Here is a 124,645-nt window from a genome sequence, read left to right on the forward strand (position 1 = left end):
TTTTCTGACGAAAAGTGCAGATACCGATTCTGCTTCACGGTATAAATATGTACCGGTGAAGTATCCTGAAAAATAATAAAAAGTATGTATATATTACTAGAATAATATCTAGGACTGGTATGTCAAGTTTGGAGTCGAAATAATGAGAGCTGACGTCAGGACTGATATCGGCTACGTAAAAGCACGTACCGGCAAAGTGCTGCGAAAATTATAATAAAAATATGATAAATCCTAGAAAAATGACTAGGTTAGGAATCCAAAGTTTGAGATTGAAATGATAAGAGGAGCTATTATGGCTAATACCGACGCTTAAAACTTAATGAGGCTATAAATACACATTTACACAGAACCCTAGGCTGATCCTTCAGCCTTCTACGTGGGTTTTAGCTGCTGCATTGCTATCTAAGCTGGTCACCTTCTTCCCTTCCTCTTGTGAGTCAAAGTGAGCACCTTATTGTCCAAGTTTCTTCATCTTATCACCATATATAACTTGGTGTGAGCAACCTTGTGAGGGTGAGAGTCATCCCATTTTCTGAGTATGGTCTCTGTTTAGTGGTGGTTTAGGAGCTGAGTTCTTGAGTTTCATGGAGGAAGCGATTGTCTTGGCTTTTGGAGCTTCAAGAAACCATTTTTATTGAGAAAGGACCTTGCTTGTTAGCCTTTTTCGTGGACCCTTAAAGTCAAAACTTTGGGACTGACTTGTGAGCTCCAAGAGCACTTGTGGTTTCTGTTTTGAGCCTTTGGGGTATGTTTCTCACCTTTGATCATGATTTTCCTTGTTAAAGATCAAGTCTTGACATGTAAAATGGTAGGATTAAGTAGCTAACATGATCACAGACCTAAATGGGTTTTAAGATGCATGCTTTAACGTGTATATGAGATAAACATGGAGCCTTGGTTGGATATCTTCGCGAAAATGCAGAACTGCATTCTGTCGCGAAATATCCGGATATGATATCCAGATATAGGGTTTGTGATATCCGGATATGCCCCATACAAATATCTGAATATTTTGGGAAAGTGCGAGTGGTGCACTGTTCTATTCATACAGAATTGTATATTGGGTTTATGGACCCATGATTGGTTAAGTTGAACCTCTGTAATTCAACTAAGTCAGAATCACTTGGATTAAAGGCTTATGGCTATGGGAAAAGCCTAATGGCATGAAACAAAAAAGGAAATGTTGTCATAATGAAATGAACCTTAAAGAGTATGGATATTGATGATGTTTCTGGTCTAAACAGATTGTAATTGTGTTGTGTTTGGACCTTGGGTTGTTGTGGACTCTTGACTTGGGATTGATTGCTTGCGAGGTAAGCTTTTGTGTCCTCGGTTTGGCCCATTGTTGGTTCCACCATACCTCATGGAGGGATGGTTTATATGCATGATGTGTTTTCATGAAATGATGTTTATTGAAATGCTATTGAGCTGTTAAGTGCATGTGCCTTATGATATGTATGTGGTGTTCCACCTAGACGGTAAGCCTGAGTGTATAGCGTCATACAAGATGGTTATTCTGTGGGTGAGGTACAAACGGTGTTCCTTGTACTGTAGGTTGTAGACGTATATAAATCCTGCATGTTTATTCTCTAGCCAGTAGGATTTTGACACACATGACATGATTATATGCTGCATTGCACGGATTTTGGAACTTATACTGTGATACTGCTTTTGAACTTATATTTCACATGTAAGTGAGCTTGGGGTGGAGAGATCATTGAGGACCCTTTGCTTTACTAAGATTTCTTTTTAGAGATCCCACCCCGTGTTGGGGCACATTTTCAGGTTCAGGTACCTCGGGGGTTGCGACCTCGGGCGATAGGAGGCTGGAGTAGAGTTGATTATGCATGTTGACTGCTGATATGCCTGCTTAGTGATTATAATTTATTTTCATTATCATGTTATTTGAGTTGAGACTTAGTTTGACTTTGTTGTCTTATTTGGTGAGCATGGGGGTTGTCCATGCCATATTGTTTTAACTATGTTTATTTAGACTTGAGTTGTATAATGCATCAGGATATTGTCCGGAGTACGTGTTGTAGTTACGTGATTAGATACACATCTATATATGAGGTTATTCATTTAGTTATTTATTGTAATTTACATACAGACATTATTTTTTGAAAAAAGATTAAGTAATCAATTTAGTTGATAATAATGACATCATAATTGAAAAGAAAAAGTTAATTTTCGCATTTAATTAGCTGCGCTACTGCCATATGCATGTTTAATATACCGAGTGCAGAGGGTGTTACAACATGCCTTATGGTAAATAGTATTTTTTATGAAGACTGGATATTCAAGTTTAAATAAAACTTGTTACACAGAGTTTAACGTTTGTATATGCTTCCTGAAGTTCTGATATTTTGTTTTGTGAAATATGCCATATCTACTACAAGCAATTCTATTTCGTGAAAACTGTTAGCAATTAACAGTTTCGATTTTCGTGCTTTGTTGTACACACTATTACGTTGCACTTTTGATTTTAGTGAAAGTGTGCTTTTGTCGAATTGTTTCGAAATGCGTCTTGCCTTTAGCTGCATATTCAGATTTCATGTTGGTGGATTTATTGTGACGCTCCTTGAATTAGTATGGATACTATTCTGATATGTAGTTGAAGTTACTATGGTGAAATCACGAGATATTCACGTAGCTATTTTGTTATTGCTAGTGACTTTACTTGATTTCTGTGTTTTACGTTTCAATCACTATTACTTTTTTAATTTAAATGATTCATTATCGGTTGAATTGAGAAACTCAGTATTTGTTTTACCTTAATTAAAAGGGCACTTTTTGGTATTCGATTTCCATGCACAATCTTATATGTCTTCTTAATCATCGTTTCTCGTGCACTTCTTTCCTCCATTTTTATTAGGATATCTTTTGATCTACATCCCTTATTGTGATTAGTATTTTCCAAGACTAGAATGTTAAGTTACTGTTGTGCATTCTTTCATTGTACTATTCTAGTTAATGTTTCACAGTAATTCAAAGTGTTGTTTCGTGAAACGTGAATGGTGAATACTATTTGTAATTTGTTTCTACTGCTGATTCTCATTTGACTTTGTGTTTAAGAAGAAAAAAATAAATTATACAAGTTACGTGAACTTTTTTTTCACTTGAATATTGTTTTCGGAAAACGTGACGTAGCCATAACTGTTAGTTACTGTTTCGTGATATTAGTTGTGTGATATTAGCAATTTGAATTTCTGGATATTGTTATTCTGTTAACATGACTACCAACGTTTTGTTTTTTCTGTTCCGATTTTTTAGATGATGTGAAACCCACGTTTCATGTTGTTTTAAGTGATATATTTTAGTTTCAAAACAGAAAGATTTTTATCGTTTGTGAATTTTATTTTATAATAAAAATAAAATAAAATCTAATTTTTTGCTTCCACTAAATTCAAATGGGTTGCAGTTAGTTTGTCCGTTTTAGTTGGACGGAATTTAAGGGTGACAATAATTTATTATTATTTTGTTATTTTTTATTTAAATATATAAGCGGACCCATTATGTGCGAAGATTAATAAGCTTTCTGTAACGGATTTATATTGTTCTGATTATTATATTATTGAGTAGTATATATGTGCTGTATCTTAAATACATGCCGTAATTATTCGAATTTTATATAATAATTTTAAAATTGCTTAGCACATCCGATAATGACATAAGCAAAATATTATTTTGATACATGTAACATCTCGTGTATACCCGATTTGTTAACATGTCATCGTATTAAGTTGCGCTTAATTAAAAATACGGAATATCTTTTTCTTTTCAATTATGACGTCAGTATACTTAGCCAAGTTGATTATTTAACCATTTTCATAAAATATTGACTGTATGTAAATTGCAAATAGACATCTAACTGAAATACCTCATAATATAGATAAAGTGAGTATCTATGTCACAGATCCACTACACGTAGTCTGGACAATAATCCTGATACATTAATACAACTCTAACATAAAACAAGACATAATCAAGTCTATGTGGCATGGACAATCCCCATGCTCACCAAATCAACAGCATAACCAACAGTGTCTCAACAGAGGAATCCATGAACTGAAGCTAAAAGCATAAGACAGTAAATAGGATCCAACATCCAATCATAACAGCATATCAACATAAGCAGCATAAACAAGTATCATCTATCAGCTAAGCTCTGGCCTCCTGCCACTAGAGGTCTCAACCCCCGCATTACCTGAACCTGAAATAAGCATTCTTCAAACGTGGGGTGAGATCTCTAAACCAAAAATCTCAGTAAGACAAGGGGTCCTCAAGGATCTTCCACCCTAAGCTCACTTACATGTGCAATATAAGTCCTAAAAGCAGTATATCAGTATAAGTTCCAAAACTATGCAGTGCAACAGATATTCATACCATGTGTGTTGTAACTATTCTATTGGCCAGAGAAATGCAAGAATACGTCTATTACCTACAGATAGTGCAAGGAACACCGCTTGCACCTCACCCACAGCCTCACCATATTGTATGTACTACATACTCAGGCTTACCGTATAGGTGGAACACCACATGCATATCATAAAGGCACTAGCATATAACAGCTCAAAAGCATTTCCAAAACATCAAAAGCATGTAACACAGCATGCATATAACCATACCCCCATGGGACATGGTGGAACCACAACATGGCTAAACCGAGGACACGAAACTTACCTTGCAAGCTAGCTATCCCAGTCAAAAGTCCTCACAGCTCAACGTCCACAAACAGTACAATTAGGGGTGTTAACAGGCCAAGCCGAGCCGAGCTTTGGTCTTAAAAGGCTAAGCCTGCGTTTAAATGTGTCAGCCTGACCTAGCATGTTACCTGTTACGAATATAATTATCGGCCTTGGCTTGTCTTATTTACAAAAAATAAAATTCTGGTTTGACCTGTTACCCTGTTTAAAAAAAAAAATAAGACAACAAAAATTTATCCAAACAGAATATACAATCAACAGCACTAATAATTTCATAAATATTCATAAATTCAATGTATATCCAAACAACATGATATAGAACAAAATTATTCAAAAAAATTGTTTAACCAAAAAAATGGGGTGAAATGGATTGAGGAGAGAGAGGGACTACTACAAGTAGTATAAAAGATATAAAATAAAAATTAATATACTCGGTCGGCCTGAGAGTCTCCAAGGCCGAGCTTTTGAATTGGAGCCTCAGGCCTTTTTATTAAACGAACTTTTATACAAGTCCAAGCCTGGTTCCAATAACCAATTTCAAACATGTAGGTTCAGGCCTTCACGAGCCGAGCCAAAGGCCCCTGTAAGGCCCCTGGTTTGTTTACCACCCCTAAGTACAATCACAATCTGTTTGGACCAATAATTATATCAAAATCATACTCTACAAGCATTCAAGAAAAGAGAACGCCTTTTCTTTTACGTTTTACGTCTTAAGGCTTCACACAAAGCCACAAGCCCTTAATCACTTGATTATGACTTAGTTCAATTAAAACAGAAGTTCAACTTCATTAATCTAGGGTCCACAAACCCCCAATAGCCTACTGTATGAACAATGCAGCTACTGTTCTTCGAAATCCCAGAATATCCGGATATTCGTCGGGGGGATATCCGGATATCAATATTCGGATATCTCTCTTCCAATATCCGAATATTCAGATCCACATATCCGGATATCAATATCCGGATACCCATATCCGGATATCAATATCTGGATACCCATATCCGGATATCAATATCCGGATACCCATATCCGGATACCCATATCCGGATATCAATATCCGTATATTCACAACAAAATATCCGGATATTTCGCGACAGAACCTAGATTCTGCATTTCGCGAAAATCCAAACCAAAGGTCCAACTTTTACCGATTACAGAAGCTTAAACATGCATTTCTAAGTGTGTTAAGCATTACCCAACATTAGGTTAACATCTTAGATTGTTACATGCATCAAGGTTCCATTTTTAACCACTTAGACTCATGATCAAAGGTGAAGAAGCTTACCCAAGCTTAAACTCAACAAATAAACACTCTTGGAGCTTCCCACCAAGTACTCACATTTCTGACTATAAAGAGAAACGAAAATGACACACCACCAAGGTTCTCTCTTTATAAAGGTTGCTCCTTGAAGCCTCACAAGCAAGGAACAAAGCCCTTCAACACTCAACCAAGAAGTCAGCCCTCAAGGTACTCCAAGACAGTCCTTAAACTCAGAAAATGGCTGGCCTTTGCACTCACAAAGCTCACCTTCACCCCAACCAAGTGTTTAGATGAAGAATAAAGAGAGAAAAGGTGAAAGCTTGGGAGATTTTCAAACAAGAAGGACCAAGAATGAAAGGAGCAGCAGCTGGCCTCCAAGTTTCACGTAGAGTGGCTGAAGAATCAGCCTAGGGTTTAGTGTCAAGCACTATATATAGGCGGTTAAGTCATTAAACACACAGTATTAACATTAATTTCTACGCTTAGCATTTTAATCTCAAACTCAGGATTCTTAACCTACTCGATTTTACAAGAATTATCATATTTTTATTATATTTTTCAGAGCACCTTTTCGGTACACGCTTTTCATAGCCAGTATCAGTTTCTGGCATCAGTTCTCATTATTTTAACTTGAAACTCGTTTTACAAGTCCTATATATTATTCTAGGAATTATCATACACTTATTATAATTTTCCGGGATACTTTTTTAGTACGCATTTATACCGACTAGCAGAACCGGTATCTGCACTTTTCTTCCGAAAATGACTTTCAACATTCTTAATCACTTATCATACTTATTTAAGCCTCATAATAATTATTAGGATCAATTATGGAATTATTTCCTAATTCTCATATATAATTAATTAATTTCCTTAAATAACGGTGCGGGTTCTTACAATTCACAATTTTAATAATTGTGGTTGACAATGAGGAGAATTCTTCTTGATTGACAAATGCAATAATTTTTAGAAACACATGTTGGAAAAGTGTTCCATGTTGTTTGAGCATGTTTGGTTTATGAGCTATTATTGTTGTTTAATAATTATTATACGCTAATTACCTGCCCATAGGGGTTTTTTTAATATATAATAATAAATTACATGAAGATAAAATTTTGTTGATGGGAACATGTGATTGAAAATTATTTATCTGCCCAAAGGGGATAAATTTTTTGAAAATTACATGTGATGTCTTTATGTTGGAATTAAGGAGATATATAATTTATAAAATTTATCTGCCCAAAAGGGATAAATTTTAGACAATTATATATAATTCTCTCCGTTGTTAAATCTTCATGTAAGGAAAAATAATCATATATTATATACTCCGCCCAAAGGGGAGTCTATGATATTTAATTATTTTTGTTATTGCTCATGACAAATTACATTATATGTGTAACTTTGATGTCAACAAGAGATGAATTATTGATAATTATATATAATTCTCGTTATTGTCCTTAACTTAATGTTACGATAATTGTGTATTATATACTTTTTCCAAAATGGAGTTTATAATATGCTAATTATTTTATTGTTGCTTATAATTAATTTTATTATATTATATGTGACAAATATGTCTGGTTTTATGTTGAAGTTATTATGGAACATGTGTACTTAATTTTAATATTAGAATATAAATTGATTTTCAAAGAAATATGATTTTGGCACATATTTCTTATTTGAAAGAACTTGGATTTTATGTTCTTTTTTGTGATAAAAATTAACTTGTGTTAAACTCTATCAGTTATGAATTTGATTTTATTTTGGTAAATAGAGAACAAATTATTATTATTATTATTATTATTATTATTATTATGACGATGATAAAATAAAGTCGTAATTTACAATTTGATTCATTTGAAACGTATTAGCCATTAATTCATGGTTAGCTTCATCAGACCGATACCTTAAAAGAAGATAATGATGCGATTTTGGCTTTTAGTGTATTGTAAGCTGCTGAGAATCTTTAGAAACTTATGACCCGATCCTTAAAAAAAAAAAAGGTTTTGTGTTATTAAGCCATTCCTTGCTCTACCTTGAGGGAAACCACATTGCTTTAATTCTTTTAGGGAATGCAGTTATTTATGGTTAGTTGAGATGTTTTTCACCTTCTTAGTTTTCCACGCTTGTTGAGAAGATAGGATGAACGAAATAGCATCGACTGCAACAATGCATTTAGCACCTTAGAACACCCCGAGTCGAGAGACAAGAAATAGCGCATTTCTTATGTATTCGGAGCGAGAACCTAGAGTACCTGAATCATGATTTTGGGCAAGATTTGTTAGAGTTTCTACAAATTACCATAAGTGATTACCACCAAAGCCAGATTGATTTATAAGTCATGAAAATTCTTTGGAGAATATTTCTGGTTATTTAATGCAATTTCCTGCCCAAAGGGGGTTATTATGTGTTTTAATTGGAAGCTTATATGTAATAAGTTTATTGGGGGCGCATTGGTCTAAGTGATATGTCTGCCCAAAGGAGACAGATCTCTGAAGCTAGTGTATGCTCATTGATTGATTCATCTGAGGCTTTAATCTCGGTATGTGCATTCTGCTCAAAGGAGAATGTACTATTTTGTTGGTCTCGTTGTAATAACTTGTCTTAATTGAAGTTGTATTTTGCCCTATAGTTTATTCTATTGCATTCCTTTTGCCTTAACATGCAGTGAACTTTTTGTCGATTCCTTTAAATTAATTTAAATATATTTGACCAGCACATCTACATGAAAGTAAGTGGGAGTAGATGTATATTCTTAGTACTTTATGTAGATGATATTTTATTTTTCAATAAGATGATGCTTTACTGAATGAAACAAGAGTTTTTTTGTCTAAAAGTTTTGATAGTAAATACTTTTTAGTAGCCTCCTTTGTATATATAACACGAGTTTTTTAGATTCTTTTGATTCATTTAATTAGTGGGAGTCGTACTCGAGGTTTTCTTTTGAGTATCTTTGATTCTTTTCATTCCCTTGATTAGTGGGAGTCATGTTTATTTATTTATTTTGCTTTCAATTATTTTGCATGCAGACTGATATTTTTAAGAATTGTTGATGTTTTATTTTTTATGATCATCATTATTTTGTTATTATTCTCTTGTCGACTGAGAAGTATAATTATCTTTAAACATGTTGTAAAGTTTAAAGATATATAATTGTCACTGTTGCGATCTCATGTTGTACTGTGACATACTAGCTTATTTAAGCAAAGCAATTTCATGTTTTTAGAAATTGCAGTGATGCGATTTCATATTGTTGAGAAATTGTATCAAGAAGTGTAATTTCATGTTGCTTGGAAATTGCACTAATGTGATTTCATGTTGTTGAGAAATTACATTGAGGACCGATAAGAATTAGTGTGTTACATTGTTAATCATATTTTGGCACTAATTCTTACTACACTACAAGGCCTTGATTCATGAAGATGTAATACTCATTGTATATGAGTATGGAAGGTCATATACTATAATATTTTCGATATATTGATCACCACGTTCCTATGATGGGGTTATGTTGGATTGAATTGTTTTGAGATGCTAGAATTGGAATATTGTTTATCAAAATCGTGGCCACGTAAAATTATTTTTTAGTTATTAACCCGATAGAGTCATTTTCAAAACAAAATGATTTTCAAAATAATATTAAATTAATTAATATAGCTCAAGTGGGAGAATGTTAGAAATTTTATTTTACGGGCAATATTAATTAATTAGTTTTGTATTTAAAATTAATCGGGTTAATGGATATTCCAATATTATTATTGTAACTAGCCCATTGTGATCACATTGAGTTGGGCTTCTGGCATCTGTTGTTATTGGACCTAGTTGGGCAGCAGTGTAGGCATTAGTGTGACCCTGGTTTTCCATGATGGGTGGACCCAGTGGACACAGACTCTTCTCTGGGTTAGTAGCTAGGTCCCCTCTCTAGCCTATTTATATTGGAGTTAAACTCCATAAGTCATCATGCTCTCATCGCTGAGGCTGCCTTTATCGAAATAGGTGATAGAGAGGAAGATCTGGCATGTAGTCCCTTCTTTCTTTCGACTTTGTGATGATCCAACAAGGTACACACAATCTCAATTCTGATTTCATATTGTTTGGTATTTTATAATTATATACATGATTCAGGGATAAAATAAATCTAACATTTTATTGAAAAACACTAAATGATAGCGATAAAATAATGAGTTGTAAAAATAATTATAGGGAATAACGTTTCTCTGGCAAAAGGAGATAAAATTGCCTCTTTCAACTCTAAAATGACATCATTTTGGGGTTTGAAAAAAAAATTTAGGGTATTTTATCGTAATTCATTGAGCAACTTAAAATTTTCAAAATACCTTCTTTATTTTTTCTTAAACCCCAAAATGACATTGCTTTAGGGTTGGAGGAGATGACATTATCTCCTGTAGCAAGAGATATATTTTGTCCATAATTATAAAGGAATAAGAGTCCATATAATAAAGCAATTTCGCGACTGAATTTTAAGTAATGACTGACACCGTAACTATCATAACGATATATTTAATAATAACAACAACTTAAATCACAATATATAAGATTTATCAAGTTTACAATGCAACCTGCTTGTAAAAATAATAGAGTCACTCTAGAACATAATAAATGTTCATAATATATAATAATTTATTATTTAAACTTTTTCCCACATGAATTAAGTGTCACACTCGCCGCCATTAGAAAGCAATAAGATGTGCGTGATCAAATCTGATGAGTGGACTCAAAAGCCATCTCCTTGCATTTATCGAAAAAATATAACAACGATTTGGGTGAGTTCCTATGCAAACTAGTGAGCAAATAACAAGAGCTATAACAAGAGGGACTTGACAACATACAAAATTATATTTAATCCAAATTGTAAAGATAAAAATTAAACTTCCAAATCCAAATCAGTTTATATGAACAAATCAAAAAAACTAATACTTAACTAAAATAATATACGCATTCAAGTAGGGGTATACTCAGACAGAACTGCAACATATCAATCATGGACTCCTCCCCCGTAAATATAATTTGATCACAATACCAAGCTCCTCGCCTATAACTATAACAACATCAGGCTCCCCGCTTGCAATAAGTCAATAATAGACTTCCAACCTTTACAAAGGTCATGGTGCAGCCAACACTTATTGTTGTTAGCTTAAAATGTTTTGCAAAAGTCATTTTCCCGAAATAGATTTCATAAAACATAATATATACATTTCATAAGGCAAAATCAATCATAGACATAACTTTGCAAATTAATTCATCAATTTTGCAATGTTTATCAAGTATTAAAATAAAAAATTATAAACAATTCACAAAATCCAAAATATCCTTCCATTAGAGGTGTTCGCGATCTGGATTGGATCGATTTTGAAGCAAAAATATCTGATCCAATCCTTTCGGTTTGAATTTTTTTCTTAAAATTCGATCAAATTCAATCCAATTTTATTCGGTTTGGATTGGATCGATTTTTGATTTTTCAAAAAGCCTAAAATTTCAACCATACAAATCACTAGCTACATCAAAATAAAGCCATTTAAAGTTACTTACCACTGAAAATTTCAAGTCTTCGAACTAAAACAAGTCAAAAAACTCATGAAGAGTTAAAATAAATTAATTAAAAATAAAAAACTAAAGGAAATAGATATATCATGTTGTAGGAAATTGGTTGTGTCTTGCTATAGACACAACCAATGTGAACCCACCATTTTTAAAATAAAAAGAAAAGAAAAGAAAGTGGTGGAGTCCATATTGGTTGTGTCTATAGCATGACACAACCAATTTCCTACAACATGATACATATATTTCCCAAAAACTAAAACAAGATAGTTAGCTATTAATAGTATCTAAGATTCTAAGTTTACAAAAAAACAAGATTCCAAGTCACAATCTTATAAAAATAATAAATACATAATACATTGGATCAGTTTTCACCATCCAAATCGAAAAATCAATCCAATCCAATTAAAATATGCCTTTTTTCGATTTTCTGGTTAATTCAATTATCAATTTTTTGGTTCGGTCATCATGGTTTGAATCAGTTCAGATCGGTTGATGAACAACCTTACCTTCTATAGCATTTCTGAATATCGTATAAACCAAGATGCTTTAGAAATATCATCGAAATCAATATAAACGTTGCAAAAACTATCAAACAAAATAAATCACCTAACTCCATTTTATGTTTCCTTGTTCCTTAAAAATGTTTAAGTAAATAACATTGCAACTTTTAATTCATAAAATTACTTTATAATAAAACAAGAAATAATATAGAAATATTCATGATATAATTTAAAGTAAAGTTTGGACTTGACATAGTCCCCACTATTCACTCACTTAAGTATTGATGAGACAAGGTAGGAGGAGTCAAGACTACCAAATTGTGTGAAAATCTTGAATAAATACTTACTTGCTAAGAACTTCCTTCCAATCCTATAGTGTTATTCATTCTCTATCTCTCCACTCCCATCATTTACTTCTCACACTCTCTAATTTCTTTTCTCCTCTAACTTATACTAAAACCTTGCCTATTTATATGCATTCTTAGTTTAGACAAGGAGATATTGATATTACCACCACATTTGGACATTTCCCCCTTATTATTGCTTTTACAACTAATCATTTTGATATTTTCAATGATGTTGCTTCATTATTATTTTCTTAACTAATCACTTTGTCATCATCTTTCAGTGTTTTTACAATGATATTTATTCAATTTGGATTTTTCTTCCTTTATGATAATTTGTACAACTCGTAATTTAGCACCACAATTTGATTTTTTTTCAATAATATCATGTCACATGTTTGCATAATTAAAAGAATGCAATCAATTATTTGATGATATTATTAACTTGATTCACATTCACCACAATTTTTCTTTCTTTCTTTTATTTTGTTTAGTTTGTATTGGATGTTATGTGTAACACCTTGTCGGCCGTCGGTGTGTTATAATGCATATGGTAAATTAAACCTTGCTTAATTAATTAAAACATAACGCGGAAGTCCACTAATTCAATTATGAATATATCCTGTGCAATTATCTCATGGGTATCATCTCGGTACTGTTCACGGATTAATTTGTATATGTCAAAATTATACCCACGGTAATGTTCTCGGATTATATATATATATACATATATATTTATCTATTATATTTATATTTATAATTATAGATAATATATATTATTGTGGCTATATATATACTTATAAGATAATAATCATCTAAAATTAAATAAGTTAAATGATACATCTTAGAAAGGATCTCCAGGTTCGAAATGAAAAAGAAAACAATATCCGATTTCCTTAGAATTTTAGAATATGTATATTGATACTATGATGGTCATTTAACCAGATTTGTGTGTGCATTGGATTCTATTTGTGGTGTGGACCTTTGTGATACCGAGTTCGAGTCAGAGGAGCATACGGGTACAGGTAAGCTTCTGGTCCTCGGATTGTTCCTCTGATTGTTCCACCAACTTCCATGGGAAGGTGGTTTATGTGCATGGTATGCTCTGGTGAAAATGATATATATACTAATATTTTCCTGAGATTGTGGATATGTCTGTTGATGTAATGTATGGATGTGATGTTAGTACTTGTACGATCAGGCAGCAACCCTGGTGTGCAAGGCATGAGGCAGCATCCCCCATGTTTGGTAGGTAGCAGACGTGTATAAACCCTATCTTGTTCCCTGGCCATTCGAACCACATATGCATACATCACATACATGAGATATTATTATTGTTGTTGAGTTATTGTTGTTGAGATATTACTGTGGAATATGGAGTATTGCTGATTGAATGAATTGTTATAATATGCCCATGCATTTTATCTGTTTTGAATTTATTATATACCTGTAAGTGAGCTTGGGGCGGAAAAGTCCTTGAGGACCCCTTGTCTTACTGAGGTTTCTTTTTAGAAATCTCACCCCGTCTGGGGCACATTTTTAGGTTCAGATAGTTATATGGAGGACCCTAGAGGCAAGAGGCCGGAGATATTTAGTTGATAGTATGCTTGCATGGAGATTTACTTTGTTTTATGTAGATGACTTATGCTGAGACTTGATGTTGTTATGTTTTTAATCAGACTTGGTTATTTATATTTGTATGAGCAGGGGGATTGTCCTTGCCACTTGAGATAGTATTTTATGTTGAGACTTGAGTTATGTATGTATCAGCACATTGTCATGGCTACTTGATGTAGTACTATGACCTGGTATTGTTATATTATTTGAGGTTATACAGTACATGAGCTGGCATTACATACAGGTTTAGTACTAAAGTTTTTTTTTTATACATTGAGGTTTAATATTGAGATAATTGCACAGGATATATTCATAACTGAATTAGTGAGCTTCCGCGTTATGTTTTAATTAATTAAGCAGGGTTTAATTTACCATATGTATGTTAATACATCGGGCGCACACGAGGTGTTACATTATGTGTAACACTTTGTCGGCCACCGGTGTATTATAATGCATATGGTATTAAGCGCAACAATTTTTAACTAAATAAGTGTAGAAGCTAAACTAATTGAATTCTAATTAATCTAAAGTCAAAATGTGAATAAACTTTTTCTTGTTTAGATTTATTGCAATTCACAATTATTTCATGTCAAATAAAAACCATGTGACACCATCTATACCTTATGTATTTTTAGAATAAAACAAACAACAACTCCTTTGTATTTGGAGACACTAGGCATTATTCCCACATTAGTAAAAAATACCTAATCAACATGGTAATACATTCATACATAAAACTAGCTATTCCAAAGCTTTAAAATATATAATCTATAAGAACCCGCACCGTTAAGAAATAATTCCATAATTGACCTTGAATAAGGTTAGAATAATTATCACAAGGATTTAATAACGCGGAAAGTCTCTTTTCTGATGAAAAGTACAGATACCGGTACCGCTTCTCGGTATAAATGCGTACCGGTGAAGTATCTCGAAAAATTATAATAAGTGTATGAATATTTCTAGAATAATATTTAGGACTAGTATATCAAGTTTGGAGTCGTAATAATGAGAACTGACGTCAGGACTGATACCAACTACGTAAAAACGCGTACCGGCAAATTGCTGTGAAAATTATAATAAAAATATTAAAAATCCTTAAAAAATGGCTAGGTACAAAATCTGAAGTTTGAGATTAAAATGATTAGCGGAGCTATTAGTGCTAATACCGACGATTAAAACTTAGTACGCATATAAATAGGCTTGGCTCAAATTTTTAGGTCAGATTTTTCATATTCCTACGTGAGTTTTCTGAAGCCTTGTGCCTCCACCTTGCCATCTTCATCCTCCTTCATAAAGGAGCCCAAGTGATGACCTTTTCTCACATTTCCTTCACCAAAATACCATTGACGAGTGAGAGCTAGCCTTGTGAGAGAGTGTTGATGCACATTTCTGAGTTGTGGTCTCTGTGTTGAGAGATTGGTGGGCTGACTTCACTGTTTTGGTAGAGTGGAAGCCATTTTCTTTGTGTTGATTCAAGAAGCTACCTTTGGAGAGAAATGACCAACCTTGAGCGTGCATTTCGTGGCCTTGTAGTGACAGATCATTGGAGCTGAGTAGAGAGCTCCAAGATCACCTTTTCCCTCTGTTTTGAGTTATTGGTATGAACCATAACCTTTAATGAGATGATTAAGCAACTAGCATGAACACTGGTCTAAAGGAGTTTAAAATTGCATGCTTTAACGTTTAAATGTGTTAAAAATGGGACCTTGAAGGGATATCTTCGCAAAATGCAGAAACTGCATTTTGTCGTGAAATATTCGGATATGATATCCGGATATGATATCTGGATATGGGGTTGTGATATCCGAATATGATATCCGGATATGGATATCCCTATATGGGCCCGTGAAATATCCGTATATTCTGAAAAATTTCGTGGATGGACCTGTTATGTCCAAACAGAAGCGTGGGGTTTGTTAGGGGACCCTATGTTGGATAATATGAACCTCTGTAATAAGTTAACTAAGTCAGAATCACTTGATTAAAGGCTTATGGCTTTGGGAGAAACCTAACGGCTTGAAACGAAAGAGGAAACGTTGTCGTAATGTCATGAACTTCTAGATTATGTATGTTGATAAGGATTCTGGTCTATACAGATTGTGATTGTGCTGTTGAGTGACCGTGGGCTGTTGTGGAATCATTTCTGGATTGATAGCTTGAGAGGTAAGCATTCGTGTCCTCGGATTGATCTGTTTCTTGTTCCATCGACTTCCATGGGAGGGTGGTTTATATGCATGTATGCTTTATACAAAAATGATATATGCATTGATATATGCCTGAGATATGTTGATATACCTGTTGATGTAATGTATGAATGTGATGTTAGTACTTATACGATCAGGCAGCAACCCTAGTGTGCAAGGCATGAGGCAGCATCCTCATGTTTGGTAGGTAGTAGACGTGCATAAACCCTACCACCAGAGGTCTCAACCTCAGACGTACCTGTACCTGAAAATGTGCCCCAAACGTAGGGTTAGATCTCTAAAAAGAAATCTCAGTAAGACAAGGGGTCCTCCAGGACTCTTTCGCCCAAAGCTCACTTACAAGTATAAATATAAGTTCGAAAATAGTAGTCACCATGCATGTTCATGTTAAGGCATTTAAATCATGACAATATATTTCTTGCTCAACGAGCCAAGTACTACAACTCATTAATCATGTGATGTATGCAAATGCAGTTCGACTGGCCAGGGAACAAGATAGGGATTATGCACGTTTGCGACCTATCTAAACATAAGTTTCGCAGCCTTATGCCTTACACACCAGGGTCGCAGCCTGATCGTGTAATTAATCAACATCACATTCATACATTACATCAACAATTATATCAACATCTCTTAGGCACATTTTCAGGTTCAGGTACCTCGGGGGTTGAGACCTCTGGCGACAGGAGGCCGGAGTTGAGCAGACTGATGCATGCTTACTGCTTTATCTGCTTTACATGATTATGCCTGATTCTCATTTAATGGCTATTGTATCTAAGACTTGATGATTATGCTGTTTATTTGGTGAGCATGAGGGTTGTTTATGCCAGATTATTATTAGACAAGTTGTTTATGTTGAGTTGTATAATGTATCAGGATATTGTCTGGTCTACATGTTGTAGTTCCATGACTAGATACACAGTTATTTATACTATGAGGTTATTCAGTTAGTTATTTATTGCAATTTACATACATGCGGTATTTTGAAAAGGAATAAGTAATCCACTTGGTTAATAATGATTAGTTCATAATTGGAAAGAAAAGTTAGCTTCCGCAATTTATTTAGCTGCGCTATTACCTTATGTATGTTTAATACGCCGGGTGCACACGGGGTGTTACATTTAATGGTATCAGAGCACTTTCTAGGGAAAAAACATGTATGTATTGCAATAACTTAGGATGCTTTGTTGTGTGTTTTGTCCTGTGAGTTTCTTTTAGGTTTTACTATGATGATGCATGCGTGACCACATTGTGTGGGCCTGATCAACTCATTCTTTGTGTAACATGTGCAGAGTCATGGTACTTCCCCGGAGGACTCGAGAGACGAGAGAGTGTCAGCCTGACCTGGTCCTGGCTGCATTGGCTGAGATGCAGGCGGCTAGATAAGCCGACCAGGAGGCCATTAGAGTGGCCAATCAGGCGATGTTGAACACGTTAGAGAGGCGAACTAGAAAGCTACAGAGGATGTGCTCGAGGCGAATCGGCTGGCGAACATGACCATGATGAGGGTCATGTTGGAGGAGATGAGGACTGGTTATGTTGGTGGCTAGCATCCTCCGCCGCTGCCACCACCACCGTCGCCTCCACCCAGTCACCAGGATGGGCATGGAGGAGGTGGGGCACACATTCCTGAGGACAATAGTCAAAGTCGCATGAAGGGTGTTAGTCACCTCACAGGGATGATTCAACCCATTTATGAGCCGGTGGAAGACCAGGAAACATGAGACCGTCGGATCAATGCTTTCCGTAAGCATATGCCACCTTCTTTTGATGGATCCTATGATCCTATTGTTGCTGCGAGATGACTTCAATCTTTGGACAAGATCTTAAGAGTTATACAGTGCACCGACCCGCAAAAGCTGTTGTTTGCTACTTACATGTTAGAGGAGGATGCACATGAGTGGTGGACGAACACCTCTCAGACTTATGAGATGTAGGATCATGTTATCATATGGCCATTCTTTGAGGAGCTGTTCCTTGGGAGATAATTTCCATATGATGCCCAAGAGAGGAAACAAGAGGAGTTTGAGTGCTTGGTGCAGGGCTCAAATACTGTTGATGAATACTTGGCTAACTTCAATGAACTGGCCAAATTTGTCCACTTCAGGATCGCGATGCCTACACCAACATTCTTGGCTTCTAAGTTCCGTAGGGGACTTAATGAGGAGATCGCAGATAGGATTGCTGGAGCTTCATCCAGAGATTTTGTCACTTTCATTCAGCAGTGCTGTGACAAAGAGGAGGTCTGTGTGATCAGCAAGGCCAAGAAGGCCAAGATATCTGATGAGAGAGTAGTCAGTTGTTAATATCAGGGGAAGAATAAGAGGTATGATGGCAAGGGCAAGGGAAAACAATTACAAGCCAGACAGCCGTTCAACATGTTTAAGAGGACCTCTACCCTGCAGGGAGGTTTTGCTAGACCTCTTTCCACTGCTAGATGTGCGGGATGCGAAAAGGAGCATTTGGGACGTTATGCTACTATAGAGTTGCTATGCTACAAGTGTGGAAAGAGTGGCCATGTGGCCAAGGATTGTTATACATAATTTGCTAGGGTTGCAACAGTTTAAGTGGCCCTTCTTCAGATGATCCCTACTCCACCTACAACGGCACCTGCCGTGCCACCAGCCACAGGCCAAGTGTACACCTTGGATCGGAAACAGTCGGACAAAGCTTAGAACCTTGTGAGAGGTACTATTTCCATTGGTGGTTCTGCTGTTGATGTATTATTTGATTCTGGGGCTACGCATTGTTGTGGGACTTGAGTTGCCTATTTCTGTGCTTTCTTCACCGTTGCGAGTTACTACTGCCACCGGAGAAAAGTGTGATACTTCCTCTGTACATCGCAATGTCGTGTTTCAGTGGGATGGCCGTGAGTACTGGGTAGATCTGATTCGATTGCCGATGGCTAATTTGGAGATTATCCTTGGCATGGACTGGTTGTCCAAGAATTGTGTGATGATTGATTGTTGTGCTAAGCGAGTGGTGATGTCTCCTTGCGATTCCCCTACCAGTCCTTCTCCTTATATTTAAGTGTTGTAGGCTAGGAGAGCCTTGAGAGAAGAGGCATTTGGTTATGTCATGTTGGGAGATTTGGTAAGCGGGACACAGGAGGATATTACCGCCATTCCTGTGGTGAGGGAATTCCTCGAGGTGTTTCCTGAGGATATTCCTAAGCTTCTGCCACAGCGGGAAATAGAGTCTCTCATTGATCTATTTCCTGGTGTGGGGCCTATTTCATTAGCTCCATACTGGATGTCTCCACCAGAGTTAATGGAATTGAAGAAGTGCATTGAGGATCTTTCCGCGAAGAATTTTATTCGACCGAGTGTGTCACCATGGGGAGCACCGGTAATCTTTGTTAAGAAGAAAGATGGGACCATGCGATTGTGCACCGATTACAAACAGCTGAACAAGGTGACAATAAAAAACAAGTATCCCCTCCCTCGTATTGATGATTTGTTGGATCAGCTTAGGGGTGCATGTGTGTATTCCAAGATTAAACCTCGGTCCGGATACCATCAGATCCGAGTGAAGCAAGAGGATGTCCCCAAAACCGCGTTTCTTTCGAGATACGGTCATTATGAGTATCTGGTGATCCCGTTCGGACTCACCAATGCACCAGCGATATTCATGGATTACATGAACCATATTTTTTAGCCGTACTTGGTTCGTTTTGTGATCGTATTCTTTGATGGTATCTTGATTTATTCCAAGAGTGAGGAGGAGCATGCGAAGCACTTGAGGATTGTGTTGCAGGTGCTGAAGGAGAAAAAGCTTTATGCTAAGCCTTCAAAGTGTGAGTTTTGGCTCAAGTCGGTGAAATTTATTGGGCATGTGATTTTTGCAGAAGGAGTTGTAGTAGATCCCAACAAGATTGAGGCAGTGTTGGATTGGGAGAGACCCAAGACCGTTACAGAAGTGAGGAGCTTCTTGGGTTTGGTAGGTTACTCGGAAGAAAACTCCATTTGTGTGGACTCACGAGTATGAGGAATGCTTCCAGGAGTTGAAGGAGAGACTGACAACTGCACCAGTGTTGGTCCTTCTTGATCCTGCTGAGCAAATTGAGTTGTACTGTGATGCCTTTAGGAAGGGGTTGGGCTGTGTGTTGATGCAGACTGGTAGAGTGATTTCTTATGCTTCGAGGCAGTTGAAGCCTCATGCGGAGAACTACCTGACTCATGATTTGGAGTTGGCGGCAATTGTTTTTGCCTTTAAATTTTGGAGGCATTATCTTTATGGCATGAAGTTTGCAATGTTCAGTGACCACAAGAGTTTAAAGTACCTATTCGACTAGAAAAAGCTGAACATGAGACAAAAAAGATGGATGGAGTTTCTAAAGGACTACGACTTTGAGTTGAAGTACCATCCTGGCAAGGCCAATGTGGTAGCCGATGCTTTCATTCGAAAATCTGTGAGTCTATCCAGTTTGATGATGGGTGACTTTGATGTGATCGAGAAGTTTTGAGATTTGACAATGACCTCTTTGTTTGGGGGTTCACGTCTTGAGATGGAAACTGTTAGAGTTGAAAATGAGCTGATGGAGAAGATTAAAGAGGCGCAAGTGAAAAGAGAGTGCCTTGATTATGTAAAGAACCAAGATGGTATATCTTGGAATGGGACAAATTATTGATGTTCCAGAAGAGAATTATAATTTCTAGGGGTCTATTGATTGAGGAGGTGATGGCAGAGGCTCATAAGGGCCAATTCACTGTCCACCTTGGGGCTACAAAGATGTACCAAGAGTTGAAGAGAAATTTCTGGTGGCCGGGCATGAAAAATGACATAGCGGTTTATGTGTCCAAGTGTTTGATTTGTCAGAAAGTGAAGATTGAACACCATAAACTGTCTGGTAAGCTTCAACCTATTGAGATACCACAGTGGAAGTGGGAGAGCATTTCCGTGGACTTCGTAGTGGGACTGCCTAAGACTCAGGCTGGTTGTGACTCTATCTGGGTCATTATGGACAGATTGACTAAGTCTGTCCATTTTCTTCCAGTAAAGGTGAGCTTCACTACAGAGCAGTTGGCCAATCTATATGTTCGCGAGATCGTGAGTGACACCTCAGGAACGCTCTCATAAGTGAGTGTTTGGTCTTTTTCTTCGTTCCTTACCAGCTTTAGTTCACACAGAACAACTTCCTTCAAAAATCTGAGGATTAAATTTCCTGCACTTTTTCTATTTCAAGTACTCAGAGAAAGAATAAGCATGATTAATCAGTGACTTTGTGTTTCGTGTTGTTGACTATTTCAAAATTGTACAGTCTTAATACTATAACTGAAATGTCTGTACCAAGCAGTTTGATCAAAAAGTTTTTTTCATTGCAAAAAGTTTATTTACAAGGGAACGAAAAAAAGAAATAAAGTAAACAATACTGAAAATTAACTAGAATTTAACAATTTTTTTTTTTGGGATTGTGTGGTCAGGGACCACCCCAAAACTATGTTCCTGGAACGGAACGTATCTTATTTGGACTTTTTGGAGTGGAACATCAGACGTTCCCTCCTTTTGGGAGCTATGTGGTTAAGAGTAACCACCCCAAAACTTTGCTCTTTGTCAGAGAGCAAATGAATCTACTGGGTTGCCTCCCAGTCAGCGCTTAGTTTAATGTCTTTAGCTAGACATGATACTTACCTCTCAAGTGGATTCAGAAAGAGGGATACTTTCCTCTTTTTCATCGAAGGTTTCATCATTGTATAGTTTCAACCTGTGCCCATTTACTTTGAAGGAACGGCCATGTTCTGAGCCTTGGATCTCAAAAGCTCCATTTCCTGCATCATTTACAATTTGATATGGCCCAATCCATCTTGATTTGAGTTTTCCTGGGAACAATCTGAGTCTAGAATTGAAGAGCAGCACTTTCTGGCCAATTTTTAGATCTCTGTATTTGATCCTTTTATCGTGCCACTTCTTCATTTTCTCTTTGTATAGTTTATTATTCTCATATGTGTTCCCTCTGAATTCCTCTAATTCTTCAAGTTGTAGTAGTCTCTTTTCTCCTGCTGCTTTTTCATCCATGCTGAGGGCATATACTGCCCAATAAGCTTTGTGTTCCAGTTCAAGGGAAAGGTGGCATGCTTTGCCAAATATTAATCTTTATGAAGAACATCCTAAGGGTGTTCTATATGCAGTTCTGTAAGCCCATAATGCTTCATCTAACTTGAGAGACCAGTCTTTTCGAGAAGGATTGACTACCTTCTCTAAAATCCTCTTAACCTCTCGGTTCTGAGGAAGGTCTTTTGAGTTGTTTTTCCTTTTCAGTTCTTATCAAAGGTTCAGGTCTTCTTTCTTGCAGATAGCAACTTTGCTTCCTTTTTTGTGGACCTCCTTCTTCTTCCTCACATTCTTCCCCTTCTGTTTCTCTGCTAAACTGGTTGTCTAACAACGTGAGGGCGGAACATTCCTCCAGATCTTCATCTTCATCTTGGAACTTCATTGCCTTGACGATATTGAATTTGATTTCATCATCATGAACTCTCATGGTTAGTTCCCCCTTTTTGTACATTGATTACTGCTCCTCCAGTTGCTAGGAACGGTCTACCCAGAATGATGGTGTTCCGCTCGGCCGCTTCAAGAATGAATGACTATCCCCACATACTAACACGAGATTTTTCAGTGTGCTTCTTCCTCACTCGCACACTTCCTGGGAAAACTTCCCAGGAGGTCACCCATCCCAAAATTGCTCCAAGTCAAGCACGCTTAATTATGGAGTTCTTCCGTTCTAAGCTCCCGAAAAGAAGATGCATCTTGTTAGTATAGGTAGTACCAATTAATTCTTATAAGCTATTCCCAACTGTACCGTCTCATTCCAGCAGAGTCTCTGGAATCCCTCTCTTTCAGGTGTCGATTCGATTCATTCATGCATGTAACCCCCCGCTGGAAGCCTGTCAGGAGTCGCTCCTTGTCCATGCCCTTTCGTACCGGCGATCACTCCCCGCCCTCGTCAGCGCCCAGGATGTTACATGCCCACTAGCTTCTGCCTGGTTCGTCCTCGAACCACACCGTACTGGAAGAGGGGCCCTGCTCTGATATCACTTGTAACGCTCGGCCGCTTCAAGAATGAATGACTATCCCCACATACTAACACGAGACTTTTCAGTGTGCTTCTTCCTCACTTGCACACTTCCTGGGAAAACTTCCCAGGAGGTCACCCATCCCAGAATTGCTCCAAGTCAAGCACGCTTAACTATGGAGTTCTTCCGTTCTGTGCTCCCGAAAAGAAGATGCATCTTGTTAGTATAGGCAGTACCAATTAATTCTTATAAGTTATTCCCAACTGTACCGTCCCATACCAGCACAGTCTCTGGAATCCCTCTCTTTCGGGTGTCGATTCGATTCATTCATGCATGTAACCCCCCGCTGGAAGCCTGTCAGGAGTCGCTCCTTGTCCATGCCCTTTCGCACCGGCGATCACTCCCCGCCCTCGTCAGCGCCCGGGATGTTACAGATGGGAACGTCAATATCAGCTTCGTAATCCAAGATGATGAAATCAGCGGGCAAGATAAATTTGTCTACTTTGACTAGCAGGTCTTCAATCTTCCCTTCTAGCTTGACAATGGATCTGTCTGCCATTTGTAAAGTTACCGTGGTTGGTTCAGCTGGCCTAGTGGATAATTGTTTGAAGACAGATAGAGGCATGAGATTGATGCTTGCCCCAAAATCACACAAGGCCTTCCCTTAGTATGTATTTCCTATAATGCAAGGAATGGTGAAGCTTCCTGGATCTTGAAGCTTAGGAGGAAGTTTTCCCAAATACTGGCAACTTTCTTGTGTCATTTTTACAATCTCATATTCTGTTATCCCTCTTTTTTTTGAGAGAACGTCTTTCACGAATTTTACATACCTGGGCATTTGCTCTAGTGCATCCACCAGAGAAATGTTGATGTGGAGTATTTTTAAAATGTCCAGGAACTTTCCAAACTACTTATCATCTTGTTGCTTTTTTGTTCTCTGAGGGAATGGAATTTTTGTTGGTATTTGCCTGCTTTGAGTTGGGCTAATTAGTGGACTCTTGTCCACCTGGTCTTCTTTGGTGTTGGCTTCATTCTCCGGTTCTGGATTCTGCTCATCAGTGGCTGGTTGTTGCTGTTGTGCTTTCGGGATTGTGTCAGATGCTTTGGTCTGTACCTTTTCTTTTGAAGGAGGGGTGGGTTGTGTAGTGGCTTTCCCACTTCTCAAGGTAACAACTTTGATTTGCTCTGAAAGGGAGTTGGGTAGGGTAAATACTTCCTTTGGTGAGGTCGTTGAGGGAACGTCAGTGTCCCCTGGTGATGGTCTTGATGTTCTTGTCTGGAGATTGGCAGCAATCTGTCCCTGATGGGACTCAATGTTCATGACCACCGCATCATTCCTGGTGACATACTCCTTGGCAGTCTGTTGAGTCATGAAGGTCACCACAGGCTCAGCATGGTTCTGTTTCAGCTGCTGTGAGTTGCAAGACTTCCATCCTTGGTGCTGCTTGGTCAGCTTTTAGGTTCTTCACTTCATTTATGAATGATGCCAGCTGGGCTTCCATGGCAGTTTGTTTATCCAGTTTTAGCATGTCTGGCTTCCTCACTGGATTCACCCTATCTATTGGCCATTGGAGACATCTTTCAGCAGTTCCTTCTATGATTTCCTACCTGGATTCAAGTGTTCCTATAAAAAAATATCCTCATGTAGCAAAATCTAAATGAGATTGAGAAGTATGGTCAAGTCCCTTATAAAATGATTGTAACACTCCCCAACTCTCTACCCCATGGTTTGGACATTTCCTGATGATGTCCTTGTATCTCTCTCATGCCTCATATAGATTCTCTCCATAAAACATTCTGAAGTTAGAGATTTCTGCTCTAACATCAGCTTGTCGAGACATGGGGAGAAACCTCTCTATGAATTTGTTAGAGAGCTCTTCCCATGTGTGGATTGATCCAGGGGTGAGAGTTTTCATCCATGTTTTTGCTTTTAAGCCCAAGGAGTGAGGAAACAACCTCATTCTCATGCTTTCTTGTGTCACACCCTCAGCTTTGAAATTATCACAAATATCTTGTAATGTGGTGAGGTGTGTGTAACGATCTTCCGCAGGGAGTCCATTGAAGATCCCTGCTTCCCTAATCATGTGAAACATGATAAGTTTCAGTTCAAAATTGGGTGCTACAGGAGGGAGGATGACTCTCCTGTCTGGTCTGTTCCTGAAAGGAGCAGCCAAAGTTATGAAATTTTGTTCAGGAGGAATATCTTCATTATTGTTATGATCAGCCATGTTTTCAAGAATTTCTTCCCTGAGATTCCTTATTCTTCTATGAAGAGTACGTTCTGGTTCAGGATCAAAGGGAAACTCAGGTACTTCACTGGAGTGGTTAGAGTCTGTTTCTGACTCTTCACTCATAAACCATAAACACAAATTATATATATATCAGATTTAGTGAAAATAAAATAAAAGTAAAGTCAAATATACAGGGTATGTATTAAAAACAGTAAATAAGAACAAAATTTAGTGTTGCTATCCCCGGCAACGGCGCCAAAAACTTGTTGGGTGGTTTGCTAATGGTGGAAAAAGATAAGTTCTAATGGTGGACGTTCCTCTGTTCTAAACAGAACACAGATTCGCTCCCTTACTTCCAACCCAAGTCGCAAGTGCACGCATCAAGTAATAAAGGGTGTATTAAGGCGCAGATTATCGTTCCCACGAGGATAGAACTCTAGATATTGTCTTATACTGTTTTATAAAGAATGAAAATGAAAAGAAAAGTTAGTGAATGAACTATCTGGTCAAACGTTCCTTACTTTCTTGACAACTTTCCTCAGGAACAGTAAGTTCAATCTGATGACAAACAATTGCTCTTTGCGTTATGTATGTGGTCCTTCCTGATTAGAAGAAGGTGAGATAATATTCATTGGAGTTTGATAGATAACAGTTTAAAATAAAGTATAAATATTTAAACAGAAATAACTATAATTAAGAGACAACAAGTGGATGGTTTTAAAACAGTTTAACAGAAGGAACAGATTCACTGCTCCATTCTTAAATAGCTATTTTCTCTACTCAAGACCTAGCATTTTTTGGCTTTGTCCCAGTTTTTTATCTGCCAACTCTGATTCCTCAGCTCATGGACTAGATGGCTCAAAAGTTTCCATATTCCTATGGCTCCCTTGACTCCAACATGTACTTAGTACAGAACCTTAAAATGGACGAGTTGGCCCCTTATTCCTAAGGTGACCAGCAGTGTTTTTGACATGACACTACATTCCCCTAATGGCTAAGCTGTCTGAAATCCCTTCCTTATGGAAGTTCCTTTCTCAGTATGTGTTCAATTTTCATTGATACACAATGAATATAGCTTACTTAGCCAAAGAAATACAAAAAGCTTCAGTCAAGAGTTTTGAAAATAGTTCTTTAAGAGTTTTGCAGTTTATCCGTTCCACAGATAGTTCAGCCCATGACTGATATTTGAAACATAATTATTCCAATCTGAAATCCCATAGACCCGAGATTCAGCTTAGAGATAACGAATGGAACGAAAAGAAGAAACATTTATATTAAATTAAAAGACAATTTACACAAAAGAAACAGAAAATGGAGAAGGATGGTTTGATGCTCGTGAGGAGTCTTAAGGGTTGATGCAGAGAAGAGAAGAGGGGTTGTCACTTAGTTACAGTTACAACTTAAATAAAACTAAGCTACTACTACTACTAGGTGATCTTCTTCCTTTAGGACTTCAATTCTTCCAGAATTCGATAGTGTTTTTGTGTGTGGGACGTCCTATTTATAGGGAGAAGAGGAGTGACAGTCTTGTAATTCCTTTGGAGCTGGTTCTTGCGTGAAAGGACGTGGCGGTGGCAATAGAGTGTAGAAGATGTGCAAATTGCTGGATGGGACAATGTTTGTTGATGATTAGCCGTTCTTTGCAGTTCTTCCCATGCCTTGCTCTCTTCTTTGGCCAATGAGAACTCTTGATTCTTTGCTCTTCACGTTTCCTGTGCTTAGTTGGTGCACCACCTCTGCTTTTCGAAGACTTTGTATCCATGTTTCCTGCAAAGTGTACAGAGGCATTAAATGAGTGGAGCAAGTGCATTAAATGCGTCTCAGTCTGTTCCTCTTTTAATATATTTTATGGAATCTGTCACCATACGTTCCCCCCACTGTATTTTTGTCACAAATGTGTAAAACAAGTGATTTTCATGCTGAAGTTGTGCATCAGATGAGGGAACATGCGGTATTTTGCCATCAAAATGGGCCTAGATGGGAACGAATTTACGTCTCATCAAGAAGCATCAGTTGAAGAAGAGAAGGAAGAAAAGGAAAAGGATACAATTGAAGTTGGCAAAAGCAATCCTGAAAAAGCCGAAAAGAAACTATTCAAGTGGGAGAAGAAAGCTCTAGAAAGACAGAACACGCCATTGGATCTCTCCCCATATGCTCAAATCCCATATCCTCAGAGATTAAAGAAAGATATTCAGAAGCAGTAGTATTCAAAGTTTCTAGACATATTCAGGAGGTTGCAGACCAACATTCCTTTTGCTGAAGCTTTAGAGAACATGCCCAACTATGCAAGGTTCATGAGGGATCTATTATCAAGGTAGTGTAAGTTGCAGGAATGTGAGACGGTGAATCTGACGGAGGAATGTAATGCTATCATCCAAAAGAAGTTACCTACCAAAGTCAAGGATCCAGGGAGATTCAGCATTCCATGCACTATAGGCAAAGTGGAAGTGGACAATGTTTTATGTGATCTTGGAGCTAGCATCAATGTCATGCCACTCTCCATGATGAAGAAGCTGGGGATTACCTGAAGTGAAGCCCACAAAGACGATAGTGCAACTGGCTGACCGCTCTTCAAAGCAAGCTTATGGCATCATTGAGGACATATTGGTAAAGGTAGACAAATTCATCATTCCTGTTGATTTTGTCATCCTTGACATTGAAGAAGATGCCACAATTCCTATGATTTTTGGAAGACCCTTCTTGGCAACTTCAGGAGCACTGATTGATGTACTTAAAGGTGAGTTGATCTTACGGGTAGACGGAGAGCAAACAATTTTCAAATTCTTTGACAAAGAAGTCCCCTCATCCGTAGCTCAACCGAAAGATCAACCGGAAGATCAAGTCTACTTTATTAGTGAAAAGAAAGGTGAAGAAGAACACAATGAGGAGTCTTCTCAAGAAAGTAAACCAAAAGTTAAGATGGAGAAGCCTAGTAGCAAAGGAAAACATGTAAAAGTCAAGTTCAAAGTTCCCGAGACTACTTTACCTCATCCATATGCAGAAGAGCACTACGGTAGAACACAATTTCTGAATGATGGAGCTTGGTTATCACCAAGCTCATCTTTGAGCCACCATGAAAGTAGATCAGATACGTCAGGCTTGTGACGTTAAACAAGCGCTAATGTGTAGGCAAACCCACACTTTACTGTTTTATTTTAATTTCACTATTTTAGTTATTTTTACTTTGAATTAAATAAAAAAAATACAAAAATATTGGAGAAGGTGTTGAGACTAATGGCTATCATTGAGTGAATTTTACAGGTGAAGAAAAGGGAACAAACAACAAGGGAGCGACTAGTTGTTTTTATTTCTCACACGATTTCTTTTTAGATTTAAATCTGTTGCCGAGGACAACAACATTTAAATCTGGGAATGGGGAACACGCGATTCATCTAAGCACAATTGAGTAAGCCAGAGGAACTTCATGAGCACACACAGAATATCTGGCTAAAACAGGGAACTATCTCAAATCTCTTCTCCTTTGCTTTAGCTTAATTCTTTTTGAATTGAATTTTTAATATTTAGTTGTTTTGAAAACCCCAAGCCATGGTTTTTGTGAAAATTTGGAACTTTTCTCAGTGCAAATAAATGGAAGATAGGCAGGAAATTTTAATCAGTAATTGATTCAGAGCATGATGATGCACTTACTTGAATTTTCATAATGAGCATCAATGTAATGATTTTCATGATTCATTGAATATTCTCTTAAGTCATGAATTTTTTTTTTTGAGATAAAGAATAGGGAAATTACTATGCATTCATAGCCGTGAGAATTTGATCTTATACAGAAAATTTTTATTGAGTGTGCATCCCACTGTATGAAAGACTCTAGAACTTGCTTTGTTTCTTGCTTGAATTGGTATGTGATATATTTTATGGATATGATTGAGGCATGTTCTTTCTTTAAACTAGATGGCCAAATAGCCAACCATTGGCTGATATTCCTTAGTTAAACCCCTTTGAGCCTACGCCTGCTTATTCTTTGAAAACCTATAAAGATGAATAAGCCACTTTTCATATAAATCCTCACCTTATTTGAGATTAATTTTCAGATTTGAATAGAGGAAAAGGTGTTAATTTTTTATGATATAAATTGTGATGTATGGAAGTAGAGAGAAAAAGGCAAAAGCCAAGGAAGTAAGGTTGGTTAGAAAGAAACAAAGAAAAGGAAAAATACTCCGAAAGCGAAAAAGAAAAGAAGTGAAAAGAAAGAAAGAAAAATTGTTCTAAGAAAAGAAAATAACAAACAAGAGAAGAGTTCAAAAGAAAAAGAAGAAGAATTGACTGAAAAGAAGAAAGAAAGTTGTTTACAAATTGTAAACGATTACATTTATTCCTCTTTGAATCCGAATTTTAATCTTGCAACTTATTCTCCAAATTTTTCCTTCCTTTAGCCAGGCCAAGTTATAACCCTAAGAAAGACCTCTTGATCTGTGAGATATGTCACAATACTATGGAGAGCGAGAATATAATCAAGCCTATGGTAGTGTTGATTCAGTAGGGATTCGAGTGAAACACCAACCCTCTAAACAATTGAGTGTGAGTGAATTGAAATCCTAGTGAGGGAGTGTTTCAGGAAAATTTTCTTATTCTTGATCTTAAGGAAGTTTGTTGCATATTTTTACTGATGAATTATGAATTTTGTTGATTGATGCATTAATTTTTAGAGTTTGAATGCTCTGTTATCATGTCTCTGTAAATTCCTTCCTGTCAAATTCCATGCTTCCTATTCCCTTAGTTTTATTCTGATTGATTGCTGAGGACAACAATATTCAAATCTGGGAATGTTTGATAAACCTTTGGTTTACCATGTTTTAAGGCTAAATTATACAAGAATTATGTAATAGAATGCATGGAATTCAAGGTTTTATAACATATAAGTCATAAGATAGGAAATTGAGCTGACGTTTTGATGTTATTAGCATTTTGAAGGTAAAACCACAAAGATTGGTGCTAAGAAGTGCTAAAGAAATCATGAAGAAGAAGTAGCGGCTCAATAAGGATCAAGGGAAGTCATAATCTTACAAGTTAAGAGCCAGAAGAGCATGCTCAAGCTCACAAGAGGACGCTCGAGCGCTTGAAAGCAGGAAAAACAGTCAAACTGAGCAAGTCAGGACGCTCAAGCGCCCAAGAAGACAAGAATTTAGCCTCGATGAGCACGCTCGAGCGCCCAGGATCACGCTCGAGCGCGCTCAGACAGGCAGAAACAACAATTTGAGGCATATTAGCACGCTCAAGCGGCCAAACAGCACGCTTGAGCGCCCAAGCACGTTCTAGACAGCAAAGATTCACCAAGATTTACTAAGATTTGCTGAGATTTTCTAATGGATACCGAATTTTGATATCCAGAATTCAAACGGAAACATATCAACCTTGATTCATGGAAGATTGAAGCAGGTTTATAACAAGATTCAAAGTCAAAAATTTGTCACCAATCTACAAGATCTTAGACGCAAAAGGAAGCAATTATAAAATCAATTACAAATCTGATACGGATATGGTGGGAGATGCAATGAAGGATGTGGCTTTGAAGATTATAAATAGGGAGCTGAGGGTCAGACCAATTCACCAATTCACAAGTCCAGAGAATTACATAGAGACCTGAAGGAGGAATCCTGTTGCGGAGCGCTGGAACACCGAGGAACTAAGTCAACATCACACCAATGGAGGCTTGAGGCTCTCTTATCTTTACTATTGTTTTTGAATTCAGTATGTTAGGCTAGATTTTTATGTAGTTAGGGGTAACCCAATTGAATCTTTATGTTTATGAATTAAATTGTCTCTGAATTCTTTTCTTTTTATAATTGAATAAATTTATCTGTCTTTAATCCTTTCTATGAGTTTTCTCCTTATAGAATGATTTTGGGGAATTGTACGACAATAGAGATGTTGGTGCATGAACTCTGTCTTGGTAAATTTATCATAATCCTTGTGATCTAGGGATAGACATAGGGTAATTGTGCAATCTTTAAATTCTTGATCTTAATGCATGTTTTTTTTGGGGAATAATCGGGGAACTAGAGTTCTTTCAAGATCACATAGATTTAGGGTAACAGGGAATTGAGCCCTAATTAATTTAGATAGAATTGATTGGCAATATATTAAGAAAAGATTCTTGACTCTTTAATTCACAACATATTGAGGAGATTGGGGGAAGTCGAAACCCTAACTACGCTTGTTTTTACATTATTTATCAATCAATCATCTTTTCAATTGTCTTTTTTAAAATTTCTTTAATAGTTTTTCATTACTTGTCTTTAATTTTTAAGTTCTTCAATTACAATTCTCTTCATCTAAATTATTGATTGTCCAACTAAAACGCGATTAGCGAACTAATGCTTGAAATTCTGATCCTCGTGGGAACGATCTCGTACTCCGGTACACTTTATTACTTTACGACTGGTGCACTTGCCGAGTCGCAACAAGCACATAGAGTTGTATTTTCTGACCTAGGATCATGTGCCAATCCTAAATATAGCCTCATTAAATTTTAAACACATTGTATTAGCACTAATAGCTACGCTTAGCATTTTAATCCGAAACTTAGGATTCTGAATCTAGCAATTTTTCTAAGAATGTCATATTTTTATTTTATTTTTCACAGCACTTTTCTGGTACGCGCTTTTACTTAGCCAGTATCAGTTCTGACACCAGTTCTCATTATTTTGACATGAAACTTGTTATACTAGTCCTATATATTATTCTAGTAATATATACCCACTTTTCATAATTTTCTGGGATACTTCTTCGGTATGCATTTATACTCTGAGGCAGAACCGCTATCTGCACTTTTCGTCAGAAAAGCGACTTTCAACATTATTAATCAATTACCATAATTATTTAAGTCTTCTCATAATTATTAGGGTCATTTATGAAATTATCTCATTAATCTCATAATGAATTGATTAAATTCCTAATTTAACGGTGCGGGTTCTTACAGTAATCGATTACCATGCATAGGGTAATCAATTACCACGTGGACAGAACACGAAATCTGCAAATTTTTCTGCATAATCTGTGGGTTCCATGGCTTCCAAGGGTCCAAGGTCCGATTTTTCATCAAATAGAAGTTCAAACCACATGATTAAACATAGATATACTCTATTTTACATGAATCATTTAGGTTCCCCTTTTTACTTCACAAAATAAATCATTTTCAAGAAAATACAAGAGGAATGGTTTATAGTTAATTGTGGACCTTTGAAAACAGAAAAATGGGGAAGCTTTGAGGACTTTAAAGATGCTCCAAGCTACTGACTTGGTGGTGCACGAAAATCACACTCAAAGGTAAGTCCTTTCTTTACAGAGTTTGGTTCTTGAAGCTCCCTAGAGTGTAATAATGGTTCACACACTCAAAACTCAAGTGGAGAGCCTCTCCTCTTATGCAAACAGAAGCCCAAACTCTCAAGATGTGGTTTTTCTCCCACAAAACTCAAGCTTTACAAGGAATGATGATGGTTCAAAGGCATAGGACTAGAGAAACATGGAGAAAGATGGCTTCTTGGCTAGGTTTCATGCAAAATGCTCAAGTCTTCATGAAGAATGGGAGGCGGCAGCCATGAAGATCAACCTTGGGGTTTGAAAACTGACACATGGGTTTGTGTCAATAGATATATATAAGTGCACTCACTTAAACTAACAGTATTAGTTTAATTAGTTTCGCTCTTTGTTTTACTCTAAAATTTTATATTCTTAACCTAGACATTTTTTAGGAATTTTTATATTTTTACATTGATTTTTCGATATACTTCTCCGATACACATTTTATACATAGCCGGTATTAGTTCTAACATCACTACTTATTATTTTTACTCCAAACTTGATATTCTTAACTTAGATATTTTTTTAAGAATATTTATATTTTTATTATAATTTTTCGGAATACTTCACCGGTACACTTTTATACCGCGAAGCAGAACCGGTATATGCACTTTTCATCATAAAAGTGACTTAAGCATTATTCGACCTTCTAGATAATTAATTTATCATAATTATGCATAATCTTTATTAAATCCATACTCCGACATCGACAAGATTATTTAATTAATTATTTAACGATGCAGGTTCTTAAATACGTGTTTGTCCCTAACACTTGAAATTTCATCGCAAACATAATTAACGATGGAATTAACCACAAACGAAATTATGTAAAAAAATCTCTCTTAGGTAATCACTTTTTGAAAAATAAAATAAAAATCGATCACAATTAGTAGGATTGGCAAAAACGAGCCAACTCGTCGGGTTGACTCGTAATTCGCCAAAAATAAGCCTGGTTGGGTTAGCATAAATAAGCTGCTAACCCAACCTGAGTCAACCCGGAAAAAAACGAGCTACGAAACAAACGGGCCAGCTCGCGGACTGTGGTTATTTTTTTAATTAAAAATAATAATATCAAAAATTGCCAAACCCGTATCCATCGTTCTCGCTTCGCACTTTCTTTCATCGTCAGTCTCAGTCGTCACTTTTTTTTTTTCTTCGCTGGTCTTCGCTGCCAGAGACTCAGACTCAGACTCAGAGTGCCAGGTAAACGACCTTTCCTCCCTACCCATTCTTTCTTTTCTTTATATTTTGGTTTTGTTTTTTTTTGTATGATTTGAATCGTGAGTGAGGATTTATGTGTTTTTACCCTTTTGGTTGACCTCATGCTATCTGAGTTTGTAGAACCATTATTCTGGAGTGTATGATCTTAAGTTTGAGAAAAAGAATAAGAGGATAAAATTCATTTAGTTAAAGCGACAAGAAAAATTTCTTCTTTCCTGCAATGGTTTGATCTGTTTTGTTTGTAAAGATCACAGACGTTATTGAGTTCGTTTATGGAACCCTGCTACAGGGTTAACATCTCAAGAGTGGCCATGTCTTGAACCTTATTATCAACGCGTTTGTCACCTACGCAGTGTGTTTGGTTTTGGATACGATGTTTCATCCGACACTTACAAGGTTGTAGCAGTTTTATATAGACATACTGAAACGACTTTGTACCGCATTTTTACTCTTATTTGTAATTGGTGAGTTCACCCCTTTACTCAATGTCTCAACTACATAAAATCCAAGCAGTTTATTTGAGTAGTTACCAGCTTGGCAAAGTTAATAACTCTCAATGGGTAATGGCTAGCTTTGAATGCTAATGGACTCACATAAAAATGCCCTCTTATCCTGCTCTGTTGCTTCACAAATTCATGAAGGTTTAGAATAATTGAAGTTGATACAGAATTATATCACCCCTTTTTTGAGCCGATTGTGTGAGTTTTCTTTGTTTTTGACAATTTACGTTTAATTTTAGGTTTGAATTGTTTATAATTTATTGCCGATGCTATTTAGCAATAGTTTGTGGTGGTTGTTTTGTCTTGATCCTATGATTGAGCATTTTACTTATCATTATATTACATTTTCATTTGATAGTTACTGATGCTACAAACTTGCATTGATGTGCAGACTTAGAAGACTCCTGTGTTTTATCATGTATATTTGGAATGTCAGTTATAACTTTTTTATTGCCGATGCTATTTAGCCACAATTGTTAGTCCTTGTTTGTGTTTTCTCTTTATGCAGCTATTGAATATTTTTCAATTTTCTGATCTTTGTTACATTTTCATATGTTCGTTAATGATGGTACCTACTTACATTCATCTCTGTTGCCACTTTGGTTTATCCAGTGTGGATAGGATTGTAACAATCTCTATCTAGCAAAGCATTTATCAACACTGAATTTGAATTAGTTGTACTTTGTCAATTTCTGTTAGATAGATATGTGAATTTTTTGAGGAAGAGGATCCATGAAAGTAGTACCAGACAATGGATATATCTTGCTTGTTCAACATGTTATTTTTCACTTCCATGCTTAAATTTAATTTGATAACTTTGTGTCTTCTGCTTCAAAACCTCATTTTTCCCATTGCTAATCTGTATTGTGGTTAATATCTCACAAATGGTTCTGTTTCTGTTAGTTGAGCAACCTTTTTTGAGCCAACCCGCTAACATTATTTAGAGCTAACCCGCGAGCTTTTTTTAAGCCAACCCACGAGCTTATTTTCGAGCCAACCCGCGAGCCAACCCTAACTCTGCTCAGGTCGGGCTGGATTGGGTTTTCTGGCTCGTTTTTTTTTCCGAGCCAACCCTAACCCAGCTTGTTTTTTTCGGGTTGAACACGAGTTGAGCCGGATTGACCCGTTTTGCCAACCCTAACAATTAGAGACAAAATAATATTCTTTTTAAACATTAAAACTCCCTCGCTGTGACATGTGAAGTACAGAATTTCTTCAACATTGATGGCTTAATACATGTTTACCATTTTTTAAGATAAATAATTTATTGCTTTTAAAAGTAGAGAGTTAGATAAACATATTAAAGTTCTATTGATATATATAGATAGCATCCATTTGTTTTTCTAGGTGCAGTACTTAACATACTTATTTTAGAAACGATAGCCATAACCTACTAAGAGGTACAACGAGGCAGCCAAACACATTGCTTAATTTCTCCACTAGCCATTAATGACCTAATTATTTGACTGGCACGGGTTGGAACCCATGTTGAAGAGTTGAATGCCAAACTTTGTCTATGTTCTGCATTGTGTATCCACACTCATGTTCACTCCATCCTTCCAAAGAGTGTACTATCCCAGCTATGCGCCATGCACTCATAACCCTCCTTGGCAACCAATCCTGCAATGTATGAATGATGTTTAAAGTTTTATCATTTGGGGTACTAACTATACTTATTAAATCTTCCTGGTAGAAATTCAAAAGGGTGATTGAATCAATACAACTTCACAAGTGAAAAGATGATTCGCACAAACCTCACAAGAATGAACATTTTCAATAGAACTGGGAGTTAGCATTGCTGGGGTGCAATGGTAGGAGCAATCCTTGCGGTATTTCTTTGGTGGGAATTGTGAGTATGGAATGAATAATGTTCCTTTGGGTGCCTTAAGCTGTTCCTCTTCAGTCAATCCATCTCCCACTAACCATGTCTATCCAGAAAAAAAAGATGAAATAAGAAACAACTTTATTTGACATTATTGACAAAATTGATTACATAAAAATGGGAATGAAGAAAAAGTACTTTTGTTTTCATACAATTTGTTACATTAAACTTACATGTGAACATTTTATCCTTATTTTTAAGGGTACTAGCGAGACCAATAATGAATATTCATACCTAAATATATGAGCAAAAGAAGACGGACTAGAATTAATTTCAACTTGAAAATGAAAGTAGGAAAATTTTGTTATAATACCCTCTGAGTGTAACTTTTTGAAATGATCAAATTAGTTTCAGAGCTCTTGAATGACTTTTTGAGCTTCACAAAATCATCCTCATGCATTGTAGCGACCTGAAACGTAGTTAATCATGTGATCAAAATTAAGATAGACCAGAGTTTATAATAAGCCTTCTTCCATGGATATTAAATCTATACAAATTTATACTAATAGGCTAACCTGAACCCCTTTTTTGCACAATGAGAAGGCAATAGCATAAGCAACCTTGGTGAGTTTTCCCCTAAGTAATACTTGAGTTGTTCCTTTTGGAATGCTGCTAAGAACAACAGCAACTGCAAGGCTACTACCATCTACTACCTTAACTTTTAGCTTTGGATGCTTACTAACATATAACCCTCCATACATGTTAAGCTCTTCCCCTTGATTCATGAGACCTAGGCTTAGCACTTTTACGCCTTTCCTGTCAGCATCCAATATTGCATCCTCAATCATTCTGTTGATAGGCCCCTTTTGCCATTCCAGATAATACTACAAAAAATTTCATTGACTAAGAAGTAAATATCAAAATTATACTTACACTTTTCTGAAATGATTAATCAATTAAATACATCAACATCATATTTTTCTCAAATTAATTGGGGTCGGTCGTGAATGAACTCAATTAGATATTAAGCATAAAAGATTAATATATATACAAGGGGTTAAAAAAATTAATGTAGAAAGTCAACCAACGAGTTTAGTTGTGATTAGTTGTGTAGATAAATTAACTTCATGCAATATTTATTAGGATTTTATAAAGGTATTATCAAATAAAAAGTCCAATAAATATAATTTTATTATAAATTTTACATAGTTATTAAAACACACAAAAATTTTATTAAAAGGAAAAATGGAATTTCAAAAGACAAATTACCTGTTCTCAACTATAATTATTAAAAAAAAAAAAAAAACTAACCTCAATAACGGTCTCCAACACTTATTTTTATATGATGTTAGTTAACCCTTAAAATACAATTAAAGCAAAAAACCCTAGACTACCAAAATGCATTAAATAAATAAATAAATAATCTTAAAACCGATTGAAACAATTCTAAAATGCCAAAAAACGACGCATGCACGAACGAATATATATTGATGCACATACATGATTCTAAGTCAACTTTATATGCATCAAAATATGTATGAAGAGGCATACCAAAAAAAAAATGTGTATGAAGAGAATTATGAAAAATATTAATATTTACTTGGACACTATACTTGGCTATTGCCCAAGTTTGCAGTTTGAGTTTGTCAAAACGGTTCCTCTCCACAATGAATGTACGACCATAGACCCATGTGAGCATCATGGACCACGCTGTCACAGGCCACATCAATCTAAGGTACCACTTTGACATGTAAGGTTTAGAAGCTAGGTGAGCAAATCCAAGCCTTAGATGATAGATGGATTCAGGCGTGGTGAGATGTGTTAGGTGCAAAACATCTGGGGTTTCTTCCTCTCGTTTTAGTGCTGAGTCATGTAATTGATCTGAAGCCTTGTCCATGGTGCCATAGATGTAGTCATAAAATGGCATAAATAGTGAGTAGTTTGTCCTAAACTGTGTATGATGCAAAGAGTGAAACCTGTCACATATTAGAGAATATTTTGTTAGGTTGTGTATATTAAATTAATAACGAGTGAAGTTAATTAATAAAACAATATATGATACAGTAAATCTAAATTAAAACAATATTTAAGTATTTTATAAAAGGTTCAGCAATAAAACTAGTAAATACGTATACATAAATAGACACAATATGTTTATCAACTTTTCAATTTTTTGGTACATTGGATGACAGTGTATCACTTTTTCTACTTTATCGTTATTTTATTTTTGTATTTGAAAAATATGTGTTTATTTTCCATTTATATCAAGGTAAACGAACACTGAAATTTAAAGACATGGTTTAAGATAATAACATGCTCATAAAATATATCCGTATCTATATACTATATATAACATAAAGTAAATTGTGTCGTAGACATTTATGATATTATATAAATCATTATCAAATATATATCATGTTATATAGCTATACGTACGATGGAGTGTACATGAGATACTTGAGAGGGGGAAAGATGATAAAGAGCCATTTTGGGACGAGCTCAAAGTTGCAGTGACCCATATTGTTCATAAAATCAATGTAAGTGAGATATCCAAGCATAGCCGTCAGAGAAGCTTTTTTTGTGAAGACTAAGGTTAATTTGGGTATTGCGAAGAGAGCGAAATATGATATGTGTTCAGCAAATGGATGGATGACAGCTGCACCAAGAAAACATGGTTACTAATTAAGGAAACAAGTGTATAAACTTAAAGAAAACTATATATAATTTTAAATAATATAAAGTTGTGTTATTTTAAGTGAGATAAAGAAATAAATCATTATAGAGAGAGTAAAAAATAAAAAATAAAAGTGTGGATCTCATTTCTTTATAAGAGTGAAATGACATAAATTATATCATTTACAAGGATAAACACTTTTTCCATAAACTTAATGGTGTCTTAGACAATTAATATTGCCCATGTGAAGAGTCTACTTTCATCGACTGATTTATGTTTTTCTATAATTAACATTATTTTTTTTGTCATAATAAAATATTTTTATGATTTTGAATCCGTTGCAGTTCTTTTAGGACTGCCGAGGGTCCATATAATTTATAAGATAATTCCTAACGTTTCCAAAAACAAAAAAAGTAACTTAATATCATAAAAATATTTAATTAATATATGCACACATATATATAGGGGAGGGTTATATTTATAAATATTTTATTTACAAACTCTCACAAACTATACTAGGTACTCTCGAAAGTATACTAGGTTACTCTAGTGTACTTCCAAGAGTATATAATATATTTTGTAAAAATTATAAATGAATCTTTTCCTATATATATATATGTATATATAAAAGTTGAAGGAAGAAATTCTAAGCATGCTCATCTAATAGGGTTTTTTGTAACTGGATATGAAAATGAAAATCTGGAATCAAATTTCGACTCTACCCCTCCTCTTTTCTAGAGGTGGTTTGTGTTTCTGAGTAGTATAAATATAATATTATTTTAATTTAAATATGAAAAAAAAGTTGAAAGCAAGAAATCCTAGCAATATCATAGGAAAAATTAAAATATATGTGAGATTTTTCAGATACAATTGAATATGTCCAATTATAAACTATACCTAAAATATGTGAAATCATTTTTCAGTAAAGTCCAATTTATCTGTCAATTTGAACCAGTTTCCACATGCACTCTTGCAGGGTCCTCCCTTAAGTAGTGTTTGATTGAAGTTTTTGGTTGAGATGCCCATCCATTTGATAAGAATTGATATTGTCTTTGTTTAGTAGACAGTTTATAAAAACTTAACCATCAATCTCTTTTGCCCAGCAGTTGAGAATCAAATGCAAAAATGCACAAATAACTGGGTAAGTGGGAAAAAGTTGACAAAAATTATGACAATACTACCCTCTTCTAACCCAATTTTTCTGATAATTTTTTTTTCATCCTAACAATGTTTTTTTAACTTTTCTACCAAACTTATTTTCCTACCGTATTCTTAGTAATTGCATTTACCTGGTAAAAAAAATATATCGGGACATTGACCAAACTCACACCCTTTTAATAAAAATTTACCGGATTGCCACCTCACGAATTTTTTTGTGCCAAAATATCACGTCACAATTCCATTGGTCTGACAAGAGGGAATGAATTAGACATGTGGCAGCGTCTGAATAGTCAACCATTATAGCTAAGCAGCCCAGCGCGAGTGACAGAATGATGACACGTGACAAAAGTACATGCATTCTCTGCAAAAGTACAAGATACCTGTACTTTTGTCACGTGTCAGCATTCTGTCATTCGCGCTGGGATGTTCAACTAGAATGATTGACCATTCAGACGCTGTCACGTGTTCAGTTCATTCCCGCTTATCAGACCAGCGGAATTGTGAGGTAGCATTTTGGCAAAAAAAATTTCTGTCGTGACAATCCAATAAATCTTTACTTATAAGATAGCAATATGGTCATTGTGTCAAATATATCCTATGTCAAACGTACCTTAAGTATTATAACAATGACAAGCATGCAGTACATTCATCAAATGCAAATAAATGAGGTTGTTAGGCTGCTATGAATTCTGTAAGCAAAAGCAATTAATTGGACTCACAAGTTATGGGTTCGGTAACAACGGAAGAATGGTGATGAGAATGGTAACGAGAGTACAGAAAGTGATGATGAAGTGCTCTATGTAACCAATAGTAAAGAAACTCCACTGGTCCCACATGAAGCAGTATTGTCATAATCACTCCATCAGTTCTCCACAATGGAAGACGTGACGCCCCAGGCAACGTATAGCTTGCCAAGTAGTATAAGAACCCATTGAACAATATTTGGTCATCCCTGTATCATCAAAACAAAAACAAAATAAATAGTGAATAAAACAATAACCGATATGAAGGGCAAGTTTGAATTATATTCTCAAAAAAGTATTTTGATTTTCAGAATAAAAAATAAAAAATCTGTTTAATAATGCCTGTTTAATAAAAATAGTTCTAAAAATTATAATTATTTTTTAATTTTTAAAATCAAATTTTAAAAAATATATCGAGTTATTTTTATTTTATGTTTTAATTTTTAACTTTAAAAATAAAAAATATAAAAAACACCTATTTATTAACTATTATACAAAATAATTTTAAGAAAAAAAATTAAAATACAATCAAACAATTTTTACATTTCGTCCTTATGTTCTCTGGCAAATATATATATATATATATATATATATATATATATATATATTTAACACCTTATTTGAGAGATATTAAATAAATAAAAATTAATAGTGTCACATGCTTACAAATCAGAGTTGTTGATCTTTTTTGATCTAATAACTTTCAAATGGGGTGTCAAGTTAAATTTTAATTTTGACATTGATGTCAAAGTATCTTATCATATATATATATATATATATATATATATATATATATATAATCCTTGATCTTTTTTTATCTAATGACTCTCATATGAGATATCAAATTTTAAATTTAACATTATTGATGTAAAATGATCGTGTCTCATTTCTGGTGTATAATGCAAATATTTTTCGGGCACAACCTGCTTACCACCGTCGGAGTATCTCTCACAAAACTTTCATGTTCTTGCGTTGTATGCTCACTTTACCAAATAGTACAGACTCCGTACACATGAAACTTTTACGAAGAGCGTAATTGAGAAGAGATTCTAATGTATGGTACAGATAGGAGTAAAAGATATTTCTAGAGTCAAGACATGTACGTACATTATTCACTTATTTGACATTAAATTCTATACCAGTAATTGTACTAGTTAGAAAAGGAAATAAATCATGGGTAGCATAATTGTTCTAGTATCTGATCTTTTTCGAAATGTTATTTAAATTATTAACGCGTAAAAAGAATAAAAAAAAAAAACTAATGATGCAAAAAGATGTATAAGATTTCATACTTAAAATATTGCGTATATAACGTTATTCCTCTAAATTGTATAGTTAGTAATCTTACTATATTAATATAGAGTTTTATTATTCTCATGTTGCAGATAATTTATCTCATTCAACACAAAAAAAAAGATGGGATCCACTTTTTGTTCTCTCTTTTTTTTAGTGAGTCCCAGCTATTTTTTTTTTGTGTTGCATGAGACAATTTGTCTGATGCAACATGAAAAAATAAAACCCATTAATATAACTAAAAACATTTAAAATTCAAGTAAATCCATCCCTTCATGCATGCCCTTAGTCATGCATGGTGAGTGTTGCATAAACTAACCAATCTCTTTCTCTATCGACTTGATCAAATTCAATTCCCTTGTCAACTATTCTAGCATTGCCTTTGGCGGTTCGGTACCGAGAGAGAGTGATCCATATTTGGTTGTGAAGCATACGCCACAGCAAAAATGGTAATATGAGAAAGGTGGATATGTCCCGTTCACTCTTATCCTTCGTCAACACAGAATACGAGCTATGAATGACCCAAGGAGCTAGTATCACATACTGCAAAAGTAAAACCAACATAGCAAACGAAAGAAATGATAAGATAAATTATGAAAAAAAAGGTAAAGAACCCAAAAATGTTACTTCTATTAATTGCCCTTTCTAGATGTTACAAGTCGGTTTGGCATATTGTATATAAATACTAGAAACAATGTTTATATTTTATAAAATCTAAACAGTTATTTTCTTTTTATCATTTTTGTAATTTATTCTTTAAATGCATTGCTCATTATTACAAATATTATAATTGTGACGTTGATTTCCGTATAATTGGAAGTTTAAAATAATAAACCAGAAAGAAAGGTATACTAATGTTGAGATGTGTAATGCTGATTTCCATATAATTGTATGTTTAAAATAAGGGTTTCATTTTTCTAGTGTGTTACAGGAGAGTTATTTGCAACAACAACAAAAAAACAATAATTATGTACTTGTGGAAATATACAATTGTAATCAGAAAATTGTTTTTTTTCTCTCCGCCACATTAGCCGATAATTTTGTAGCCTTAAAAATATGATTATGTGTACTCCAGGAAGTACATAATTATATTTTTAAAGCTGAAAATAAATCCATTCATGCAACCTAGGAAAATGATTCTCCTTAAAATAATGCACTAAGCCATAGGAGTGGTCTACTGATTAAGAGTATGACAATTTGAATGAAATTATAAGTTCAAATTTCAGTATAAAAAAAAATTCGGTATCACAATTATATAAAAAATATATATACTAGAAAGAAGGGTTTATAAGCATGCCCTAGTTTTCATTTTTCTTGTAAGTTGTTGTGCATAAAACACAAAAGAAAAACAATTTTCATGCCCTAGTTTTCTTTTTCTTTTTCTAGAACCATATAACAACAACGAGAGAATCAAACAATAGTAGCTCAGTTGGTATATGGGAGTTGAGTAGGTGATGAAAGGATCTCGGTTCAATCTCCACCAATATCACATTTGGAAGGGACATAAAATCTTAATCCCTAACCCACTTTTCACTTGAGATTAGTTCTATAACTGATTCAATTAACCGAAGCTTGTGGAAATACTTGGAGGACTCTACTCGACTCAAAGAAATAATTAGAGTTGGTATAAAAAAAAAAAACAATGAGAGCAATAGTTTGGAGAGAAAGAGACAAGGGATGATTAAGGGGAAGCTAGGGAACCTTAAAGCTTCCAAGAGGCTTCCATGGCCAATCAGTAAGGATTCCAGGCCTTGAAGCCATAAAGCGTCTTCTGTTGCGATAACAAGTGTTTTTCTTGTTTGAAACAAGCAGAATATGTGACTTTATTTATAGACCTCACTTCCACATCGGAACACTTTTTTTTTTTTTGGAGAATACACATTGGAGCACTTGTTGCATTTAACTCCCAACAACAACCAAACCTACCGCGCACCATCATGGGGTCAAGCAGCTACGTTGAGATTTTTAATAATAAATCTATAAGTAAATACCATTTTTAGTCTCTGACAATATCTACGAAGTCCTTTTCAGTCCCTGGCAATAAAAAAGGACCAAATTGGTCCCTGAAAGTACAAGAAAATGACCACTCTACATATTTGGGAGTTGACATAAGGACTAACATGACCCTTTTTTTGTAATTTCAGGGACCAATTTGGTCCTTTTTTATTGTCAGGGACTAAAAACGGACTTCGTAAATATTGACAGGGACTAAAAAGGGTGTTTACTCTAAATCTCTTGACTTTCCCACATTTATATCCAAATTCAGATGTCATGGTTTATTTCTAGCACAAGCTGTGGCGGATTCAGAAAAATTAATTTATGTCAGCACATTTAGTGATGAAGTTCGGGAAAACAGTTCTGAAAAAAAAATTGATATAACTTTCACATGAAGAAGTTGACTTATCAATGCAAGAAAAATATATAGGGTGAATAGCAATTCTAGGCAGATAGAAACATAAACTAGTAAAGAATGATGTATAAATTAAGGGGAAAATGTGTGTCATTTTAAAGAATGTAAAGTTATGTCATTAAGTGAGAGAAAGAGATAGATCATGGGAGAGAGTGAGTCTCACCTTTTTGTGAGAGTGAAATGACACAAGAAGTGTCATTTAAAAGAACAAACATTTTTCCCATAAATTAAATGTTACAAGTGAAGCAAGTATGACAGTGAAGCTATGTCCAATGATTGTTGAGTTGAGCGATTGAAGTGTGCAAACCCAGAAAATCAAGTTATCTTATTTCTTCAGTTATTACCTGAAAAATAGTATTCTGTCATAAGAATTATTGACATTTAATTTCAACACAAAAAATGTGTTTAACATCCGCATTACAAAATTAATATTGACTAATATAAATATTGAATCAAAAGATAAATAAGGACACGCAACAACAACAACAACAACAAAATCAAAATATTTATGAATTTTATAAGAGTTATATTGTAAGAAAAGTGATTGTGTAATGTTATAGAGATTTTTTTTGCATATCTTAATTTTTTTTTTGCTTTAAAAAAGTGTAGACTCCACAAAATATTATATATGTAAAAAAAAATTTTAGTTTGTTATGTTAAATAACAAATTAAAACCCCAATATTTATATACGCAAGTGCGGATATTTGCTCACACACACATGGGTCAGCCCAAGTATGTTAGCGTGGCCGACATTGTATCCAACAATTAATGTGCGAGTCAAACTACATACGCTATTCCCATTTAATGGCCTCACCAAACAATGGTATAGGTGGCAATACTACGAAAATGAATCATTCAATAAAATGTCTATTTACATGTTAATTTTTATAATGCTTTTAACGGAGATCAGATACGGCACACTTCTCTAGCAATCATTAAAAATGGTGGGTTTCACTTTTAATGTGCACTCTGTTCTTCTCAGGAAAAAATGTACGGGCATATGGATATGCGTGTCGTTTTGTTGCAAAATAATTAACTCTCCTCCTAACGCAACAGAATAACTTATATTTGAAAAAAAAAAAAAATCGTACCGAACACATCAAAATATAGTAAAATATAATATATCTATACTACTCACTTCTACATAATTATTTTTACTCATATCTTATCTCTTTCTAAATTTGATAAGGAAATAGATACTTCTATAATACTGAAAATGTGCTTTATACTTTCATATGAGCAAGGAAAATAAAAAAGTGAAATATTTATAAATTTAAAAAAAATTGATGGTTTTTTTTTTTTTTTTTTTTTATTTTCTATTCATTCAAACAAGAAACAAATTTCAAATTGTTTAAACTTCCTTTTTCCATATCAAATACATAGGCATGAGTTTAAGAAGAAACAAATTTCGAAATTCGAATGCTTTACATAAATTTTTTTTTTGTTGGTGTAGATGCAATTTTATATTTGATTTCCTTTTAGGAAAAAATAAAAGTAAAATTAGTCCATGCCCTCCAACACTTTCCTTGATAGGCATGCTTTAGAATTTACTGGAGGCAAATCAAATCAAATGCACCGAATTCGATATAAGTTGTTGAAAGTCTCCAACTAAATTAAAACAAAATACAGTTTTATTGGAGAAGGCTTGGAGAGAGGGACCAAAATAGGAAATTTTTTAACATGCTCTAGATTATGATGATTCTCTTATTAAGAGAGTAATACATGGATTTTTTTTTTCTCTCTCTTCTTTTCCCTCTCCTTAATTTCTCTTTCACTATCTCTTCTCCGCACCACCTTATATCTAGTAAATTCCATCTCCCAAAATACAGTTTTCTTCAATGCTAGTTGAAGACCTATTCGGGTTGGCAAAACTAACTACTACACGGTCGAGAGAGGGACAACAATACAGTTTTCTTCAATGCTTTAATTGTTATGCACAGAAAGGGAAATTATATTCATAGAGTGGGGACACAACAATCCTAGGTGGGTGTCTTGTTAGGCGAATGTCTATTTCTAATAATATTCTCTTTGCACTTGACGTGATCTAAAACCAAAAAAAGAGACCAATTATTGACATGGCTGTAAAAGTTCTATTGTGATTACGGCAAATATACTAATCGTTTTAAGTAATAAGAGTGATGAAAAAGTATCATTTTCACAAGGATTAATGCACCAATTATTATTATAACTAGTCCCTTTAATTTGAGAAATTCAGTTTAATTGAGACAATAGCTTTTGAAGCAAAATATAAATAATTAAATTTAAAAGTAGTAATTATCAAGAACATCTAAGAATAATAAAAAACGTAAGAGAAAATATGAGTAATTAATGTAAGGAAACTGTAGCCATGATGCACTTCTCATTTGATCCTCCTTTATAATTCTTAATTAATTCTTATAATTAATTAATTTATTAGTTCAGACAATTCATCTTCCTCAAATTAAGTAGTTAAACCCTAATGTCTTAGCGTGTTTAACTCTTTAACCCAATTAGAATCCTAGTGTTCTAGTGATCCCTTTTGAATCAAGCATTAAGCGGATGAATTTAAAAGTCTGCAATCTATGTAAGTCTATGTCTAGATCATGCATAGATTGTTATTTTACCCTTGTCAGAATTAAAACTCCAATATGCCTATTGTGAGCTCTAAACCTCAAAACCCTATGAAATTGATCCGATTTAATAAGGATATGGAAAAACTCATTCAGGTAAAATAAAACTAATTGAATTAAAACAAGGGGTTTGATTTTCTCATGTTAAATGAGAATTCAATTCTCATGTTATAGAGATAAAAAGCATGTGGGACCTATGTGTTAGAAAAAATTATATGTAGGACCCATGTCAGCACGGAAGTCGAAGGGTGTGTAGGAAAATTTAAATTCTCATGCTAAATGAGAATTATAAAACCCTTAAAATAATTTAGAAAATATAAAGGATTCACACTGGATCCGTGATCCCAACTACAAAAGGAGATTAGCCAGACATATCTGACTTAAACAAATTAAAATAATAAAAAGAATTCATAAGATGAAAGAAAGGAAGGAGAAGAAGAAATCTTCTGTAGCACCCCGTATATATCCGGTAATGTTATCATGTTATCGTATTAAGCTGCGCTTAATTAAAATTGCGGAATGTCTTTTTCTTTTCAATTATGATGTCATTAATCATTACCAACTTGATTACTTAACCATTTTCAAAACATCGCATGTATGTACATTGCAATAAACAACTAACTGAAATACCTCATTAATTAAATAACATAATGTATGTCTCTAGTCACGGAATTACCACAAGTAGACCGGACCAATTAACAGTTTATACAACTCAACTCAAAAGTACTATCAACATAGTGGCATGGATAAACCCCATGCTCACCCAAATAAGGCACAAGCCCAACATAGTCTCAACATCAACAACATAATAATAATACAGAAAACATAAACAGCATCCAGTCCAGTCATGCCAGCATAAATATAACAGCCATAAACATCAACTAAGCTCTGGCCTCCTACCGCCAAAGGCGTCAGTCCCCATACTACCTGAACCTGAAATAAGCATTCCCCAAACGTGGGGTGAGATCTCTAAACCAGAAATCTCAGTAAGACAAGGGGTCCTCAAGGATCTTCCACCCCAAGCTCACTTAGATGTGCAATATAAGTTCAAAAGCAGTTCATCAATATCATTTCTAAAATAGTGCAATGCAGCATATAATCATGTCATGTGTGTCAATACTATTCTACTGGCCAGAGAAATACAGGATTTATATACGTCTAATACCCACAAATGGTGCAAGACGCTACTTGCGTCCACCCCGGATCACCGTCTTGTATGACGTCACATACTCAGGCTACCGTCAAGATGAAACAACACATGCATATTAAAAGTCATTACACATAAAGCTCAACAGCATTACAAATATTCAAAGCATGTAACACAACATGCATATAACCATATCCCTAGGGGACATGGTGGAACCACAACATGGCTAAACTGAGGACACGAAAGCTTACCTAGCAAGCTAACTATCCAATGCCAAGAGTCCACACAAGCTCAAGGCCCACAAACAGCACAATCACAATCTGCCCATACCATAATTAATCATCAATAATCATAGTTCAGATTACATTAAGTGATTAAGTCTTTTCTACTCATTTTAACTCATTACATGTTGTTTCTGCAGGAAGTATTCGAATACTCCACGAGTAGTATTCGAATACTCCAGCTCTCCAGAAAGTATTCAATTACTTCCTTTAAAGTATTCGAATACTAACAAGTATCCGAATACTTTTCCCCCAGTATCCGAATACCCAAGTATCCGAATACTAAACCTTACTGTATTCGAATACTTTCCAGTATTCGAATACTTCTTCAAAGGTATCCAAATACTTTTCTTCCCAGAAAAGTATCCCAATACTCTTGCAAGGAGTATTCGACTACCATGAACAAGTATTCGAATACTACACGAAAAGTATTCGAATACTTCTTCAACAGAATGCAAAAATTCGAGCCAACTTCTGCATAATCCCAAATTTAAAGGTCCAAAAGTGATTGGGAGTCCAATGACTCCCTAAATATATAACCACTAACATGTTATGAACCCAAAAACACATTCCTTTACTCAAATGGTTAAAGTTCCTCTTTTTAATTGATTAAATAAGCTTTAGGCCTCGAAATGACACTTAGGTGATCATGGCTCACCTCAAGAGTTCTAAACTCCGAAAATGAAGCAGAAAGGAAGCCTCCAATGCAACCACAAGGTTCTGACTTCACAAGGCTACGAAAATACACTTCAAGCTTGTCCCTTTGTGCCAAAAGGTGGCTTCTTGAAGCTCAAGAAGCCAAGAGCAAGGTCACACAACCCAAACCCAAGAAGACAGCCCCAAAGTCAGCCACTTCACCTCACCACAGAGGCCACAAACTCAGAAAGGTACACTCCACACCCTCCCAAGGCCAACTCAAACAAGGCACAAGTGTTTAGATGGAAGAACAACCAAGAAAAGTGGTTTCTTGATGGAATTTTGCCAAGAATAAGGGAAGAGTGGCAATGGAACAGTGCACACACACCCCTGACCAGCCACACTCACGTAGGAATAGGATTAACCTAGAGTTTTGAGCCCAAAAGTCGTATATATAGCTCACTTAAAATTAATCACACAGTATGATCATTAATAACTACGCTTAGCATTTTAATCCCAAACTTAGGATTCTGAACCTACTCAATTTTACAAGAATTATCGTATTTTTCTTATATTTTTCGGAGCAACTTTTTGGTACGCGCTTTTCATAGCCAGTATCAGTTTCTGGCACCAGTTCTTATTATTTTGACTTGAAACTCGTTTTACAAGTCCTACATATTATTCTAGTAATTATTATGTACTTATAATAATTTTCCGGGATACTTTTTCGGTACGCATTTATACCGACTAGCAGAACCGGTATCTGCACTTTTCTTCCGAAAAGCGACTTTCAGTATTCTTAATCACTTACTATAATTATTAAAGCCTCATAATAATTATTGGGTCAATTATGGAATTATTTCCTAATTTCACATAATTAATTAAATAACTTCCTTAATTAACGGTGCAGGTTCTTACATCTTCAGCCTTCAATTTCTCTGAATGTTGAATCCCAGCATAAATCTCCAAGAACTCTCTCAATTTTTTGATGTCTGAAAACTCTCCAGCCAAAATATCCTTCCAAGGGTTTTTACTCCCTTATTTATAGAAAAGAATTTAATTTCTCCATATGTTCATCAAATCTTTGATTTAGAGTCCTTTTTAAAATAGAATCCCAATCCATTAATTAATATACGTGGCATCCGCGCGGATGGACAGTGGGTCAGGCTATTTTTCATCATTTATGGCGCGATCTGCGCTAGTCCCGTGCTATTCACGCGAGTGGACAGTGGGATTTTTCTCTTTTTCATTCTTTCTGCGATCCGCGCGAGTGGACAGTTGCAATTGAGGGTTTTTCTTCTTTTATGGAGTTTTCTCTTGCAAAACACGTAAACTCAATGAGAGTGTGTCTGAGAATGGATTATCAATAATTCTCCTAAATAGCTGTATTTATCACTTAATTAATATCAAATATTTTCTCTTTTTAGCCCATGAAACTCTATATGCTGGAGGCATATCAAACAATTCCTAGATTTAGACATTGTTGTCCTCAGCAATAAACAAGCTCAAACACTAGGCAACAAGGATTCAATCTGTGAGAAGAATTCATGTAACTGAGGTACAACTTTGCCTTTAAAAATTTTAGAATTATGATGCTAAGCATGAATGATTTTAGTGTTGAGAATTTCAAGAATCAGTTTCACTCAGGAATTTAGAGTCTAACTTGATAATCCCACACTAAGCTATACAATTCACTCGTCACTCCTGTGTTTTGGGTTTAAACTCCCAATTTGTCAGTGCAATAGTACTACCATAAGTTTGATCATATTCTCAAATTCCTAGAGATGAGGAACATAGATGACATGCATAATTTGATCAAAAGGTCTTTGCAGGGTTGTAACTTGGCTTGGGCTAGGGTAGGATTATCTGGGATGTGGTTAAGTCATTGTTGAGATTGAAACAATAATTCTACTTCAAGTTTTGTTCAAAACTCAGACAATCTTTTCAGTTATTCTTCTTCTTTTTGATTCCCTATTTTCCTTTCCTTTTTCACCACTTTTCTGTACGCTTTCATTGCTGTACAATTTTTTTTTTCATTTCATTTTCTTTCTTTCCTTTGAACCAAACTTTTTCCTTTACAACCACTTAACTTGTATGAAACTTTTCCTTGAATTTTATAATCAGTGCTCCAATCTCATTAAAGGGTGAGTTAACAGGGATATAAGTTAAGTACTTTATGGGGAATTCATCAAGAAAAATTAGGCTAAGGCTCAACGGGGCTAACAATGGAAAATTTTCAGGTTAGCTATTTGGCCAAGTGGTTAACAAGAATAAATTTGCCTTTATCATTTCCAATTCATGCATGTATCTTAGAGAAATAGCTCAAGTCCTAGAGTACTATCACAGTGAGGTCTCTCTAAAAAAATATACACTGTATAGGCTCATACCTCACAGGCTACGTAATCAAGCTAGAATCTAAATTCTCATTTCACATCAAGTATCGTTTAACAATTCGCAACAAAGAAATCAACCAAATGAGCAATCATAACTCATGTAATTTCAATGCAATATTCAGACCATTTATTCATTGTGACTTCTCACACAATATCTCATATGCTCTCTAAGGTTTAATCAACTTATTGAATGAGTAGCTCATGAATATCTAGGCATGTTTCTCAGAGAATTATTTATACCAAAACAAAAATAACAAAACAAATTAAGACAAGAGGTTCAGATGTCTCCCCTGATTTAGATTTTTTTTTTCTGTTAGGTGTCCTTTATGTGTGGTTCCTCTTTAGCGCATGTGGTGCGCCCAATTCTCAGATTTAGAAAATTGATGTCCCCCAGCAATAAAGCTAAACTAGTCGAGGAATAAAAATTTCAGCGCAGTTGGAACACACTCACACTTATTAAGCATCAATTCCAAATAAAATGAACCAGGTAAATCAAAACATCATAACATCCAAATTGTCTCAAACTAAAAAAATAATTTAAAGCATAGAAAAATAATAACATGCAAGATAAATGGTTGTGCCATGTGATCAGTCATTAAGCCATACATCATCCATGACGTCTCCTCTTGCATCTTGTGGTGTCTCCAGATGCTCAGCTGTTGGCTCAGTAGGGACTGTGGGCTCAATGGGATCCTTTGGAGCTGATGATGGTGTAAAATGTGGTCGATAACTAGAAGCACCGATGCACAGACACACGACTTTTTAAAAAAAATGTGTGTCGGACACCGACACGCTCCGACACGCGGTCAACATTTTAGGACACGTGGTCAATGCTCCGACACGCTTTTTTGACACGCAGTCAACTTTTTTCGACCCGCGATCAACATTCCGACACACATCCGACATGTTTTTTTTTAAGAACTAAATTTTATTTTATTAACTAAATATAAAAAAATTTATAAATCAATTTTTTTCTATTATGAAATTTGACATGAAAAATTAACAAGGTACGAAAAATTATTTTTGTTTATATTTATGTTATAAAATTTGAATATTTGATTGGTTATATAACTTATTATGAGCTGTTATATGTACTGAATATAAATTATATTATATATATTAAAAATATTATTAAATATCAAAACGTGACCCAACGTGTCAGAATATAATATTTTTTAGAATTAACTTGTCGGCGTGTCCCGTGTCAGTGTCGGTGCAACATAGACTAGAAGTATTATAACACCTCGTGTATACCCGGATTGTTATCATATTACAGTATTAAGCGCAACTCAATTAAATGTGGAAGCTAACTTTTTCTTTTCAATTATGACGTCATTATCGTTAACCAAGTTGTTTACTTAATTCATTCTCAAAACATAATGCATGTATGTAAATTGCGACAAATAACTAACTGAATATCCTCATATATTGATGTGTATCTAGTCACAGCACTACAACACGAAGACCGGACAAAATCCTGATTCATTATACAACACGTCTAAATAAATATAGCATAATCAATGTGGCATGGACAATCCCCATGCTCACCAAATAAGGCAACAAAGCCCAACAAAGCCACAACTCAAATAACCATATAATGATAATACAGCAAGTCAACATCCAGGCATAACAGTATAAACAACATGCATATGAACTCGGCTCCGGCCTCCTGCTGCCAGATGTCTCAACCCCTGAGGTACCTGTACCTGAAATGTGCCCCAACACGGGGTGAGATATCTAAAAAGAAATCTCAGTAAGACATGGGGTCCTCAAGGATCTCTCCACCCTAAACTCACTTACATGTGCAATATAAGTTCTAAAACAGTAAAATAATATAAGTTCCCAAAAATTTGTGCAATGCAGCATATATCCATGTCATGTGTGTAAGAATCCTACTGGCCAAAGAATAACATGTAGGAATTACGTACGTCTACAACCTACAGTACAAGGAACACTGCCTGTACCTCACCCACAGAATCACCATCTTGTATGTCGCCTCATACTCAAGCTTCCTGTCTAGGTGGAATACCACATATATATCATATGGCACTTGCACTCAGTATCACTGCTCAATAGCATATAAATAATCATTTCATATTTTCACAAAAACATGGCATGCATATAAACCATCCCTCCATAAGGTATGGTGGAACTAACAATAGGCAAAACCGAGGACGCGAAAGCTTACCTGTAGTGCCAAAATCTCTATCCAAAGGCTCGGTAAAAATAGGCAACCCAACAGTCTCACCAAGAGTCAATTGCAATCTTTTCATTATGAATACACAATTTAATATTCAGAAATCTTAATTTCATGACCATTAAACAAGGTCTTCTCTTTCGTTTTCATCCTTTCTAATTCATAATTATTAAGCACTAAGCCCCACAATTAAAGGTATTAATGTTTCCCAACAGTAACACTGACTTCCTAGGGCCTCATGCTCAAATGGGGACTCTCCCACGCAATAAAAACTGGTTTATGGTCATTCTGACAAGTAGGAATCAATTACCAAACATGGGGAATCGATTCCTGCACTTGGTAATCGATTCCCAACAAGAGGAAATTGATTCCCACGCGAACATAATAGAATTCTGCAGAATTTTTCTGCATAATCCGCGACCCAAAAGCTTCCCCAAGGTTCAAGGTTCGATTTTTCTCAATAACAGATGTTCAAAAACACTAAACATGTATAGATTAACAACTCTTAACTTGATTAACCAAAGTTTCCTCTTTTAGTGACTTAATCAAGCTAAAATCGTGGATTTCAAGAGGAATGATCATGGTATACCTATGGAGTCTCAAAAACAGTAGAACAATGTGCTCTTGGAGCTCTCAAATCAGTCCCAAAAATCAGATTGCACAAGGTCACGAAATTTGATCACCAAGCTTGGCCCTTTACACCAAAAGGTGGCTTCTTGAAACCACAAATGGCATGGAAATGGCCTCCTCCATAAGAACTCAGAACACAGCCCTCACACACTCAAAACAGAGGCTACAAAACTTAGAAATGCTAAGTCTTTCACCCTCCCAAGGCTTGAGCACACTCAAATATGAAACTTTTGTGAATAAAGCAAGAGAAAAGGTGGTCTCTTGGGGCTTCAATGGAGGGGAGAAGGTGGCTGCAGCCCAAAGACTCAGAAATGTCACGTAGGAGGAGAGAAATCTGACCTAGGGAAATATGAATTTAGTATTTATAGTACGCTTAAGTTTAATCCGTCGGTATTAGCGCTAATAGCTACACTTATCATTTTAATCTCGAACTTCATATTCTGAACCTAGCCATTTTTATAAGATTTTTCATATTTTTATTATAATTTTTTGCAACACTTTTTCGGTACGCGTTTACACGCAGTCGGTATTAGTTCTGACGTCAGTTCTCATTATTTTGACTTCAAACTTGACATACCAGTCCTATTTTATTCTAGGAATATTCGTACACTTATTATAATTTTTCAGGATACTTCACCATTACGCATTTATACCGTGAAGCAGAACCGGTCTCTGACTCTTAATCAGAAAAATGACTTTCAATATTATTAAGCACTTACTATAATTATTTAAGTCTTCTAATAATTATTCAAGGTCAATTATGGAATTCTTTCCTAAACTCATAATTAATTATTTAAACTCTTAATTTAACGGTGCAGGTTCTTACATTCACCCCACCTTTTAAGAATTTTGTCTGCAAATTAGAGAAATACATGTCCCTAAACTCGGGGTATTGCCGGAGAAGCTCGTCCTCCCGCTCCCAAGTACACTCCTCTGGAGTTCTTCCTTCCCATTTCACTTTGACCATGGGAATGACCTTACTTCTCAGTTTCTTCTCGCCACGATCAAGTATCTTGAGTGGTCCAACGAGAGTCTTTAAGTTCTCCCGAACCTCCACATCATCAGGTTGCACCATGTGCGACAGATTTGCTATATACCTCTGAAGCTGAGACACGTGAAACATGTAACACCCCGTATATATTCGGTTTGTTATCATATCATCGTATTAAGCCACACTTAATTTAAAAATGCGGAATATCTTTTTTTTTATAATTATGATGTCATTATACTTAGCCAAGTTGATTACTTAGTCATTTCCATAAAAACATCGCCTGTATGTAATTGCAATTCAACATTAACTGGAATAGAGTCACAGCAAGCCTGAGTCTTAGGCAATCCCACCATGAAGTCCATGAAAATGCTCTGCCACTTCCACTGCGGTATCTCGAGGTTGAAGCTTACCAGACGATTTTTGGTGTTCAATCTTCACCTTCTGACAAATCAAACATTTGGACACATAGACCGCTATGTCTTTCTTCATGCCCGGCCACCAGAAATTCCTCTTCAAGTCTTGATACATCTTTGTAGCACCAGGGTGGACAGTGAATTGGCCCTTATGAGCCTCTGTCATCACCTCCTTAGTCAATGGACCTCTAGGAATCACAATCCTCTTCTGGAACATCAGTAATCCGTCCTCATTTCAAGACACGCTGTCCTAGTTCTTCAAATAATTGAGGCACTCTCTCTGCACTTGCGCCTCTTTAATCTTTTCCATTAGCTCATTTTCCACTCTCACAATCTCTATCTCGAGAAGTGCACCCCAAATAAAGAGGTCACTGCCAAATCCCAAAACTTCTCAATTATATCATAGTCACCCATCATCAAACTGGATAGACTCACGAATTTTTGACTCAAAGCATCAACTACCACATTAGCCTTGCCCGGGTGGTACTTCAACTCAAAATCGTAGTCCTTTAGAAATTCCATCCATCTCTTTTGACTCATGTTCAGCTCATTCTATTCAAACAGGTACTTCAGACTCTTGTGGTCACTGAACACGACAAACTTCATGCCATAAAGATAATGCCTCAAAATCTTGAAAGCAAAAACAATCGCTGCCAATTTCAATTCACGAGTCGGGTAGTTCTCCTCATGAGGCTTCAACTGCCTCAAAGCATATGCAATGACTCTCCCAGTCTGCATCAACACACAACCCAGCCTCTTTCAGGAGGTGTCACAATATAGCTCAATCTGCTCAGTAGGATAAAGAAGGACCAACACAAGTTTAGTGGTCAGTCTCTCCTTCAACTCTTGGAAGCATTCCTCATACTCGTGAGTCCATACAAATGGAGTCTCCTTCCGGGTAAGGCGAGTCAATGGTAAAACCATCTTGGAGAATCCCTCAATGAACCTCCTGTAGTAACCTGCCAAACCCAAGAAGCTCCTAACTTTCGTAACCGTTTTGGGCCTCTCCCAATCCAACACGGCCTCAATCTTGTTTGGGTCTACTGCCACTCCTTCTGCAGAAATCACATGCCCAAAAAATTTCACCGACTTAAGCCAAAACTCACAATTTGAAGGCTTAGCATATAGCTTTTTCTCCTTCAGCACCTGCAACACAATCCTCAAGTGCTCCGCATGCTCCTCCTCATTCTTAGATTAAATCAAAATATCGTCAATGAAGATGATCACAAACCGATCCAAGTACGGTTGGAAAATACGGTTCATGTAATCCATGAACACAACAGGAGCGTTGGTGAGTCCGAACGGGATCACCAAATACTCATAATGACCGTATCTGGAACGAAACGCGGTCTTAGGGACGTCCTCTGGCTTAACCCGGATCTGATGATATCCAGACCGAAGATCAATCTTGGAATACATGCAAGAACCCCTAAGCTGATCCAACAAACCATCAATACGAGGGAGGGGATACTTGTTCTTGATCGTCACCTTGTTCAACTGTCTGTAGTCGGTGCACAATCGCATCATCCCATCTTTCTTCTTAACAAATATGACCGGTGCTTGATATGCGCTTAGCATATAAGGAAATCTGAGCCAAAAAAGAGAAAGAATGTTGATGAAATTTTGAGAAAAAGAGCAAGAATCACTGTTAATTTGTCAAAATCTTAATCAAGGATTGAATACTGATTTTATGCTAATTTTGTAGGAAAAAGCAAACAAACTGGAGCAAAATGAGGATTTTTCAAAATCAAAATCCACGCTCAAAGCGTGGATCTCACGCTGGAAGCGTGGAAGGAATTTTTCAGACAGAAGCATTCACGCTTGAAGCGTGAATTTGACGCTGAGAGCGTCAGTTTGCGAATTCTCAGATCCCGTGTTTTGCAACGGGGCAATTTTGGAAAAGGAAAAGATTTAAAAATAAAGTGTGGATATTCAGCAATTAGATCTCTCTCCAAATTAGAGATAAGATTAAAAGAGATGCGAAAAAGATATAAAGCGGAAACAAATTAGATGATTTATGAGAAGATTGAATCAAGATACAATAAAGATTTGAAATTCTAATTTATCAATCAAATCTCCAAGATTTTTACATGAAAAAGGAAACAAAGTTTAAATCAAATACAAATCTTGGATGGACTCAAAAGGACGATTAGATGATGGGCTCAATTCCCGTGGTTATAAATAAGGAGCTTGGGAGCACAACCAAAAAAAGCCAATTCACAACTCGGAGCAAGCAGTAGAGGACTGAAGATCAAGAATTCTTCTCCATTCTTTCCAGTAATTATAGTTTTTATGCTTTCTTTTGAATATTTGTTTATGTCAGATATGAATATGTCTGGCTAATTTCTTTTATTGTAGTTAGGGTCACAAACCCTATGTGAACCCTTGTTATGACGGATTGATTTAAATTATTTTACTCGTTTATATAAATTTCTTTATCTTACCTTGTGCGTATTTGATATTTTCTTTATTAAACCTGATCAATTTGATAGTTGAAAATAGTTTGAGGGTTAGAACCTTAAATAGGGATATTGAGGTTTCTGATCTTGAAAGGAGATAAGATAACTATTGGTATGCATACTAGGGATAGATGTATATTTAATTGCAGATGTTGGAATTATTGTGTTCATTGCTTAATTCTCATGAGGGGTTACTAAGGGATTAGGATTCTAAGTGAGGTTAAAGGGTTAAGTTACCAAGGGATTGAGATTTAATTATTAATATATTGAGATCATAATTATCTGAGAAATTATATAAATAAGTATTTTGTATCAATCCAAAGTAATAAGTGGGGATCATAGGGAGAGTGTTCCCTAACTGCAATTCTTTCTCATATTTTCAAAACCAACTCCATTATTATTCTTCTTTTCATTCTTGAAAATACAAAAACTCAAAAATAAGTCTTTACTTTTATGGTTACTAAGATTCAATTTAATTTTCCCAACAAGAGATCAAATTTTTCAACTTAAAGTGACTGATTATTTTAGTACTTGGTTTTCAATTCCTGAGGAGACGATCTTTCTTACTACTTTACTACTTATGCGAAACGGTATACTTGCCGGATAGCATCAGTGCTCCCCAAGGAGACACATCGGTCGAATGAAATCTTTCGCGGAAAGATCCTCAATGTGTTTCTTCAACTCTACTAACTCTGGCGGAGACATCTGGTATGGAGCAAATGAAATTTGCCACACACCAGGCAATAGGTCAATGGAGAACTCTATCTCCCTCTGTTGCGGAAGCTCAGGAATATCCTCAAGAAACACCTCAATCTCACCACAGGAGTGCCAGTAACATCCTCCTGTGTCCCATTTATCGTACCTCCCAACATGATATAACCAAATGCCCTTGCTCTCAAGGCTCTCCTAGCCTGCAGTACTGATATGTAAGGAGAAGAACTGGAAGTAGGATCACACGGAGACATCACCACTTTCTTAGCACAACAATCAATCATCACATAATTTCTGGACAACCAATCCATGCCCAGGATGATCTCCAAATTATCCATCGGCAATCCAATCAGATCTACTAAAAACTCACGGCCATCCCACTGAAACACGAAATCTCAATGTACAGTGGAAGCATCACACTTTTCTCCGGTGGCGGTAGTCACCCGCAACGGTGGAGAAAGCACAGACATAGGCAACTCAAGCCCCATAGCAATCGGGGTCGCGACGAAAGAATGCGTAGCCCTAGAGTCAAACAATACATCAACATCAGGACCACCAATGGAAATAGTACCTCTAATAAGGTTCGAAGCTCTGTACAACTACTGACGATCCAAAGTATACACACGACCAGTGGCTGGTGGCACAACAGGTGCCGCTGTAGGTGGAAGAGGAACCATCTGTAATGGAACTGCCTGAACCGTTGCAGCTCTCACAGCTGACGATGGACAATCTCTGGCGTAGTGGCCCTTATTGCCACAGTGAAAGAAAATGACATGTTTGGTGGCACACGGCCCAAAATGAAATTTCCCACACCCAGTACATCTGGGAATAGGAGGTCTAGTTGCACTCCCCTGAGTAGAAGTCCTCTTGAACTAATTTGGCGCCTGCCTAGCAGCCAACTGCTTCCCCTTATCTTTACCATCAAACTTCCTGTCTTTCCAGGATGTGAAACTACTAGTTCCCTTAACCTCAGATAACTTGGCCTTCTTGGCCTTACTCACAATGCAAATGTCCTTAATATCACGACACTGCTGAACCAACGTGCCAAAATCTCTGGATGCCGCTCCAACTATCCTATCAACTATCTCCTCATTAAGTCCCCTATGAAACTTAGAAGCCAGAAATGTCAGGGTAGGCATAGCAATACGGAAATGTGCAAATTTGGCTAGTTCATTGAACTTAGCCAAGTACACTTCCACAGTCATCGAGCCTTGCACCAATCGATCAAACTTCCCCTGTTTCCTCTCCTGAGCGTCATAAGGAAAATATCTCCCTAGAAAACACTCCTCAAATAATGTCCATGTGATGACATGACTCTGCATCTCGTACACCTGAGAGGTGTTCATCCAACACTCATGAGCGTCTCCCTCCAGCATATAGGTGGCAAACATCAGCTTCTGCGGGTTTATACACTGCATCACCCTAAATATCTTGTCCAGGGCCTGAACCCATCTAGCAGCAGCAATTGGATCATAGGATCTATCAAAGGAAGGTGGCTTATGCTTGCGGAAAGCATTCAGCCAGCGGTTAGTAGTATCTCTGTCCTCAACAGGCTCAAAATAGGGCTGCATCAATCCTGTGAGATTACTCACACCCTCCATGTGGCTCAGTCCATGATCGGGAATATGTGTTCCTCCTCCCCCATCCCCATCATGGTGGCTAAGTAGAGATGGAGGTGGCGATGGAGGTGGTGGCGAAGGAAACTAACCCTCATTGCGGCCAGTCCTCATCTCGTCCAACATGACCCTCATCATGGTCATGTTCGCCAACCGGTTCGCCTCAAGAACATCCTCAGTGGCCTTCTGGTTCGCCTCTCGCACGACGTCCATCATTGCCTGACTGGCCACTCTAGCGGCCTCCTGATCGGCTAGTCTAGTCGCCTGCATCTCATCTAATGCAGTCAGGATGGGTCAGGCTGACCCTCGTTCGTCTCTCCGTTCCTCCTGGGAAGTACCATGACTCGACACATGTTACATAAAGAATGAGTTGATCAGGCGCACGCAATGTGGTCACGCAAGCATCATCATAATAAAACCCAAAAGAACACAACAGACAAAAAACACAGCAAAGCATCCTAAGTTATTGCAATACATACAGGCTTTTTCCCTAGACAGTCTTCTGATACCATAAAATGTAACATCTCGTGTATACCCGGATTGTTATCATATTACAGTATTAAGTGCAGCTCAATTAAATGCGGAAGCTAACTTTTTCTTTTCAATTATGACGTCATTATCATTAACCAAGTTGTTTACTTAATTCATTTTCAAAACATAATGCCTGTATGTAAATTGCAACAAATAACTAACTGAATAACCTCATATATTGATAAGTATCTAGTCACGGAACTACAACACGTAGACCGGACAAAATCCTGATTCATTATACAACACAAGTCTAAATAAACATAGTGCCTGTAATATATTTGATAAATTATGCAGAGGCCGGAGTTGAGTTGAGATACATGCGGTTATTGATATGCCTGGATGTTGACCATGCTTTGTTTTATGTAGATGGTTATTTGATTTGAGACTTTGTTGGCTTTGTTGTCTTCTTTGGTGAGCATGGGGGTTGTCCATGCCACGTTGACATCAGTTGTGTTTGATTTGATTTGAGTTGTATAATGTATCAGGATATTATCCGGTCTACGTGTTGTAGTTCCGTGACTAGATACACGCTTATATCATGAGGTTATTCAGTTAGTTGTTTATTGCAATTTTCATACAGGCAATGTTTCCAAAAAGAAATAAGTAATCAACTTGGTTAATAATAATGACGTCATAATTGAGAAGAAAAAGTTAGCTTCCACAATTTATTTAGCTGCGCTTAATACCGTAATATGATAACAATCCAGGTATACATGGGGTGTTACATTTTATGGTATCAGAGCACTTTCTAGGGAAAAAGCCTGTATGCATTGCAATAACTTAGGATGCTTTGTTGTGTGAATTGTCTGTTGTGTTCTTTTGGGTTTTACTATGATGATGCATGTGTGACCACATTGTGAGGGCTTGATCAACTCATTCTTTGTGTAACTTGTGCAGAGTCATGGTACTACCTCGATGGAACCGAGAGATTAGAGAGGGTCAGCCTGACCCGATCCCCGCGGATCGACAAGCCGACCAGGAGGCCATTAGAGTGGTCAATCAGGCGATGTTAGATTCTGTGAGAGAGACAAACAGGAAATCCATAGAAGATGTGCTCGAAGCAAACCGTCTGGCAAACATGACGATGATGCGGGTCATGTTGGAGGAGATGAAGACTGGTCATGTTGGTGGCCAGCATCCTCCACCACCGCCGCCTCGACCCATTCATCAGGATGGGCATGGAGGAGGAAGGGCATATGCTCCTGAGGATGATACTCATAGTCGTATGGAGGGCGTGAGTCACCTCACAGGATTGCTGTAGCCTTATTTTAAGCCCGCTGAGGATAGATAGACCATTGATTGTCGGTTGAATGCTTTCTGTAAGCATAAGCTGAAAGTAACTGGCCTTGAAGGCCGTAGCATGTGAGAGGGGAAAAAATAAATTTTTCTTATGCGGAATCACACATGCAATCAAGAATCATGCTTTATGACAATATGATGTTACCTTTGTTTGTGAGTTCAAAAATCCAAGACGATCAGTGTTAGGTTTGAAAGGTTCAAACCCTCTAACATTGATCCACACCACCCACGTCAAGATGCAAGAACTCTTCTTGTCAAGCCACCAATTGACCACCACAAAGAGGCTTGCTATGCGCTCAATAGGTGAAGAAGGAGGCTAGGTAAATATGTTTAGAAGAGTGAAGTTTTCAGCATGAAAACTTCACAAGAGTGGGGAATGGATTGTAGTAGAATTGGCTAGGTCTTTTCTGAAAACCTTAAGGAGAAATTACCCCTAGTATGCGCACAAGAGAGTGAGAGAGTGAGAGAAATCAAATCAGAATTTTCACTTAAAAAACCAATGAAAGTGGCGCACAAGAGAGGAGAAAAAGGTGGAGTTGTTGCAATTCAAAATTACCAACAACCTACCTTTGAATCCTCATAAGACTAGGTCTCTATCTAGTTAAGATTCTGAACTAATGGTCATTATATGACCATCCTATTCATGCGCCTCATTCAGCCCCAAAAGGGGTCCAGATACTTTGAGCTGTTGCATTCAAGTTTGAACCAACTAGCTCACTGATTCTCTTAACAACCAAATCTGATTGGAGCTTGTTTGTTTGAAAAAGATGACACTCATCTCCAACCAAAGTGGCGCCCCAAATCAGCCTTTGAAGATTTCCATAGATCTTCTCTTGATACAAGAAATTTGTTCCAACAAGATCTCATCTTATCCTTTTGTTATGAAACAACTTTTCATAGCCAATTCAAATTCGAATTCAAACATTTAAATTCAAATCTTCAAACATTTGAATTCTAAATTCAAATTCAAATTTCAAATTCAAAATTCAAAATTCAAAATTCAAATTCAAATTTCAAATTTCAAATTTCAAATCTCAAATTTCAAATTCAAAATTCGAATTTTAAAATTCAAATTCAAAATTCAAAATTCAAAATTCAAAATTCAAATTCAAAATTCAAAATTTAAATATTTGATAATTAATTTAACCAATTAAATTAATTAGTAATGTCTTGGACCATCCAAGCCCATTAACCATACCATGCGCTCTCTCCCTCTTAAGTGGGCTTCCAAACTTCATCTTGGGCTAACAACCATTATTAGGCCCAATACCTTTAATGTTAGATCATCATGGCAATAAGGTGTTAGTTTGTGACCCATTAGGTCCAACATAGCCACTGACATAAATGGGCTTGGGTCCAACAAGCCCACAACCCATCTAATTACAACACAGAGCACTAGCAATGCTTTGTTGCCCCAGAGCTAGTTAGATTAATGACTTGATCATCCTATTACATATATTTGGTTGCCGTATATATTTCCTTTCGTCTCGGTTACCTTTCCATTAAACCTAGGGTAAGGAAACGTATCAACCCTTGCGATTTAGGGTAAGCTTTATTCGAAATAGGGAATCTTCAATTTACTGACTCTAAAGGCAGATCATCTCATGATCTCTTTTACTATGCATAGATTCTCGAGTCCCTGTAAATATCATCCCGATTTCTCCAGTTTACAGATAACCTAATCTCTCATAGAGATTTGACGAATTCCTTCAGCTTATCACCTTAGCCCTGTGCTCTTTCAGGACAAGCTCAACAGTATACCTATGAGTCTCCATGTTTCAGGCAGACGAGGTATACAGTCAAAGCATGCCTTCTAGAACACAGTCTAGGTAATAATAACTTCTGGTCTAAGGAAAGACATACCCAAAAGTAAAGAGACTACTCTAATGATACTCTCTATGAGATTTCCTCAGAGAGTCTCTTTGTGGGTCTGTTCAGTGCGAGCTATACCCTTATAGGTCCACCCACGACTTTAGCTAAGACATCTCCATATCTGTAGCTCATAGGGTCTTTACCCTGCATCCGAATACAACTAGATAAGTCGTGCTAGTCTTACCCGAGATCACTGATCCCCATTCTCAGTGTCTCTAGACTAGGAACATAAAATTAGGAATAAACATCTGGTATCCTTAAATCCTCATGATCGTGATCTCATCACAGATACTTAAGAGATACCTATTTTATTCCAAGGGGTTATCCAGTTTATTCATAATATATTAACAATAATATCGAGACTAAATATGAAACAGGTCAAGAGTGCTTATTATTAATTTGCGACAAAAAGGTCTACATCTTATGTCCTTATTTAATCAAAAAGATTGTCTCTAGGACACCCATATACTAACATAAGCTACCTTCTTTCCACGGATCCTATGACTCCATAGTTGCTGCAAGATGGCTTCAGGCCCTGGACAAGATATTCAGGGTTATGCAGTGTACCGACCCCCAGAAGTTGATGTTTGCTACTTACATGTTGGAGGGAGATGCTCACGAGTGGTGGATGAACACCTCTCAAGTTTATGAGATGCAGGGCCATGTTATCACATGGCCATTCTTTGAGGAGTGTTTCCTAGAGAGCTATTTCCCATATGATGCGCATGAGAGGAAACAGGGAGAGTTCGAGCGGTTGATGCAAGGCTCGATGACAGTTGATGAGTACTTGGCTAAGTTCAATGAACTGCACAAATTTGCATACTTTAGGATTGCAATGCCTACACCGACATTCTTGGCTTCTAAGTTCCGTAGGGGACTTAAGGAGGAGATTGCAGAAAGGATTGCTGGAGCTGCATCCAGAAATTTCGGCACATTGGTTCAGCAGTGCCATGACATTGAGTACGTCTGCATGGTGAGTAAGGTTAAGAGGGCCAAAGTATCTTATGTAAAGGGGACTGGTAGTTCCACTCCTTAGAGAAACAAGAAGTTTACAGGAAAGGGAAAAAGGAAGCAGTTATCGTCTAGACAGGCACCAAATCAGTTCAAGAGGACTACGGGTCAAGGGAGTACAACTAGACCTCCTACTACCAGGTGTACCGGATGTGGGAGATTTCATGTGGGGCCGTGTGCCACTGGTCAGGTTATTTGCTTTCACTGTGGCAAGGAGGGCCACTATACCAGAGATTGTCCTTCTTCAGTTGCTAGATGTAACACCTCGTGTATACCCGGTTTGTTAACATGTCATCGTATTAAGCTACGCTTAATTAAAAATGCGGAATAAATTTTTCTTCTCAATTATGACGTCATTATCAATTACCAACTTAATTACTTAATCATTTTCAAAACATCGCCTGTATGTAAATTGCAAATAGATAGCTAATTGAAATACCTCAATATATAAATAACTGTGAGTCTCTAAAATCACGGAACTACAACACGTAGTCCGGATCACAATCCTGATACATTGATACAACTCAACTCTAAAGCAGCAAAGTCAACACAGAGTGGCATGGACAATCCCCATGCTCACCAAATAAGGCAACAATGCCCCCAATAGTCTCAGCTCAATAAATCACAGAATGAAACTAATAGCATAACAATAACAAGCATAAACCAGCATCCAAGCATAATCAACATAAGCATTAAACATCAATCAACTAAGCTCTGGCCTCCTGCCGCCCGAGGTCTCAACCCCTGGGTTACCTGAACCTGAAATAAGCGCCCCAAAGTGGGGTGAGATCTCTAAACAGAAATCTCAGTAAGACAAGGGGTCCTCAAGGATCTTCCACCCCAAGCTCCCTTACATGTGCAATATAAGTTCTAAAAACAATATATCATATAAGTTCCAAAAACAGTGCAATGCAGCAGATAATCATGTCATGTGTGTCAATACTATTCTACGGGCCAGAGAAATGCAAGATTTATATACGTCTATTAACCACATTAGTGCAAGACACCACTTGCACCCACCCACAGGATCACCATCTTGTATAACGTCACATACTCAGGCTTACCGTCTAAGAGGAACAACACATACATATTATAAGCAATTGCACTTAACAGCTCAACAACATTTCAAATATCAAAGCATGAAAAACACATCATGCATATAAACCATCCCCCCATGGGGTATGGTGGAACCACACAATGGCTAAACCGAGGACACGAAAGCTTACCTTGCAAGCTAACTATCCAAGCCAAGAGTCCACACCAGCTCTAGGCCCACAAATAGCACAATCACAATCTGTTTATACAATAATTAATCATCAATAATCATTGTTCAAGATTACACTAAGTGATTAAGGCTTTCTTACTCATTTTAAGTCATTTCATGTTGTTTCTGCAAGAGGTATTCGAATACTCCTCGATGAGTATTCGAATACTCCAGCCCTCAAGAAAGTATTTGACTACGTTCACTAAAGTATTCGAATACCACAAGGTATTCGAATACCAACACCCCAAGTATTCGAATACCAAAACTTCAAAGGTATCCGAATACTTTTCTTCCCATAAAATTATCCCAATACTCCTGCAAGGAGTATTCGACTACTAGAGGAAAAGTATTTGAATACTACCCGAAAAGTATTCGAATACTTATCCCACGGAATGTAGAAATACGAATTGTCATCTGCAAAATCCCATTTTTAAGGGTCCAAAAGCGATTGGGAGTCCAATGACTCCCTAAATAGATGTTCATCAACTTATTAGGAACTCAGAAACTTAGTCCTTTACTCAAATGATTAAAGTTTCTCTTTTTAACCGATTAAACAAGCTTAAATCATCAATATGATCAAGGTATACCTCAAGGATCCAAAACACCGAAAATGGGACAGAAAAGAAGCCTCCAACACAACACCAAGGTTCTTACTTCACAAGGCCACGAAAATACAACACAAGCTTGGACCTTTAAACCTTAAGATCACTTCTTGGCACCACAAAAGACATGAACAAGGCTTTACTCCACCAACTCGGAAACATGGCCTTCTTAACCTCACAAACTCTGAAACTAAACTCAGAATGAGGTCTCCTACACACTCCAAAGGCAAGCCCTCACTCACACAAGTGTTTTTAGTGGCAAGAATAAGGAGAAATGTGACATCTTTGGCTCACAAGAGAGAAGGAAGGTGAAGGTGGAAAGAGGAGGCACAAGGCTGATGAAGAAACTCACAAACTCACGTAGGAATGAACTAAATCAGCCTAGGGTTTAGAGCCAAGCCTATTTATAGGCCCACTTAAGTGTAATCACACAATATTAAAATTAATAGCTATGCTTATCATTTTAATCTCAAACTTTAGATTCTGAACCTAGCCATTTTTCTAGGATTTGTCATATTTTTATTTTATTTTTCGCAGCACCTTTTCCGGTACGCGCTTTTACTTAACCAGTATCAGTTCTGGCACCAGTTCACATTATTTTGACTTGAAACTTGAAATCACAGTCCTATATATTATTCTAGGAATATTCATGCACTTATTAAATTTTTTGGGATACTCCATCGGTACACATTTATACCGTGGGGCAGAATCGGTATCTGCACTTTTCATGAGAAAATCGACTTTCAGCATTATTAATTACTTTCTATAATTATTCAAGCCTTCTCATAATTATTAAGGTCACTTATGGAATTATCTCATAAATTTCATAATTATCTAAATAAATTCCTTATTTAACGGTGCAGGTTCTTACATTTACCCTATCTTTTAAGGATTTTGACCTCAAAATCAGAAACATACCTGTCGAAAATTGGGATACTGCAGGAGCTCCCAGGTACACTCCTCGGGAGTTCTCCCTGTCCACTGCACTTTGACCGTTGGAATGATCTTGCTCCTCAGCTTCTTCTCGCCCCGATCGAGAATCTTGAGTGATCCGACGGGAGTTTTCAAGTTCTCCCGAAACTCCACATCATCAGGTTACACCACGTGCGAAGGGTATGTACCTCCGAAGCTGAGACACGGGAAACACGTCGTGGATGTTGGCCAAGTTAGAAGGTAAGGCAAGCCGGTAGGCAACAGGTCCTACTTTACCAAGGATCTGGTACGGCCCAATGAATCGTGGGCTCAGCTTCCTCACTCTGAGTGCCCGACCAACACCGGTGACTGGTGAAAGTCTCACAAACACGTGCTCACCCTCACTGAACTCCAGTGGACGAGGCTTGACATCATAGTAACTCTTCTGGCGATTCTGCGCCTGCTTCAACTTTTCCCTGATCATCTGGATCTGCAAGGTGGTATCTTGGACAAAGTCCAAGCCAAACAACTCACGATCCTCAACCTCAGACCAGCAGGTAGGAGTAATACACCTCCTACCATACAACGCCTCGTAGGGTGCCATTCCCAGGCTAGCGTGGAAACTGTTGTTATACGAAAACTCAACCAATGGCGGGTACCTATCCCATGCTGAACCCTACTCCAACGTGCAAGCCCTCAACATGTCCTCCAAGGTCTGGATGGTCCGCTCAGTCTATCCATCAGTTTGAGGGTGATAGGCTATACTCAGTCTCAACTGAGTCCCAAAAGCTTCTTGCAGCGCCTCCCAGAACCGAGATGTGAACTTCGGGTCCCTATCACTGATGATACTCTCGGGCACCCCGTGAAGCCTCACAATCTCGCGACCATACAGTTTGGCAAACTGCTCTGTAGTGAAGCTCTCCTTTACAGGAAGAAAGTGGGCAGACTTTGTCAATCTGTCCACAATGACCATATCGAGTCACAGCCAACCTGAGTCTTCGGCAAACCCACCACGAAGTCCATGGAAATGCTCTCCCATTTCCATTCTGGAATCTCAAGAGATTGAAGCTTACCAGACGGCTTCTGGTGTTCAATCTTCACCTTCTAGCAAATCAAACTCTTGGACACATAAAGAACAACGTCCTTCTTCATTCCTGGCCACCAGAAATTTCTCTTCAAGTCTTGATACATCTTTGTCGCACCAGGGTGGACAGTAAACTGGCCCTTATGGGCCTCTGACAACACCTCTTCGGTCAAAGGAACTCGAGAATCACGATCCGCTTCTGAAACAATAGAAGTCCATCCTCATTCCAAGACACACCGTCTTGGTTCTTCACGTAGTCTAGGCACTCTCTCTGCACTTGCACATCTTGGATCTTTTCCATTAACTCGTTCTTGACTCTCACAGTCTCCATCTTGAGAAGTGCACCCCAAACAAGGAAGTCACTGTCAGATCTCGAAACTTCTCAATAACATCAAAGTCACCTATCGTCAAACTGGATAGACTCACGAATTTCCGTCTCAGAGCATCAGCTACCACATTGGCCTTGCCGGGATGGTACTTCAACTCAAAGTCGTAGTCCTTCAGAAACTCCATCCATCTTCTTTGTCTCATGTTCAGCTCATTCTGATCAAACATATACTTTAAGCTCTTGTGGTCACTGAACACGGCAAACTGCATGCCAAACAGATAATGCCTCCAAATCTTGAAAGCAAAAACAATCGCAGCCAACTCTAAATCATGAGTCGGGTAGTTCTCCTCATGAGGCTTCAACTGCCTCGAAGCATAGGCAACAACTCTACCAGTCTGCATCAAAACACAACCCATCCCCTTTCCAGAAGCATCACAGTAAAGCTCAAACTGCTCCTCGGGATTAGGAAGGATCAATATTGGTGAAGTAGTCAACCTCTCATTCAACTCCTGAAAGCACTCCTCACACTCGTGAGTCCACACAAATGGAGTCTCGTTCCGGGTAAGGTGAGTCAAAGGAAGAACCATCACGAAGAATCCCTTGATGAACCTCCGATAGTAACCTGCCAAGCCCAAGAAACTCCTAACTTCGGTAACCGTCTTGGGCCTCTCCCAATCTAGCACGGCCTCGATCTTGTTCGGATCCACTGCAACGCCTTCAGCAGAAATCACATGCCCAATAAATTGAACTGATTTGAGCCAAAACTCACATTTCGAAGGCTTAGCGTAAAGCTTTTTCTCCTTCACCACTTGTAAAACAATCCTCAGATGCTCTGCATGCTCCTCCTCAGTCTTGGAGTAAATTTGAATGTCGTCAATAAAGACGATCACAAACTGATCCAGGTACGGCTGGAAAATTCGATTCATGTAATCCATGAACACTGTGGGCGCATTGGTGAGTCCAAAAGGAGTCACAAGATACTCAAAATGATCGTATCTCGAATGAAACGGAATCTTAGGGACATCCTCTGGCTTCACCCGAATCTGATGGTATCTAGACCGGAGATAAATCTTCAAATACACGCAAGCACCCCTGAGTTGATCCAACAGATCATCAATACGATGGAGGGGATACTTGTTCTAGATCGTCACCTTGTTCAACTGCCTATAGTCGGTGCACAACCTCATAGTCCCATCTTTCTTTTTCACAAAGATGACTGGTGCTCCCCATGGAGACACACTCTGTCGAATGAAATCTTTCGCTGACAGATCCTCAATATGCTTCTTCAGCTCCGCCAACTAAGGTGGAGATATCCGGTATGGAGCTAGAGAAATAGGAACCACACCAGGAAACAAGTCAATGGAGAACTCTATCTCCCGTTGTAGCGGAAACTCAGGAATCTCCTCAGGAAACACCTCGAGGAATTCCCCCACCACAGGAATGCCAGTGATATCCTCCTGTGTCCCACTCACCAAACCTCCCAACATGACATAACCAAATGCCCTTGCTCTCAAGGCTCTCCTAGCCTGCAGCACTGAAATATATGGAGAGGAACTGGCTATGGAATCACACGGAGACATCACCACTCGCTTGGCACAACAGTTAATCATAACACAGTTCTTGGACAACCAATCCATGCCAAGGATGATTTCCAAATTAGCCATCGACAATCCTATCAGATCTATCGAGAAATCACGTCCATCCCACTGAAACATGACATCTCGATATACAATGGATGTATAACACTTTTCTCCGGTGGTGGTAGTCACCCGCAACGGTGGAGAAAGCACAGCACTGGGCAACTCAAGCCCCAAAGCAATCGGGGTTGCAACAAAAGAATGCGTAGCCCCGGAATCAAACAAAGCATCAATAGCAACTCCACCAATGGAAATAGTACCTCTGACAAGGTTCGGAGCTCTACCGACTGCTGACAGTCCAAAGTGTAAACATAATCGTTAGCAGGTGGCACAACAGGTGCCGCTGTTGGTGGAAGGGGAACCATCTGCAATGGGACTGCCTGAACTGCTGCAGCTGTCCACGACGGACAGTCTCTGGAAAAGTGGCCCTTCTTTCCACACTGGAAACAGATCAGCTGACCGGTAAAACAACGTCCTGCATGCTCCTTTCCGCACCCCGAACATCTAGGAGAGGAAAGAGGCCTAGAAAAACCTCCCTGCTGCGAAGAAGTCCTCTTGAACTGATCAGGCACTTGCCTAGCCGCAAACTGCTTTCGTTTGCCTTTTCCAGCAAACTTCCTGTCTTTCCAGGAAGTGGAACTACCAGTTCCCTTTACCTCAGCTACCTTGGCCCTATTGGCCTTACTTACGACGCAGACGTCTTCAATATCCCGACACTGCTGAATCAATGTGCCGAAATCTCTGGATGCAGCTCCAGCAATGCGATCAGCAATCTCCTCATTAAGTCCCTTGCGGAACTTAGCAGCCAAGAACATCGGAGTAGGCATGGCGATACAGAAATGTGCAAACTTAGCCAGTTCATTGAACTTAGCCAAATACTCGTCCACAGATAACGAGCCTTGCACCAGGTGATCAAACTCTCCCTACTTCCTCTCCTGAGCATCATAAGGGAAATATCTGCCAAGGAAACATTCCTCAAAGAATGGCCACATCATCACATGACCCTGCATCTCATAAGCGTGAGAGGTGTTCGTCCACCACTCATGAGCATCTCCCTCCAGCATGTACGGCGCAAACATCAACTTTTGTGGATCGGTGCATTGCATTACTCAGAAGATCTTGTCCAACGCCTTAAGCCATCTTGCAGCAGCAATAGGATCATAAGACCCATAAAAAAACGTGGCTTATGCTTACGGAAAGCATTCAGCCGGCAGTCAATTACGTCACGGTCCTCAACAGGCTCATGATAGGGTTCCATCACCCCAGCAAGATGAGTAGCACTATCAATGTGACTCTGAATTTTGTCCTGAAGACTAGGTGGAGGCGGTGGCGGTGGTGGCGGTGGAGGTGGTGGCGGAGGATACTGGCCAACAGCAGGACCAACCCTCATCTCCTCCAACATGACCCTCCTCATGGACATGTTCGCCAACCGATTCGCCTCTAGGACATCTTCCGTGGCCTTCAGGTTCGCCTCTCAAACGGCATCCATCATTGCCACGTTGGCCAATCTAGCGGCCTCCTGCATCTCAGCTAATGCAGTCAAAATCGGGTCTGGTTGACCCTCAGCAGTCTCGCGGGTTCTCCTACGCATTACAATGACTCTGCACAAGTTACACAAATTATAAGTTGATCAGGCCCACGTAAAGTGGTCACATATGCATCATCATAGGAAAACCTAACAGAGCAAACACACAAGACAAGACACAACAAGGCATCCTAATTATTGCAATACATACAGGCTTTTCCCAAGAAAGTACTTTGATACCATAAAATGTAACACCCCGTGTATACCTGGTTTGTTAACATGTCATCGTATTAAGCTACGCTTAATTAAAAATGCGGAATAACTTTTTCTTTTCAATTATAACGTCATTATCAATTACCAACTTGATTACTTAATCATTTTCAAAACATCGCCTATATGTAAATTGCAAATAGACAGCTAACTGAAATACCTCAATATATAAATAACTGTGAGTCTCTAAAATCACGGAACTACAACACGTAGTCCATATCACAATCCTGATACATTAATACAACTCAACTTTAAAGCAGCAAAGTCAACACAGAGTGGCATGGACAATCCCCATGCTCACCAAATAAGGCAACAATGCCCCCAATAGTCTCAGCTCAAAAAATCATAGAATGAAACTAACAGCATAACAACACCAGGCATAAACCACCATCCAAGCATAATCAACATAAGCAGTAAACATCAATCAACTAAGCTCCGGCCTCCTGTCGCCCGAGGTCTCAACCCCTGGGTTACCTGAACCTGTAATAAGCGCCCCAAACGTGGGGTGAGATCTCTAAACAGAAATCTCAGTAAGACAAGGGGTCCTCAAGGATCTTCCACCCCAAGCTCACTTACATGTGCAATATAAGTTCTAAAAACAATATATCATATCAGTTTCAAAAATAGTGCAATGCAGCAGATAATCATGTTATGTGTGTCAATACTATTCTACTGGCCAGAGAAATGCAGGATTTATATATGTCTATTACCCACATTAGTGCAAGACGCCACTTGCACCCACCCACGGGATCACCATCTTGTATGACGCTACATACTCAGGCTTACCGTCTAAGTGGAACAACACATACATATTATAAGCAATTTCACTTAACAGCTCAACAACATTTCAAATATCAAAGCATGAAAAACACATCATGCATATAAACCATCCCCCCATGGGGTATGGTGGAACCACACAATGGCTAAACCGAGGACACGAAAGCTTACCTTGCAAGCTAACTATCCAAGCCAAGAGTCCACACCAGCTCTAGGCCCACAAATAGCACAATCACAATCTGTTTATACAATAATTAATCATCAATAATCATTGTTCAAGATTACACTAAGTTATTAAGGCTTTCTTACTCATTTTAAGTCATTTCATGTTGTTTCTGCAGGAGGTATTCGAATACTCCTCAATGAGTATTCGAATACTCCAGAAAGTATTCGACTACTTTCACTAAAGTATTCGAATACCAACACCCCAAGTATCCGAATACCATAGTATCCGAAAACCAAAACTCATTGTATTCGAATACTCTCCAGTATTCGAATACTTCTTCAAAGGTATCTGAATATTTTTCTTCCCAGAAAAGTATCCCAATACTCTTGCAAGGAGTATTCGACTACCAGAGGATAAGTATTCGAATACTACCTTAAAAGTATTCAAATACTTATCCCACAGAATGCAGAAATACGAACTGTCATATGCAAAATCCCATTTTTAAGGGTCCAAAAGCGATTGGGAGTCCAATGACTCCCTAAATAGATGTTCATCAACTTATTAGGAACTCAGAAACTTAGTCCTTTACTCAAATGATTAAAGTTTCTCTTTTTAACCGATTAAACAAGCTTAAATCATCAAAATGACAAAGCTATGATCAAGGTATACCTCAAGGCTCCAAAACTCCGAAAATGGGACAGAAAAGAAGCCTCCAACACAACACCAAGGTTCTGACTTCACAAGGCCACGAAAATACAACACAAGCTTGGACCTTTAAACCAAAAGATCACTTTTTGGCACCACAAAAGACATGAACAAGGCTTCACTCCACCAACTCAGAAACACAGCCTTCTTAACCTCACAAACTCTGAAACTAAACTCAGAATGAGGTCTCCTACACACTCCCAAGGCAAGCCCTCACTCACATAAGTGTTTTTAGTGGCAAGTTTAAGGAGAAATGTGACACTTTTGGCCACAAGAGGGAATGAAGGTGAAGGTGGCAAGAGGAGGCAGAAGGCTGAAGAAGAAACTCAGAAACTCACGTAGGAATGAACTAAATCAGCCTAGGGTTTAGAGCCAAGCCTATTTATAGGCCCACTTAAGTGTAATCACACAGTATTAAAATTAATAGCTACGCTTAGCATTTTAATCTCAAACTTTAGATTCTGAACCTAGCCATTTTTCTAGGATTTTTCATATTTTTATTTTATTTTTCGCAGCATCTTTTCTGGTACGCGCTTTTACTTAACCAGTATCAGTTCTGGCACCAGTTCTCATTATTTTGACTTGAAACTTGAAATCACATTCCTATATATTATTCTAGGAATATTCTTGCATTTATTGAATTTTCCGGGATACTTCATCGGTACACATTTATACCGTGGAGCAGAATCGGTATCTGCACTTTTCGTTAGAAAAGCAACTTTCAGCATTATTAATTACTTTCTATAATTATTCAAGCTTTCTCAAAATTATTAAGGTCAATTATGGAATTATCTCATTAATTTCATAATTATCTAATTAAATTCCTTAATTAACGGTGCGGCTTACACTAGAGCTGCAGCGGTTCAAGCAATTCCATTGCAGATGATTCCAACTCCACCATCAGGGGCACTTGTTGTGCCACTAGCCACTGACCGAGTGTATACCTTGGATCGGCAGCAGTCGGATAGACCTCCGAACCTTGTGAGAGGTACTATTTCCATTGGTGGTTCTGCTGTTGATGTATTGTTTGATTTCGAGGCTATTCATTCTTTCATCGTGACCTGATTACTGTGGGGCTTGAGTTGCCCATTTCTGTGCTTCCTCCATCGTTGCGGGTGACTACCGCCACCGGAGAAAATTGTGATACCTCCGCTGTACATCGAGATGTCGTGTTTCAGTTGGATGGTCGTGAGTACTCGGTAGATCTGATTGGATTGCCAATTGTGACAACCAAAAAAAAAATTCGCATTTTTGCTTGAACGGGATTAAGGATACATGTGTATGGCTATGTGAGGTATCTAGTTTGGCTTTGCGAAATTCCTAGGTCATGGTTGCTAATTCTTCTTGATAATAAAACATAACTAGTAATGTTAGCAAATCGCTAAGGCTATAACCATGTATTACTTAATAAACTACATGAGATGTTAATTGAAGTGACACTAGGAAAGGGCTTCGGCCATGAGACTTTATTGGGAAAGCATTAGGAGTGGTTGTAAATAAAACTCTTAGGCCTAAGCTTGTATGGATCTTTTAAGTTCAGCCCATGATTCCCTTAGAAACTTGTCATGAAAACAAGCATTAAAATCTGGCCCAAACAATGTATAATCAGCCCTCTACACAGTGCAAATCCAGCCCAAAAGTGAACCCCAATCAGCCTTTGATCCACATAAATTAATTAGTTAAAAATCATACTAAGTCTCATAAAAATTCTGATTGGATGGATGTCTTTTGTGGTCTAAAATTTGCCTCCAACTTGCGCCTATGGTCTTGCTGGCATGGCTGCCAAAGCTGACTCCTCACTACCCAAAATCTGATTGCTTGTAAGCCTTGTGAGCAGATTTTCTTGCCCCAATCAGATTGCATGCAATCTGAAAAAGCAATGCACTTAACCTTTCTTTTCCTTTCCTTGCGCTGACCCCTCCTCTTGTGATCAGAAAAATGTGAACTCCATCTACTCCCCTCACAATTTAAAAAACACCAAAGCTCCCTACATTGCCTCACCATGCGCTGATTGTAGGAGACATTTAGGAAAAGCTAGACAACTTCACTACTCCTCCTCTCTTGTGCGCTAGCAAGAGAGGTAAGATACCTTATCATTCCAAGTTTAAATCCATCATCAACCTTGTACCATTCCCAACCACATAACCGGAGAAGACCTTCAAGCATTGGAGGCAACCTTCAACACTCTCTTCCTCGGTTTCTCCCTTCATCAAGAAGCTGGAAGTCGGCCCTTTCGCACTTGGAAACTCACCTCTTTAAGCTCTCCATTTTCTCCCCTTCGTATACAAGTGTAACCTTGCAAAGGACAAGTAAGTCTCTTTCCTTTCTTTGCCTATGTCTCGGATTTCATGAGGGCCTAAGGGTAGGAATGCTTCTTTGGTCACTAGTTGCATGAGGGTAGAAATTAAAAATGCTATGTTTCTGCCTTCTATCTAAAAGAAAACGAAATTTAAAGGCCTTGCGTGTAACTATAAAATTTATTAAACAACCGCGTTTAGATGACACCCTTGCATGCATAATAAAAATGATGGAAGAACTAGTATAAGTTAGGAAATGATTCTTAGACTATTGAAGTAAAAAGAGCTTAGAGGGGGACTTAAAAACCGTCAACCTTTATGTCTATGGAATGTTAATTGCTCTGTTTTGATGTATGACGTATAGGTTCCCAAGCCTCAAGGAGAACAAATTAATTTGGAGGTTTATTTGGTTAAGTACCTCAAGGAATGTAAGTGCTTGGTGATTTAACCTCTTGTGACTATGGAATTTAAGTAATGAAATACTTATATGTGACATGTGTGCTTCATTTAATTTTTGCGCTTTGTGAAGCTATGATCTTACTTGTTGGCACAATCTGTTTTGATTATTATAGTTATGGGACTATAAATATGGATATGAGTTTTGACATGCATGTGCACTGCATTCATTGACTCTTTAAATTAATTGTGTGAAAGGCATTTTATCTTGTTGCATGCATCATGGTCCTCACGGTTTGAGAAGCATATTGGGAAAACATTTTCGAAAATAATCATCTGCTTGAGCAAGCATCATTTAGGCATGTCGAAGGTACCCGGCAATAGCACCTTGGCTCCGTGCGCATAGGACCATTGGGAATTCACCTTGTTGGGCCACACAAATCTCCCTTGGTATTTTGTAGCATGTGCACTCTAGTGCTATGGACATGCGTTTTGGCGTTATATACGCACCTTGACTAACATCTAACCCATGTGTTACATTTTGATAAGTCTTTGTTTAAACCCATACTGTTGCATTATTGGATGAATTTCCGCATTGCTGGGATTATTCTCACCCCTTTGGGGGCTCATTTTCTATGAAAATGCAGGTGGAAGGAAAAGCGTAGAAAAAGGGGATAAATGAATCTATAACTTATGTAATGGCTGTATTTTATTGTTTGTGGTATTACCTCGTTCGATCTTGTGGAGCTGCTGCCCTATGTGCTTTACTTGGTGACGCGATGAGCTAGTTGGTTCGCTGTTTCTATTTTGATTGTGAACTTTATGTGATGCAAGTTGTGATGAACACCTGAACTTATTGTTCTATATATTTTGAGGGGAGGTTTTCAGTTTAAGTTGCTGGAGATTTTGAGAGCCTAGGAGGAGTAGATGATAATATGCCTCTCAACAAGAGCTCGTTATTATTTTAAACGCTTTCTGTTTTTAGCACTTATGAACGTCTGTTTTCTAACCAAGTTATCATGTTCTATAGGTCTTCAAATTTTCAGGAAACAGTAAATTCTTTTAGGTACAGATGCTAGTTATTGAACAAAAAAGGAAAACCCAGATTTGCACCACATCGCGATTTTATACGAATTTTTGAGTAACGGTCGTTTCTGAAAAACGCTGAAAAATCCTGCACTGTTGGGCAGTTTCAAAATTAATTTCCCGTGGCTACATATGTCCGTTTTAAACAAACTTTATACGTAATTAAAGCTTGAGATGTCTACTTTAATTTAGAAGAAGAATAATGATTTTTAGAGCTCTGTAGAATTTTATAAAAATCGTACAAGACAGACTGTTTTCCAGAAGAGGACTTCTTGATGTTTGCAAACATTTTAAAACTTTTGGTCGCTGTTTTCAGTCCTTTTATGCGTCAGTTCAATTCTTATCATTCCGGATTGACTATAGGTAAAAGAAAATGTCACAAACCACTCTAATAGTATTGAGATAACATTCCTCTTGGACGCGTACAAGAGCGGGTGTTACACCGATGGCTAATTTGGAGATCATCCTTGGCATGGACTGGTTGTCCAAGAATTGTGTGATGATTGACTGTTGTGCTAAGAAAGTGGTGATGTCTCCGTGTGATTCCACTGCCAGTTCTTCTCCTTACATCTCAGTACTGCAGACAAGTAGAGCCTTGAGAGTAGGAGCATTTGGTTATGTCATGTTGGGAGGTTTGGTAAGTGGAACACAAGAGGATGTTACCGGCATTCCTGTGGTGAGGGAATTGCTTGAGGTGTTTCCTGAGGATATTCTTGAGTTTCTGCCACAGAGGGAGATAGAGTTCTCCATTGATTTGTTGCCTGGTGTAGGGCCTATTTCATTAGCTCCATATCGGATGTCTTCACCAGAGTTGGTAGAGCTGAAGAAGCATATTGAGGATCTTTCGACGAAAGACTTCATTCGACCGAATGTGTCTCCATAGGGATCACCGATCATTTTTGTTAAGAAGAAGGATGAGACTATGCGATTGTGCACCGACTACAGACAACTGAACAAGGTGAAAATCAAGAACAAGTATCCCCTCCCTCGTATTGATGATCTGTTGGATCAACTTAGGGGTGCTTGCGTGTATTTGAAGATTGATCTCCGGCCCGGATACCATCAGATTTGGGTTAAGACGGAGGATGTCCCTACGACCGTGTTTCGTTCGAGATACGGTCATTATGAATTTTGGTGATCCCGTTTGGATTCACCAATGCACCCGCAGTGTTCATGGATTACATGAACCGTATTTGGATTAGTTTGTGATTGTCTTCATCGATGATATCTTGATTTACTCTAAGACGGAGGAGGAGCATGCAGAGCACTTAAGGATTGTGTTACAGGTTCTGAAGGAGAAAAATCTTTATGCAAAGCCTTCAAAGTTTGAATTTTGACTCAAGATTGAGGCTGTTTTGGAATGGAAGAGACCCAAAACCGTTACTGAAGTTAGGAGCTTCTTGGGTTTGGAAGGTTACTATAAGACGTTCATTGAGGGATTCTCCAAGATGGTTTTTCCATTGACTCGCCTTACCCGGAAGGAGACTCCATTTGTGTGGACTCACGAGTGTGAGGAGTGCTTTCAAGAGTTGAAGGAGAGACTGACCACCGCACCAGTGTTGGTCCTTCCTGATCCTGCTGATCAGATTGAGCTGTATTGTGATGCCTCTGGGAAGGGGCTGGGTTGTGTGTTGATGCAAACTGGCAGAGTGATTGCTTATGCTTCGAGGCAGTTGAAGCCTCTAAAGGAGAATTACCGGACTCATGATTTGAAGTTGGCTGCGATTGTTTTTGCCTTCAAGATTTGGAGGGACTACCTTTATGGAATGAAGTTTGTCGTGTTCAGTGACCACAAGAGTCTGAAGTACCTGTTTTATCAGAAGGAGCTGAACATAAGATAAAGAAGATGGATGGAATTTCTGAAGGACTACGACTTTGTGTTGAAGTACCACCCGGGCAAGGCCAATGTGGTAGCTGATGCTTTAAGTCAGAAATTCGTGAGTCCATCCAGTTGGATGATAGGTAACTATGATGTAATTGAGAAGTTTTGAGATTTGACATTGATCTCTTTGTTTGGGGTGCACTTCTCGAGATGGAGACTGTGAGAGTTGAAAGTGAATAAATGAAGAAGATTAAAGAGGCGCAAGTGCAAAGAGAGTTCCTTGACTATGTGAAGAACCAAGATGGTGTGTCTTGGAATGAGGATGGATTATTGATGTTCCAAAAGAGGATTGTAATTCCTCGAGGTCTTTTGACTGAGGAGGTGATGACAGAGGCTTATAAGGGTCAATTCATTGTCCACCCTGGTGCTACAAAGATGTACCAAGACTTGAAGAGAAATTTATGGTGGTCGGGCATGAAGAAAGACATAGTTGTTTATGTGTCCAAGTGTTTGATATGCTAGAAAGTGAAGATAGAACACCAGAATCCGTCTAGTAAGCTTCAACATCTTGAGATTCCGCAGTTGAAATGGGAGAGCATTTCCATGGACTTCGTGGTGGGATTGCCTAAGACTCAGGCTGGCTATGACTCTATTTGGGTCATTGTGGACAGATTGACAAAGTCTGCTCATTTTATTCCGGTAAAGGTGAGCTTCACTACTGAGCAGTTGGCTAGACTATAAGTTCGCGAGATTGTGAGGTTTCACAGGGTGCCCGAGAGTATCATTAGTGATAGAGACCCGAAGTTCACATCTCGATTCTAGGAGGCGCTGCAGGGAGCTTTTGGTACGCAGTTGAGATTGAGTACAACCTATCACCCTCAAACTGATGGACAGACTGAGTGGACCATCCAGACTTTGGAGAACATGTTGAGAGCTTGCACCTTGGAGCAGGGCTCAGCATGGGATCGGTACCTGCCATTGATTGAGTTTTCGTACAATAACAGCTTTCATGCTAGCCTGGGCATGGCACCCTACGAGGCGTTGTATGGTAGGAGGTGTCGGACTCCTACCTGTTGGTCTAAGGTTGGAGATAGAGATTTATTTGGCTTGGACTTTGTCCAAGAGACCACCCAGCAGATACAGATGATCAGAAAAAAGATGAAGCAGGCGTAGAATCGCCAGAAGAGTTACTACGACAACAAGCATCAGCCGCTAGAGTTCAGTGAGGGTGAACATGTGTTTGTGAGACTTTCACCTGTCACTGGTGTTGGTCGAGCCCTCGTAGTGAGAAGCTTAGCCCTAGATTCATAGGGCCATACCAGATTCTTGGTAGGGTAGGGTCTGTTGCCTACCGGCTTGTCTTGCCTCCGAACTTGGCCAACATCCACGACGTGTTTCACGTGTCTCAGCTTATGAGATATATAGCAGACGCTTTGCACGTGGTGCAACCTGATGGTGTGAAGGTTCGGGAGAACTTAAAGACTCTCGTTGAACCACTTAAGATACTTGATCGTGCTGAGAAGAAACTGAGAAGTAAGGTCATTCTCATGGTCAAAGTGCAATGGGAAGGGAGGACTCTAAAGGAGTGTACTTGGGAGCGGGAGGATGAGCTTCTCCGGCAATACTCCGAGTTTAGGGATAGCTATGTCTCTAATTTTGCGGACAAAATTCTTAAAATGTAGGGTGAATGTAAGAACCCGCACCGTTAAATTAGCAATTTAAATGATTTAATTATGAAATTAGGAGATAATTCCTTAATTGACCTAGAATAATTATGAGAAGACATAAATAATTAATATAAGGGCTTAAGAAGGCTGAAAGTCGCCTTTATGACGAATAGTACAGATATCAGTTCTGCTTCACGGTATAAGTGTGTGCCGGTGAAAGTCGAAATAATGAGAACTGACGTCAGAACTTATACTAACTGCGTGTAAACGCGTACCGAGAAAGTGTTGCGAAAAATTATAATAAAAATATGATAAATCTTAGAAAAATGGCTAGGTTCAGAATATGAAGTTTGAGATTAAAATGATAAGCGTAGATAATAGTGCTAATACAGTGAGATCAAACTTAAGTGAACTATAAATACCTAGGGCACAAAACCCTAGGTCAGTTTTCTTCACTCTCTACGTGAGTTTTCTGAGCCTTTGGTGGTAGCCACCTTCCTCCACCTTTTCCCCTCCATTAAAGCTCCAAGAGACCACATTTTCTCTTGCTTCCTTCACAAAAATTCCATGGGTTGTTTGGTGACGTGGGCTGGTGTGGACTCGTTGTTGGGTTGATAGCTTGAGAGGTAAGCTTTAGTGTTCTCGGTTTTGCCCATTGTTGGTTCCACCATACCTCATGGAGGGATGGTTATATGCATGATGTGTTTTTATGAAATTATCTGATGAATATTGAAATGCTATTGAGCTGTTTGATTAAGTGCAAGTGCCATATGATATACATGTGGTGTTCCACCTAGACGGTAAGTCTGAGTATGTGGCGACATACAAGATGGTGAACCCGTGGGTGAGGTACAAGCGGTGTTTCATGTAATGTAGGTTGTAGAAGTATGTAATCCCTACATTTTGTTCTCTGGCTAGTAGGATTCTTACACACATGACATGGATATATGCTGCATTGCACAGATTTTGGAAATGATATTATTATACTGTTTTGGAACTTATATTGCACATGTAAGTGAGCTCGGGGTGGAGAGATCCTTGAGGACCCCTTGTCTTACTGAGATTTCTTTTTAGAGATCACACCCCATGTTGGGGCACATTTTCAGGTTCAGGTACCTCGGGGGTTGATACCTCTAGCGGCAGGAGGCCGGAGTTGAGTTGAGATGCATGTTGTTATTGATATGCCTGGATGTTGACCATGCTTTATTTTCTGTATATGGTTATTTGATTTGAGGCTCTATTGGCTTATTTGGTGAGTATGGGGGTTGTCCATGCCACATTGACATCAGTTGTGTTTAATTTCATTTGAGTTGTATAATGTATCAGGATATTGTCCGGTCTATGTGTTGTAGTTCTGTGACTAGATACACACTTATATCATGAGGTTATTCAGTTAGTTGTTTATTGCAATTTTCATACAGACAATGTTTTGAAAAAGAAATAAGTAATTAACTTGGTTAATAATAATGACGTCATAATTGAGAAGAAAAAGTTAGCTTCCGTAATTTATTTAGCTGCGCTTAATACCGTAATATGATAATAATCCGGGTATACACGGGGTGTTACACTCTCTAACTACATCAATCCATGCAATTTAGCTCTAGGTCATAAAAATATAAATTCATGATTCAACCAATGAAATGTTTTGAAACTTACTCACAAGCTAGACCAAGGACTGCTCCAAGGGATACCCCATCAAAATCTTGAACCAACTACTCAAAAACTCCAAAATCCCAATCTTGGCCGCAGCTTAGATGTGATTTTCCTCCCAATTTACTAAGTTTCAAGCTTCAATACTACTATGGTTGTGATTGGAAGGTTCTCTACTTAAAGTTTGATGACAAACTTTGTTGGATTTGGGTTAGTATTGAGTGAGTTTTGAGGAGGAGAAATTTTCAAGGAAACTTGGCCAGGGGGGGGGGGGGGAGGCACGGTTTTGAAGAGAGAGGGAGAAGAAAAAGATGATGAATAGTGACATGGAGGTGTTGTCATATTGTCATTTAAGTGGGGTGGGTCCCACCGCCACCTCACGCGATTCAAATTAATTCAAATTTCCCGCCTATTCCACTAAACGTCCATAATTCCTTAAACTATTTAGAAACTCTAATTTTTAACATTAATCATTGTCCTTTAATTTTCCTTGATCAGGTGAATCCGGAGTTTTCCGGTCATTCGGAAAAATCGCAGTTTTAAGCTATTATGCGCGTTGTGGGAAGGCTTCCCCAAACACTCTAATTTCCATTAATTTTCACCAGAAATCATATTTCCTAGTCCTATGCTTATAACCAAACCTAGAGCTCAAAATTCACTCGGCATGCTTTACGGTGCAACTGTACCGCGGTATTTTTACCCAGTAAAAACACTAATCATCAATTTTCCAAAAACTTGCCTAACCACTCAATTTTTCGTTCTGAATCCATTTCCAGGGTTAGTTTTCCCATTTGAGACCTCCTACTTGTAACACCTCGTGTGCACCCGGTGTATTAACATGCATATGGTAATTTAAACCCTGCTTAATTAATTAAAACATAATGTGGAAGCTTACTAATTCAATTATGAATATATCTTGTACAATTATCTCAATATTAAACCTCAATGTGCTAACAAGAAACTTTAGGACTAAACCTGTTTGTAATGCCAGCTCATGTACTGTATAACCTCAAATAATATAAAAATACCAAGTCATAGTACTACATCAAGTAGCCATGACAATGTACTAATACATTATTACATAACTCAAGTTTCAACAGAAAATACTATCTCAAGTGGCAGGGACAATTCCCCTGCTCACATAAATATAATTAACCAAGTGTGATTAAAATATAACAGCATCAAGTCTCAGAATAAGTCATATATATATAACAAAGTAAATCTCCATGCAAGCATACTGTCAACTAAATATCTCTGGCCTCTTGCCTCTAGGGTCCTCCATATAACTATCTGAACATGAAAATGTGCCCCAGACGGGGTGAGATTTATAAAAAGAAACCTCAGTAAGACAAGGGGTCCTCAAGGAATTTTTCGCCCCAAGATCACTTACAGGTATATAATAAATTCAAAACAGATAAAATGCATGGGCATATTATAACAATTCATTCAATCAACAATACTCCATATTCCACAGTAATATCTCAACAACAATAACCCAACAACAATAATAATATCTCATGTATGTGATGTATGCATATGTGGTTCGACTGGCCAGGGAACATGATAGGGTTTGTGCACGTCTGCTACCTACCAAACATGAGGGATGCTGCCTCATGTCTTGCACACAAGGGTTGCTGTCTGATCGTACAAGTACTAACATCACATACATACATTACATCAACAGGCATATCCATATATCTCAAGAAAATATTAGTGTATACATATATATATATATATATCATTTTCACCAGAGCATACCATGCACATAAACCACCCTCCCATGGAGGTTGGTGGAACAAACAGAGAAACAATCCGAGGACCAGAAGCTTACCTGTACCTGTATGCCCCTCTGAGTCGAACTTGGTATCACAAGGGTCCACACCACAAATAGAATCCAATGCACTCACAAACCTGGTTCAATGACCATCACAGTATCAATATACATATTCTAAAATTCCAAGGCAATCGGATATTATTTTCTTTTTCATTTCGAACCTGCAGATCCTTTCTAAGACGTACCATTTAACTTATTTAATTTTAGATGAATATTATCTTATAAATATTTATATAAATAGCCACAATAATATATGTATATTATATATAAATATATATATAATATATAAATATATATATATATATATATATATATATATATATATATAATCCGAGAACAGTAACGTAACAATATATAACTTTAACAATATAAAACTTTAACAATATATAACTTTGACGTGGAGTTAGGCAAGGTATATAACTTAACAATATATAACTTTAACAATATAAAACTTTAACAATATATAACTTTGACGTGGAGTCAGGCAAGGTATATAACTTTGACTAGGGGTGTAAATGGGCTGGGCTGGGCTGGGCTTTGGCCATCCTGGCCCAAGCCTACGTCAAAAAAATTTAGCTTATCTGGCCTACTGGCCTATTAAAGGCTTTATTTGTAGGCCAAGTCCGGTCCATTTTCAAAAATAAGAAAGCCTGACATGGCCTACAGGCCTTGTAGGCCTCCCACTATATATACTAAGCAAGAAAAATAATTGTATAGAGTAAAGAATGTTCCATTCATGCATGCACTAGTACTTCTCATAAGAAAAAAATGATAAACAAGAAAGAGTCAACATAATACCTCAGCTCTAGAATGTATATCATAGAGGAATAGAGTCAAAGAAATGGGAAAAATAAGAAAAATACAATTACTGGATGCTGAAATAAAGTCTACAAGAGAATGTCATTCATCTAAAAATCTTTAAACCACCATCAAGACAAGGGAAAGAAGAGTATTATTGAAAGATCATCATTAGTAACATCATAATCCAGCAAGGTACCCATTGCTCCATGGTGTTAAGCTGCAAAATTTGGAGACATTAGACAAGTTTTCCTTTCATAAAATAAATAGCACAAAAAGTAAGAGATATTGGTATTTGGTACTGTGTCTTTGCCACATAAAATAAATATTATTTTATTATTATTTTTAATAAATTAAATAGGCCAGCCTACAAAGCTGTAGGCCGGGCTTGATAAAATTAGCCTATGGCCTATTTATTAAAAAAGTTTTTTTATAAGCTTAAGCCTACTCTACTTTTCTAAAAGGCTGGGCCTGGGCTGGGCTCAATGTAGGCCGGACCGTAGGCTGGGCTGGGCCAGCCTGGCCCATTTACACCCTTAACTTTGACATATATATATATATATATATATATATATATATATATGGGAAATCATACTCTTATGTTGCATAAGATGAATCTCTTATGTCACTCTCTCTTCGAAAAATGTGTCTTTTTTTTTTTCTTTTTTCTAAAAATTGGTGGGGCCCACTTTGTTTGTCTCTTAACATGAGAAAACTCCTCTCATACTACATGAGAGAAGTAATCCCCTATATATATATAGAGGGGGGATATTTTGACTACCAAAAGTGTCCACTACCACCTTACTACCTATCAAATCATCATTGGATCAAATAGAGAGAATGTTAAAAAGTTTTTGAAGAGAGAGAAAATGTTAATCCAATGGTAATTAGATAGGTAGTAAGGTGGTAGTGAAAACTTTTGGTAGTCAAAATATCCTCCCTCATATATATATATATATATATATATATATATATATATATATTTATTTATAAAACAACTTTGACCAACTTGAATGCACAAAGTGCCTTCATCTCTATTAAGTAGCACTAACCAAATTGCTAGTGCAGGATTTTCATTTTAAAATCACGCAAATCGATAAACCAGTACGTACAAAGTGACAAAACAAATAGCAAGAAATACGGTAGCGCACAGTAATACAAATCATTTTTTTAAGTAACATGGATTCTGAATTAACACTAACATATAACAAGAATTATAACCAAAATTATGGATTTACCAAGAGGATAGTTAAATTTACCTTGGTTCCTTTTGAGAACAGAAAAAATGAAAGCTTTAGAGGTTGAGAAAGCACACAAATCTTTCAACAATGGGTTTTTCTTCAACAAGACTAGAGCTTTAATGGTTGAGTGATGTTTTAATGGAGGAAAGAAGTAAAAAAATGAACACTTTGGAGACTTTCCTAGAGAGAAAGCTAAGTCTCCAAGAAAAACCCCAAATGGCTGCCACAATCAGTGGCTGAGTCTTTTAAAAAACTTAGGGTTTTGATCCCTTTTTCTATTTATATTGTCACTTAAGTTAAACTAACAGTATTAGTTTAATTAGTTCCGCTCTTCGTTTAACTCTAAAATTTTAGATTCTTAACCTAGATATTTTTCTAGGAATTTAATATTTTTATTTTATTTTTTCGCAACACTTTTTCGGTACGCGTTTTCTCGCTATTGGTATTAGTTCCGACACCAGCTCTCATTATTTTGACTCCAAACTTGACATACTAGTCCTAGATATTATTCTAGTAATATATACATAAATTTTATTATTTTTCAGGATACTTCATCGGTACGCATTTATATTGTGAAGTAGAATCGGTATCTGCACTTTTCGTCAGAAAAGCGACTTTCAACATTAATAATCACTTACTATAATTATTTAAGCTCACCATAATAATTCAAGGTCAATTATGGAATTTATCTCTTAGCTCATAATTAAATTAATTAAATTCCTAATTTAACGGTGCAGGTTCTTACATTCACCCACCTTTTGAGAATTTTGTCCGCAAAATTAGAGACATACATGTCCCTTAACTCGGGGTATTGCCGGAGAAGCTCGTTCACCCACTCCCAAGTACACTCCTGTGGAGTCCTTCCTTCCCATTGCACCTTGACCATGGGAATGACTTTGCTTTGTAGCTTCTTCTCACCACGATCAAGAATCTTGAGTGGTCCGACGGGAGTCTTTAAGTTCTCCCGAACCTCCACATCATCAGGTTGCATCACGTGCGAAGGATCCTCTATATACCTTCGAAGCTGAGACACGTGAAACACGTCGTGGATGTTGGCCAAGTTCAAAGGCAAGGCAAGCCGGTAGGCAACAGGCCTTACCCTACTAAGAATCTGGTATGGCCCTATGAATCTTGGGCTAAGCTTCCTCACTCCGAGGGCCCGACCAACACTGGTGACCGGTGATAGTCTCATAAACACGTGCTTATCCTCACTGAACTCTAGTGGTCGATGCTTGACATCATAATAACTCTTCTGGTGATTCTGCGCCTGCTTCAGCTTCTCTCTGATCATCTGGATCTACTGGATGGTATCTTGGACAAAGTTCAAGCCAAACAACTTAGGTCTCCAACCTCATACCAACAGGTAGGAGTCTGACACCTCCTACCATATAATGCCTTGTAGGGTGTCATGCCCAGGCTAGCATGAAAGCTGTTGTTGTACGAAAACTCAATCAACGGCAGGTACCGATCCCATGCCGAGCCTTGCTCCAAAGTGCAAGCTCTCAACATGTCCTCCAAAGTCTGGATGGTCCACTCAGTCTGGCCATCTGTCTGAGGATGGTAGGTTGTACTTAGCCTCAATTGTGTCCCCAAGGAACTCTGAAATGCCTCCCAAAATCGAGACGTGAACTTCGGGTCCCTATCACTAATGATACTTGTAACACCCCGTGTATACCCGGTTTGTTATCATGTTATCGTATTAAGCCACGCTTAATTAAAATGCGGAATAAGTTTTTCTTTTCAATTATGACGTCATTAATGTTACCAAGTTGATTACTTAATCCTTTTCATAAAGCATCGTTTGTATGTAATTTCAAATAGACGGGTAGCTACACTGAATAATCTCATAATGTAAATAAGTAAGTATCTAAGTCACGGATCTACAACACGTAATCCGGACAATATCCTGATACATTATACAACTCGAATCTAAAACAACAAAGTCACATCAACGTGGCATGGACAATCCCCATGCTCACCAAATAAGGCAAAAAAGCCCAACAGAGTCTCAGCTCAAGCAAAAATAGCCATACAATGTAAAACATAGCAGCATCCATGCATGTCATCATAAAAGCAGGTAAACATCAATCAACTCAGCTCCGGCCTCCTACCGCCCGAGGTCTCAACCCCCGAGTTACCTAAACCTGATATATGTGCCCCAAACGTGGGGTGAGATCTCTAAACAGAAATCTCAGTAAGGCAAGGGGTCCTCAAGGATTTCTCCGCCCCAAGCTCACTTACATGTGCAATATAAGTTCCAAAAGCAATATACAATAACAGTTTCAAAATCAGTGCATGCAGCATATAATCATGTCATGTGAGTAAACTATTCTACTGGCCAGAGAAATGCAGGATTTACATACGTCTAAATCCTACAAATAGTACACGCCAATGTTGTACCTACCCACAGGATCACCATCTTGTATGAGGCCACATACTCAGGCTTACCGTCTAGGCGAAACATCACATACATATCATAAGGCATTTGCACTTAACAGCTCAAAATCATTTCAATAAATCAATACATGAAAACACATCTTGCATATAAACCGTTCCCCCATGGGGTATAGTGGAACCAACAATGGCTAAACCGAAGACACGAAAGCTTAACTTGCAAGCTAGCTATCCAAGCCAAAAGTTCAACCAAGCTCAAAGTTCACAAACAACAAGATCACAATCTATTTGCACCAACAATCAAATCAATATTCATACTATACAAGTATACGACATAAAGACAACGCCTTCCTTTTATGTTTCATGTCTTTAAGCTACACACAAAGACATAAGCCCTTAATCACTTAGATTCTGACTTGACTAATCATTACAGAGGTTTAACTTAACCAATCTAGGGTCCACTAACCCATAACTCAGTTCTGTAAGAACAGTACAGTTACTGTCTTTGAAAACCCAGAATATCCGGATATATGTCGGGTCCATATCCGGATATCCCATATCTGGATATCCATATTCGGATATCTACAGACCCCATATCCGGATATCAATATCCGGATATCATATCTGGATATTTCGCGACAGAATGCAGTTCTGCATTTCGCGAGATATCCTTCCCAAAGGTTGCTCTTTTAGCGCTTCCAGAAGCTTAAACATGCATTTCTAGGTGTGTTTAACCTTACCAAACCTCAAGTTATTAAATTTAGCTTGTTACATGCATCAAGGCTTCATTTTTAACTAAGAAAACTCATGATCAAGGTTGATGAAACTTACCCAAGCTTCAAGACAAAGCCAATGGTGCTCTTGGAGCTCTCTTGTAGCTCCCTAAGGTCAGACTACCCCAAAGCCACAAAAATATAAAGCAAGGTTGACCCTTTCACCACAAAGTTCAACACTTGAAGCTACCACAACCAAGGAAAATGCCTCTTCCACAAAAATCAGAACCACAGCCTTAAGAACTCCCCAAACAGAGACCCAAGGTCAGAAACAAAGTCTCAAGTCCACCCCAAGGCTTTATCTCACACACACAAGGATATTTGATGAAGAAATCAAGAGGAAGTTTGGTCTCTTGGCTCACAAGTGCAAGGAGAAAGGTGGTGGCTGATGAAGGCAACAAGCTTCAGCAAGGGTCACGTAGGATTAGAGTATGGCCTAGGGTTTTGGGCCAAACATGCATATTTATAGTGTTTTAAGTCTTAAGCACGTAGTATTAGCACTATTAGCTACGCTTAGCATTTTAATCCCAAACTTAGGATTCTGAACCTACTCAATTTTCTAAGATTTGTCATATTTTTATTTTATTTTTCGCAGCTCCTTTTCGGTACGCGCTTTTACTTAACCAGTATCAGTTCTGACACCAGTTCTCATTATTTTGACTTCAAACTTGAAATCACAGTCCTATATATTATTCTAGTAATATATACAAACTTTTCATAATTTTTCGGGATACTTCATCGGTACGCATTTATACTGTGAGCAGAACCGGTATCTGCACTTTTCGTCAGAAAAGAGACTTTCAGCAATCTTAATTACTTTCTATAATTATTTAAGCCTTATCATAATTATTAGAGTCAATAATGGAATTTTCTCATTAATCTCATAATTATTTAATTAAATTTATTAATTAACGGTGCGGGTTCTTACATTACTCACGGGCACCCCATGAAGCTTCACAATCTCTCTAACATACAAACTAGCCAGCTGCTCGGTGGTAAAACTCGTCTTCACCGAAAGGAAGTGAGTAGATTTAGTTAATCTGTCCACAATGACCCATATAGAGTCATAACCAGCCTAAGTCCTTGGTAATCCCACAACGAAATCCATGGAAATGCTCTCCCACTTTCATTGCGGAATCTCAAGAGGTTGAAGCTTACCAGACGGCTTATGGTGTTCAATCTTCACTTTCTGACATATCAAACACTTGGACACATACACCGCTATGTCTTTTTTCATGCCCGGCCACTAGAAATTCATCTTCAACTCTTGGTACATCTTTGTAGCCCCAGGCTGGAAAGTAAATTGGCCCTTATGAGCCTCTGACATCACCTCCTCAGTCAATGAACCTCTAAGAACTACAATCCTTTTCTGGAACATCAACAATCTCTCCTCATTCCAAGACACACCGCCTTAGTTCTTCACTTAGTCAAGGCACTCCCTTTGCACATGTGCCTCCTTGATCTTCTCCATCAACTCATTTTCAACTCTCACAATTTCCATATCCAGAAGTGCACCCCTAAATAAAGAGGTCACTGTCAAGTCTCGGAACTTCTCAATCACATCAAAGTCACCCTCAAACTAGATAGACTAACAGATTTTCGACTTAAAGCATCATCTACCACATTGGCCTTGCCTGGGTGGTACTTCAACTCAAAGTCATAGTCCTTCAGGAATTCAATCTATCTTCTTTGTCTCATGTTCAGCTCCTTCTGGTCAAACAGATACTTTAAACTCTTGTGATCACTGAACACGGCAAACTTCATGCCATACAGATAATGTCTCCAAATCTTGAAAGAAAACACAATAGCAGCCAACTCCAAATCTTGAGTCGGGTAGTTCTCCTCATGAGGCTTCAACTGCCTCGAAGCATAAGCAATCACTCTGCCCGTCTGCATCAGCACACAGCCCAACCCCTTTCTGGAGGGATCACAATACAACTCAATCGGTTCCGCAGGATCAGGAAGGACCAATTCTGGTGCAGTGGTCAGTCTCTCCTTCAACTCCTGAAAACACTCCTCACACTCGTGAGTCCACACAAATGGAGTCTCCTTCCGGGTAAGGCGAGTCAAAGGCAAAACCATCTTGGAGAATCCCTCAATGAACCTCCTATAGTAACCAGCCAAACCCAAGAAGCTCCTCACTTCAGTAACTGTCTTGGGTCTCTCTCATTCCAACACAGCCTCAATCTCGTTTGGGTCCACAGTCACTTCTTCTGCAGAAATCACATGCCCAAGGAACTTCACCGACTTGAGCCAAAACTCAAACTTTGAAGGCTTAGCGTAAAGTGTAACACCTCGTGTATACCCGGTTTGTTATCATGTCATCGTATTAAGCTACGCTTAATTAAAATGCGGAACTAATTTTTTTTTCAATTATGACGTCATTATGTTAACCAAGTTGATTACTTAAACCTTTTTCGAAACATGGCCTATATGTAAATTGCAATTAAACAGCTAACTACACTGAATAACCTCATTACATAAATAAGTGTGTATCTAAATCACGGAGCTACAACACGTAGTCCGAACCATAATCCTGATAGTTTATACAACTCAAAACTACAAGCATAACTAACATCAATGTGGCATGGACAATCCCCATGCTCACCAAATAAGGCTACAAGCCCAACAAAGTCTCACATCATATAACAATATAAAAGACTATAAAACATAAATCGACATTTAAGCAGATCAGCATAAACATACATAAACAGTCAACTAAGCTCCGGCCTACTGCCGCCCGAGGTATCAACCCCTGAGGTGCCTGAACCTGAAAATGTGCCCCAAACGTGGGATGAGATCTCTAAAAAGAAATTTTAGTAAGACAAGGGATCCTCAAGGATCTCTCCATCCCAAGCTCACTTACATATGCAATATAAGTTCTAGAAACAGTAATAATAGTATCAGTTCCAAAATTTGGGCAATGCAACATATAATCATGTCATGTATGTCAATATTCTACTGGCCAGAGAAAAGGCAGGAATTACATACGTCTATAACCTACACTCGGTGCAAGACGCCACTTGCACCCACCCACAGAATCTCCGTATTGTATGACACCACATACTCAGGCTTACCGTCTAGGTGGAACAACACATACATATCATAAGGCCCTTGCACTTAACAGCTCAAAATCATCTCAAATATCAATACATGAAAACACATCATGCATATAACCATCCCTCCATGAGGTATGGTGGAACCAAACAATGGCAAAACCGAGGACACAGAAGCTTACCTCGCAAGCTAACCGTCAAACCAAGAGTCCACACTAGCTCAAGGTCACCAAATAGCACCCTCACAGTCTATTTATATCATAAATAATCATTATTATTCATTGTCCAAGGTTCCATTAAGTGATTAAGGCTATCCAACTTGTTTTAGTTGATTTAAGACTAAATCTGCAGGAGATATTCGAACACTCCTCGATGAGTATTCGAATACTCCATGTCTCCAGAAAGTATCTGAATACTTTCATTAAGGTATTCGAATACCACATTGTATCTGAATACTTTTCTCACGGTATCCGAATACTGCCTAGTCCGAATACATTTCCTACAGTATTCGAATACTACTCAGTATTCGAATACTTCTTCTAAGGTATATGAATACTTTTCTACCCAGAAAAGTATCTTAATACTCCTTCAAGAGTATTCAACTACCTGCTGATGAGTATTCGAATACTACTCGAAAAGTATTCGAATACATATCAGACAGAATGCAGAAACTCGAGCAGTTTACTGGATAACACCAATTTTAAATGTTCAAACTCGATTTGCAGTCCAATAACTCCATCCATAGATGTTCATTAACATATTTTAGACTTAGATTATCAGTCCTTAACTCAAATGATCAAAGTTTCCCTTTTTAATGGATTAAACAAGCTCAAAGCATGGAAATACAAAGGAGGTGGTCATGGTTTACCTCCAAGGCTCAAAACTCAAAAAATGTGACAGATTAGAAGCCTCCAACACAGCACCAAGATTCTGACTTTCAAGGACCACGAAAATGCATCACAAATTTGGTCCTTTACACAACAAGGTGGCTTCTTGAAGCCTCCAATGACAAGAAAATGGTTCCCTCCACAAGACTCAATAACTCAACCCTCAAACCACCACAAGTCAGAGGCTAAAACTCAACAAACAAGGACCTTTCACCTACACAAGACTTGTCTTCACAACACTCTACTATTTTGGTGAAGGCAACATGAACAAAGGTGATCACTTTGAGGTGTCAAGGGGAAGAAAAGCCATGAAATGGTAGAGAGGGAGGGTAGCAGCAGCTGAGTGTTCAGAATACCTTACGTAGGCATTCTCAATATGGCCTAGGGTTTAGTGCCACTAAGCATTTATAGTCATTTAAGTTTTTTTTTTGGAAATATTCCAATCGGTTCATCGCTTCGCAATTAATCCGATTCGGGGCGGGTCCAGGATTAAGGCTTTAAACCCCTCCCAAAGGTGGTACTGGGGGTATTCGAACACATGCTCTCACCCCACCTGCTCAGCTCCCATGCGCTAACTGAGCTACCACCATTTGGTATAGTCATTTAAGTTTTAAACACACTGTATTAGCTCTAATAGCTACGCTTATCATTTTAATCCCAAACTTTGGATTCTGAATTTAACCATTTTTCTAAGATTTATCAGATTTTTATTTTATTTTTTGCAGCACCTTTCCGGTACGCGCTTTTACGTAGCCAGTATCAGTTCTGACACCAGTTCTCATTATTTTGACCTGAAACTTGTTTTGCCAGTCCTATATATTATTACAGGAATATTCATACACTTATTATAATTTTCCGGGATACTTCTTCAGTATGCACTTATACCGTGGAGCAGAATCGGTATCTGCATTTTTCGTCAGAAAAGCAACTTTCATCATTATTAATCACTTTCTATAATTATTTAGCCTTCACATAATTATTAGGGTCAATTATGAAATTATCTCTTTAATCTCATAATCATAATTATCTCTTTAATCTTTAATCTCATAATTAAGATCACCCTTCCTGTGTCCCGCTCATCAAACTTCCCAACATAACATAGCCAAATGCTCCTGTCCTCAAGGCGTTTCTCGCCTGAAGCACTGATAAATAAGAAGAAGAACTGGTAGGGAAATCACAATGAGACATCTTCTTAGCACAGCAGTCAATCATCACACAGTTTCTGGACAACCAGTCCATGCCAAGGATGATCTCCAAATTAGCCATAGGCAAACCAATCACGTCTACCGAAAACTCACGGCCATCCCACTGAAACACAACATCACGGTGTACAGAGGAAGTATCAAATTTCTCCCCGGTGACAGTAGTCCCCCGCAAATGTGGAGAAAGCACTGAAATGGGCAACTCAAGCCCCACGGCAATCGGGGTCGCGATGAAAGAATGTGTAGCCCCGGAATCAAACAATACATCCACGTCATAACCACCAATGGAAATAGTACCTTTCACAAGGTTTGGAGCCCTATCTGACTGCTGGCGATCAAGGGTGTACAATCGGCCCGTGGCTGGTGGTGCGGTAGATGGTATAAATGGTGGTGCAGTGGGCGGTACCGTAGACGGTGTAGCATAATATGGAGCAAGCGGCATGGGTATCATCTGTAGTTGTGCAACACGGGCAATTGCGACCTGAGCTCCCGATGTATAACAATATTTGGCCACATGGCCGCTCTTATCGCACTTAAAACACACTATCTCTCCTGAAGCACAACGGCCCAAATGCTCCTTCCCACAACTTGCACATCTAGGCAGAGTAGGATGGGGTCTAGAAAACCCTCTCTGTTGTGTAGAAGACCTCTTGAATCCGTTTGTTGGCTGTCTGGTCTGTAGAAACTTCCCTTTACCCCTATTATCATATCTCTTGTTTCTCCCCTGAAAGGAACCGACAGCTCATCTGGCCTCTGCCTCCTTGGCCCGTCTGGCCTTACTAGCCACGCATACATCCTCAATGTCCCTGCATTGCTGGACCAGGGTACCAAAATCCCTAGAAGCAGTTCCAGCAATCCTGTCAGTTATATCAACATTCAGACCTCTCCTGAACTTAGCTGCCATGAATGCAAGGGTAGGCATAACAAGCCTAAAGTGTGAATACTTGGCTAATTCATTAAACTTCGCCAAGTACTCATCAACAGTCATGTTCCCCTGAGTCAACCTCTCAAATTCACCTTGTTTTCTTTCCTGTGCATCAAGGGGAAAATACCTCCCAAGGAACAGGTCCTCAAAGAATGGCCAGGTAATAACCTGACCCTGCATCTCATAAATCAGAGCGTTATTCGTCCACAACTCATGAGCATCACCCTTCAGCTTATAAGTGGCGAACATAAGCTTCTACTGATCGGTACACTGCATCACACGAAAAATCTTATCCAAAGCTTGAAGCCATCTAGCAGCAACAACTGGGTCAAAGGCTCCATCGAAAGAAGGCGGGTTATGCTTACGGAAAGCATTCAACCTGCGCTCACGGATCTCCTGATCCTCGACAGGCTCATAATAAGGCTGCATTAGGCCAATCAAGTGACTACATCCTCCTAAATTACTCTACCCATCATCATCATGACTCATCTCTTCTAGCATCACCCTGAACATAGTCATATTCGCCATCCTATTGGCATCCAGCACATCCTCTGTAGCCTTCCTGTTTTCCTCTCTGACACTATCCAACATAGCTTGCATATATGCACGCGTGTTCGCTTGCATTTCAGCCATTACAGCAATTATAGGATCCGGCTGACCCTCCGATGCCTCCCGAGTTCTTCTGGGAGCCATAACTCTGTACATGTAACACACAGAGGATGAGTTGATCAGGCCCACACAATGTGGTCACACTTTTATTATCACAGCAAAACCCAAAAGACAACTCATGAGACATCACAGACAAACAAGAAAACTTGAGGTTATAACATTACATACAGGCTTATCCCTAGAAAGTGCTCTGATACCATAAAATGTAACACCCCATGTGCACTCGGTGTAATAACATACATATGGTAATTTAAACCTTGCTTAATTAATTAAAACATAATGCAGAAGCTTACTAATTCAATTATGAATATATCCTTTGCAATTATCTCAATATTAAACCTCAATGTGCTAACAAGAAACTTTAGTACTAAACCTGTATGTAATGCCAGCTCATGTACTATATAACCTCAAGTAATATAAAAATACCAATTCATAGTACTACATCAAGTAGCCAAGACAATGTACTGATACATTATTACATAACTCAAGTCTCAACAGAAAATACTAACTCAAGAGGCAGGGACAATCCCCCTGCTCACATAAAAATAATTAACCAAGTCTGATTAAAATGTAACAGCATCAAGTCTCAGCATAAGACATATATATAAAAAAAAAGTAAATCTCCATGCAAGCATACTATCAACTAAATATCTTCGGCCTCTTGCCTCTAGGGTCCTCCATATAACTATCTGAACCTGAAAATGTGTCCCAAACAGGGTGAGATTTCTAAAAAGAAACCTCAGTAAGACAAGGGGTCCTCCAAGAATTTTCCGCCCCAAGCTCACTTACAGGTATATAATAAATTCAAAACAGATAAAATGCATGGGCATATTATAACAATTCATTCAATCAACAATACTCCATATTCCACAATAATATCTCAACAACAATAACTCAACAACAATAATAATATCTCATGTATGTGATGTATGCATATGTGGTTCGACTAGCCAGGGAACAAGATAGGGATGTGCACGTATGCTACCTACCAAACATGAGGGATGCTGCCTCATGCCTTGCACACTAGGGTTGCTGCCTGATCGTACAAGTACTAACATCACATCCATACATTACATCAACAGACATATCTACATATCTCAAGAAAATATTAGTGTGTGTATATATATATATATCATTTCACCAGAGCATACCATGCACATAAACCACCCTCCCATGGAGGTTGGTGGAACAAACAGAGAAACAATCCGAGGACAATAAGCTTACATGTACCAGTATGCCCCTCTGACTCGAACTCGGTATCACAAGGGTCCACACCACAAATAGAATCCAATTCATTCACAAATCTGGTTCAATGACCATCATAGTATCAATATACATATTCTAAAATTCCAAGGCAATCAGATATTATTTTCTTCTTCATTTCGAACCTGCAGATCCTTTCTAAGACGTACCATTTAACTTATTTAATTTTAGATGATAATTATCTTATAAATATTTATATAAATAGCCACAATAATATATGTATATTATATATAAATATATATATATATATATATATAAATACATATATGTATGTATTATATATATATATATATATATATATATATAAAACAACTTTGACCGACTTGAATGCACAAAGTGCCTTCATCTCTATTAAGTAACACTGACCGAATTGCTAGTGCAGAATTTTCATTTTAAAATCACGAGAATCGATAAACCAGTACATACAAAGTGACAAAACAAATAGCAAGAAAGACGGTAGCGCACAGTAATACGAATCATTTTTTTAATTAACATGAATTCTGAATCAACAGTAACATAGAACAAGAATTATAACAAAATTTATGGATTTACTAAGGGATAGTTAAGTTTACCTTGGTTCCTTTTGAGAACAGAAAAAATGAAAGCTTTAGAGGTTGAGAAAGCACACAAATCCTTCAACAATGGGTTTTTCTTCAACAAGACTAGAGCTTTAATGGTTAGGTGATGTTTTAATGGAGGGGAGGAGTAGAAAAATGAACACTTTGAAGACTTTCCAAGAGAGAAAGCTAAGTCTCCAAGAAAACCCCCAAATGGCTGCCACAATCAGCGGCTGAGTCTTTTAAAAAACTTAGGGTTTTGATCCGCTTTTCTATTTATATTGTCACTTAAGTTAAACTAGCAATATTAGTTTAATTAGTTCCGCTCTTCTTTTAACTCTAAAATTTTAGATTCTTAACCTAGATACTTTTCTAGGAATTTTCATATTTTTATTTTATTTTTTCGCAACACTTTTTCGGTATGCATTTTCTCGCTGTCGGTATTAGTTCCGACACCAGTTCTCATTATTTTGACTGCAAACTTGACATACTAGTCCTAGATGTTATTCTAGTAATATATACAAACTTTTTATTATTTTTCGGGATATTTCATCGATACGCATTTATACTGTGAAGCAGAACCGGTATCTGCACTTTTCATCCGAAAAGCGACTTTCAACATTATTAATCACTTACTATAATTATTTAAGCTCACTCATAATTATTCAAGGTCAATTATGGAATTTATCTCTTAGCTCATAATTAAATTAGTTAAATTCCTAATTTAACGGTGTGGGTTCTTACACTACTCAATTTCACTTTCCTAGGGTTACATGTTCGGCTAATTACCGTTTTACCCTTTCTTTGTATTTTAACCCTAATTTCAAAATTTTAACTAATCCTACCCTTTAATCCATATTTAATATATAAATATATTCTTTAGAAATACGAGGTGTTATAGTGAGAAGGTGGAGGCACAATGGCAGCAGTTGAATATCACGTAGGAGTGTGTAGAATTCTGACCTAGGTTAATGTGTCACTCTATTTATACCGGAGTGCCCACTAATCAATAGTGTTGATTCTAATAGCTCCGCTAATTGTTTTTCCACCAAACTTAATATTCTGATCTTAGATATTTTTCTAGGAATTATCATATTTTTGTTATAATTTTTCGAAATACTTTATTGGAACTCATTTTGTATATAGTCGGTATTAGTTCGGACATCACCGCTCATTATCTTTACTCCAAACATGATATCCTTGACCTGGATATTTTTATAGGAATATTTGTATTTTTATTATAATTTTTTGGAATACTTCGCCAGTACACATTTATACCGTGAAGGAGAATCAGTATTCATGCTTTTCATCAAAAAGAGAGTTAAGCGTTATTTGACCTTCTCGATGATTATTCTAATCTTTCTATATTTATCCAAGGTCAATTATAAAATTATTTCCTAATTTCATAATTAAATTATTTAAATTACTAATTTAACGGTGCAGGTTTTTACACTGGCGGCTGACGGAGTGTTATATAGGGTGTGGTGTTTTTCCTTGTAATCCCATTGTTTGCACAGAATTGATTGAATTTTTCTAAACAAAACTCTCCTTCATTTTCAGTTATCAGCATTTTGATTTTTATGTTAATCTAATTTTCCACCAATGCCTTGAACTCGTGAAATTTATCAAACACCTCATCCTTGGTGTGCAAGAAATATATCCACGCAAAACTTGAAAAAATCATTACTAAAAGAAACATAATACCTTGATTTTTCCTGTAATGCTACAAGTGTGAACTCAAATACATCACTGTGTATCAAGTCTAGGATCCTATCAGCTCTTCCTCCTATGGATGTAAAAGATATTTGATTTTGCTTTTCGTGTAGGCATTGCTCACAAAATCCAAAACATCACACGCGAAATACATTATGTGAGATTATTCTCTCAAATGGATTGAAAGTTTGTGTTAATTAATTTGGTATGCAAATATTATGTATTTATTAAACCCAAAAATGCACGCCAACAAATTCCTTGTGATCAAAAAAATCAACCTTCATGTCAATATCTTTCCACAATGCAGAATTTATACTATATGAAGTTGTTTAAGGATGTATATGGCTAAGGTCTTTGATTCAACATATACAAGAAGCATGTAGTCTTTAAATGATCAAGGGAAAACAAACATCACTATGTGAAGATAATGTTGCATGTATTGTTGAGATAAGGGAAGGATACATAAAAGGAAATAGAACTACGCACGTTTCATCAAAGTTCTTTTCAACACATGATCTTCAAAAGGATGGTGAGATAGATGTGCATCAAGTTCTCTCAAATAAATGTCTTGTAAATTTTTTCACAAAGTCGTTGCTGACTGAAACTTTTGAACACCTTTGTATACAAGATTAGTTTATGTCATATGAGCAAGGTTTTAATCAGGCATATTCATAGTATATAATCATCCAAGGGGAAGTGTTGGAAAACATGAATTTTACAAATCGATGACAATTGGAATTTCACGAGGTTTAGATTATGACATTTTTCGTGCCTCTGGCTTTTGATCTGAATTAAAACCATCATGCGTAATGTTGCATTGATGTGTAATTAGTCTCCATATTCATTCTTTGAGTCTTATATGATCATGTATTCTATATAAAAAATATATATAATAAGAATTGGTAATATTCTCCTACTTTCTTAAGAGTTCATGCTTTCATCTTATTTATACTTTCTATATTTTCTCTATTAGTTTTATAACACGTCTAAGTTTATAAGAAAATTTTAACACTATCGCATTAGGCCTACGGGGAATGTCAGCAAAATTCTGAAGTTTATGTTTTCTTGCTAAGGTTTAAGAATGTTGTTTGAGATATAACTTTAAATACCCTTCCAAAATTTTTGTTGTGTCCCACATGCAGTTTAATATAGTTCTATGTAAAGTAAAACTTTGATGGCTTATACATGTCTCACGATTTTTTAGGATAAATAATTAATTGCATAATGTAAAAGACAATTAACATATATAAACATGTTAAAAGTTCTATATAGATAGATAGATAGAGCATCACCATCACTTGCTTGTCTTAGTGCATTATTTAACAGTATTATTTTAGTAAATGGTAACCATAACCAGGATTAATACAGTCCTCAGAGCTACAACAAGGAAGCCAAACACATTGTTTAATTTCCCCACTGATCATTAATAATGAGCTAATTCTTTGACTGGCACAGGTTGGAACCCATGTTGAAGAGCTGAATGCCAAACTTTGTCTATGTTCTGCATTGTGTATCCACACTCATGTTCAATCCATCCTTCCAAAGAGTGTACTATCCCAGCTATGCGCCATGCACTCATAACCCTCCTTGGCAACCAATCCTGCAATGTATGAATGATGTTTAAAGTTTTATCATTTGGGGTGCTAACTATACTTATTAAATCTTCCTGGTACAACTTCAAAAGGGTGATTGAATCAACACAACTTAGCAAGTGAAAAGATGATATGAACAAACCTCACAAGAATGAACATTTTCAATAAAACTGGGAGTTAGCATTGCTGGGGTGCAATGGTAGGAGCAATCCTTGCGGTATTTCTTTGGTGGGAATTGTGAGTATGGAATAAATAATGTTCCCTTGGGTGCCTTCAGTTGTTCCTCTTCTGTCAATCCATCTCCCACTAACCATGTCTATCCAGAAAACAAAAATGAATTAAGAAAGAAAATCTTGTATGTAATTATTGATAAAGCTGATTGTATAAAAATGAGAATGAAAATTTAGAAATTATTTTTTCACACAATAAAATGTAGAGGATAGAGCCGTATAGAATCGACCTTCACCCTTATCCTTGCAAATCGGGAAATTTGTGTACCGGAATTTTTTTTTTTTAGTATTTTACGTAAAACTTTGGAGTAAGTTATCAAAATGAAAGTAGAAGTATTTTGCAATACCGTCTGAGTGTAACTTTTAGCAATGATCAAATTACTTTCAGATCTATTAAAGGACTTTTTGAGCTTCACAAGATCATCCTCATGCATTGTGGCGACCTGAAATACAGTTAATCATGTGATCAAAATTAAGATAGATAAGATTTTAAAATAAGTCTTCTTCCATGAATATCTAGTAAAAGCTAAATCTATACAAGGAAGCTGACCTGAAAGCCTTGTTTGCACAATGTGAAGGCAATAGCATAAGCAACCTTGGTGAGTTTGCCCTTAAGTAATACTTGAGTTGTTCCTTTTGGAATGCTGTTAAGAACAACAGCAACTGCAAGGCTACTACCATCTACAACCTTAACCTTTAGGTTTGGATTCTTACTAACATATAACCCTCCATACATGTTAAGCTCTTCACCTTGATTCATGAGACCTAGGCTTAGCACTTTTATGCCTTTCCTGTCAGCATCCAATATTGCATCCTCAATCATTCTGTTGATAGGCCCCTTTTGCCATTCCAGATAATACTACAAAAAATTTCATTGACTAAAGTAAATATCAAAATTATATGAATTCTTATTTTACACATTGCTAGATAATAAACAACAGATTAAATGAAATAATTTAAAATGTTCACTGAAAAAAGTAATCCCTTCAATAATTATTCGAAATAAATAATGTGGGATTATCATCGATTAAGCCTAGTACTTATGTAGACATGTTAACATCACGCAAAATTTACTAGGCTTTTATAAAGATATTCTCCAATAAAAAATTCCAATAGAATTAAATGATAAATAGTTATCAACTAATGTGTATGAAATATGCAAAATGAATAATTGTATAATTATAGAGAATTATGAAAATATTAATATTTACTTGAACACTGTACTTGGGTATTGCCCAAATTTGCAATTTGAGTTTGTCAAAACGGTTCCTCTCCACAATGAATGTACGACCATAGACCCATGTGAGCATCATGGACCACGCTGTCACAGGCCACATCAATCTAAGGTACCACTTTGACATGTAAGGTTTAGAAGCCAGGTGAGCAAATCCAAGCCTTAGATGATAGATTGATTCAGGCGTAGTGAGATGCGTTAGGTGCACCACATCTGGGGTCTCTTCCTCACGTTTTAGTGCTGACTCATGTAATTGATCTGAATCCTTGTCCATGGTACCATAGATGTAGTCATAAAATGGCATAAATAGTGAGTAGTTTGTCCTAAACTGGGTATGGTGCAAAGAGTGAAACCTGTGAAATAGTAGAAAACATGTTTATTTTGTTAGTTGGTGTATACTAAAATAATAACAAATGAAGATAATTTTACTAACAATAGCATTTCATTAAGAAGCATAAGCTGCAATTGTCGGGAACTGTATGGTATGGTATATCTAAATTAAAAAAATATTTAAGTAAATTGTAAAACGTTCAGCAATAAAACAAGTAACCGTAGTACTCATAAAAATATAGAGAGAATATGTGTATAACCTTTTTATTTTTTTGGTACATCGGAAAAGTATGTTTTTTTTTTTTTTTCATTTAATATCATAGCAAATGAACAGAAAAAATTAAAGACATGATTTTATGATGACAATATGCTCAATATCAAAAATAGAATATTACTTTGAGAAGTAATTAAAGGAGTTAAAATAAGAAAGTAAAGTTGAATATATAAGGAGTTAAAATAAGAAAGTAAAGTTGAATATATTATATAGTTTTATCTATCTATATAATGTATGCAGGTATAAGTACAAGGCATTGGAAATACATACGATGGAGTGTACATGAGATACTTGAGAGGGGGGAAGATGTTAAAAAGCCACTTTGGAAGGAGCTCAAAGTTGCAGTGACCCATATTATTCATAAAATCAATGAAAGTGACATATCCAGCCATTGACACCACAGAGGCTGTATTTGAGAGGACTTGGGTTAACATGGGTATTGCAAAGAGAAGGAAATATGATATGTGCTCAGCAAATGGATGGATGACAGCTGCACCAAGAAAATATAGTTATTAGATAAGAAAGCAAATTAATGCTCAAAATTTATGTGCTTGCTTATGATTAGGAAATGCCAATCAACATTACAGCTGGCCCATGTGACTTAAGCGTTGCTTTAGCAAAATAATAATTGTCATGCAATGCTTTATCTTCTCATAATTATGTTTAACATTAAATTTTTGTCATTTAATGTTACAGTAGAGTATGACATTCAATCGAGTCGATAACCAAATACCTATAAGAGCGTTTGGTTGAAGAGAATTTTTTTGAATATTAAGAAAATATAATTGATAGGAAAATAGTTGGAAAGTGAATTTAGTAGAAAAATATAACAAAAGTTGTTTGGTAGGCCAAAAAATTACAAGAAAAATTGGGCTAAATTTCTGGGTCTATGTTTGGTTGAAGTTAAAATATTGATGGGAAAATATGATAAAATTATCAAACTAACCCTCTGTTAACGTTTTTATTTTTTGATTTGAATAGGAAGCATACTGAATAGTCCAAGATATACTCAAGCGGGTTACTTTTGTCAAAGTTTCCAACCTTAGTTTTTCATATCCCAGCGAAATTGGAATACCACTGCCTTAGTGGTCTTTTTGGGTTGTATTTTTGTTCTCATTTTATACTAAAAATGGACTCCTAGGTAAATGATAATAGTGAGAAAATTTTCTCATATTTGCTACCAAACATTCGGGAGTCTTGAAATCTCACCATGACTTTTCTATGCATTTGAAAATAATAGTCCACCCCCTATTCTTTATTGTTAAGTTGCACCTATTAATTGGTTTTTAACCGTAAGAACTGTAATAGATTCTAAGATAATTCCTAATATAATTGACACATATAATTTAAAAATATTTAGTTAATATATTAAAAAAATTAATAATAGTAATAATAATAATAATAATAAAGTTTTTTTATATCATTATCAGAATTAAAAAAATACAAGGTAGGTGAGATTTTTTATGTATAATTGAGGGGACGTTTGGTTGAGGAAATTTTTTTGGAATAACAGAGAAATGTAATAAATAGAGAAATGATTGGAAAGTGAGATAAAGTGAGATAGGTAGAAAAATGTAAAGAAAAGTTGTTTGGTGGGGAAAAACTTTACTGGAAAAATTAGGTAACTTTATGAAATCAACAGTGCATTAAAAGTGAGATAACCGGTTTTTCAAAAAATCCCACCTTCAAATTGGGTTTCTAAACAATGTGGATATCTATGTTTCTCATAAATCCATACAAATTGCATAGATGGGTTTTTGGTGAAAATATGTTGAAACAAACATAGTGTTTCTAAAAGCCATACTTGAAAAACATAGATATCTCTTGAAAAGCTCCAAACCAAATACCACATAAATGTGTCTAATTATAAACAGAACCTAAATAATTTGAAATCTGTTTTTTAGTGAAGTCAAATCTATCAGGGGTACTCCACAATGACAAGTGTTACTCTAGAAGGTTCAATAAGTCAAATACTTGGAGGAAAATAAATAAAAGATTATCAAAAGATATTAATTCTAAGGGTGTTATAAGAGTTATGTTGTAGGAAAAATGATTGTCTAATATTATAGAGATTCGTTTTGCGTGCCTTAATTTTTTATTTATTTTTTTATTTTAAAAAGTGTGGGCCCACAAAATATTATGAGTGTAGAAAAATTTGTTGTGTTATATTAAACGATAAAACAAAAACCCTAATTCTAATGCAATAATAATGGATTAAGAATTGAATTCCAGAAGTCTATTTTTACCAGATAATTTATTTATAAATAAAGCATTAAGACAATTAGATATATATCTTATAAACCCTCCCTCTTAATTGTTATTGTACATATATCTCATTATTTTAGTTATGCGGTTATTATAGTGAACAATTATTTATCAGTAAATATTTTTTTTGGTCCCTAACAAAAAATAAATTAGTCCCCACTTTAATCTCTTACAAAAATAAATTAGTCAGTTAGTCCCTAATAAATTCAAAGTGGACCCATTTAGTTGAAATTGTGGTCCCTCACAAATTCAAAAAAGACCCATATTAGTCTCTTAAAAGAATTAAAATGGGTCCACTTTGAATTTGTTAAGGACTAACTAATTTATTTTTGTAAAAAAATAAAATGAGGACCGTATTTTTTATTAAGGACCAAAAAAAATATTTACTCATTATTTATTATTCTCTAAAGTAACTTTTGTATGAGTAGATGTAAGAGGGCATTTAGATTCTATATACACATCAATCTATAATCGTACATCTCGTTCGTCGGACAACAAGCATGCAGTCTGTCTTTCTGTACGTGAAAGCACAGATATTGACATTCAAAAGGGATTGAGATTTGACAGTAAACAACATTCATCAAATGCAAACAAAGAGGTTGTTAGCCTGCTATGAATTCTGTAAGCAAAAGCGGAAAAAATAATTAATTTCTTGTTTTTAAATAAAAAATTATGAATTTATGACAGTTTTAAAAATAATTACATATTTATTACACAATATCACATTTAATTTGGACGTTACCAATCACGCTTAATGGGCGTCACTCAAAAGACAATCACGTCTAATTTAGACGTTACTCATCATGTGTTGACACGTGTCACAAAAAATTAACAATTTAATTGTAAAACTTCTGAAGGCTATAACTTTTTACTCGGATATCCGAATCAGGTAATTTTTTTATTCCACATAACTTTTCAAGATCTACGTAATGACACCTCATTTGACATATTTTATCTCTCACAAATATAATTTGAATTTGCAACAATGAGACTTTATCTTATAAGTTGTGATCTCAAATTAATGATGGTACCAAAGTAGATTAACGGATATTATAATTAATTAATTAATTATAATCGTTAGATTGTGACCCAATAAATTAATAATTAATTAATAAGTGTGACAAAATAAATTATAATCGTTAGATTGACGAAAATTAACGGTTAAGATTGAGTAGTAATAAGTAATAAGAAAAAAGGTAGTAATTACAACATATTTCTTATTTATTTCTATAACAGCGGGAGAATATGTAGTTTAATATAAAATAAAAAGAAAAGTAATATGACAAAAGCATGCCCCAAACAATATGATAATATAATTTATCAAAAAAAATTATATTGATTAAACTCCCAAATCCTAACAGTGTGTTAAATTATTAAAAATTAAATAAGAGAACATAATAAAAATAGTAAAAAAATCAGTAAAATTGATAAGTAATATAATTTGTATGAATCATTAAATATAAATAGAATAATAATGAAGGTAAGAGTTCTTATTTTCATATCGGTATAAATTGTCGTCATTAATTTCAGACCACGACTTCTAAGATAAAGTCTCGTTATTGCAAATTCAAATTGTGTTTGTGAGAGATAAAATATGCCAAATGAGGTGTTATTACTTAGATCTCAAAAAGTTATGTGGAATCATAAAAAATTACCTGATTCAGATACCCAAGTCAAAATTTATGGCCTTCAGAAGTTTTACGATTAAATTGTTAATTTTTTGTAACACATGTCAACACCTGATGAGTGACGCCTAAATTAGGCGTGATTGCCTCTTGAGTGATGCCTAAATTAGGCGTGATTGGTGACACTCAAATTGGACGTGCTATTATGCAATAAATATATAATTCTTTACAAAACTTTCATAAATTCATAATTTTTTATTTAAAAAATAATATATCAATTTTTTTGCCAAAAGCAATTAATTGGACTCACAAGTTATGGGTTCGGTAGCAATGGAAGAATGGTGATGAGAATGGTAACGAGAGTACAGAAAGTGATGATGAAGTGCTCTATGTAACCAATAGTAAAGAAATTCCACTGGTCCCGCGTGAAGCAGTATTGTCATAATCACTCCATCTGTTCTCCATATTGGAAGATGTGACGCCCCAGCCAAGGTATAGCTAGCCAAGTAGTATAAGAACCCATTGAATAATATTTGGTCATCCCTGTATCATCAAAACAAAAACCAAATAAATAGTGAATAAAACAACCTAAAAGATCTTTACCAAAAAAAAAAAACAACCTAAAAGACAAAAGATATCTGAAATATTTTGTTGTTAATTTTCTTTCTAGAAAGTTGAATAATGGTAAGTGAAACCATATATGAGAATAGACTTTTAAACTAGTCATTTATATATTATTGAATCAGGACGATTATATTTACAAATTTTTTGTTTACAAACTCTTAAAATTTATATTATGTACTCTCGAAAGTACACTAGGTTACTTCTAGAAGTACATAATGTAATTTGCAAAATTTATAAAAAAAAAATTGTAAATGGATCTTTTTCCATATCGAATTAATTGAATAATTGATAAATCAATGAAAAAGTTTAAAAAAAATTTATTTCAACCTAAAGAAAAAAAAAATGATGATGCAAATAGATATATAAGATTTCATACCTCTCAATTTATAGTTAGTAATCTTAATATATAAACTTAAATAAAAAACATTTAAAATTGAGTGGTGAGAGGGGTGTTGGATTTCTTGTCGTAAATGCATTTGGGTTATGCATGGTAACTGGTGAGTGTTGCATAAACTAACCAATCTCTTTCTCTATCAACTTGATCAAATTCAATTCCCTTGTCAACAATTCTAGCATTGCCTTTGGCAGTTCGGTAACGAGAGAGAGTGATCCATATTTGGTTGTGAAGCATTCGCCATAGCATAAGTGGGAATATGAGGAAGGTGGATATGTCCCTTTCATTCTTATCCTTCGTCAACACAGAATACGAGCTATGAATGACCCAAGGAGCAAGTATCACATACTGCAAAATTGCACAATAAACGTCTTCATTAACTATAACCAACACAACAAAGAAGTGCATATATTAAACATGCAAAGGTACTATTGCATTATACTATTTTATTCTAAGTACGTAAGAAAAACTTTTTCAAGATCTAGTTTTACTTTTCTAAAGCAACAGTGAGAGCAAGAGTACAGAGGATGTTCATGTTATTCTTCAATGTGTGTCCTTGTCTATGCCAATGTCAGTGAACCAGAAATAACATCTATTTATTGGAGGGAGAGAGAGAGAGAGAGAGAGATTAAGGATAACTAAAGGGAAGTTAGGGAACCTTAAAGCTTCCAAGAGGCTTCCATGGCCAATCAGTAAGGATTCCAGGTCTTGAAGCCATGTTTTTGGAGAAGTATCTTCTATTACAATCACAGGCCTTTTTTTTTTTTTTTAGTTTTTTGTCTTGGAAGCATAGAAGGCAACTTTATTTATAGATCTCAGCTTCACATTTGAACAATTGACGGATAACTCCCAACAATAACCAAAACTGCACAACTCACCATCACATGGGCATGTAGACACGTTATGCCAGTGTTGTAAAATCCGGGTCGACCCGGAACCCGACGACCCGATCATCAGACTGGTTCGGGTCAAGCATTGGACCGGTCATGTATTGACCCAGTCAAAACCCGAACAAACTTGGCCAAACCCGGTGACCCGGTGACTCGGTGACCCGGTCGGGTCATGCATTTAAATAAAATAAAAAACCAAATTTGTTTATCAAAAAAAATGTAAAACTCATTTTAAAAACTTTTTGTAATTTTATTTGCTAGTATACTCTTCTACAATGACCTCTTAGTTTCCAATACTGAAGTAATTTGTGGAATAATAAATCAGAGAATGTAACATATGTTATTTTAATGTAGTTGAATTTGAAAACTATGAGTTCAATGTCATTGAGAGATATGTTTATGAGGATTTTGAGTTGCAATTTAAATTGACATAGTAATAACATGCACTTTTATTTGTTTATGCTTCATTTTTTTAGCTTATTTAGTGAACCTTGTTTAATTCATTTTAGATATGGAGAATATAATTGAATTTATATGTTGATATTTATATATATTTTTATATGTTTATATATATCCGGGTCAATCGGTCCGACCAGTGACCCACCGGTCCGACCAATGACCCAGTGACCCAGTATCCCGACCGGGTCGATGCCCGGGTCAGGTTTAACAACACTGCGTTATGCTTTTTAATAATAAACCTCTTAACTTTCCCACATTGTTACATAATAAATTCGACTTCAGTTATGTTACTGTGACCGAAAGTCTATCCTACAATTAATTCGTGATCAAACTATATATGCTAATATCATTTATTGGCCTCACCAAACATTTGTATATGTGGTCAGACAAGGAAAATGAATCATTTATTTATGTATCTAATTTTGTTTTATATATGCTTTATGGGATAGATCAGAAAAATTCATCGGATCACGATTAATTTCTTTCTGGCGAGTAGTTAGTTTATTCATCAGTACTATATATCTCGTACACTTTCTGAGACCATTAGGTTTTGAAATTGCATAGGAAATAAAAAATGGTATAGAGGGGTTTAAAGACTTAATTCCGGACCCATCACGAATTGAATTAGTCATGAAACAATAAACCAATTACAATATTTCAAAAAAAAAAAAAAATTATAGGTACGCGCACTCTGTTTTTCTCATCGTATGTAAATTCATGTACGGGCATGTGGATAAAAAAAAAGGAGTATGAGCACAAGGATGTGCGTGTTATTTTGGTGCTACATAATTCAATCTCAACGTAACGCAATAGCCTTTATTTTGATATGAGAAAAGAAAATAAGAAGGAGAATTTCAATGGTATGAAGCTTGTGAAGAAATTTTTCATAAATTGAAAACTTGTTTGATTCGGCACCGGTGTTGGTAGCTGTTCCAGGTAAAGTTCTTTCGGAAGGCTTGCTATTCCTCCAAAAGTTGTAGTAGCAAATGGATGATTTGGGTTTGCTTCGGCCAAATTGGTCCCGGGCATTTGAGCGCAGTGAGGCTTCGTGTCCATCATGGGATGGGATCGTACATTGATTGGAGCCTGGTTCAAATGACCATTGCTAGCAATAAGAGATTAGTAGGATTAGAAATTTAAAATTTCCATAGACGACGCCAAAATATTGGGAATTCGAACAGTAATGTCTAGCTATGTAGGTAGTGATTATATCTAAGAATCAAGGGTAGAGATTATCGGCATGTTGGGATATTTAACTCACGAGTCTCGTGTTGATTGACAATGAGTTAAGTGAAATATATATAAGTGGAGGGACCAAAGAACCTAATGTCGGATCCACTTATTATAGTTGGCGATGAGATTTGCGATGATATTATTGCGACAGAAAAATGGACAAAATTCCCTCACAATTGCATGCAGGTTACAATTTCCGTCTCTAATTTGCAATAAGGTCAAGACCCTTGCTGATGCTCGTTGCAATTTCAACATTTTTTAGTAGTTCCCGGAGCTCTCCTCGTACCTAGGTCGGGTAGCTCTTCCTAAATTAATCTAGAAGTCTATAGTCGGAAAACTCTCTCTAGAACATGACCCACAAAAAAAATTAATGTCAAATATAGTTAAAAATCATTAATCAATGCTTGAAAGAACTTTGCAAAACAAGAGACGACTCTTTCGCTAAGCAACACTTGTCGCACGGCCAACTGTAATATTATTGTCGTTCCCTAGTTATGAGGCAGCAAATTAATTTTCAGCACTTCTTTCCAAATCTAAAAGCCGTATTTTTCTTGTTGCAAGTTCTCTTCCATCCATTTGTCGACACATCATACTTTCTTTTCTTTGGAATACCCCAATTAACAAGTGTCTCTTCACAAAAACGGCCTCTGTGCTGCCATTATTGAATATGTCACAATTGATCTTATGGGTTATGAATACTGTGGGTCACAGCAACTTTGAGCTAGTCCCAAAGTGGCTCTTTAACACCTTTCCCCCTTGCATGCAAGTATTTTGCGTATTCACCGTCATATTACAATGTCATATGCATTCTTCTCTCTCTTATATATATATATATATATATATATATATATATATATATATGGGGAAAGATATTGTGACAACCAAGTTATGTTGCTACCAATTAATCTCACCGTTAGATCGATTATGTTGATCCAACGGTTATATTTATGACCATATAAAGATGGAAATAAATATAACCGTTGGATCAACATAATCGATCCAACGGTGAGATTAATTGGCAGTCACTTGGCAGTGACACAACTTGGTTGTCACAATATCCTTCCCCTATATATATATATATATATATATATATATATATATGAAAGATTACATTTATAATTTTTTTTACAACCTTAATTATATATTTCTGAAAATACGCTTTCTAGTATTATACTTCTGGGAGTACATAGTTGAAGTTGTTAGAGTTGTAAACAAAAAAAATTATAAACGTAACATGTCCATATATATATATATATATATATATATATATATATATATATAAGGAAGGTTATATTTGCAAACTTTTTGTTTACAAACTCCACTAAATTTGACCGGTCATACTTCAATCAAGGGTGCATGGTCGGTCAGTGTAATTTGTAACAAAAATTTGTAAACGGATCCTTTCCATATATGTGTGTGTGTGTGTGTGAAGAGGTTATATTTAAAAAAAAAAATTTACAATCACTTTATGATTGTTGGATCCAAATCAAATCAATCGCTCTTACTTAATATTATTTTGTAACCATTGATTTAATTTTGATCCAACAACTGTAAGAATCTGCACCGTTAAATTAGGAATTTAAATAACTTAATGATAAAATTAAAGAATAATTTCATAATTGACCTTGAATAATTATGTGAGGATGTAAATAATTATAGCAAGTGCATAATAATGTTGAAAGTCACTTTTTTGACGAAAAGTGCAGATACTAGTTCTGCTTCACGGTATAAGTTTGTACCGGTGAAGTATCCCAAAAAATTATAATAAATGTATGAATATTCCTAAAATAATATTTAGGACTGATATGTCAAGTTTGGAGTCGAAATAATGAGAAATGATGTCAGGACTGATACTGGCAGTGTAAAAATGCGTACCAGCAAAGTGCTGCAAAAATTATTATAAAAATATGATAAATCCTAGAAAAATAGCTAGGTTCAGAATCTGAAGTTTTAGATTAAAACGATTAGCGGCGCTATTAGTGCTAATACAGTGAGATTAAACTTAATGCATCTATATATACTAAGTGGCATTAAGCCCTAGGCTGATCCTTCATCTTCTATTGTGCCTACGTGGAGTTTTCTGGTGGTTGCCACCTTCTCCACCGTATTCCATAGTGTAACACCCCGTGTATACCCGAATTGTTATCATATTACAGTATTAAGCGCAGCTCAATTAAATGTGGAAGCTAACTTTTTCTTTTCAATTATGACGTCATTATTATTAACCAAGTTGATTACTTAATTCTTTTCAAAATATTTCCTGTATGTACATTGCAATAAAGAATTAACTGAAAAACCTCATACATAGATGTATATCTAATCACGGAACTACAACATGTAGTCCGAACAAGATTGAGGCAGTGTTGGATTGGGAGAGACCCAAAATCGTTACAGAAGTAAGGAGCTTCTTGGGTTTAGCAGGTTACTATAGGAGGTTCATTGAGGGATTCTCCAAGATGGTTTTACCATTGACTCGCCTTACCCGGAAGGAGACTCCTTTTGTGTGGACTCACGAGTGTGAGGAATGCTTTCAGGAGTTGAAAGAGAGACTGACCACTGCACCAGTGTTGGTCCTTCCTGATCCTGTTGAGCAGATTGAGCTGTATTGTGATGCCTCTGGAAGGGGTTGGGTTGTGTGTTGATGCAGACTGGCAGAGTGATTGCTTAAGCTTCGAGGCAGTTGAAGCCTTATGAGGAGAATTACCCGACTCATGATTTGGAGTTGGCTGCGATTGTCTTTGCCTTTAAGATTTGGAGGCATTACTTGTATGGTATGAAGTTCGCAGTGTTCAGTGATCGTAAGAGTTTGAAGTGCCTATTTGATCAAAAGGAGCTGAACATGAGACAAAGAAGATGGATGGAATTTCTGAAGGACTACGACTTTGAGTTGAAGTACCACTCGGGAAAGGCCAACATGGTAGCTGATGCTTTGAATCGTAAATCTGTAAGTCTATCTAGTTTGATGATGGGTGACTTCGATGTGATTGAGAAGTTTAGAGATTTGACAGTGACCTCTTTGTTTGGGGGTGCACTCCTCAAGATGGAGACTGTGAGAGTTGAAAATGAGCTAATGGAAAAGATCAAAGAGGTGCAAGTGAAAAGAGAGTGTCTTGATTATGTGCAGAACCAAGAGAGTGTGTCTTGGAATGAAGATGGATTGCTAATGTTTCAGAAGAGGATTGTGGTTCCTAGAGGTCCATTGACTGAGGAGGTGATGTCAGAGGCTCATTAGGGCCAATTCACTATCCACCCTAGGGCTACAAATATGTACCAAGACTTGAGGAGAAACTTTTGGTGGCCGGGCATGTAGAAAGACAGTTGTTTATGTGTCCAAGTGTTTGATATGTTCGCGAGATTGTGAGGCTTCACGGGGTGCCCGAGACTATCATTAGTGATAGGGACCTGAAGTTCACATCTCAGATTTAGGAGGCGCTACATGGAGCTTTTGGTACTCAGTTGAGATTGAGTACAACCTATCACCCTCAGAATGATGGACAGACTGAACGGATCATCCAGACATTGAAGGACATGTTGAGGGCTTGCACTTTGGAGCATGACTCAGCATGAGATCGGTACCTACCGTTGATTGAGTTCTCGTACAACAATAGTTTTCATGTTAGCTTGGGCATGGCACCCTACGACGCGTTTTATGGTAGGAGGTGTCGGACTCCTACCTGTTGGTCTGAGGTTGGAGATAGAGAGTTATTTGGTTTGGACTTTGTCCAAGAGATCACGCAGCAGATCTAGATGATCAAAGAAAAGCTGAAGCAGGCACAGAGTCGCCAGAAGAGTTACTATGACAACAAGCATCGGCCAGTGGAGTTCAGTTCACCTGTCACCGGTGTTGGTCGGGCACTCGGAGTGAGGAAGCTCATCCCTAGATTCATTGAAGCACACCAAATACTTGGTAGGGTAGGGCCTGTTGCCTACCGGCTTGCCTTGCCTCCGAATTTGGCCAACATCTACAACGTGTTTCACGTGTCTAAGCCTCGGAGATATATAGCAGACCCTTCGCACGTGGTGCAACCGGATGATGTGGAAGTTCGGGAGAACTTAAAGACTCCCATCGGACCACTCAAGATACTTGATCGTGGCAAGAAGAAATTGAGAAGTAAGGTCATTTCCATGGTTAAAGTGCAATGGGAAGGAAGAACTCCAGAGGAGTGTACTTGGGAGAGGAAGGACGATCTTCTTCGGCAATACCCCGAGTTTAGGGACAAGTATGTCTCTAATTTTGCGGACAAAATTCTTAAAAGGTGGAGTGAATGTAAGAACCGACACCGTTAAATTTGGAATTTAAATAACTTAATGATGAAATTAAATAGTAATTCCATAATTGACCTTGAATAATTATGTGAGGGCGTAAACAATTATAATAAGTGCTTAATAATGTTGAAAGTCATTTTTTTGACGAAAAGTGTAGATACCAGTTCTGCTTCACGGTATAAGTGTGTACCGGTGAAGTATCCCAAAAAATTATAATAAGTGTATGAATATTCCTAGAATAATATTTAGGACTAGTATGTCAAGTTTGGAGTCGAAATAATGAGAAATGATGTCAGGATTGATATCGGCAGCGTAAAAACGTGTGCCAGCAAAGTGCTGCATAATTTATTATAAAAATATGATAAATCCTAGAAAAATGGCTATGTTCAGAATCTGAAGTTTTAGATTAAAACGATTAGCGGAGCTTTTAGTGCTAATAAAGTGGGATTAAACTTAATGCACCTACATATACTAAGTGGCACTGAGCCCTAGGCTGATCCTTCAGCTTCTATTGTTCCTACGTTAAGTTTTCTGGTGGCTGCCACCTTCTCCACCATATTCCATAGCCTTCTTCTCTATAGAAACCTCCAAAGTAACTACCTTTCTTCATTGTTCCTTCATCAAAATATCATGGGTGAGTGTAGGAAAGACTTGTGTAGGAGAAAGACCCTTGTTTGCTGAGTGGAAGTTGCTATCAGTTAGGGTTTAGGGGCTGTATTCTTGAGTTTATGTTGAGGGAGCCATTCCCTTAACCTTTGAAGCTTCAAGAAGCTATTTTGAGTGATAAAAGACCAAGCTTGTAGTACATTTTCGTGGCCTTGCAAAGTCAGAATCTTTGAGCTCTGTTGGAAGCTCCATGTCAATCTCTTGTTCTGAGTTTTTGAGCTTAAAGGTAAACCATGATCACCCTCTTTGAAATTTCATGGTTTGAGCTTGTTTGAGTCATTAAAGAGTAAAACTTTGATCATTCTAGTTAAAGGTTTATAAACTATGCTTAAAATACATTAATGAACTGCTGATTGGGGAGTTATTGGACTCCAAATCGTAAAAGAAACATTAAAATGGTGTTTATGCAGAAACTCGTTAGAAAGTATTCTAATACTTTTCGTGGAGTATTCGAATATACATCAGCAGGTAGTCGAATACTCATGAAGGAGTATTGGGATACTTTTTTGGGAAGAAAAGTATTCGAATACCGTAGTAAATTTATTCGGATAGCTGGTGGTATTCGGATACTGAGGGGAAAGTATTCGGATACCTGGTTGTATTCGGATACTGGAGTGAAAGTATTCGGATACCTAGTGGTATTCGGATACTTTAGTGAAAGTACTCAGATACTTTCTGGAGACATGGAGTATTCAAATACTCATCGAGGAGTATTCAAATACCTCCTGCATATTAAGCCTAAAATCACTTAAAACAAGTTGGAAAGTCTTAAACACTTCGTGAAACATTGGGCTATGAATGATGGGACGTAAATTCGTTCCCATCTAAGCCCATTTTGATGGTAAAATACCATACGTTCCCTCATCTGATGAACAACTTCAGCATGAAAATCACTTGTTTTACACATTTGTGACAAAAACACAGTGGGGGAACGGATGGTAACGTATTCCTTTAAAATATATTAAAAGGGGAACAGACTGAGACATATTTAATGCACCTGCTCTATTCATTTAACGCTTCTGTACACTTTGCAGGTAACGTAGAGTTAAAGACTTCTAAAAAGCAAGGCGGTGCACCAACTGAGCAGCTGGAAACGTGAAGAGCAGAGAATCAAGAGTTCTCATTGGCTGAAAACAGAAGCAAAGCATGGGAAGGTCTGCAAACAACGGCTAATCATCACCAAATCCTGTTCCATTCAGAAATTCACGAGAGCTTCACACTTTGCTGCCACAGTCCCGTCCCCTCATTCAAGCAACTAGCTCCAAAGGAACTACAGTCTTGCCACTCCTCTTCCAGCTATAAATAGGACCACCCTCACACAAAAACATCATCGAATCCTGGAGGGTTTATAGTCTGAAAGGAAGAGATCACTTAGTAGTAGTTAGTAACTTAGTTTAATTTTAAATTGTAACTGTAGTTAAGTGACAACCCTTCTTCTCTTCTCTGTAAACAACCATCAAGACTCCTCACCAGCAAATACCCATCTTTCTCCATTTTCTGTTTCTTTTTGTAAACTTACCTATCAAAGAATCCTTGGAACGGAAGACAGTTGTACTTCATAGAAACGCAGCAGAAAGGAAAGTTCTGAAGAATCACATCCAGGAATGGACAGAGCAAACACCAACCCATGAGTGACAGTGAGACAAAAGATCAGCAACCTTCTCTTATCTGGGGACAGAATCCTCTTACTGTTTACTATGGAGAGTAGTTCATTTTTCTGAAAAGTTCATGGTTGCTCACTGGCTCAAGTTCCTTTCTGTTATGCTATTCTTTTAAATTGGGCAGACCAATACAATATTTCTGATTTGTTTGAGGACAACCAGCAGTTTAGTTTTGGGGTGTTTGATGGGACGTAAATTCGTTCCCATCTAAGCTCATTTTGATGGCAAAATACCATACGTTCCCTCATCTGATGAGCAACTTCAGCATGAAAATCACTTGTTTTACACATTTGTGACAAAAACACAGTGGGGGAACGGTTGGTAACGTATTCCTTTAAAATATATTAAAAGGGGAACGAACTGAGACACATTTAATGCACCTGCTCCATTCATTTAATGCTTCTGTACACTTTGCAGGTAACGTAGAGTTAAAGACTTCCAAAAAGCAAGGCGGTGCACCAACTGAGCAGCTGGAAATGTGAAGAGCAGAGAATCAAGAGTTCTCATTGGCTGAAAACAGAAGCAAAGCATGGGAAGGTCTGCAAACAACGGCTAATCATCACCAAATCCTGTTCCATTCAGCAATTCACGCAAGCTTCACACTCTGCTGCCACAGTCTCGTCCCCTCATTCAAGCAACTAGCTCCAAAGGAATTACAGTCTTGCCACTCCTCTTCCAGCTATAAATAGGACCACCCTCACACAAAAACATCATCGAATCCTGGAGGGTTTGCAGTCTGAAAGGAAGAGATCACTTAGTAGTAGTTAGTAACTTAGTTTAATTTTAAATTGTAACTGTAGTTAAGTGACAACCCATATTCTCTTCTCTGTAAACAACCATCAAGACTCCTCACGAGCAAATACCCATTTTTCTCTATTTTATGTTTCTTTTTGTAAACTGTCTTATAAATTAATATAAGTGTTTTTCTCTTCGTTCCAATCGTTATCTCTTGATTGGATCATGAGTCTATGTGATCTCAGTTGAGAATAGTTATCTTTAAACTATCAGCCATGAGCTGAACTATCTGTGAAACAGGTAAACTGTGAAACTCTTAAAGAACTGTTTTCAAAACTCTTGACCGAAGCTTTTTGTATTTCTTTGGCTAAGTAAGCTATATTTATTGTGCGCCAATGGAAATTGGGTACATACTGAGAAAGGAACTTCCATAAGGAAGGGATTTCAGACAGCTTAGCCATTGGGGGAAGGTAGATGTCATGGCAAAAACGCTACTGGTCACCTTAGGAATAAGGGACCAACTCGACCATTTTAAGGTTTTGAACTAAGTACCTGTTGGAGTCAAGGGAGCCATAGGAATATGGAAACTTGTGAACCATCTAGACCATGAGCTGAGGAATCAGAGTTGGCAGACAAAGAAACTGGGAAAAAGCCAAAAGGTGTTAAGTCTTGAGCAGAGAAAACAGCCCCTTTAAGAGTGAAACAGTGAATCCGTTCCTTCTGTTAAACTGTTTTAACCACCACCCTGTTGTCTCTTGATTATAGTTTTTTCTGTTTTAGTAGTTTTTATTTTATTTTATTTAGTACTTATAAAAACTCCAATGATTATTGTCTCACCTTCTTCTAAACAGGAAGGATCATATACATAACGCAGCGAGCAACTGTTTGCCATCAGATTGAACCTACTGTTCCTGAGGAACGTTGTCAAGACAGTAGGGAACGTTTGACCAGACAGTTTATCTACTAAATTTTCTTCTCATTTTCATTCTTTATAAACAGTGATAAAACAATAATTAGCACTCTATCCTCGAGGGAACGATAATTTGGGCATTAATACTCTCTTTATTACTTGATGCGTGCACTTGCGCACTTGGATTGGAACTAAGGGACGAATCTGTGTTCTGCAAGAACAGAGGAACGTCCCCTATCAGAACTTATATTTTTCCACCATCAACAAACCACCCAACAAGTTTTTGGCGCCGTTGCCGGGGACAGAAACACTATCTGTTGTTCTTATCATTGTTTTCTAATACATATATTGTATATCTGACTTTACTTTTATATTTTTTTCTCTTTATGACTGAATCTGATGTGCATATATATACCTTGTGCTATTGGTTTATGAGTGAAGAGTTTGAAACAGACTCTGACCACTCCATTGAAGTACCTGAGTTTCTCTTTGAGCCTGAGCCAGAACGTACACTCCATAGGAGAAGAATGAACCTCAGGGAAGAATTTCCTGAAAACATGGCTGATCACAATAATAACAATGAAGAGGTTCCCCCTGAACAGAATTTCAGAACTTTGGCTGCTCCTTTCAGGAACAGACCAGATAGGGAAGTAATCCTTCCCCCCTGTAGCACCAAATTTTGAACTAAAACCTATCATGTCCCACATGATTAGGGAAGCAGGGGTCTTCAATGGACTCCCTGCAGAAGATCCTTACACACACCTCACAACATTCCAAGATATTTGTGATAATTTTAAAGTTGAGGTTGTAACAGAGGAGAGCATGAGAATGAGGTTGTTCCCTCACTCCTTGGGCTTAAAAGCTAAAACATGGATGAAAACTCTCACCCCTGGATCAATCCACACATGGGAAGAACTCTCTAACAAGTTCATAGAGAGGTTTCTCCCAATGTCTCGACAAGCTGATGTTAGAGCTAAAATCTCTAACTTCAGAATGTTTTATGGAGAAAATCTCTATGAAGCATGGGAGAGATACAAGGACATCATAAGAAAATGTCCAAACCATGGGGTAGAGAGTTGGGGAGTGTTACAATCTTTCTATAAGGGACTTGACCATACTTCACTATCTCACTTAGATTTTGCTGCAGGAGGATATTTCTTTACATGAACACTTGAATCAAGGTACAAAATCATAGAAGGGACTGCTGAAAGATGTCTCCAATGGCCAATAGACAGAGTGAGCCCAGTGAGGAAGCCAGACATGCTAGAACTGGATAAACAAACAGCCATGGAAGCCCAGCTGGCATCACTCATGAATGAAGTGAAGAACCTGAGAGCTGACCAAGCAGCACCAAGGATGGAAGTCTTACAACTCACAGCAACTGAAACAGAACCATGCTCAGCCTGTGGTGACCTTCATGACTCAATAGACTGCCCATCCACTGCATTGGTGTGTTATGCAGAAAATTTTGGCAATAGGAACTTCACCAAAGACAATCAAAAAGCAGGACGAAATACACATTCAAGCCCTGGAGGAACTATCATTAAGGATCAGAACCACAACACCCAATGGAGGTCACCCATTAACCAGAGACCATTAAACAACAATCAGCAGCAGTATCAGCAAGGTAGCAGCAGTGGAATGTTTGAACAAAGAAGAAACAACTACATTCCGTTCCACAGAGATGACCAACGCATCAACACCCTGAAAAATTATGTCCAGGAATATGTCACCAGGAATGATCCAGTGGTCAGGAACATTGAGTCCCATCTGAGGCAGATTGTTGCCAACCTTCAAACCAGAACACCAGGATCACTACCAAGGGACACTAAGGTCCCCTCAACCATTTCTGAAACCCCTTGAGAGGTAAGTACCATGTCTAGCTAAAGACATTAAACTAAGCGCTGACTGGGAGGCAACCCAGTAGATACATTTGCTCTCTGACAAAGAGCAAAGTTTTGGGGTGATTATCCATAACCACATAGCTCCCAAAAAGAAGAGAACGTCTGATGTTCCTCTCCAAAAAGTCCAAATAAAGTACGTTCCGTTCCAGGAACGTAGTTTTGAGGTGGTCCCTGACCACACAATCCCAAAATATATATATATATATATATATATATATATATATATATATAATTATATGTTTTGTTACATGTTCATTTAGATTTATTAAATAATAGGTGATAGGTTAGTATGTTCCTTTTTCCTTCTTTCGTAGTCACTGTTGCATGTTTACTTGTTATTTATTTCAGATTATTTATTTATTTATTAGTTAGGAAAAGACAAAGGGAACGTTCCCTAGGTTAGGTGGCAAGAGTGACTGGGACACCTGTCCCTGCTGAGTCACTTAGAAAGATACGCAGCCATATCTATTTGTATTCATTGCAAATCTTGAAAACGCGCGCAGAAAAAGCAACTATCTTCTCAACCATTAAGACAGCTGCACCCTTTCATTTCCCTCTCTCCCACGTCCTGACCTAAACTATTCCATCTTCTCACACTCATCTCATCAGTTACTGGTCAGTAACTGCTGACCACTCGTTCTCTAACGTCCCTATTCCACTACCTCTTCAATCTCCCATCTTCAACCGCCACGTCCCAGAAACCTTTCATTTTCTCCCCCACTGTCTATTTAAACTCGGTCTCTGATTTCTTCAAGTTTTACTACTTCCATTCAACTCAGAACCCTTTTATCCCTACTGCATTTGTGCCCTAACTCCTTTTCTGAACAAAATGACTAAGCTTTCATTTGAAGTGACCCCTGTAGCCCACAGAGGCGAAGAGCCAGAGCTCACTGAATCCACCATCGTTCTGTACCCAGAAAGGAACATTTCTTTGCATCAGGACAAAGTGGTTCTGCCTCCATTCGTGAAGGAATCACTGGTCAAACTCAAGTGGCTGCTCTTTGCCACTGAAGACCGCGAGTTAAATCTAGAATGGGTAGGAGAATTCCTATACCAGACGAGGAGGCTGAAGAAAGATGCCCCTGACGTGGTCACAGTAAGGGGAAAACAAGTGTCATTTTCCCTTGCTGATGTCCAAGAAGTACTCCACCTCCCCACCGTTACTAACTGTCCGTACAAGGAGTACTTGGACAGTAAGGAGGAGTACATATTTCAGAAGGATCTGAAGCTAACAGTAGATTTGGACAATCCCAACTACTATAAAGGGTCCCTGTGCAAGGGTAGCATGAGGGACATAGCCAGATTCTGGGCACTTTTTGCCAACTCCAACATTACCCCCACCTCTCATAAAGCCTCTGCTATCTCGGGACTTCAATTTCAAATTTACTGCATTATCAAGCACACCCATTTTGATGCAGTAACCCTCATCTACAACAGCTTGAAGAGGGACATCAAGAAGACCAAGGTCTTCTTCCCCTGCCTTATCGCCAAGCTCTGCAGGAAAGCTGGTGTAGAGGAACACCCTGATGATAGCACAAGGGTGGCATCCATCATTGATGCGAAGACCTGGAACGGTCTTAGGAGCACCTACATTACCATCGATCAACATATCCCTGCCAATCTCCAACGCTTCCCCGCCAGTGATGATGAGGAGGAAACACTTGTAGCCTCTCAGAAGAAGACCACCAAGTCCACTCCTTCAAAATCCTCCTCTTCTTCACATGTTTCGGCAAGGAGAACAGTCCCTCCTCCCACCAAGGTGAAGAAGGAATCCCTTGTTGCTACTGATGACAAACAGGGTAAGAAGAAATCTTCTGCCAAACCTCCCCCAAGAAAAGGGGAACGTTCAAGTCAGAGGATAAAGAGGGTCCTCAACAGCAATAGGCCAGAAGGAGCATCCTCTGCAAAGCCTATCACCCTATCTGACCAGGAGGAGGAGAGTGAGCCTTTAGCAAAAAGGCTGAAGAATGGAAGGAAGTCAGCACCAAAACCAGCTGTAAAGGAGACGTCCCCAAGCAGCTCAGACTCTACATTTTCTGACATTCCATCCCCACCACCTGCTCACTCTCCACCACAACAAATCACCCCACAACCCTCTCCTAGGAAACAACAAGGAGAGGGACAGAAAGACAAAGAAGCAGCATCTGCTACAGACACATCAGTGGCTGAGCAAGAGGCTCAGCCACAGAAGAAAAATGACAGAGGAAAAGGGATTCTGATAGAACCCTCTAAAAAGAAAGCAAAGCCAACAATCCCCAGGAAAATCAATCTGGGGGGCCCTCTGTCATTTCCTGTCATTCGTCCCGATACATCTGGGGACAAAGCTCTTGCCAGAGCTTTGGCAGAAGAAGAAGGGATGGCAGTTTCTCCAAGCTGAAGCCATGCCCTCCTCATCCAAACCACCAGTGGATGAGCCCAACCCAACACCTGTCATACCTTCTGCTACTGGCAACATCTAGCAGAAGAGGCAACCACC

General features: G+C 37.2%; 1 protein-coding gene, 1 long non-coding RNA gene and 2 other non-coding genes across 6 annotated transcripts; 2 read left to right on the plus strand and 2 right to left on the minus strand.

Moving 5' to 3' along the window:
• The first annotated feature begins 24,924 nt into the window (after window positions 1–24,924).
• LOC133313220 (small nucleolar RNA R71) lies at window positions 24,925–25,031 on the plus strand. The gene has a single exon (XR_009751789.1). It is a non-coding gene; the product is annotated as a small nucleolar RNA R71 (small nucleolar RNA).
• A 2,499-nt stretch (window positions 25,032–27,530) lies between these two features.
• On the minus strand, window positions 27,531–110,163 carry LOC133313208 (very-long-chain aldehyde decarbonylase CER1-like). Of its 3 annotated transcripts, XM_061514542.1 has the most exons (10): window positions 43,872–43,931; window positions 42,490–42,713; window positions 40,854–41,086; window positions 38,736–38,955; window positions 37,900–38,275; window positions 36,875–37,183; window positions 36,673–36,768; window positions 36,232–36,405; window positions 35,951–36,097; window positions 27,531–27,548 (listed from the first exon to the last, which is right to left on the minus strand). In XM_061514542.1, exons 1-10 carry the CDS (start codon window positions 43,929–43,931, stop codon window positions 27,531–27,533), a joined length of 1,857 nt encoding a protein of 618 aa, XP_061370526.1. The 3 variants fall into 3 exon arrangements, with proteins under 3 accessions (XP_061370526.1, XP_061370525.1, XP_061370527.1); XM_061514541.1 differs by lacking the exon at window positions 27,531–27,548 and having other exon boundaries at window positions 35,936–36,097; XM_061514543.1 differs by lacking the exons at window positions 27,531–27,548; window positions 35,951–36,097; window positions 36,232–36,405; ... (5 more) ...; window positions 42,490–42,713; window positions 43,872–43,931 and adding exons at window positions 102,274–102,477; window positions 102,612–102,785; window positions 103,047–103,142; ... (4 more) ...; window positions 109,570–109,793; window positions 110,104–110,163.
• LOC133313199 (uncharacterized) lies at window positions 76,783–78,066 on the plus strand. The gene is made up of 3 exons (XR_009751784.1): window positions 76,783–76,956; window positions 77,309–77,372; window positions 77,988–78,066. It is a non-coding gene; the product is annotated as an uncharacterized LOC133313199 (long non-coding RNA).
• Window positions 110,164–121,228: 11,065 nt separating the features above from the next.
• On the minus strand, window positions 121,229–121,335 carry LOC133313219 (small nucleolar RNA R71). The gene has a single exon (XR_009751788.1). It is a non-coding gene; the product is annotated as a small nucleolar RNA R71 (small nucleolar RNA).
• Window positions 121,336–124,645: the final 3,310 nt, after the last annotated feature.

The sequence above is a fragment of the Gastrolobium bilobum genome, unplaced genomic scaffold (genome assembly GCF_033153095.1).
Source record: "Gastrolobium bilobum isolate Gb01-03AN ecotype WA unplaced genomic scaffold, APGP_CSIRO_Gbil_v1 utg24468, whole genome shotgun sequence".
Taxonomy (NCBI): domain Eukaryota; kingdom Viridiplantae; phylum Streptophyta; class Magnoliopsida; order Fabales; family Fabaceae; genus Gastrolobium; species Gastrolobium bilobum.

Coding starts and splice junctions, on each gene's coding strand:
- LOC133313208 (XM_061514543.1), bottom strand. CDS start 110,163: ATGGCTTCAAGACCTGGAATCCTTACTGATTGGCCATGGAAGCCTCTT. Junction 104,287..104,807: donor TATCTCATGTACACTCCATC/GTATGTATTTCC, acceptor ACTATTTCACAG/GTTTCACTCTTTGCACCATA. Junction 102,478..102,611: donor AAAATGTTCATTCTTGTGAG/GTTTGTTCATAT, acceptor CATACATTGCAG/GATTGGTTGCCAAGGAGGGT.